We start from the raw sequence: 113,207 nt of genomic DNA, 5'->3' as shown, positions 1-113,207 counted from the left end.
AGTCTGCTAGGAAGTCTTCAGCTGCTATGAGTGGTGATAAATCTAACCTGAAATACATGAAAGAAAAAGTTACAAATCTACAATACTATGTACAATGTAAATGTACAATATGTAAGCATCTTGCTAGCCGTCAGGGTCACATGGGTATCAAAACTGGTTTATGTGGCAAAGCCTTTCAAAACATTCAAAGCATTATATACATTCACACCAGTTTAAATATGACTGATTTACTGCTGTACATTCAGATTTTAATAGAATCTTAGCGCCATCTAGCGTTAAAATCATTAAAGTGTTGCAAGATGAACGTTAAATTATGAATAGTAGTTACAAACCTCTGTCCTTCAGTGCATTCAAGTAAGACTGGTTTCCACCTGCAGTTTCTAAAAACAGAATGCATATATTTGAAGACATCTGTGCTACCATTTATAAACGTTTATACGTTTCCTTGATCATAAATACAGATATCTTCATGTCTGAATGGCTTACTCAACTTTAAACTTATAACAAAAGAAATGAAGAAAAGAAAAGAAATGGATCTAACGTACTTGAAAACTAAAAATAAAGCATTGCACAATTGGGTCATAACATGCAAATATGTAATTAAAAGACAAACAATTTAATGCATATTTAGAGCAGTTTTGTGGAGTTTATGTGTGATTAATTTGATAAGCATGATCAGCAAACTGCAGTCTAAACATGACATATTCTTAATAATGACATCAAAAAATTTAAAATAATTCAAATAAGTTAAGAAAGGAGATTTGATAGATACAGAACCATTTAAACGATACTAGAATAGTTTTTTGTCCTAGGCTGAGTTCTGCACTTTCTTCAGTTTTCTATTAGTCTTAAAACGCATCTCTTCACATTTCAATCTATGTTTTATTCAAAAAATATAAGCAAAAACATATTGTACTCTTACTTTAACAAGCCTTGTAAAAATGTACACTACAGTTAATGCCAAAAATCCATTTTTTGCTGTAAATGTGTACTGACATTTTTGTTTGGCCTAAAAGAAAATTAGTGTATCTGTTTTTTGTTTTTTTTCTAATTTATTTATTTATTTATTTTTAGACTTCACTAAAAAAATAAATAAATAAAATTAAATACAATAACAGTAAATATTTGAATATATGAACATAAGTAGAAAAAAACATCTTGTATTCCAGTGAAAAATTATTTTAGCTCTTGTACTGAAAGATTTAACTAAACACACAGCATTGACTGCAATCATGTAATATACTACAATATACAACAGCCCCCACAAATTAAAAATCACACTTCTTGGTCCAAAGCAAATTAAACCTTTGTTTTTAGAGCAAAACATCTGTACAACAGGTTTGAATAAAGGTGTGATCTGTCCCAACACCACCTTCACCCAACAGCACATAAATCAACAGGTGGCCTACAGACCGTCCCATTAGAGGTCTTTTTTCACTCTCTGTGCCTGACAACTCAAGTTTCAGGGTGTCTGGTCTGTACTTGAAAGGAAGTCAAAACAAAGGTTGTGAATCTTTAAAGTAGATATTTATTATTATTCCTGACTATTTGAGCATAAAGTCTGGCCCACTTTACATCTTATTCTAGGCAGACAAAACAGTCTAAATGCACTAAATGCATTCTTTTGTTTGTAAAATAGCTGATATTAAATAAGATGTTATAAAAAAAGAACTCTAATAATTCAGCTTCAAATAACTGCACAGTATTGGTTCAGTTAAAAAAAATAAATAAATAAAAAAAAATATATATATATAATATATGATTTATATGATTTATATGTTGCAGTTGCAAATGTTTTGGAACTCACATATATATATATATATATATATATATATATATATATATATGTTGGCTGTTGTACATATTGCAGTTCAGAAATGAAATTCAGAAATGAAATGCCCAGTGAATGTCACTAAAAGGCTAATGATCTACCTACACAAAACCCAACTCTAAATCTAACGGATAATAAAAATACACAAACATAAACATGCATTTGTGAAGCAATCATACCATTTTCACTTGCTACTAAAAGTTCTGATCTTTTTTTACGTACAGTAACACTGCAAATGTAATGCTGTACCAGGCGAGCTATCAAGCAACATTACTATATCAGAAAAGCCATATATGGAGCTGATGCAAACGTCAAAATTACTTTACAAAACATGACTTAATTTTTTAAAAATGTATGCTTAAAACAAGAAATAAAATTCAAGGAAAACAAAATATATAATATATTATCTATAAACATGAATTAATTAATTGGCTTCTTAAATAAATCTAGTTTCATGGATGTTTACATATATAGTAGTCAAAATTTGAAGTGGATCAAAACCTTTCATCAAAGTTGTCTTAAAACCAAAACAATACCCATTTTTGTCTTAGGACAACTTTGATGAACTTTTTTGATCCACTTCAAATGTTGACTACTGTATACTGGAAAAACTACTGACAAAAAACAATCCTTTGCCTCTTAATCTAACGGATAATAAAAACAAACAACCATAAAAATGCATTTGCTGAAGCAACCATATTGTTTTTGCTTGCTCCTACAAGTTTTGATCTTTTTTATACATACAGCAACACTGCAAATGTAATGCTGTACCAGCTGAGCTACTAAGCAAGTTTACTATATTAGAAAAGTCATATATGGAGCTGATAATGTCATGCAAACATCACAATGTATTACTTTACAAAGCATGATTTTAAGTTTATGCTTAATTTAGGTTTGTTTTAACAGCAGTTTCAAACATTTCAAGTTACAAATTAAGTCACACAATGCACAGCATAAATGATTACACCCCCTCTGAATAACTACAAAAGATATATTTTCTTAATGATCACTAATGCAATTCATGAAAAGATGGTAAAATTGAAATGTAATAAAACATACTTCTTAAAAACAGATATCGGCACCCTTGCAATTCGGTCAGAAAATGCAACCCTTCTCTCAGAAAATTGTTGCAGTTGCAAATGTTTTGGAACTCACATGTTAATTTTTTTGTTTGCATTGGAAAAACACACACACAAAAAAAAAAAAAAAAAAAAACAGAGAAGAAAAGTCAAATCTGATACAATTCCACACAGAACCCAAAAAATGCACTGGACAAAATTATTGGCACCCTTAACTTAATATTTGGTAGTACCCCCTTTGGAAAAAACAACTGAAATCAGTCGCTTCCTTTAACTATGATTGAGTTTCTTACACCTCTCTACTGGAATTTTGGACCACTCTTATTTTATAAACTGCTCCAGGTCATTCAGATTTGAAGGATGCCTTCTCCCAACTGCTGTTTTGTGATCTCTCCACACATGTTCTGTCGGATTCAGATCTGGACTCATTGCTGGCCATTTCAGAACTCTCCAGCACTTTGTTTGTAACCATTTCTGAGTGCTTTCTGAAGTGTGTTTTGGGTCATTGTCCCGCTGGAAGACCCATGACCTCTGATGGAGATGCAGCTTTCCGACACTGGCCACTACGTTGCGCCCCAAAATTCTTTGGTAATCATTAGATTTCATGATACACACAGTCAAGGCATCCAGTGCCAGAAGCAGCAAAGCAACCTCAAAACATCTTTGAACCTCCACCATGTTTGACTGTGGGGACTGTGTTCTTTTCTTTGAAGGCCTCATTTCTTTTTCTGTAAACAGTGCCATAATGTCCTTTACCAAAAAGCTTTTGTCTCATCTGTCACAGTACATTCTCCCAGAAGGATTTATAAGTTTTGGCAAACTCCAGTCTTGCTTTTTTATGCCTTGGTGTCCTCCTGGGTCTCCTGCCATAGCGCCCCTTTTCATTCAGATGACGACGGATAGTGCGAGCTGACACTGTTGTACACTGTGTCTGCAGATCAGCTTGGATTTGTGTGGAAGTTAATCAGGGTTCTTTATCCACCATTCAAAGACTCATTCGTTGTAATTTTGCTCTTCCGTCCACGTCCAGGGAGGTTAGCTACAGTGTCATGGGCTGTAAACCTTGATGATAATGCGCACAGTGGATAACATTAAGATCTCTGGAGATGGACTTGAGATTGTCCATGTTTTTCCACAATTTTTTCTCTCATATCCACTGACAACTCTTCACACTTCTTTCTTTTCTCCATGCTCAGTGTGACACAACACAAAGATTGAGTCAACTTTTCTCCATTTTAACTGGCTGCAAGAGTGATTACTATATTGCCCACACCTGTTACTTGCCACGGGTGTGTCTAAATACAAAGGAAATACAAGGGTGTTGATAGTTTTGGCCATGACTGTATGTCACCAATATCTATAAATTAGCCTTTTTTTAAATGAAGGACTGCAAAAAGAGTACACCCTAGATTTAATTCATTAAGTATACAGCTCTGACCCTTCTTGGCACTGAATGTACAAGTTCATGACAAACTGTCACATCTGTCCTGCTTAATTCCTGGAGGATGACCTCCTTAAATGCCCTGGTCTTTAATGGGGAGTGTTGCTCGACTCTTCTCTACAGAATCCCCAACAGGTGCTCAACATGTCCACAATAGGATTTTCACCTTGGAAGAATGCATGCAAGGATTGTGGAGAGGGTAGCATCTTCTGTTTCAAGTTTTTTGTATTACATCAGTGGTGTGTGAATTCAAAAACCATTGATAAAGCACAACTCCCTCACAATTTCAGCCCTCAAACATCCCTAGGAAGAGTTTTACTACCACTGAACTTCACTGTGGGAATCATGCACTTCTCACTGCACTCCTCCTCTAGTAACACCATAACATTTTGGATGCTTTTAGATCAAAAATGATTGACTTGGTCTCATGAGACAAGAGTATTGTTTTCCAGAAGCCTGTATTTTGTAAAAATGGGCTTTGGAAAAGGTTAAACGAGTTCATTGTGCTACAGTAGGTAGTTCCAGTATGGATAACAACCATGCATCTCACTGCAGGCTGCATCTTAATCTGTGAGATAAGCAATCACTCTTTTTATAGCTTTTGCTGGCTCTGAAGCACTTGCTTGGTGTTTCTCCTGCTTTTTTTCTAGCAAAAATCAATCATCATCTAAATGAGAGCTTAAAGTGCAGACATGATTATTTCCGGGGCCTTGTCACAAGTCTATTGTTTTGGAATTTCGGTGTTACTTTTGCTATATTTGTACACTTAAAACAAGGATTTGATATTCCTTTTGTGCAAATGTCCACTTTTGTGCTAGGAAATGTGACCCTGGACCACAAAACCAGTCGTAAGTAGCACAGGTATGTTTGTAGCAATAGCCAACAATACATTGTATGGGTCAAAATTAACGATTTTTTAATGCCAAAAATCATTAAGGTATTAAGTAAAGATCATGTTCCATGAATATATTTAGTAATGTCCTACCATAAATATATCAAAACCTAATTTTTGATTAGTAATATGCATTGCCAAGAACTTCATTTGGACAATTTTAAAGGCAGTTTTCTCAATATTTGGATTTGTTTTTTGTTTTTTTGTTTTGTTTTTTTGCACCCTCAGATTTCAGATTTTAAAATGTTGCATCTCAGCCAAATATGGTCCTATTGTCCTATCCTAGCAAACCATACAACAATAGAAAGCTTTTTATTCAGCTTTGGCTATGGGCTATATAAGATTTCCAATTGTCAAGATATTACTTCTCTTTAAAAGTTTTGGTTCAACATACCTGTTGGTAACTGATCAAGGTACAAGCAGACCTGAGTGACTTACGTTCTGTCAGAAAAAGGGACACTTTTGTAACTTCTTTACCCCAAAAGGGTTCATAATATATAATACCTAAGGGTTCATAATATATAATACTCTATAATACCTATAGAGTAAGAATATGTGGACATGGGGAAAACCACAACAACAGTTGTACACTTTGTGATATGATGCGCAAGTTTGCGCAACATTTCCTCCCTAAAAGTCATTGTATAATTCAAACGCTGTTGCCTACTTCACCTAAATCTCTATCATCATTTACCTGTGTCCGGTGTTCCTCTGTTCCTGTCCAACTATTTCCCCGACTACACAGACAATCAACACCGAGGCGCACTTCACACTCGTAACTCTAGGTGAGCGGATCACGACCAGCCCTTCTCAAACAATACAAGCAGCTGGCCGGTTTAAAACTGCTTGACAACCCCTAAAACCCTAACAAAATACCTATAGCGCTTTAAAACCACGCAAACAGTTAGAAATACATCTAATAATCGTTAAAGTTAAGAAGAACCACAGCGAGCAAATTCCATTTAGCCGCACAGCTGATACGCATGCGCACAGACCTAAGGAAATACGGCACCGTATTTAATAATAAAAACTGTAGAAACAATAAATAAAGTGGCCACAAATGCTGCTACCGAAAGATAAATACAAACACTATAAAATATAAACTATAATTACTTTTAAATATAAACACTATAATAAATTTAGTCTTCAATTAGTTATGTGTTCTCGCAAATATACCTAAACTACCACACAATTTTTTTTATTATTTTTTTTTCAATAATATTAAAGCCAAGTTCATAGCTCACTATTTATTTAAAGAAACATTATAGATCTTAAAATAGCAAGATAAAATACATGGTACTGTTGTGACACTACAATTTCCACTGATAATAAATGTAGGCATATGATGAAAGCAAGCACTAAGCTTAAAATCTTGTACCAAGATGAATGTAATATTTATTTAAACCCAGAAACAACAAAAGAGGAGGATGTAATAATTCTACTGGTATTAAAGGAATAGTTCACCCAAAAATGAAAATTTACTCACCCAAAGATGTAGATGAGTTTGTTCTTCTGTTCTCCATCTGAACATATCACTGTAAAAAATATTCTGTAAAATTTACGGTAAAAAAACAGCAGCTGTGGTTGCCGGAATTTTACCGTAAATAGTACTGTAGCGAAGTTTTGCGGTTTTCACTTAAATTTACAGGTAAATATCGTAATTTCATTAACTGATATAATGTTAATGTACCAACCTATTGAAGTACTGAAATCTGTTTTGTACCTTTGTAATACACTGATAATAAACAAATGCAGATGGTGATAAGAAAGTCAAATGATGAACCAAAACTCGTCACAAACAGCTTTTAAATATTAACATATAGAAGGTGCACAGTGTCATTCACACAAACACTAAACACCATCATGGTAACAGACATCAAACTGAAATAGTGCATAAACATTAATTTAACAACATTAGATATTACATAGAACCCCAATGTACAAAACAGCTAAGAAAGAGAAAGAGTTATTTCAACAAAAAAAACCCCATCAAATTAAAAAAATGTAACACAGGGAATTCTGGGAATGTCAGTTTACGGTAAATTTCACTGTTCACTGTAAATTTTACGGCCTTTTACCGTTAACCATTTAACAGGTTTTTACTGTAGCATTTTTACAGTATGTTTACCGTTAAATTCATAGTAGTTTTTTACATTACATCACTTGCTCACCAACAGATCCTCTGCAGTGAATGGGTGCCGTCAGAATGAGAGTCCAAACAGCTGATAAAAAAAACATCATCACAATAATCCACACAGCTCACGACCATGAATTATTGTGTTGTGATGGTAAAAACTGTGTGTTTGTAAGAAACAAACTTTTAACTTTAAACCGTAACTTCTGGCCAAAATACTAAAATGCCATTCCCCTGTTGCCCGATCACATCAAAATCCATTTAGAACTGTTTTGAGCTATTTTAATTTGTAAAGAGTGGTTGCTCTGTGCATGTTTATCTCCTGATTCAGACAAAATTACTTTTTTACTGGAGAAAGCAATATTAAGAATAGGGGACCTTAATGATGAGTTTGTTTACAACAAACATGCAGCTTTTCACTTTACAAGATGTTAATTGATAGATTGGAGTCGTGTGAATTACTTGTGCATTATTGTAATGTTTTTATCTGCTCATTCTGACAGCACCCATTCATGCAGAGGTTCCATTGATGAGCAAGTAATGTAACCCTTAAATTTCCCCAAATCTGTTCCAGTGAAGGAAGAAACAAACTACATCTTTACATCTTGGATAGCTAGATTTATATCTCAAATAGCTAGAGGGTAAAAATTAGGTAAAGAATGGTCATTTTAATTTTTGGGTTAACTATTCCTAACGTGTAATATTTTTACAGCTCAGAAGAGTCACAAGCAATTTAGGTCAATAAAAATGTAAATTCCCAAGATGAAATTGTTCCTGCGGTGAAACAATACATTTGACTTTCACTTGCTGTCTAGGTAGGAACTATAGCTTACTAGGTTTTGAGACACAGCTACTAAAAAAACAGAAACCCTGGCACAAATCCTCATATTTTGTAAGCCTGTTTCGTAATGCCTTTTCCTCTCCTTTAGTCACTGCTTCCATCATTTAACACAACATTTCCGTAAACTGATGCTGTGCATAGACGTCAGGACAGATAGAGGGAGTAAGAAAGAGGACATTTTGTAAAGAGAGAGAGAGTAAGAGAGAGAGAGAGAGAGAGAGAGATCAGAGGAGGTGGAGACACACACATACCTATACAAGTGATCAGTGTTGAAACGCAGGCCTTTTCGTTCATACCCAATATAACTTTCATTCCTGTCAGGATTATTATCTGTCGGACAGCTGGGATTCTGTTAGTCCTTTTTAAAAGCCTTATTTTGTTCGTTTCCGTTTCGTTGTCGTCGGGTTTCTGTTGGATCTTTAGTGTCTGGCTAGCGAGCACAGCTAACCGCAGCTAGCCGGATAAATCTCTTTCCTCGGCCTCAGGAGCCCATTACACACACAAAATGGCATTAAAACGAATTCACAAGGTAAATTATTATATTATATGTTAATTATGTTAAATTCACTAATCAAACCCTTTGGGTTTTCGTTTGAAATGTAAAATATACAGACGTTAGCAAATGCTATGAGGATAGCAGTCTTGGTTATTAAGCTTGGTTGTTTTTGTTTTATTATTGTTATTGTTATTTATTTTAATGTTGTTTGTTGTATTATTGTTTCCTTAAAATGCCAATGCTATTGTTATTCAATTATCCGTCTATCTATCTATGCATGTTTATCCATCCATCTTCTATCAATATATCTTTCTACATGTAATACCCATAATAACAAGTGCCACATTGTAATACATAAAAAAATAACCATTTACAACATTCCTTGTATCAAAAAGGAGGAAATACTGGAATCAGATTTTACAAGGTGGATAAGGAGGATTTTATGTGGATGTATTTCCTCTGTGAGTCACATCCAGTTAAACAGAACCTTATGCGATTTCTCATGCTTGAACTCATGTTGATTCAGATGAATAATATTTATGAATCATCTTGGGCACAGACGTTACTTATTGGGACAGGATTTGCCTCAGCTGGTTTAGAATTAATCTTATGGGCATGTTTCTTATTCATGCTTCTTATTAGTTCTTATAGGTTACTGTTATCCCTTGTAATAGTGACGTTCTTTCATTTTGGTAAACGGCACAACTTCACGTCATTGCTGGAAGTTCTTCCTGGAAAGCTTCTATGAGTACTCAACACTCCAGTTAGAAATATCCGGCCCATACCAGTGTGAAGTAGTTGCACAATAGTTGTTGAACTTGGCGACGTGATGATTTTTTTTTTTTCCCTGTTTCGCTGACTTTAAGAGCTTCTATGAGTTAGACTGACACAGCAGATTGTTTGTGGGCTGACTGCCAAATACTTAGTTGGTCCCACGTTTCTATGGCTTGTTACTCTCACATCAAGCAGTTTTCAGGGCTTTGGCTTGTTTAATATGGAAACGTGAAGTATGGCAGAAACTAAAAATTGAGCTGAGAATTTTAGGATGGCAAATGCCAAGTTGGGCACACAGACGTCTGGTTGAAAATGCCAGCCATGGATCTCTGAAGTGATGGCAGGGCTGGTTTATTCCCCACACCCTCATCTGAAGTATGCAGGCGTAAAAATAGCTGCCACTCTTAGTGCCTATGTTCACACTGTCCTATATTGGTTTGGTGAATTGGTGTCATACTTTTGATTCTCAGGAAGGCTCACCTCTATCTACGTCAGCCACTCTGGTTTGATTAAGGATGACAGAGAATTAAATTAACTGTACTTTGTGAAACACTTGTAATTTGGTTGCTTGTGTTTAATGAAGTTAACTTTCCAACCTTGTTGTTGTTCTCGTGTGGATTGTGACACTTTTTAGTTCCTAGTTTGGTTGGTTAGTTCCTCATTAGTAGCTCAGAGATCAGTCAAGTAAATCTCAGATTTTCATACAGATTTTACACTTTATACAACTAAATTATGGCATTTCTGTTTAGCTCGGCTAGAAGAATTCAGATTCAATTTTCTTAAAACTACAGTGAGACCAATAACCATTTATTATAATTTTTTTTTTTTTTTAACAGATATTCATAATTTATTTAATTGTTATATTAAAATAAATAATGATGTTTTTATTATTGCAGCCTAATGTAGAAATTGTTTAGTTGGTTGTTGGAGGACAATAATCAGGATTTGTATAAGATATATATATATATATATATATATATATATAGATCTGTGCTTTGATTTTTAATATTCTCTCAGGTTTGAGCAACTAATGTTCTTATAAGTCAAGTCACCTTTTATATATAATAAAATGTGTTAAATATGTAATATAATTTATATAATGCAGATTTACAGTAACCTTCAGTTCAATAACTGTGTGAAGTTCATTAATTATGAAACAAGGTTAATTTAGTTATAAGCAGCTCTAAAGAAGACAATGTTGTCATTCTTCAGCTCGAGTCAGATCAGTTTTGATTTAGTTCAGTAACAGTGTTGATGTTGCAAAATGTGTTAATCATGAAACAAGTTAGATTCCACTATAAATCACAGAAATTTGTTGTGTCAACTGGTTTTATATTCATAGATGTGCAACCTGTCAACGATATTATGAACTAAAAAGACAACCAATGTTTGTTTTGATGTTTCCACCTTAGACACCCTGATCATCAAAGAAACCTCTGACCTCTATTTCCTGTCTGCTCACATGCTTACATGCACAGGCAAGCACCCCCAGAGGGTTGTCTGCACTTCACATACATGAATTCTCAGAAATGTGCTATTTTCTCAGAAGTGGTTTATATAGGCACTGTATTTTCCCATAAAGAGATAGCGAAAGCTCTCGAACAGTAGTTATTTCCTTGTTGTCTTAATGCCTAGGTGTGGCTAGAGATCAGAGGACTGGTTTATTATGGCAACATTTGTCGTTATTACCTAAACCATTACTAAACCAACACTCACCTTATTGTGAACACCCATTTGACCCATTTTACCTAGAATAGTAGCCAAAGCACAAACACTGAAACCTGTACTACTGCCAGAATACCTTGGACAAGTGCTGACACGTAGGGTTTAAGTGGCCCTGGCCTTTTTTTATGATACTTCTGATAAAGATAATTAAGATTATTTTGGTATATTGTTTTTCGACACAATAGTTCAGTTTAACATGATCCTTCAGAAATAATTCAGTGATTTGCTGCTTAAAGGAGAAGTTCAATGTAGGACGATTTTGAAGTTGGAGGAGAAAATGAGATGGATTACATATAAATATATTTCCTTAATTTACCACTGGCTACTCTCTGCTGTCTCAGGAGATGACATCTTTGTCCTGTGTTGGCCACTGTACCTTCTCTATGTGCAATTCACAGCCTCACTACTAGATGCTGCTAAAATTTACACACTTCACCTTTAAAATGACCTGTGAAAGTCATTGAATGGGGAAAAAAAAAGGAATTATTACAGGGCCATAACGTCTGTAAAATAGGTACAAATAGATGCGTTTCAACAGACTTCTTTAAATATGACCCACATTCCAAACAGACATCAAAATCAAAAGAGTTTAAACTGATCCTTAGGTTTTTTGTTTTTTTTTGGCTGGTGTTGTGGCTTTTAGGTGACCATGAGGAAACCAAAAGAACATTGTGCTCAGTCAGCCTCTGTTGATGTTCTTCGTAAAGTTGCATTAAGATGACAAAACTGTCAGATTCCTGTCTATGGTTTTTCCATAGTGAAGAAATCTGTCCGTATTCAGATCAGTGAGGGTGAGAGTGAGTGAAATTAAAGCATAATCTGTCCACTGTTCCCATCTAATCCTGATGACACATGAGTCTCTCCGCTTTGATTGTTCTCCAGAATCAACAGTTCGGGCCTCTGGGACAGAAGAAGCCATCTAGTTGTGACAGTTCATAAATTGCATTATCTGTTTGGGAGAGGAATGCATCAGTGTAAAATCTGGATTGAAATGAAAGGCCTCATCAAGTCTGTTTCCTACAGAGACATCGTAGATTTCAGCTGCTTAAGTGTCTAAATGTGGATGTAAATAGAACCAGTTAAATGACACAATGACTGATAATGTACTTGGAGTCCAAATCAGATTGCTCATCCAGCAAATTAAAAGAGTCTATCAATCAGAATATGGTACAGTTGGGTTATTATAACTGGTGTCATGTCTCACTCATGCCCTGATCGTGCATACGACTCATTATAAAAACCTACATTTTTAAATTAGTCATTTTCTACATAACATTATAAAGCAGCTGTTCGACTATGTCGATTCCCACCGTGATGACTGAGTGTTTGTACTGAGTGCCTTGTATAGGAGCCTAAAAAAAGTAATTGTGACCTTACCTCACAATTTGGGCTTTTCCCCATAATTGTGAGATATAAATTCAGTATTCTAACTTTTTTGTCTTGCAATTTCAAGTTTACACCTCACAGTTCTGAGCTTGTATCTTGCAAGTCTGTCCTTTTTTCCCTCCCCCTGAATTCTGGGTTTACATTTCGCAATTTTGACAATTAATCTTAATTCTAAGTTTACATCTCGCAATTGTTTTTGTTCCGCTACAAAACAACAAATCTACCCGCCAAATAACATCTTGCAGTTCTGAGTTTACATCTCACAGTTATCAGTTTTTATTTTACAATTCTGATTGTATCCTGAAATTTTGGATTGTGAGATATAAACTCAAACTGTGAGAAAAAAAGTATCAGTTTAGTTAGTTATTTAAGAAGAATTGGTTTTACGAGACTTTAAATGGTCCAGTGGTGTGACTTGAAATGTTGACTTTTTTTTATTTTTGCAAGTTACAAGTACCCTTTCATATAATATAAGGTTATAAAACTGCATATAAGAATTGAAAAAGCATAACCAAATTATGTAAAAGGGATAGTTTACCCTAAAATGAGAATTTTTATTACAAAATTCCCTTTAAAATAGATTTAGATTAGGCATAGCATGTCACAATGCAATATCAGATTCCAAAAGTTATTTCATGTCAACTAACGTTATACATTTCTATTAATAATTTGTATACCATTTTTGACCCACTTTTTATACAGTAGTCAACATTTGAAGTGCAATAAGAAAAGAAAGAATATGGGGGCAATTCAAAGAGTTTATCATTTTGATATTTTGCCTCAGGAATGAAACTGTATGGATGGATGAAATATGACATAGTTGATTGGATTATTAGAATTTATTTTGAAAGCTTCTGTGCAGTACTGATGCATCCCCCCCTTCTCTCTCTTTCTTTCTCTCTCTCTCTCTCTCTCTCTCTCTTTCTCTTTAGGAACTGACTGATCTGGGCCGGGACCCTCCAGCACAGTGCTCAGCAGGACCGGTTGGAGATGACTGTGAGTTATTTCGCTCTTTGTTTTCATTACCTGCCTCAGAGAATGTCACTGAACTCACCTTAATTAGACATTTCTTATTCTTTATTTGCAGTGTTTCACTGGCAAGCAACAATTATGGGACCTGTAAGTAGATATATGTTCTTATTTGCATATACATATTAATGATGAATTGTGACATTTATTTGCATTGTTTTACCACTGCATTCACTATCAGGTAACTTTGCTCTGTGGTTTTGTTCCTTTTCAGAATGACAGTCCATATCAAGGGGGTGTGTTTTTCTTGACCATTCATTTTCCTACAGACTACCCTTTCAAACCACCTAAGGCAAGAATAATTAACTATTTAAACAAGGTTATTCTAGCTGTAAGATTGACATTGTTTCATGATATTTTGCATTCCCAGAAGTTTTTTGCACATACTGTAGTCAGACACCACTACAGAAACCTGCTGATATATGCTGAGGATGTACAGAAAAAAATTCAGTGGTAGGTTTGAAATGTATGTGGTCTGATTGTCCGTTTCATCCTCTGATTTATAGGTTGCATTCACGACAAGAATTTATCACCCAAATATTAACAGTAATGGCAGCATCTGTTTGGATATTCTAAGGTCACAGTGGTCTCCTGCGTTAACTATCTCTAAAGGTGAGCCAACCAAAAATAATGTACCTTTTTCGTAAAAGTCTTTTTTTATGGAATCACCAAGATGTGTACTAATAACGTTTATGCCATGTGCCAACCCTTTCTCTTCTTTCTGTTGCAGTTCTATTGTCCATCTGCTCACTGTTATGTGATCCAAACCCAGATGATCCATTAGTGCCAGAGATAGCACGTATCTATAAAACAGACAATGAAAAGTAAGTATGTTTGCGTGTCTATCTTAATCCTTATAAATGAAATGTTTAAAAAATGCATTTTAATGAAATCTAGGCTGATTGATATAAAGTAGAGATGCCTTTCAGGTAGTGTGAATTGCTAGTGTGATGTCTCCTCTCAGGTATAATAAACTAGCCAGGGAATGGACAGAGAAATATACCATGTTATAGGGTGAGCAAGGCATTATGGGAGAGTGTCTTTGTGTGAGCATGAAAGACTTGCTAATCTCTGGACATCACCAGGTTGCAGTACTGTTGGTCACTGGTTGGCATTCCTTCCACTGGGTGTGCTAACGTTATTGATAGTATTCATAACTGGATGAAGCTTTTGAAATTATTACACATGAGATCATTTAGAAATACAGTGGAGATCAAAATTAGAGAACAACCTTTAATTTCCTAAATTTTAAGGTCACTGCTTAGTCCTGTTTGAAGTTATCCTAAGAGAAGTAGTAGGGCTGTTTTTAAGTATATTTCTTAATTAATTGAATTCTGAAGCACAGTTGAAAAACACTTGCAGATACCTCCAAGTAATGGGTGTTAATCTGGCACCTGGTGCTAATTTCCTTATTAATATGACAAACCCTATTTAACTGCCAGCATTGCTCTAATTTTCACTGCGATTGCAAGATGAAATTCTGCGACAGGAGGTTGTCCAGATGAAAGCCACTGCAAGAGAAGCTGGTCATTCCAAATCTGTAATTTTTGAATATTGCAGGTTTACAAAGACACATTTATTTAAGTCCCCCAAAAAGGCTGGTCATCCACTAGGGCTGGGCGGTATGGCAAAAAATTAAAATCTTAAAAGTTAAAAGAAGTTCACTCCCATCTTCTTGCATATTTTTGCTATTCCACTGCTCACGTCGCGTCTTTGTCAACACAAAGGTGCATTCTGGGTGAATGGTGCTTAGCAATATGAGCACGTCACACATGAATGTTTGATAATATTTATATTAAAAATCATGATTCCTTGATTTCTAAAAAATAAAATTGTGGCAAAACATTAAATTCTAATTAATCAATAAAATCTGAAAAAATGCCCAGACCTATCATCCACGGAAATCAAATGCACAAAAAAGCAGGATAATGCAGAGACTCTCAGTGGGGAATGGGTTCAACACTGCAGCTGGAATTGCATGCCAGTTCAGCACTGAACAGGGTAAGGATCTGTCTCTGCATGTGAAGTCGGACTGAAGGTGCACTCTGCAGTGACCAAGTCTTTCATCAGCAGAAAGAATCAAAAGGCTAAGCTCACCTTTGCTGAGGAGCATATTGTGTGGAGAGAGAAGAACAGGTCCAAAGTTCACTTTAGTGATCAGAGCAAGTTTAATTTATTTGGGTCTGATGGTAAACATTTTGTTTGGCATCAAACTGAGGAAAGACTTAATTCCAGGTGCATAAAGTAGTCAGTGAAATGTGGAGGAGGAAGTGTCATGGTTTGGAGGATGTTTTCTGCAGAAGAAGTTGGCGTCCATGGCAGGGTGAATGCAAATTTTTTTCAGAACCTTCTTCAGCAACATGCAGTTCCTACCCTGCAAGCATCTCCCAATCAGCCTCTCACAATGCCTCTGTCATACAGCAAAACAGATAAAGCAGTTTGTTAAAGCTAAGAACACTGAAATAATGAAATGGCCAACCCAGAGTCCTGATCTAAGCTTGACTGAAAATCCTGGATGACAAAATTATGAAGTATTTATTAAGAAACCATCTACAATTACCAAACTATGGAAGAGACTGGAAGAAGACTGGACAAAGATCACACCAGCGCAGTCTGAGAAACTAGTGATGTCCTGCGGGTGCAGATGTGATGAAGTCATTCAAAGCAAGAGCCTCTACACTTCCTACTTATTTCTGAAAGCTGTAAAAAAAAATGTTTTTTTTTTGGCATTTTTGTGCCTTTAATGGACAGGACAGTAGAGAGATGACAGGAAAGTACTGGGCAGAGAGAGGGGAACTGGGTCAGCAAAGGACCTCGAGATGGGATTCGAACTCGGGTCGCCACGAGCACAGCTGTGCTATATATCACCCTCCAAACATTTTGTTGTAATCTTCTTTCGGCTACAGTGGTTACTGTTCTCTAATTTTGTAATTTTGATCACTGTGTTTTCCTCAGTTTTTTTTGTTTTTTTTTAAATGCCATGGATATTTTGCCAAACATATTAGTAGAACACTGGAATACCTACAGCGAATATTCCTTCAAGTTTTAAGCAATAAGTTAACAGTACTTCAGGAAAAAAGTATTTATAGATTGTTCTCTAATGTTGATCCTTAGCAAGCATAATAGACTTTTTTTCAAAACATTAAAAAAATCTTACTCACCCCAAATTATTTGAATGGCAGTGTATAGGTGCTAAAAATGTCACTTTTTTTCTGGCTACTAAAATTAATATTGTGCATGGGACAGGTTTGCAGATGAACTGGAAATTAGAAATGTTGTGTTTTTCCTGCAGAATGTTTATTTGGTTGTTCTCTAATTCATTTCTATAAAGAACTGGCTCTTACACATACCAGCCACTTATGGCGCATTTATGTTTTTTTAATTTAAATGGTTTTATTATAGGCTTAATGACAAAAGGTTTAGTTGAGGAAACCGTTCAGGCTTTCGCTAGCACTAAAGTAAACAACAGAAGTAATGTTTGGAGTTGCAGTGTAAAAGTAAAGAGGATGCCACTGTGTTTGACCTTGAGCCGTCTCTGTACTGTGTTTATGTTGGCGTGAGCCAAGTTGGCAGACGGTCCGCTTACCCAGCATGTGTGACACTGCCTCTGCAACAGCGTTTGCGCCAATGCCACATTTCATTTCTCTTTCTTTCTCTGTCTCTCACACAGGTACAACAGAATAGCTCGGGAATGGACTCAAAAGTACGCCATGTGATACCTGAAGAACATCAGACCAATCTGCAGTATAGCTGGAAAAAAAACTTTTTTTTCTTCCCCCCCTCAATGAATTGACAGTTCCCCGTGTATTCAGACCATATCAGTTTTGCTCGGTTATTTTGACCCCTTTAACCTTCATTCACATGCTGTAAAAAAAGACCACAACATTGCAAAGATCACAGACTTTATGTTCAGAAAAATGCTCGTGTCAAAGAAGCATGTTTTAACTACGAGCTCACCCATTTTTTATTGAGATAAGAAAAAGATAAAAAAAACATAACTAAGGTGAAACCATCGAAAGCTTCTGACTCACGCCACTGGCTAGAGGTGCTATTTAAGAAAAAGAAACAACGGTGCCAGCGTACCTCGAAAAGTCGATCTGTTGCTCGGTTGGCCTACATGTTTTTATATGCTTTTACAATAGCAATGAGAACTATGGTCTGTGAAATATATTCTTGCTTATAACTGACTGTTTCTTACCAAATCAGTCACGTCATTGTATCAGCAGTTACGAAAAAATATATATTTTGCATGTTAATGGAACAATTAAAGTAATTGGTCTGTGGTCTGCCAAAAATGAATATCTGCAGACGATGTTAAGCGAATACATGTCCACTTTTAGAGTCTGAGAACTTATTTTGTTACTCCTTTTCTCTCCTCTTTTTGATGTTTTTAGAATGGGGAGCTATTAGTTTGTCTATCCTCCTAAACACTGTTCTCTCATTGCACTGAATATATGTGATTGGAAGCTCTCAATGGATGACCGATCAACTAATAGCTCTGCTAGCTGTTCATTTTGTTTGCTCAATAAAGTTGCTAAACTATCATTTGCTGTTTTCTTCTGCAGTGCCTCTGAGAGGTTCATCAGAATTGTGCTTGATTCAATCCACTGTTTTCAATGTCATATGGCAAGCCGTTTTAGCCTAAAATGTATTTTCTTGCCATAATGTCTGGGACATTAATCTGGTAAAATGACGTTAGATGAATGGACTGAATTTGACACTAGTTGTTCGACCCATGTTTCTAGATCTCTCTGAGATCTCTCAGCAACTGCTGGACTATAATTAGTTCTCTGAAGGAGGAACCCCCATTTGTGAGGTGAATAGCAACTTAAACCCCACTAATACCAACAAAGTTGTCATTGATGTATGTGTGGATAGATGTAGAAGAGCAGCCATGTTCAATAAGCACAGTTTATTGAGGTTTTAAATGCCTTTACTTAAAAATTGAGTTAAAGCATTCATTTTTACGTATAAGTTATTTAAAAACGTATTAATATTTGTGACCCTGGACCTTAAAACCAGTCGTAAGTAGCACGGGTATATTAACAGCAATAGTCAAAAATACATTGTATGGGTCAAAATTATCGATTTCTTTTATCTTTTCATGTTCCATGAAGATACTTTGTAAATTTCCTACCATAAAAATATCAAAAGGTAATTTTTGATGAATAATATGCAACGCTAAGAACTTCATTTGGACAACTTTAAAGACGATTTCCTCAATATTTTTGCACCCTCAGATTCCATATTTTAAAATAGTTGTATCACACATCAATTGAAAGGCGATTTTACAGCTTTCAGATGATGTATAAATCTCAATTTCAAAGAAATGTACCCTTATGACTGGTTTTGTGGTTCTGGGTCACATTTATAGTTAAATCTCGCAGAAACAGTAGTTCCACAGTGGAAAAAATGAGTATTATATTACAGGTATACCTATACTAGAAGGCATGATGGTAGTATATGAATATGTCTTTGTGTATGTAAGTAATGATGTAAATGTAAAGTAGCCTAAAGTACTTTTTGGAATCTGATTACGCAATCCGATTAATTTGAACCTCAGCCATCAGATCAGCCTGAGAGACATGTAAACCATTTTAGATTCTTTTTGTTTTCGTGTTCAAATATAGTATTGGGTTCTTCCACAAGTGGGCGCAACAGCACGTTTTTGAAAGCAAGACATGTTGAACGTAAGTTACGTCACAGGGAATTTCCAGTAAGGAAGTCAAGCTGTCTATTCAAACGATCGCGTTGATCTCGACATGATTTACTGTGACCATTCGCGACAGGCGATTAAAATCGATTAATCGATCTATCGATCTGCCTTTAAACCTCACTGGATCTTCTGCATACCCATGTCTAGTAGACGCGACCACCATCCTGAATAAGGAACCTGCCTTGAACTGACTTTCTCTCAGCTTACATTAGTTGACTTCAGGGCAACATGGAGAAATAAGTTGTAACGAGTAAGAAAACCTGACTGTGAATCTCAGATCCCAGCTGTTTGATGTTGATTCTGAATTTTGGATATCTACCAGGAAAGGTAAGCAGTCTCGTAGATCCAGCCATGCTTGTTGTCTTTGAGCTGCCCATGTTGCCATCTAAAGGTTGTTGTGATACTTTGTATCAAGTGCTGCTGAACTTCCTACTTCTGCCTCAGAGGCCAAATGCACATTTCAGCTATCAAGCACTTTTGATAAGCTAGTTTGGGTGAGTACGAACACCTCGTGATGCATATTAATATGTTTTTGCTGAAAGTTAGTCACGACCTGACAGTAGAAAGCTTGAGTGAATGATATGTGTTGTGCTGACTGTGTGAAAATGTACAAATACAGTATGTTTGGGCATCAAGGCGCGTTCGGTCCGAACATCCGGAGTCGATTACAATAGAAGTTCTGTTCGAATAGAACTTTTCTGATGTTCCAAACGCGAAGTGATGCACGTCTGGGTTGTTTTATTTTAGCGGACATCTATTAAATAGATGTCTGGGTTTGTTGTCATTCAGTGTTTGAGACGGTTGGGATTTTGATTCATTCCAATAACGCGAATGTTTTAAACCATCAAATGATTTGCTCACTGAGTCTGACTCGTTCAGTGATCGTTTCTGTTGATCACAACACCAGTAGGTGGCGAGACAAATGCTATTTTATTGTTTTGCTGTGAGTGATTCACTTGATCTTTCACTCAACCTATTCCCTGCAAATCACAACAAAAAAGATGCGTAAAAACAGCCGTGCAAATTTTTTTACATAAAAAGAAAACAGTAGTAACGTTAATAGCTTCCCTACATCATTCTGGCTATGGCCATATAACGCTGACTGATTTCGATAAATGCGTGTTTATTCACAGACTACAATTTTCTTGTGCAATATTCAGCCTTTGAAGACAGGAAAGCAACTTTAAAGCGGAGCGGCTTCTTAATGTAACGAAAATCGGAGTCGACCGAGAACGATTTACTTAAAAGATTCGTTCAAAAACACAGATTCGCTAACAAACAAACCTCTAGTGATTGTGTAACCACTAGCTTACTTTTGGACACTGTGAATAATAGAGGGTTTGCACCACTTATCTATATAATACCTATATATTTATCAGAGGTTAGCACTTATTACATTGGTCAGTTACCCGGATGCGCGGTCGTATTGGAGATACTCAGATGTAAACAACAGCATTGATTGCATGATAAATGCACTACTGAATACGTCGTTCTGTGAATTTACGTTGTCTAAACCACGCAAAAGACGTGTGGAAGCCGATAAATCGTATAGAGAAGGACTAAGTAAGCTGGAAAGGACGCAGTTGTTTGACAAACTGAAGTTAATAGGTGGTAAATTTACGTACAAGCAGTATTATTTAAAATGTTAGCCTAATATTTCACCTACCTGACCGGAAATGATAAGAACAAACACGAATGTTGTCAAGATTCTTGCCCTGGAAATCCTGGTTCGGTTTGGCCAACCACAAACGCCTTTTGTTCCTCAGCCAGTTTTTTGCACTCTTCTACTTGATTTATTACAACTTTTGGCAGTACTCCAAAGCCCAAAACATAACAATGATTGACCATTTCAGCAGCAATAATCAGCAAAAATTGTGCGTTCTGTTCGGTTCAGTGGTTCGGTTACCTTATGTGCTGCCAATATGACCAACTGATGAGGCGTCATATAAACACTCCATACAAATATGAAATGTGAATTAATTAGTTTTACTTTTCTCTGCAGGAATCATGGCTGGTGAGGATCCATACCATTCAGGGGTGAGGGAATCTTTTCTGCAGTGTTTGTAAACACTTAAAGTCACAATTGTCATTTAAAAAGAATTAACTTAAGTATTTGTCTTTGGCGTAAAGTAAATGGGTTCAGTTTTCATTTCATGTTGACTTTAGGCTTTGGTTGCTGTTACTTAATTTATTTATGAAAATGTTTATTGTCATGATAGCTGATAGCAGACAGATAACATGAAGCTCATGTCTTGTAATTGTCTTCACAAGATAAACAGAGACCACAGAGCTTTTTGTGTTGCATGTTTGTAACCTTCAAAGGCATATAATCCTGATAGTAAATGATTAAATTTGAAACAAGACATATTAATTGGTCTAAATACCACAGCATCACACAGGAAATGTCTCTTAGAAAGCTGAGGAGGTTTTCCTTTTTCCTGCCTTCTGTGGTTGATATTTCACCCATAACACAGTACCAAATGAAGCTGTACGCTATAGTTGTTCAGTTTTGTATTCACATGTAAGTCATATTACTGCCTGTCTGTCCACACAGACTACAGTGATGCATCTTACACCTGACTCTGTCTTTATGCGACACTGAAAAACCCTCTGTGTTTATGACACAAAAGCTTTGAAAATAGTTACCATTTACCATTTTATGATGTTTATATTCTGGTTAAGCTGTTATTTTGAAGAACCTACATTCTCTGCATATATTGTGCATGTGTGTCTCATTGTTTTTTTTTTTTTCTCTCTCTTTGAAGTACATTGAACAAATTGACCCGTTCAGAGACGACACGATATGGATGACCATGGACTCGTCACCGTTTACGGGCATCCACAACAATAATGTTATGAGGACAGGTAAGAGTCTTTTTTGAGTTTTCAGATTTTTCCTTCAATCAAGGTCTTGATAAAATAAATTGCTGAACTTTGCAGAATGGATACGGCAAGACAAGCCTTTGTTCCCCTTTTTCTTCCTTTATTCCTTTCTCAAGAAAACAGTCACTTTGCAGTAAAAGGTCAAAACACAATAACCTGTTCTAGAGAAGTGCAGACAGAAAATCCCAGAAACCTCTCTCATTCCTTGGTTTAGTGACGTCATACACTGTCATATAGTCGTATATTGTGTAGGATGGCACTACGTGAGCTGATCTATTTTTTTCCCCACACTTTTCACTTCCTCATTGGATTACAGAGACATAACTGAAAACCATGAAAACATGTCTCTCAGTTCTTCACCACCATGTGGTTGCGTGAGAAACCTCTCTGAGATAAGTGCAGTTTTGGGGCTGGCACCTTTCAACACGTGCTGTTGATCTGAGCACAGTAAAACTGTAAATCTGTACAGTTTTGGTTAAAAAAAACCTCTACTTTGAACGAAAGACTATAATTTAAAGGGATAGTTCACCCAAATATAGAAATTCCAAACCTGTATGGCTTCTGTGAAACAAATGAAAGTCCATGGGTTGGAAAAATGAGAAATTTAGTGTTACATCACTTGCTCACAAATTGATCTTATGCAGTAAATGGATATTATTAGAATGAGAGGGTAAACATCAGCTAACATTTTGTGTGTTTATAACAAATGTATCCATTGTTAAGGGGTTTTAACTTTAAATTTTCCCTTCAGGCCAAAATGTAAGTCTGTCATCCATAATAACACTTTCTCCACCAGCTTATTTGTTTAGAGTGGCCATATTTTTCTCCTGATTCAGATAGTAGTATTATTTATAAAGGACTTGCATTTTATCCAGAAGCAGCGATTTGAAATTAAAAACTTCTTAATAATTGATTGTTTTTTTATTACAAACATGCATCTTTTCACTTCGCAAGATGTTAATTGATGCACTGGGGTTGTGAGGATTACTTTTGGATTATTGTGATGTTTTTATCAGCTTGATTTAAACTCTGACGGCACCTATTCGCTGCTGAAGATCCATTGGTGGGCATGATGTAATGCTACATTTCTCCAAATCTGTTCTAATGAAGAAACAAATTCATCTACATCTTGGATGGCCTGCCATTTTCAGGCGAACTGTTCATTTAGGTTTCTATCACATGTGGTTATAAGCAGCAAGAAATCGACTAGCATCATTTATTTTCAGTGAGAGGTGGTAACAGCAACGGAACTGTTAGTCAAACCGGTTAGACAAAATTTAAGAACAGAGTTCATCTTTATTCAAGCGTGCATTAGCACAATGTGGAAATACTAGAGATACAGTTAGCTAATGAGGTCAGGTAGAAACATCAATTATTTCTTTGTTTTGAAATAGTGTGTTCTATCTGACAATTAAATTATGGATTGCTATTTTGATTTCAATGCACCTGTGGTTTTGACTTCTGCTTTAGACTTGAGACAAGAAAAGAACAGATGAGTAATGTTGGAAATACGAACATGTCGTCATCAAACCAACTAAAGTACCTCTGCCTGTCATATCATAAATGCTCATAGATATGGGTTCCATTTCGTAATGTCAGTATATTGGGTAAAGTGGACACATTGAAGCTGTGCTGTAAAAAGTTAAATTGTGCAGGTTTAGCAGCTGATTGATTTAGCTGCGCTTCACCAAGGATGTGGTCTCAGTCCTTGTAGTGCACAGGAAGAGGAAGAGGCTTGCGCTTCTGTGGAAACACGTGGTGCAGCAAGAGCTCTGGCCCTGAAATATCTGCAGAACACCCGCCTCTCAGCGAATGCTCTGATGTGCTTGACGGCCAGAAAGTCTGCAGGATGAGATTGAATATTAATCCTTCTGATTTTCCAACACCTGGTTGAATTAAATTACTTTTGAGGCCATACAGCTTGTCATGGTTGCTTATATTTCGGTTTGCATACTCTTATTGAATGAGTTCCTTTTTGTTATAAAATACAAAGGGAGATATTAGACACAATGTTCATGCTGCCCTTTTACTTTTTGACTGCTTTGTGTGAAGAATAGATATTTAAGTTGTTATTCGCTGCAGTTCACAAAATATGATGCGTTCAAATATTCCAGATCAATTTTGGCTTAAATAATGCTAAACAACTTTGGTTGTCTTTGGTTTTCTGTTTTAAAGCGTATTATGATCTAGAAAGTACACTGCCCTCCAAAAGTTTTGAAACACCCCTGGGAAAGTGTGGTTTTGGATGATATCAGCATAAATCCTTATTATTTTTTGGTGCAAATACATTAAAGTAACTTGACATTATCATTGAAGACCAGCAATAATAATTTTCATTTTGATTACATAGTAATGGCAATATATACATGTCAAAGTCAGACATGCCCCTTTGCCGGCTGTGATGCCTGGTTGCTGGTTTAAACTTGACCCAGGTTTTTAAAAGATTTTTGGGTCAGCACACCTTAATAGCTTCAACAACTGATTGCCAGTTAAGTTTAGAATACAATGAATTTAGGCCCAGATACTGCAGAACTGTAATAGCTGATAATGCTGGATATTTTGATGAATCGAAAATTTAAGTTTTATCTATGTATAAACTGTTTATGTAGTAAAATATGTTTTCATAGTTTGTGTTGTCCCTTATCAGTGCAAAATGATCACAAATTAAAAAGGTTTCATGCCAATATTGTCCAAAACCCCACTTTTCTAGGACGTTTCTAAACTTTTGGAGGGCAGTGTATAAAGATGTGAAAGTATGAATGATACTTAAGAGCTACTGCATTGTAGAAAGTTATAGAGAATAACTGATGAGGGAATTTCATTGAATTGTTCAGTTAAATTTTTTTTTAACATTCCTTCTTTAGCAGTTGACGGACCTTATCTGCGAATCGTCGAACAGCCAAAACAGGTAATGCATATAATATTTTTGCAAATGCTCTTGTTAAATGATTTGAACAAGTTAAAGGGATAGTTCACCAAAAATGAAAATTCACCAGTTCACCAATAAATGAAAAATGAAAGATATTTTTGATGAAATCCAAGAGCTTTCTGACCCTGCATAGACCGCAAAGCAACTGACACATTTAAGACCCAGAGAGGTAGTAAGGTCATTGTTAAAATAGTCCATGTGACATCAGTGGTTCAGACTTAATTTTAGATCTCTTTTGTGCGCAAAGAAAACAAAAAGAAACTCGCGTTAAAGACTGACACAGAAAAGAATTTGTTAAATAAAGTCTTTCTTTTTGTTTTGTTTGTGCACAAAAAGTATTCTCGTAGTTTAAAGAAGTTCACTTCCAGAACAAAAATTTACAGATAAATTACTCACCCCCTTGTCATCCAAGATGTTCATGTCTTTCTTTCTTAAGTCATAAAGAAATTATGTTTTTTGAGGAAAACATTTCAGGATTTCTCTCCATATAGTTGCCCTTTATGGTGCCTGCGAGTTTGAACTTCCAAAATGTAGCAAAATTGCGTGCACCATTGAAGTCCAAAATATGGAGAGAAATCCTGAAATGTTTTCCTCAAAACACATAATTTCTTTGCTACTGAAGAAAGAAAGATATGAACATCTTGGGTAACAAGGTGGTGAGTAAACTATCAGTAAATTTTTGTTTTGAAAGTGAACTTCTCCTTTAATAAAATTGATGTCACATGGACTATTTTAATGATGTCCTTACTACCTTTCTGGTCCTTGAATGTGATAGTTGCGTTGCTGTCTATGTAGAGTCAGAAAGCTTTCAGATTTCATCAAAAATACAGTAATTTGTGTTTGAAGATGAACCATGTCTTATGGTTTTGGAACTACATTGGGGTAAGCAATTAATGACAGAACTTTCATTATTAGATGAGCTATTCCTTTAATTAATGACACTACTGAAATGTTTTGCTTTTGCAAATTTTCCTGTGCAAAGCTAAACACACTGTAATGACACAAAAGCTCAGAGGAGACTGGTAACTCTAGAAATGGGCACTGACAATAACAAACTCGTTATAGCAAAATATTGACTCTGACTTTGTCATCTCCAGAGGGGCTTCAGGTTCCGCTATGGATGTGAAGGCCCCTCCCACGGAGGACTCCCAGGGGCCTCCAGCGAGAAGAACAGGAAGTCTTACCCACAAGTGAAGGTAGGTTCAACCAGACAGAGCTCTGCTGATGCTTGGCGATAAACAAACCATTTTCTTTCAGTTCTGGTTGGGTAGTAGGGTTTAGATTGAGAGGATAAACCTATTTTCTGCTGTTTCCTTTTTAAGTGCTAATCAAACAGAACCGGCCTTTATTTATTTTTGGTGTTGGCAAACTTTATCCTCTTAAAGAAATAAAATAAAGCTTGAAAATCTCCCTTTGACTTAACGCAACTGTTCAGAAGTGCATATGTTTCATATTTTTTTATTTGTTTTTTTTAGCAATAATTTAATCAGCAATGATGCATCAAATTGATAACAATACAGATAGTTTCTTGAGTGCAAAATCAGCATATTAGTATGATTTCTGAAGGCTCATGTGACATTGAAGACTAGGGTAATGATGCTGAAAAAACAGCTTTGCCATCACAGGAATAAATTACATTTTAAAATATAGTCAAATAGAAACCAGTTCATTTGAATTCTAATAATATTTCAAAATACTTCAGTTTTTGCTGTATTTTTGAACAAATAAATGCAGGCTTGGTGAGCAGAAGATATTTGACATTGGTAACTGACAGCCATGATGTCAAGGCATTTTTATCCTGAACTCTGAATTCTTTCTTTAATAAGTTTCATAATTAATTGTGATCTGTCTTTGTTTACATATAGAACATATGCTAACCTATAACTTTAAAATAATAGTTTTTGCATAGTTTTGCAATTAAGGCAGAGAGAGCTGTCTGATAAGGCAGCTCTATCATCAGATGATAAATCCGAATGATGCAATATTTGCTGTAGCACTGAGCTAAAAATAGTAGCTGCTGTCTCTTACAACCGCCGGTCTGTGCCAGGTCACTTATTTCAGGACCACAGTGGCTGAAGGTTGAGAAAGTGAGTGAAACAAAACAACGAAAGATAGGAGAGAAATGAAAGAAGGACTCTTGTTTTCTGTTATCGTGTTCCCCTTCATGACGGCAGTCCGTTTGGGAATTTCCTCAGTGTGTCACTGAGGTAATTAGTGGCAAGACTCTTTTTATGTAGTGTGGCGTCAGAGATGGGAAACAAAGTGTGCAGCAGCTCGCCCCCTCTCGTACCGACACACTGACATGCAGTGCACACAAACACACATTAAAGAGGCTTGTGTACATTGCACATACACCTCCAAGTAAGCGTGGGTTTTACTGGGGTGCCAAGTCCTTGATCAGATTTTTTTTTCAGTTGTTGTAAATTAAAGTTGCATGAAATGTAATAATACAAAGGGCCAAAAATGAGCTTTGATTGAGGGCCATGGGCCTAAAGTAAATGTATTAAAACCCAAATATATTACATTAAAGGAAACCCCCAGGTATTAAGACTTGTATGGCTTAATATAACCTGAATTATGTCTCTTAGTGAAAAAATTAAGTTGCAAACCCATGAAATATTTTACGTTATTTAAAAAATCCACATCGTTTTATACGGATTTTGGACTATGGGGGGTGCTATTATTTCAATGATGTAAAATGGTTGCACTCGATGAGCTACTGAGGCTACCTGTTGCTATTTAAATACTGTTACAATGCCAGAGAAAAGAAACGCTATGGCAGAGATAAGAAACGCTAGATGCCATCCTGGCAGGATGTAAACATGCAGATGCTTGTCATGACACCACAGGCACTGAAGGAGTTTCTCACAGCATTTCATTCTCAGAGAGATTTCACTCGATATTCACGCTTGTATCCATTGCCACCTGTAAGCTCTTTCAGTAGCTGTGGCGTTGTATCAGTATTTTATTTTTTTAACTCTGTCATGGTAAAAATAGCAACATAGTCCAAAGAAATAGTCTAAAATATACATATAAAACATATATACATATATGTGGATTTTTAAAAATAACGTAACTCTTTCATGGGTTTTCTACTACATATTACAGCGAGAGACATCACTTCTGTTATGTAAGGAATAATTGACAACAAGCTGTTGAATTCTTAGAAAATAATGCACAACAGAGGTGGTGATGCACCTCAATTCAATAGACAGAAGTCAATTATTCTGCTTATACTATGTCTACCACACCTCAAGACATTGATCAGATGATATATTTCAAGGCTTTCTTCCATTTGTTTTGTCCTTAAAATGCTGTTGTGTGTAGGATTAATTTCTTACGCAGCTCATCCAACACCTCCGTTGCTAATTACAATGTAATTTTAGACCTAGTAAGGACGCTTGAGCCGTTGATAGCAGACTAATGCAGTTAATAGTTAAGTTAGTTGACAGACAGACAAGCAGACAGACTGAAAGAGAGAGAGAGAGAGAGAGAGATTAAGCTTGTGAATTTTACCTCTGAGTCTTTCAAAAGTAGCAGCAGCAGCGTATTTACTAATAGTGAAACTTTTAAGTTCATTTTTTTCAGGAACAGTGCTGTCGTTAAAGGAGAAGTCCACTTCCAAAACAAAAATTTACAGATAATGTACTCACCCCCCTTGTCATCCATCTTTCTTCAGTCATAAAGAAATTGTTTTTTGAGGAAAACATTTCAGCATTTTTTCTCCATATAATGGACTGATATGGTGCCCTGAGTTTGAACTTCCAGAATGCAAGATTAAAAAGTATTTAAATTGTATTTTTTTAATGAAAATAACTGATCGTTTCGCTACATAAGACCCTTCTTCCTCGGCTGGGATCATTAACAACTGCATTTGGGATCGTTTGAAGCCGCATTTTGGAAGTTCAAACTCAGGGCACCATATCAGTCTATTATATGGAGAAAAATCCTGAAATGTTTTCCTCAAAAAACATAATTTCTTTACGACTGAAGAAGGAAAGACATGAACATCTTGAATGACAAGTGGGTGATTACATTATTTGTAAATCTTTGTTCTTGAAATTGGACTTCTCCTTTAACTCGCTTGTGAGAAATGACATGTTGGTTTTAAGTTGTTAATCGTCAGAGAAGCTCTAACAACATTAGAGCTCTTATGCTAACGTGTTCAAACTGTGTGTGTGTCAGGGTTCCCAAGTTTTCGCAACAAAACCCACTCGGTAAAAATTGCGTTGTGAGGGGTAAAATACATGTAGATTCCACGGGCTAAATATCACGTTATTGGGGTCGCTTTAACCCACGACAACAGTGTTAAAGTAATTAATAAAATGTAATTTTGTGGCAAAAACGTGGAAATAATCCGTGTGTTTCCCTGAAAATAATTGCACACCTTAGAATGTTCGTCAGCTAATCAGATTCAAACATTTAACGGCCCTGTAGTATAAATATTAATTAACCTTTTTGTAAGGTGTTTCCCTAAATTCTTCTTTCACCAACTTGATTTAAATTTGAATGTGGAGAAAGAGGAAGCGTGCCAAATTTATTGAATTTTCCATTGCTAGAGGTGCTATTTTTGAGAATAGTTCTCAACCATGTATTTGAATTTACCACTGTAACTGCAATGTATACTGTGTCTGTCAATCATGTGGTCTATTGTTTTAATTTGGTCAGTTTTGGTTATTTCAACACAAGTGCTGGGACTTGTAGTCTACTATAATCTAGTGTGATCTACTTCATGTATCGCTCTACTGTATACATAATACAGGTTTATTGTAGGGATTTCCGGGTTGATGAATTTATATATTATTACTGACGGCAAGAGGAAATTAACTCAGCTGTTGCTCATATAGTGCGTCAACTGTTCAGCCCAGCTGTCTTCTGCGTTATTTGAGTCTCAGCCGGAATTGAGAGGGTGAGATGTAGGATCATTATTCACGTATGGGCGCACATGTATGTTTTCATGCATGGCATCACTGCTTTCATGATATCATCAAATGAATTTTCTAGAGGGGCTCAGGTTAATGTTCTTTGATATTCGCTGGGTATTTTTTTCTGGGGGTTGATATTGCTGTTGCATGAGTCATTCCGTCCTAGAGAAAGTGTCTCATGAGCCATATTTGAACTTGGCCTATAGAAGCAGTCAAACCACACATCTTGTCTGAGTCAAGAAGAGACAATGTTAAGTCTTTTCTTGTCAATGTTTGGGATTTGCTTGTAATTCAATTTAGTGTGGCAGTTTTTGTTTTCATTTGAACTTTTCTGTGTGTTGAGGATGTTGTTGATAAGAATGGCCAAATTATGTTGTGGAAAAGTCCATAAATGGTCCACCCACTTTCCCTATGAATGCTGGGATTTCCCCCACCAAAATGAGATTAGCATACCTGTGACATTCCTTTGCCATTAATATCTTCTGGTTTGCCTTTCAGACTTTATGAAAAGTTTTTGCAGAACTTCTACATGAATACTTTATATTGTACATAGCCTATCTACTTGATCTATGAACAATAATTGTATGTGTGTAATATGGTATTATTTATTGCTTGATAATATGAATGAATACTATTATTTCACAGTAATTTATGTACGTTAATGTATTATTTATCAAAAAAGGATATTGAAAATCTGTAAATAATTGTTTTTGATTAGATGTTTTTTCACATTAAATTATATAAACTGTATCACACACACAATAGTAGATTATCAGTAATAGTTTTTATTAATAAATGATGATTATTATTATTTTTAACATTATTATAACATTATTATAAATTATAACAGTAAATTATATGAATTGCTAATGATATTTCATTCAGAAATAATAGTCTATTAGTAATAATATTTTTCTATTTATACAGGATGATTATTATTATTAATAATAAATTATATAAAATTTTACTTGTATATTATTTCATATGTACATTAAGATATTAAAGGCATTTAAAATATATGATATATATGACTCCAGTCTCATGATCCTTCAAAAATCATTGTAATATTCTGATTTGCTGCTCAAAAAACATTTATTATTATTACCATGTTGAAAACAGCTGAGCAGAATTTTTTTCAGGTTTCTTTGATGAATAGAAAGTTCAGAAGAACAGCATTTATCTGAAATAGAAATCTTTTGTAACATTATAAATGTCTTTATCATCACTTTTAAAGCATTCTTGCTAAATGAAAGTATTTCCTATATATATATATATATATATATATATAATATATTTGATTTATTTTGGATTAATTATGATTAATGACAATTATTTATATTAGCTAACTGTAGCAGAATTAATTTTCCATCAGCTAATCTGTTCGTCCAGCGAACGTTCAGTTAAATTTTATATCAACTCTAAGAAATTATATTTTCTTGGCCACACAAAATAACTTTCTTAAAGTACTATTGCATCAGAGCATGTAGCTCGAATCGGAATCGTAAAGGGACATTAATTTACAAGGCAGAATTAGAATCAAAACTCATGTAATTTGTGCACAAGAGTTTTATTAACGAAGGACTAACACATAACATCTGAACAAACAAACATGAAATCATACATGGGGGGAAGGGTCAGTGAAAAGCTATTAGAGAGACAAGAAAATGAAGCTATGAAAAGAGTCAGTTAACCACCTGAGTGAAACCATCAGTGCTGTCTACAGCTTATACTAAACCTCTGTTTTGTTTAGTTAAATGTACGATACTTGCATTGCCTCGGTCACTGAACAAGTGTCCGAATGCAGTCTCAGGTAAAAGTCTTGATGGTTTGGAGCAGTGGTGGTTTTGGAATCGCGATCACGTTCTTCCGGGTCCGAAGAGTGATGAACTCAAAAGATGTTCTGACTCGATGGTGACTGGGAGTTTGAAGAAGAACCAAGAGCTGAGAGGGACCCAGCCGAAGTCCTTTGATCTTTGGGGAATGGAAAGACAAGGCCGCAAGGCCTTGCGCAAGCTTAGGGAAGTCCCAAAGAGTTCTAGCTCATCTTCTTAGATTCTGAGAGAACCACTGACTGACTGAGGCGAGTCACTCATATGAGACGAGTGAAGAAACTAAAAAGAAAACGCACAAAACTTTGTGGTCAAGAGCCACAGCTCTATATGTTGGGGACTGTCGGGGCCGCCGGGCATGCCCTGTGCCGGCTCAGGCTCCCCGTGAGTCCTTCCACATGGGCAGCAATTGGAAGATTTTGAGGAAGAGAGTTGGGGAAGAAGAGAGAGAGAAGAAGCTTGTGGGATGCATTTAAGGTCTCTGGAGGCTGCACCTCCAGGAGGTCCAAGAGCCAATAGTGACTTTCACAGTTGGAGGGAAAGTTTATGACTCTTTGTCTGTGAGCATGGTATTTTGCATATGTAATTCGATTGGGTGTTGATGCAAAAACTACTAAGGTTTCTTGAATCACTAATATTTTGCATAGGTATCAACAGATAATATACACCATCTTTTAAATCATCAAAATACGAATTTTATATATAATGTGTATATATATATATAATGTGTGTGTATATATATGTGTGTATATATGTATATATGTGTGTGTGTGTGTGTATATGACCTTTCTATTCATCAAATATGCTTGAAAAAATAATAATAGTAATAGTAATAGTAATAATAATAAAATGTTTCTTGAACAGCAAATCAGCATATTGGAATGATTTCTGAAGGATCATGTGACACTTAAGACTGGAGTAATGATGCTGAAAATTTAGCTTTGATTACAGGAATAAATTACATTTTAAAATCTATTCAAATAGAAAGCAATTATTTTTAAATAGTAAAAATATTTTACAATATTACTGCTTTTGCTGTATTTTGGAGCAAATAAATGCAGGCTTGGTGAGCAGAAGAGAATTCTTGAAAAAACATTAAAAATCTTACTGTTCTATATATATATCTGCTAAAATATAGTCACTTTTTTAAAATGTTTTTCTTCTGTCTGTTTGTGGGACAACAGATCTGTAACTATCAGGGTCCTGCACGAGTGGTAGTTCAGCTGGTGACCAACACTCAACAGCCTCATCTTCATGCTCACAGCTTGGTGGGGAAACAGTGCGAAAAAGGAATCTGCATTGCCGACTTGCAGCCCAAAGATGCAAGCATCAGGTCTGATTTTGTCCCTCCAGTTATTTAGAATGGATTCATCTGAGCAACAGCACTCTTCTTACATGCAATGATAATGTTGAGGGTCTTAATTAATGTTTACTTGTAAATGTTTTACAGTTTTCCTAATTTGGGCATTTTGCATGTGACAAAAAAGAACGTAAGCAAAGTTTTGGAAGAGAGGATGGTCGAGGCCTACAAGATGGGGTATAACTATGGCGTATCCATCCATCCTGATATAGATGCCCTACAAGGAGAGGTTCGCATGCCCAGAGAACTCACAGGTAGGAAAAGTGTATTTGTGTGTGAGAACCTTTCCTGACAGATTTTGTCTCCATTTAGGATATGGATCCATTTTTCTGCTGGTCTAGCCAGCATGGTAGTTCAGATATTTACTTATCCTGCCAACATTTTTTCCTGGCTTACCACTAGGAATTCAAAATGCTAAAAATAACATTTATATGCATTTTACATTGATTCTACCATTCAGAGCTTTGGAGTCAGTAAAGTGTTTTTTGTTGTTTTTAATTTTGAAAGAAATTATTACTTTTTGTATGCAAAATGTATCATGTTGTTCACAAAAAAACTAAGCAGTGCCACTGTGTTCAACATATAAGAATGACTTCTGAAGGATTATGTGACACTGAAGACTGGAGTAATGGCTGCTGAAAAAAATATCACAGGAATAAATTACATTTTTAAATATTTTATAAATAGAAATACAAAATGGAAAAAAATGGAAAACAGTTATATTATATTTTAGTAATAATAATGTCACAATTTTACAGTTAATTTTTACAGTTTTGAATGCAGCCTTGTTAAGCATAAAAGACTTGTAAGAAACATAAAAAATATTTCCAACCCCAATTTTTTGAATGGTAGTGTACATTCGAAAATACATTTTTGCTGGAATGCAGTGTGATGCATTACAATTTAGTTTGTACTTTTTAAGCCAAAAATACAAATGACCATCCCTATTTTTAAGCCCTGATATTGCTTATGGTCATTATAGCTTGAAGGATTAGTTCATCCAAAAATGAAATTCTTTCATTAATTACTCACCCTCATGTCGTTCCAAACCCGTAAGACCTTCGTTTATCTTTGTTCATCATCAAATTAAAATATTTTTGTTGAAATCTTTCTGACCCTGCATAGACAGCAATGCAACTGACATGTTCAAGACCCAGAAAGGTAGTAAAGACATTGTTAAAATAGTCCACAACATGCGAAGAAGACACAGAAGAGGAGAAATTGTCAAATAAAGATGTTATTTTTTTTGTTTCCTTCACGCACAAAAGTATTCTTGTAGCTTCATAAAATTTCGATTGAACCACTGATGTCACATTGGACTATTTTAATGATGTCCTTACTACCTTTCTGGTCCTTAAAAGTGTCAGTTGCGTTGCTGTCTATGCAGGGTCAAAAAGCTCTCAGATTTTATCAAAAATGAAGATGTGCGAAGGTCTTACAATATTGGAGTGACATAAGGGTGAGTAATTAATGACAGAATTTTCATTTTTGGGTGAACTATCCCTTTAAAGGTCAAGATATGGGATAGTAACTGAAAAGTTGTAGGTTCAAACTCTATAGGAGAAATTATGTTTCACTTTTTACCAAGACGGTTCATGGTCACTGGCCCTATAAAAATGTACAGTAAGTCAATATGGATGAAATTCTCCTGATGATCTAAGAATGTTCCGGTCAACAGAAAGGTTTAAGAGAATGCTTAAGGTGTTGAATAAAAATAACCTCAGCATATCATGACTGTCTTCATGTTTTTTAGATCTTGAGAGGAACGTGATTAGCAGTGCAGCTACTGTTCAGTCGAAGGAGATGGATCTGAGCGTGGTACGGCTCATGTTCACAGCCTTTCTTCCTGATAGTGATGGAGGATTCTCCCGCAGACTGGAACCGGTCATTTCAGACCCCATCTATGACAGCAGTTAGTGTCATGCTACTTAATACTGACCATGTTGATCAAAAGTATTCATAGCTGTGTTTTAGTTATTTTCGATAAGAGTTTTTTTTTTTTTTTTTTTCCAATTGCATTTAAATGTTAGTTAAAGTTTTAGTAATTTTGTCATGTTTTGTCATTTTTATCTTTTTTATTACGTTGGGTAATAAGTTTAGTTATAGTTAGATCATTCTAATTCATAGAATGTGTAATTTAGCAATAGAAACTGCCGTAACAGAAAAGGGGAAGAGAGAGATTTCACATGATTTTGAGTTTTGGGGCTAATTATTGATATTTTTGGTCTCGCTCTTAATCTCGTTCTCATTTTCTTTTTCCATTTCTGTTACTCGTACTCTCACTCTCTGACAGAGAACTATCTGGTATTGCTTCCTCTCTGAAACCAGGCCTACACTTTCGATTTCCCCTCCCTTTTCTAATAATCTGTCTCCATTTCTGCCTTTCTTCTCAGCACTGTCAGCGATCATGTTTGTAAAACGAGACTGCTACAGAAAGGAAAGGGAAAATGAGGAAACTTCACAGAAGTGAAAAACAGAAAGTCTTGTTTCATTTCTAACACCTTTGTCTGTCTTGTGGCATTTTTTCAGAGGCCCCAAATGCCTCCAATCTCAAAATTGTGCGGATGGATCGGACTGCCGGCTGTGTGACTGGAGGAGAGGAGGTCTATCTGCTGTGTGACAAAGTCCAGAAAGGTCAGAAAAAACAATGTCATAACAACCGCAGCATGCTGTGCCTGTCTGCTATTGCTGAACAGAAATAAATGCTGCTTTGAAATAAAGGGATTGATTAACTATATAGACATACTTTAATGTTCACAGCGGAGATATAAAAGGGTGACGTTACAACCATGATGACGTTAAAGGGGTAGTTCACACAAAAATGTAAATTCTGTAATTACTTACTCACCCTCATGACCTTTGTTCATCTTCGGAACACAAATTAAGATATTTTTGATGAAATCTGAGAGCTTTCTGACCCTGCATAGACAGCAACACGACTGACACATTCAAGGCCCAGAAAAGTTGTAAGGACATTTTTAAATGATTATTAAAAGTGTCCTAATATTGTGTTGGAGTCCCCTACAACAGGTTTAAATATATTAAACATTGTAATTTTCTCAGAATATACATTTATACATAGTCATTTTTCAATGACTTTGAAACAGTTCGTTCAAACTAGCTTTGAACATAATGACTGTAAACCCCTCCCTTCAATAAGCCTACTCTGCTCTGATTGGTCAGCTGGCCAAGCCTGTTGTGATTGGCACAGAGAGTACTTGAGCAAGTTAGCAAGTAACATGATTGGGCTAATTTTGAGTAGCAATTGGTGGGGTTTTTTTTTGTGTGAAAACCTGGCAACCCTGAGCATAAAACAATAATATAGTGCTCCAATCCAATCTTAAAGGGATCATCAGAAGCCCATTTTCCACAAGTTGATATGATTCTTTAGGGTCTTAATGAACAGTCTATAACATGCTTTGGTTAAAATTTCTCAATGGTAGTGTAAATTAACACCTTTTTTACCTTGCCAAAATCAGCTCTGCAAAAATCATCCTGTTCCGGTCGAAGTTGCTTTAAATGTTAATGAGCTCTGCCCGCCACGCCCCTCTCTTCTCTTTGTGGAGTGACGAGCCTGTTTACTTTAGCCGCATTTAGCTGTTAAACTTGCTAACTAGCATGTTATTAGGAAAGGTGATCGCAAAGATTTATTAAAAAAAAAACTTATACTCACTTCTGCTGTAAGTGAAGCTGGATCACGAGTGATTTGGGCGAACATAGACGGGTATACACTACCGTTCAAAAGTTTGGGGTCAGTAAGACTTGTAATAGTCTTTAAAGAAGTCTCTTATGCTCATCAAGGCTGCATTTATTTGATTAAAAATATAGAAAAAAAACAGTAATATTGCAATTTTTTTTACAATATAAAATAATGTTTTTTATTTTAACATACTTTAAAATAGAGGGCTAACGTGACTGACTGATGAAACAACACGGTTTGTAAAGCAAAATGTGTCTGAGTTACATTCTCTATTATTAAACGAAGTAATTTGAACAACTACAGTCTACATTAATCGAACCCACATAGTGGGTTCACAGCTAATTATAAGAACTATTTCAGTAAAACAGTAATATTGTGGTCTACCTGGAAACCTAAAACTTCACTGGGTAAACATCACACATTAGAAATTAGCACAATAGATATTTTAAGCACTCACTTGAAAGTGTACACGTGACGTATCAGTCGTACTTACAGGTTGAGGTTTCGGGTACACTTGATGGTCTAAATAAAGAAGATTAGAAGCCAAAGAAGATAAAAGCCAAGATAAAAATGATGAGCACACAACAAAAAGTTCGACTTGTATTGCTGTGGTATCATGGAAAAATGCATTTTAACCACTGATTCTTCACATCAACATCTTTTGGCAATGAAAACAAAACTTGCTTTTACAGTGCAGAACACAGCGTCTTCTCGACACGATGTAAACAAGCGGAAGTGTTTGTGGGCAGGTCAGACTTTTCATGTTTCGTGGAGCGGTGGGGATTATCCCAGTGAGGTAGATCAGTAACAGGCAGAAGATTTAAAAATATGACGACTCGTTAAGGTGATTCTGAATCGACTCTTTCTTTTGAGAGACAATATTTTAATGTATAATGCACTTTTTTTAATTAACAACTTTGCAGACTGTTTGCATTGAAGGACAGCTACGTTACAGACTGCAAAAACATATATTTTTCGAAAACCCAAATGACCTGCTCTTTAAAGGGGTCATCGGATGCCCATTTTCCACAAGTTGATATGATTCTTTAGGGTCTTAATGAAAAGTCTCTAATATACTTAGATTAAAAATTCTCAATGGTTTTGTAAAACAGCACCCTTGTTACCTTGTCAAAATGAGCTCTGCAAAAATCATCTCATTCTAAGGGGTTGTTCCTTTAAATGCAAATGAGCTCTGCTCACCCCGCCCCTCTCTTCTCTCTGTGGAATGACGATCTTGTTTACTTTAGCCGCGTTTAGCCACGTTTAGCCGCTAAACTTCCTAACTACCACGTTATAAGGAAAGACGATTGCAGTGATTCGCATGAACATAGATGGATATATGGAGATCGGGAGGCGCATTCTCTTCACAAACAAACGTAATCTACTGCATCTTCAGCGGCTCAGATGTCGGGAGTAAGTGATGACCACTATGTTCATTATTACATCCAGCAACACAACACCTCAATCGCTCAATCGGAGATATTCTTGTCTAACTTGCATCCCTGCTTCGGCACTGAAACAAGGAAAGTTACTGTACTGTGACAGCTGGTCTGGGGTACGAGCTCATGTTAGTCAACTATCGTGGGAGTGGCCTCTGTGGGTGTGACGCCACCCTGACAGGCATCTGAGAATGGCTCGATTTGAAAAAGGGGATATTATTTTTACAGATTAATTAAAAACCACTGCATGGATTTTTATCATTATAGGGTAGATTTGTACATACACTGCAACACACATTAATGTTCAAACATCAAAAAAGTGAACTTAGCATCCGATGACCCCTTTAAAATAGTCCATGTGACATCAATGGTTCAACTTTAATATTTTGATATGTGAACACTTTTTGTGCGCAAAAAAAACTATTTTATTCAGTTATTTCTTCTTTTTCGTGTCAGTCTTCGCTGTGCGTTCACGAGACACATGCATGTTGTACGAAGAATTGTACCAAGATGGTGCCCGAAAGAAACTGAATTGCTTTAGGGGTCAGAAAGAGCATTTGATTTCAGGAGAAAAGAGTATAATGGTGTAGATGTGGATTATTTCGGGATCAGGAAAATTTGCCAATATAAATGTTTCTGAATTAACCTTCTAGCAGTTTACCCTTTAACCTACAGCTGAGAAGCTACCTTGTTCTCTTGTGATATACGCTGGGCACGCTTTGCTGCTCTTGAAGGAAGTTTTCACTGCAGATTTCCAGCTGTAGGGAATTCCCCTTTCCATATGCAAATAACGCGGCAGAAGAAAGCTCGCTATACATCAGTTTTTCAACAACTTGCTCGCCATTTCGCTTCTCTCGTATTGTTTTTTCCTCCCTTCGCTCACGATGAATACTGGGCAAGTTATGGAGGATAAATAGATGATCTTGAAATACAAAATCATTGTTTATTTCTACGCACTAAATCGCTTGAAACATTTACAATAAGCTCTTGAGTGTTTTAAAATGAGGAATAAGATTCATATCACAGTTTCAGTTGTAATCCAGCTGTGATATTGTGATGAATTGCAACATATTAAATGACAGGTTTTGCTATGTGAATCATATTGTGGTGATACCCAGTCTTAGTAATTTGTAAATAAAGTGTTATCGAATCTTTTGGTATGTCATGCTATGATCCATCGATACCCAGATTGAATATGTTGTTAGATCATGTGTCTGTAATGTGCATATCAGTTGCGTCATTAAATGAAGTTTGTACTGTGGTAAATCATGACTTTTACAGAAGTAACATCATGCTGCTTGCTGATGACAGATATTCAAATTTTACTCTGTGTGTGGTGACAGTCATTTCCTCTTTCTTTCCCCGCTGGTTCACAATAATTTCATTTTCTTATTTTCCTTGTACTGTATGTGATGTCATTGTTTGTTTTTGTTGTTGTGACAGATGATATCCAGGTGCGGTTTTATGAAGATGATGAGTCAGGTCTAACCTGGGAGGCCTACGGGGATTTCTCCCCGACTGACGTCCACAGACAGGTCAGCACAGGAACTTGTCTGCCACCACATACGGTTGCACTGTGATTGTACAGCCACAGTCTGACCCCATTGGTCGAAACCTGATCCTTATGTTCAGTGACTTGCTTTCTGGTTTTATGATGCCATTGGTCTGTTTTCTTATGGATGAATCCTAACTTCTCTGGGTAAATAGTTGGTAGAGCACAGCTACTGGGGATTTAGTCAACATGGAAACAAATCTGACCCTATTTACTTCCTTCATGCACTACCTTGCTCTTATGTGTACCAAAGCTGCATTTATTTGATTATAATACAGTACAGACAGTAATACTGTGAAATATTTTTCACATTTTGAATTAATTTCAATTTAAATATATATTTTAAAATACAGTTTACTCCTGTGATGCCAAAGCTACAGTCTATATTTTCACATGATCCTTCAGAAATCATTCTAATATGCTGCTTTGATTTTCAAAAGACATTTTTTTTTATCATTACCAATGATGAAAACGGCTGTGCTTTTTAATATTATCATGAAAACTGTAATACTTCTTTCTCAGAGTTTTAAATGAAGTGACACTGTAACATTAACTTTTTAACTTTTGTAACATTATAAATGCCTTCACTTTTGATCGATTTAATACCTCCTTGCTGAATAAAAATATGAATTCATCAAGTCACTCTTAGATCTTGATTTTAGATGACTGTGATTTTACATCATTATTGTTATTATTAAAAGAAATGTTCTATTAAAATTAATAATCCACCTTTCAATTTCATTCCTTAGTTTGCCATCGTCTTCAAGACGCCTAAATATCGGGACCAGAACCTCCAGAAGCCCATCTCTGTGTTTGTGCAGCTAAAAAGGAAGTCAGACAATGAAACGAGCGAACCCAAACCTTTCACCTACCATCCACAGATTATAGGTATAATCTTTAACTGACTCCCTAAAGTTTTGATTGTAAATGTGCAATATAAACTTTCTTTTTTACAACTGTTAAAAAAATTGCAAGCTAAGACAAAAATTGCATTATATTGTCACTGGACAGAATCGTAAAAATAAAACATATTTGTGACCCTAAACCATGAAACCAGTCATGAGGGTACATTTTTTTGAAATTGAGATTTATACATGCTAAAAAAACAAGCTAGGAAATTTGGCTGAGATACAACTATTTGAAAATCTGGAATCTGAGGGTGCAAAAAAATCAAAATATTGAGAAAATCATCTTTAAAGTTGTCCAAATCAAGTTCTTAGCAATGCATATTACTAATCAAAAATTAAGTCTTGATATATTTACGATAGGAAATGTACAAAATATCTTCATGGAACATGATCTTTACTTAATATCCTAATGATTTTTAGCATAAAATAATATTTGATCATTTTGACCCATACAATGTATTGTTGGCTATTGCTACAAATATACCCATGCTGCTTATGACTGATTCTGTGGTCTAGGGTCACATTTTTTTTTGTTTATATTGCATAACAGTTGAGTGAATAGTCCAATTCTATCCATGTTTACTTTGTTATTGTATCTCTCTTGTAAACTGTTTTTAGACAAAGAAGAAGTCCAGAGAAAGAGACAGAAGACTCTGCCAAACTTCCAGGACTACAGTGGAGCAGGAGGTGGAGCTGGTGGCATGTTTAGAGGAGGAGGAGGAGGATCTACAGCAGGGGGTGGTCCCAGTGGAGGAGGAGGAGGTATCAGTACTTCACATATCAGTACTTTTTTGTTTAATTAGAAGCCTGAAAATACAACCATGCAAAAAAGGACAGTGATGTTATCTAAACACATTCTTTTGTCTTCTAGGACATTTCTTCCAGGGATATCAAACCTATAACAATTATGGGTCTGGATACAACTTCTCAGGCATGGGAGGAGGCGGGACCACCATCAAGCACGGTGGGTGTCCCAGCTGTCAGTCAAGATGTTATTATTACTGCAGTGTTGACTGTACAATCACATACACTTCCATTCAAAAGTTTGGGGTCAGTGAGATGCAACAATGCTGCATTCATTTGAGCAAAAATATGGTAAAAAGAGTCAAATTGTTAAATTTTATTACTATTTAAAGGATTAGTTATCTTCCAGAATAAAATTTTCCTCATAATTTACTCACCCCTAAGTCATCCAAGATGTCAGTGTCTTTCCTCTTCAGTTGAAAAGAAATTAAGGATTTTTCTCCATATAGTGGACTTCAATGGTGGCCAATGGTTTGAAGGTTCACAGTGCAGATCCATTGCAGCTTCAAAAGGCTCTACACAATCCCAGCCAAGGAATAAGGGTCTTATCTAGCAAAACAATTTGTCATTTTCCTAAAAAAAAATAAAAAATGTATATACTTTTTAACCACAAATGCTCGTCTTGCACTAGCTCAGCCTCGTCCGTTGCGTACGTGCAAATGCAAAGAAAGTCAAACGCCAGTTTACCAAAAAAAGTTAAACAGCAGTGTCGGAGGAGAAAATGAAATAGTTTTTTATTGCCCTACCTTTCCTTTCTGAACCGAAGGACACAGGTGAAGAACTAACCACGCTGTGTGACTTTATCAACCTGACTGTGCAATGCGTATCACAGAACTAGTGCGAGACGAGTATTTGTGGTTTAAAAGTAAATTTTTTTTGTTTTTGTTTTTTTTAAGAAAATTTCCAACGTTTTGCTAGATAAGACCCTCAGCTGGGATTGTGTAGAGCCCTTTGAAGCTGCATTGAAACTGCAATTTGGATCTTCAACCAACTGGCCACCATTGAAAAAAAAAACAGTCATAAGGGTCAATTTTTTTAAAATTAAGATGTATAAATCTAAATAAATAAGCATTCCATTGATGTATGATTTGGATAGAATAGGACAATATTTGGCCGAGATACAACTATTTGAAAATCTGGAATCTGAGGCTGTAAAAAAATCTAAATATTGATAAAATTGCCTTTAAAGATAAAGTTGTCCAGTTCTTTAAGTTTTGATATATTTACGGTAGGAAATTCACAAATTATCTTAATGGAACATGATCTTTACTTAATATCCTAATGATTTTTTGGCATAAAAGAAAAATCGATCATTTTGACCCATACAATGTACTTTTGGCTGTTGCTACAAATATACCTGTGCTACTTATGACTCTTTTTTTTGGTCCAGTGTCGCATATTAATGTAATTTATTCCTGATTTTTTTTTTTTTTTTTCCTCCATCATTACTACAGTCATCAATGTCACATGAGCCTTCAGAAATCATTCTAATATGCTGATTTGGTGCTGAGGAAGCATTTCTTCTTCTTAGAAATGTTAAACGTTTTTTTTTTGTGGAAACTGTGAACATAATATGATATTTTCTCAGTTTCTCAGTTTTCCTTCCTCTTATAGCATATCAAGAACCAGTGGAAGACAGCGATGAAGACAGTGACAGTGATAACGATGATGATCCGGCAGCAGGTGGGGTGGTGCGAATCTTTGCTCAGCCTGAACCTGTTAATTTGGGAGTGGCAAGTGAAAACACAGATCCTACAGAAGAGTTAAACACCACAGGTTAGAGTTTGTTTAAAGCTAAATCTTTAAGCTTTATATTTGTTGTAGATATCGCTGTGTAAATTTGTGTATTTGTGTGTCTGCTTTTCAGACTGTGTCTTAGAGCCGCATTTGGCTGAGCTAGCTGGAAGACAGGCTCAAGCTCTCTTTCATTATGCAGTAAGCGGTGACGCTAGAATGCTTCTGGGTCCACAGCGCCCCCTCATGACCACTCAAGATGAAAACGGAGACACGTAAGGCAGAAAAACCAACCTCATATTTCTGTAGAAGTTCTGTTTTCAAAAACTTCCCACTTCTCGCCAAAACACGTCAGTAGGAAAAATGACTTCAGATGTTGTTTTGTCTTTGCTTCCCAAAGATCGAAGCTTAACTTACAGTAATATTCTGTTTTTGATCTGACTTCTAGGGGTTTACATCTGGGAGTGATCCATAGTCAGACAGATGCCGTGAGAAATCTAGCACAAGTCATCTCGGCTCTTCCCGGAGAGGATATACTCAACATGAGGAATGATCTCTACCAGGTATACCACAAACACTTCTTGGAATGGAATCTCTTTTGCACTATAACCAAAGCTTGTGAAATTTTAAAAAACCCTCTGATACATCTGTTCCAGACTCCTTTGCACCTAGCAGTGTTGACGCAGCAAAAAGAGGCAGTCGAGGCCTTGTTGGAGGCCGAGGTTGATGTCACGCTCACAGATCGCCATGGAAACACGGCACTTCACCTGGCGGCTCAGCAGAAAGAGGACAGCGTGCTGCGATTGCTGCTGAAGCACGAATCAGTGGCGCAATTAACCAGCATCCCCAACACAGCAGGTATGTCTGACTGACTATGTGAAATCCATTAAAGCTGATTTTAAGCTGTTCTGTATGCTCAGATGTGTTTCTGTGTTTGTGTTCAGGTCTCTGTCCACTTCACCTGGCTGTACAGGCGAACAGTTTGAGTTGTGTGCGGGCCCTGCTGGATGGTGGGGCAGATGTGGAGGTTCAGGAGCTCACGTGTGGCCGCACAGCACTTCACCTGGCCACAGAGCTGGAAAACCTTTCTCTCACTGGCTGTTTGTTGCTGGAGGTACAGTGATGGGTTTGAAGATGTTGCTTTAGTGAATACTACATATTCATACTGTTGTAAAGTTTTGCTGTACATATACAAGTTTGGGATCAACAATGTTTTTAAAGAAGTCTTTTCTGCTCATCAGATTTGTTCAAAATACAGAAAAACTGTATTATTGTAGTTTAAAATAATGGTTTTCTATTGTAAAATACTTTAAAATACAATTTATTCCTGTGATGCAAAGCTGAATTTTCAGCATCATTACTCCAGTCTTCAGTGTCACATGATCCTTTAGAAATCATTCTAATATGCTGATTTATTATCAATGCTGGAAACAGTTGTGCAGCTTAATATTTTTTGGAACCTGCGTTACTTTTTTTAGGATTCTTTGATGAATAAAAAGTTAAAAACGAACAGCATTTTTTTTGCAACACTACCGTTCAAAAGTTTGGGGTCAGTAATCTTTCTTTTTTTTTTTTTGGAAGAAATTAGCTTTTTATTTAGCAAGGATGTGTTAAATTGATAAAAAGTGATAATAAAGACTTGTGTTGTTAGAAAAGATTTTTTTATTTTGAATAAATGCTGTTCTTTTGAACTTTTATTCATCAAAGAATCATCCTGAATAAAATATCAGTTTCCAAAATGTATTAAGCAGCACAACTGTTTCCAATATTATAATAAATCAGCATATTACAATGATTTCTAAAAGGGACATGTGACACTAAAGACTGAAGTAATGACTGGTGAAAATTCAGCTTTTTGTCACAGAAATAAATTCTATTTTAAATTAAATTAAAATGGAAAACTGTTATTTTAAATTGCAATAATTTTTCATAATATTACAGGGGTTTTTTTTTCAGTAGTTTTGATCAAACAAATACAACTTTGGAAGCATAAGAGACATTTAAATAACATTTAAAAATCTTACCAATCACAAGCATTTTGAACGGCAGTGCACTCTTTGTTCTCAAATCTTCACATTTTCTAGCATGAAGCCCACCTGTAATGATAATCGATACATAATTTTTATCATAAGTTGATCTTTCATTACTTTTTTACATTCTTAGTAACCGTTACAAATTAAAATATATAGTTTATTTGCAAAAACAGACTTTTTTTTAATTTTCAAAAATCATGTTTTTTGTGATGTTATCTTGTTTTTGTGTTTTATTGTGTTAGCTATATTTCTTTTAGTTATTTATACTGAATTAAAGTAACTGCAGCTTGATTGGGATTAATTGGAACGCACAATGAAAAAACATGATTTTTGCTTGTTAAACTTGTTAAAATGTTGTTTTTATAAATGAACTCTTCATATATTTTATTTTTATTTTGCAGCTAAAAAATGACATTATAGCTAATTATGTTTCATGTGAAATAAATAATACCAGTGTTCAAACTGATAAATTCCGAAGACATGTTTACACTATTTTTTTGTAATAAGTCATTTATGCTCACCAAGGCTGCATTCATTTGATTAAAGAAATTATTATAACTGCTTTGCTGCCTAGTATTTTTTTTGGAAAATATGCTACATTTCTACCGTCTACAATTTGAAATATTTTCTTTTAACATTTCTAAATGTCTTTACTGTCACTTTTGATCAGTTTAATGCATCCTTGCTGAATAAAAGTATTTCTTTAAATCCTGAAATCTTGTTCTTATGTTATTTATTGTAATCATTTCTTGATGAATGACACTTTGTGTGTCACATTTTGTTTGTGCAGGGTAACGCATATGTAGATAGCGTCACCTATAACGGCTCAACTCCTCTGCACATTGCTGCAGGACGGGACTCAACCAAACTGTGCGCGCTCTTGATGACTGCGGGTGAGGAAGTGTGTGTGTGTTTATTACAGGTGTCACTAGTGAGAGTTGTCATGCTGAAAAATGTGTAACTGTAACAACCTGTCCTTCTGTCATCAGTGTTCTGCATATATGTCTGATAGAATTTAGTCAAAAGCAACTTTTTTTGTCCTTTATTGAAGATGTATAATCACTCATCCTAAGTGATAATTACTACTTTTGTGACCATATTCCGTAGATTAATTTACTTCGATAATTAGGGTAACCAATTAGTGTTCATTGCTTTTAGGAGCAGATCCTCATAAAGAAAACTTTGAACCACTGTTCTTCAAAGATGATGAGTTGTGTGGTACATGTGAGGAGGACGACGAGGAAGATGAAGGCTATATTCCTGGGACAACCCCTCTGAATATGGCAACCTCCCCACAGGTAGGACAGAGGGTTATATCTTTGTATAAATGTACTGTAATTGCATTGCAGGTTGTCATTGGTTTTGTATGTAATGTATGACCTGTGTTGTCAGGTGTATGATATTCTTAACGGAGAGGAGTATCAGCCCATCACTGTTGTCGTTCCACCGCAAGGTATGAACTCTTGAGATGAATGTAAACTACCATATTTTGGAAGCACATAAAAAAAATACTTTTATTGACAACACATTGTGTTCAGTGACAGTAAAGACATGTATAATGTTACAAAAGATTTATTTTCCAAAAAAATAAAAGAAAACAAAGAAAATGTTGTAATTAATCTCTTACGCCCATGTCGTTCCAAACCCGTAAAAGCTTTGTTCGTCTTCGGAACACAGTTTAAGATGTTTGGGATGAAAACCGGGAGGCTCGTGACTGTCCCATTGACTGCCACTGTCAAGACCCAGAAAAGTATGAAAGACATCGTCAAAATAGTCCATCTGCCATCAATGGTTCAATCTGAATTTTGAATCGACGAGAATACTTTTTGTACGCCAAGAAAAAACAATAACGGTTTTATTCAACAATTCGTCTCCTCCGCGTCAACATAGTGCCATTTTGGAGCGTATCCGCTGTGCGCAAACTGTGTACGCCGGGCACGCTGTTTCCGTTCAGATCAAAGATCGAACCACTGATGGCAAATGGACTATTTTGACGATGTCTTTCATACTTTTCTGGGTCTTGACGGTGGTATTTACCTGGCAGTCAACGGGACAGTCAAAAGCCTCCCAGTTTTCATCCAAAATATCTTTAATTATGTTTCAAGACGAACAAAGCTTTCAAGGGTTTGGAACGACATGGGGGTAAGTGATCAATGACACAAATTTTCATTTTGGATGGAGTAACCCTTAAATCAACTAGGAATTATTCTGTGCTTAAGTGCTGTTTAACCAATAAGTATGTTTAGAACACATAGCGGTTTTGTGTTCATGTGCATTTAAATGTGTGTTTGGCATGTGTTGGCAGGTGACATGAAGAGCTTGAGCTCTGATACAAAGCAGGAGCTGTGCCAGGCACTGGAAGGACAGACAGGAGGCTGGGAGAGTCTGGCTCATGCTCTGGGTCTTGGCATCCTGACCAGCGCATTCAGACTCAGCTCCTGCCCTGCTGGAAAGCTGCTGGACAGCTATGAGGTCAGCTACTTGCTTTTTGACTACAAATTATTCATACATGGATCTTAAATGAACACCGGAGAATAAGAAGAAAAATAAGTTGTAAGAACCCTTACCTGTATCGATTGTAAAGTGTGGCCATAAACAGAAGTTAATTTTTATATCAAAGTTTCACTTCAATACAACTACTTTGTGACTGAAAGTGTTCTATATTATATTATATTATATTATATATTTTTTTAAATATCCAGAATTACTGGACCTAGTTTAGTTAAGTCCTGTCAACCACATTTTTCAGAACGACGTTAAAGATATTGTTTTTTTTTTTTTTTTTGATTAATTCATTTGCTATACTAGTAGGCTGAGTATTTGTTATGTTTTGTCTATCCTGTCGTTGCTAATGGTGTTTTCTCTGCAGGTGTCTGGAGGAACGGTGCGTGAGCTGGTGGAGGGACTGAAGCATGTTGGGAACAGCAGTGCTGTCAGTTTACTCCAGGCTGTGTGTAAGGAGCCTGAAGTTGTCCAAACCACGCCCCAGTTCACAGGTAATACTAATCGATATGCTTATGTGTGTGATGTGGCTTAGGCGGTTGAACATCAGCCAAAAGTTATTAGTTCTAGCCCCCCAAAATAAGTGATCCATGAAACATTACCGTTGTGCTCTGGTATGCATAACCACAGGTTGGTCACAGGGACTTTCCCTGTGGTAAATGCACTTTAAGATCTTAAGTATCAGTAACGGAGTAAGTAGTCAAATCGCATTTTTTTAAAAAAAAAACAATTTGAATGGTATTTCAGATTAGATAAGATGGAAAAAAAATCCGTTTACACAACCCCGTGACAACTTCAGTTGAATTTTGCTCACTCAGACTGCAACTGATCAAAAATTCAGAAAAAAAACGGTAATGTTGAGAAATTATAATACAATTTAAAATAAGGTTTTTTTTATCAGTTTTAATATATTCTCAAATGTATTTTATTCCTGTCATGGCAAAGCCAAAACTTCAGCAGCCATTATCTGGTCTGTTGTGTCAAATGACAGTTAGGCTAATAAACCTGCAGATCATAATCGTTTATTATGAGTTGATGAATATATGAGACTGCATTAATTTTAATCATATTTGAATCACATTTCTGTTGTCACAATTTTATAAACCATTTATGTATTATAAAAGTTTAAAGTCACAAGTCACTATGGTAAAAATCTATGAAATCCTGTTTCCGCCACAGAATAAAAAAAAAAAAGAAAGAAAAAAAAAAGGTAATTGTGACTTATCTCACAATCCTGATGTTTTTTGTTTTTTTTTTTCCAGAATTGTGTTATACAAACTCATAATTCTTTTTTTCTCAAATTTGCAGATACAAACTTACAATTTTGACATTTTTTTTTTTCTCAAAATTATGACAAACTCACAGTTCTGACATTTTTTTCTCAATTACGTGACAAACTCATAATTCAGACTTTTTTTCTCAGAATTGCGTGATCCATCTCAATATTCAGACTTTTTTTTTCCTCTGAATTGCGTGAAACAAACTCACAATTATAAAGTTTTTTTTTTCTCAAATTTATGTGATACAAACTCACAGTTCTTATGATTTTTTTCTCAAAATTGCATGATACAAACACTCAATTCTGACCTTTTTTCTCAAGATTGATACACTCACATTTCTGACTTTTTTGTCAAAATTGTGAGACAAACTTGCAACTGCAAGTTATACAGTCACAATTCTAAGTCAGAATTTTGAAGAGTATAGTCAGAATTGCAAGGTGCAAACTCACAATTCCCTTTCTTTTTTTAGAATTGAGACTTTATAACTTGCAATTGTGAGTTTATATCAGTTTTGAGAAAAAAAACAGTATTGCTTTTTTTTTTTATCTCGGAATTCTGACTTTATAATTCGCAGTTGTGAGTTTGTATCACTCAATTCTGACTTCATTTCTCAGAATTGCACTTTCATATCTCACAATCCTGACTTTTTAACTCGTAATTGTGACTTTATATCATGCAATTCTGACTGAGGAAAAAAAAGTCAGAATTGTCAGATGTCAAGTCGCATTTTTTTTCCACAGTTTTTATTCAGTGGTGGAAACGACGGGCTTCCATAAAAATCACAGTAACGCATAGTCTTGAGTGGCCTGTTGTTTTCAGTACTAAAGACAAATTCAGAATGCTAGATGACAGTTTTTAATATTTATTTTGTTCTGTGTACCAGAACATAACCTCAACAAAACATGTTTTTTTGCTCATTGGTGTAGCATTTTGGATCTTTTCCCAAGAGCACGTCGTCACTGTGGTATTTCGTAGTATGAGTGAGAATTATACTGTACTGTTCTGTTGGGGAGTTTTCTTTTTTTTTTTGTCCCACAATATGGTTTGTAAAACCCCCAGATTAAATCACTGCCATTCTCGGTCCCTTGCCCCCCCTCTCCTTAACAATAGAATCACGTTGTGGTTCTCCCTGACATTACCTCATGTGAACTCGAGCATGATGTCAACAAAACAGTACAGCCACTGCATTCTGAGGGAGTTCCCCTCGGTCTCAGGGTGACCCGTCACACTGCGGTAGTGCTCACATATAGTCTTCTGCAGCGATGGCCTTGTTTCAGGGGGAAGCGGACACTAGAGAGGGGGATTCCCAGGAACAGAAGTGAAAGCAAGATAGGCCACTTCTGGTTTTTGACTCTGGAGCAGTTTCTTTGAAACAAGTATTTCCACCTTGCTGTCTAATTTGAAGGGTTTACACAGTCATCGTCAGGGTCGAGTGAGCGTGTGTGAGCCAGCAGGGGAAAGTTCAGTTTTTCTTTCTCAGTTTCCTTCTCGTGGTTGTCCGTTTTGTTGTGCCACGTTTTAGAGATTAATAAACATCTGTAACAGCAGAATGATAAAAAAAAAAAAACATTGATTTTCAGTAAACACAGTGGGATCCAAACCTCATAAAATGTGGAATTTAAACCTGAAACAAAAGTTTTTAGGAAATATTATGATGTAAAATGGATCAGAAATATTCTAAGGAATTGCTGTTATTAAAGCGAAATTGGGACCAGTTACTATTAATTGGTAATAATTTATTATGCCACCCCGGACCACAAAACCAGTCAAAAGGGTCAATTTTTTGAAATTGATGTTTATGCGTTATATGAAAGCTGAATAAATAAGCAATAATGTTGACCCGTACAGTATATTGTTGGCTGTTGCTACAAATATACCTATGCAACTTACGACTGGTTTTGTGGTCCAGGGTCACATTTAATAATCATAATAATCATAATAATAAAAATACACTTAATATTTAATCATATTTTGTTTATTTTGTTTCGTGCATGCAACTTCTTAAATGGCTAAGCTGGTAATAAATTTACTTAAATTTAATTTCAATTTAATAATAATAATAATAATTATTATTATTATTATTATTATTATTATTATTATTGATTTTATGTAGCTTTTTTGGTGCATTATTATATAATTGATCAATTTATCCTCAAATTTTTGGTCAGTTATTGTTTTTTATTATTACTGTATTTTACTACTATTTTTTTACTAAAATAAATTGATCTTGCCATGAATATAGCAATAGATATAAAAAATAAATAAATTATATATTTATCTGGTAAGCATCACAGTTTATGCAGTGTATATTGGCAGTTTTAAAATTTTTATTTAATATAAAAGTATTTTTATTCTGGATAAAGTTATATTCATATATTATTCATGTTTATTCATTTTTTTAAATAATATTTCATTGATTTACTTAGCATTTTCTGTAGTGGTTTTAAATTATAAAGTGTTTTTTTTTTTTTTTTTATAAGAGCAATATATAATAATTGTCTTTAATAATTAGGGAAAAGATTTGAAATGCTGTTATGGTCATAATAATTTAATATATATATATGGAAAAATATATGTATGTGTGTGTGTGTGTATATATATATATATACATATATATACATACATACCGTTCAAAAGTTTGGGGTCAGTACATTTTTATTGTTTCTTTTTTTTTTTTTTTTTTTTTTTTTTTTTTTAAGAAATTAATACTTTTATTCACCAAGGATGTATTAAGTTAATAATTAAAAGTTTATTAAAAGTTAATAATAAATAATTTACATTGTTATAAAATATTTATATTTTGAATAAACACTGTACTTTTTAAACTTGTTATTAATGAAAGAATCCTGAAAAAAAAAAAATCACAGGTTCCAAAAAATATTTGGCAGCACAACTGTTGATATTATCCAACATTGATCCTTCTAATAATAAATCCGCATATTAGAATGATTTCTGAAGGATCATGTGACACTTAAGACTGGAGTAACAGCTGATAAAAATTCAGCTTTTCGTCACAGGAATAAATTCTATTTTAAAGTATGTTAAAATAAAAAACATTACTTTATATTGTAAAAACATTTTGCAATATTACTGTTTTTTTTTTCTATATTTTTAATCAAATAAATGCAGCCTTGATGAGCATAAGAGACTTCTTTAAAGACTATTACAAGTCTTACTGACCCCAAACTTTTGAACGGTAGTATATATATATATATATATATATATATATATATATATATATATATAGTACATAATTTTTTTTTATGTTTAGTTGTAATTAGGAAAAAAAATGTTTGTGTGTGTGTGTGTGTATATATATATATATATATATATATATATATATATATATATATATATATATATATATATATATATATATGTGTATATGTATAATTATACATGAATACATCATGTTAAGTAAGAAAGATGTGTAATAATTGTCTGTAATAATTAAGGACAAAATTTTAAATGCTTTTACTGTTAAATTAGTAATCAATTTCCTCAAAACCAACCTTTTTTTTCCAGGTCCAGGGCTCTATAAGTCTATTCAGGGTTTGACACTGGGCCCCCATCAGGAGGAGAGTGGGATATGCGACAGCGGGGTGGAGACGTCTTTCTAGACCCCCCGGCCTTAGTCTCGCCGACCCCAAACACAATCGCACAAACTGAGGCCTGACCCTAAAAACCAGCTTCTCCCTCCTCACTACAGCAGCAGCGCCACTCAACCTCAGGACACGCCTCCAAACTCTTTTATTGGCCACCGCCCACTGTGGATGCTCCACCCAAAATTGCAAATGAGGGAACTTTGAAGAGTCCTTAAGCTTTCCGGCCACAGCAATTTTTTTTTTGTTGTTTTTTGAGCTTTTATTAAGAATAATACCAAAAAGCACTTATTTGAAGATCTTATTTTGTCCTTTAAGAGCTATATTTTCTTGGTCAGTTTCAGTCTCCAAGTGGTTAGATTTAATTAAGCTTAAGCTGAGGCAGCAGATGACATCCAGAGCACATATGTACGAAACTCAATATTTAGGTTCATGATGCGTTGGACTCATGCATTTGTACATTCTCAGGCTTGATTTGCTAAAATCTGAAGCTGAATTTTTTATAAATGCAGAATTCGTCTGGTTTAATAAGTCTAGCCTTATTTGTTTCGTTAATATTTTAACGAACAATCCGGTTTAAAAACAGCAACTTAAGTTTATACAACTTATTATGCAGACTTTCTCCTGTAGTCATTTTCTCACAATACAACCATGTGTTGGATGAAGAGGAGCGGAAAAGGCGGTCTGCTGGATTATTATGACCCTTTGGAACAATCAGATATGTTTGATGATGAAAAAAAGCTCATTCTTTCATAAAAGACCTATTCTACTGTTGTCCCTCACCTCTTCAGCTGTAATGAACAACATTATTTGGGGTGGCGCTAGGATTGATTGTGCATTTAGTGGTGCTACCTGTAATTCCTGTTTTTTTTGCTCAATGGTTCTGTTGAAGGAGACATCGGATTTAATTTTCTACTTTTTAGCTTTTTTTGTCTGCCAGCTCAGAAAAGCTGTCATCCAGTCTAAAACTGTCATCCAGTGAGCTCGTTCAATTTGAACCCGGTTTCTTCGTAGATAGCTATTTGAATAAGACCACCTCCGAGCCATATATGGATATATTAGACACGCCCCACAGAAGAGAGGGGTGGAGTCAGCAGTAGCTCATTATCATTTAAAGAGACGTGCACTGAGACAGGTCACTGTGGATAGAGCTAGTTTTGACAGGGTAAAAAGGATGTTGTTTTATATGATCACTAAGGAATTTTAACCAACGTATGTTACATACATGTCAAAAAAGAATCATACCAACTTGTAGAAAATGGGCATCCGATGTCCCCTTTAAAAAAAAATTAATAAGCTTTGAGAGAATATTCTCTCTTCCACATTTTTGATTGATTTAAAAATAAAAACAGGAGGGTCAGTCCTGGGCAGCGATTGGAGTGTGTTTGATTAGATTTTGATGGACTGTGTGTGTGTGTATGTGCGTGTGTGTGTGACTTTGAGGAGCTTTACAGGATGCGTTTATGACGACTGTAATAACCTGATGCCTCAAATGCCCTTTATGAAATATTTGTAGTTACATTTTTATCTTCTTGTTAAAGAAATAATTTCATTCCCTTCTGCTGTGTGTTATCTCAGGCTGTATAAGACAAAATATCACTCTGATTTAGGATCAGTTGAGTTCAATTAGAACTGATCCCAGATCAGCTGTCTTTTTTGTTGATGTTTTGCTCTGTGAAATTTTCTAGACGTGGCCTCCGACCTTTAAACTGACTTGGGGACTCGTGTCACCAAAATGTGTCTAGCTGCCATAATATTTTCATATTATATGTTTAAAAAGCAACAAAACCATCTGAAACCCCAAACTAAAGGTTTGTCAGGCACTATTGTTTTTTTTGTTTGTTTGTTTTTTTTTTTTTGGCTGTAAATTGGTATTTATGTGAAAAATGTATGCTTTGTTACTGGTTTTATTGTGATACTTTTATAATAAAACAATTCATTGTGTATGGCTGCTTTGACTATCCATATTGCACACACACATTTGTTTTCACTCCATAATTGTGTTGTCTTCTATAAAACCACCAGCAGATGGTGTCCAATCTGACTTTTTTAAACGCATACAATAGTTTGTCTTTTCATATATCTGTCTTTTCATATTTACATTGTAGTCTTCAGTAGGCTAACAATTAAATACAATAGCATTTTAAAAAAATAATAATATACCTTTTTTCATTACCTATTGTTATTTTTCAACATTTCAACTCTTCTTCAACTTACTTCAATTATAAAGAGTTTAATAATATAAGTATAGCTACGCATAAATACAAATATTAATGTTTATATGTGTATATACACATTATGTTTTGTCCATATTAGTGTCTGACACTGAGTGTAAAACAACTCGTTTTCTATAAAAAGGAACTGAAAAAAGGGATTAATCACAATATTATTTAACATATTTTTTATTTGTCTGTTTTACAAACTTGTCTCCCTGGATGACAATCCATGACCTACCCACCTTTATCCTCAACGTGGACGTAAGCCTATGGGTGAGACTTCCGGTTCATTATCCAAAATAAGAGAAAAATAACAACTTGCAGTAAACGGTAAAACTGTTTGCACTACAAACCAGTGTGCTCATAATAAAGATAATACGTTAATATTGTATAGTAACACACGCCAATTTGCAATATCAAGCAGCAAAACAAGCTTTTCTTTACTTTCTTTTAGCTTTGGACGGGGATGAAACCGGAAGCCACGCCCATAAAATTTACAAATGGCTGGGCCCACTTACGGAATGAAAAAAGTGGCTAGGATAGCATATTGCATATATTTATCTCCTGATTCAGACAAGATGACTGTTTCACTAAAAAAAGCAATATTATGGATAAAAGATTTAGAAATGGTTTAAAGTTAAAACATCTTAATAATGCATTTATTTATTACAATCATACAGCTTTTCACTTCGCATAATGTTAATTGATAGACTGAAGCCCTGTTGGTTACTTGTAGACTCTTGTTCTGACGGCACCCATTCACTGCAGAGGAGCCATTGGTGAGCAAGTGATGTAATGCTAAATTTCTTCAAATCTGAATGAAGAAACAAACTCATCTATGTAATGTTGTTTAAGCAACATTCTTGGGCCTGTTGTTCCAGTTATGTTCAGGGCGTGTCTTCAATTTAGCAATCTGAGTGATATGTATGAGATATTTTTACCATCACAGGAAGCATACTTTGGGTCATAATGGCGTCATTGTACGCTGTGACCTTTTTTCAGTCTGTGGCTGTGACCACCCAATCTTTGTGTAGGTGATTGTATCTGTCTGATAGTGTTTTAGCTACACTCTGGGGACAAAATTGCCTCCAGAAGTGAGCTAAATTTAACAAAACCGTCTTTTGGGGATGTCCTCACAAAGTAATGATTCATACTTTTTTTTTCTTTGTACTCTATGAGATAAAGATACTTATGACTGTAAATGAGCAGCCAGGAGGGCTGGAACTGTCCCCCTGCAGAACATCATTATGTCCTGCGAGCGTCGACGTCACAACGGAATTCCGCATTCTAAAAACAGCCTGTGGATCCTGCTTGGAGCTATTGAGTGTGTGGCAAGCTGCTTAAGCATTAAACCATACAACTAATTTGGATTTACTACCAATAGTGATACTAGCGTGTATTTCTTTGCTTATTCATTAGCTAGTAGTTAATATTCCAATAGAGGGTTTGCATTTACATCACAGTTTGGTCAGTGACCCGGATGTGTGGCCATATTGAAGATACCCAAATGTAAACAACAGCATGGATTTCACAGTTAATGTACTACTGAATACATTGTTCTGCTAATTCATGCTGACTAAACCACGGGGAAAAAAAGTGTGGAAGCTGCTAAATCATAGAGAAGGACTTAGTAAACAGGACAGGGCACAATATTTTGACAAACGAAGGCTAATAGGTGGTAAAGATACATACGAGCAGTATTAAGAAAGACGTTAGCCGAATATTTCACCTGCCTGACCGAAGAACAAACATGAATGTTGTCAGGATTCTTGGCCTGGAAATCCTGGTTTAGTTTGGCCAACCACAAATGCCTTTTGTTCCTCAGACTTGATTTGTTAAAACGTTTGGCAGTCTGTAGTACTCTAAATGTTTTTCCCGGTCCAACCGATTAGTACAGCCCAAAATATAACAATAACTGACCTTTTTCAGCAGCAATAATCAGCAAAATATGCAAGTTTTGTTTGGTTCAGGAGCATTGTTTACATTCAGTGCCACCAATATGGCCGACCGATGACGCGTCATGAAAATCTTTAATAGTGTTCGAATGTCACTGGTAACCAATTGCAAAAGTTTCCTAAAGGATTTCATTGGTATTTGTGGTGTAGATATCAGAAATATAAATATTGCCTCCTGACATGTATATTTCATTTAGTCCAACAACTAGTATACACAATAAATCGCTAATAGCTCAGATAGAATTTCATGCCAAACATTTGAAAATTGTAGTAGAATAATCATGGCTGATAGTAACACATGCAAACATAAAAGAAAACCAAACTGGATGCAAGAACAGCTGTTACTTCTTGCCCAACTTGTTAATGAAAACAAGTATATAATCCAAGGAAAATTTAAAGTTGGGATAACCTCCAAAACCAAAAAAAAAAAATGTGTGGGAAACAGTGTGCAAATAAATGCAGCATTTTTCTAAAATGTTTACGTTCTGAGGCAGATTGCCGGTGTTCTGACACCATTTGTGATTTGGTCTTTGCGACTTAAGAGTCCTCTTTAAGATTTTCTCCTAAAGTGGCAAGTTATGAGCTACGTTTAGCCTTAAGATGTTTTGTGAATATGGGCCCAATTCATTAAAATGTAAAATAGTTATAAATTCCCATTAGAGTGGGTCAGGGATACCGACTATTCACTTTATTCTTCAACGCGGAAGTAAGTGATGAGACTTCCAGTTCTAAAGGGCCAGATCATTCTGGGAAAAATTTGTGTAGACTTTATGCTCTGTTATTTATTGTGGGTAATTATTTTAATTATTCTGTACTTTCGTTGTATGCAATTGATATGGAGTAGAAATTTTACTTCATGTTAATTAGTAATTAAAAGATTGCTCTGATCTGTAATATATAGCCTATTAGGTCTTAAAGGGGTCATCGGATGCCCATTTTCCACAAGTTGATATGATTCTTTAGAGTCTTAATGAAAAGTCTATAATATACTTTGGTTAGAAATTCTCAATGGTAGTGTAAAACAACACCCTTTTTACAAAAAAAAAAATCAGCCAAAATCAGCTCTGCAAAAATCATCTTATTCTGGTCGAGGCTGCTTTAAATGAATGCAAATGAGCTCTGCTTGCCCCGCCCCTCTCTTCTCTCTGTGGAAAGACGATCCTGTTTACTTTAGCAGCATTTAGCCGCAATTAGCCGCGTTTAGCCGCTAAACTTGCTAACTAGCACTTTATTTGGTAAGGCGATCGCAAATATTCATAAAAAAAAATACTTATACTCACTTCTGCTGTAAGTGAAGCTGGATCATGAATGATTTGCATGAAAATAGACGGATATATGTAGATCGGGAGGTGCATTCCCTTCACAAACAAATGTAATCTACTGCATCTTCAGCAGCTCAGATGTCGGGAGTAAATGACAACCACTATGTTCATTATTACATCCAGCAACACAACACCTCAATCGCTCAATCAGAGATATTCTTGTCTAACTTGCATCCCTGCTCCAGCATCCAAACAAAAGAGGGCAGACTGTTACAACTGATCTGAGGTAAAACGCTCATGTCAATCAACTATTGTGGGAGCGGCCTCTGCGGGTGTGACGCAACAACAACAGCCATCTGAGAATGGCTGGATTTGAAAAAGGGGATATTATTTTTACAGATTAATTAAAAACCACTGCATGGATTTTTATCATTATAGGATAAATTTATACATACACTGACAACACACATTAATGTTCAAACAACATGTAAAAGTGAACTTAGCATCCGATGACCCCTTTAAATGGATCGCAGTTGATCCGTGATACGTAGAGACCAGATCCAGATCCCACCGTTCAGCATGTGATTCGCAGATTAATATGCCAATTTACACGTTCAAGCCATTTAAAACCACAAGAAACGAAACAGAACTCAATTTGTTACTTACGCACTGTTCTTGCACACAGAATATTTTCAAACCGTAACCGGTCCGTGGAGTAAAAAAGATTGGAGACCCCTGCTATAGGGAAATAACAAGAAGGCAGTAAAGAATAAAACTGTATGCACTACAAACCAGTCCATAATTAAGATTAAAATACATTAAAATAATATGTTACAACAAACCAATTTGCAATATCAAGCAGCAAAACCAGCTGTTGGATGAGTCCAGAAGCCAGACCCATAAAATTTACAAATGGCTGCGCCCACTATTACAGGAATAAGACAGTGGATAGGGACTCCTGTGTAGAGGAAAATTGTTGATAATTAACTGAATAGATAGAAGTAACTATTGAAGTAAATATGAATATAGTGATGATTGTTTAAGTGAGTACCAAGTACTAGTAACAGAGAAACATTATTCCAATGGAATACATATTAAAACGGCTTGCCATAGCGGAGGCTCCTGCTGTGAAGCTCGTGTGTATGTGTGTTTCTCTCTCTGGCCGGAGCTCTACTACAGGCGGAAGTTACAGGCGCTTGTGTTGGTGAAAATCTCCAGTGGTGAGAAAGTGAAAAGCAGCGTAAATGATAAACAGCAGCCGTTTGTGACGATTCTAACAGCAGCGCATCATATATGTGGACGCGGCGGCTTTGTTATCCTTTCCTGCATTGGCAGACTGCTGGTTTTCGTCGGTAAAGGCATACTGGCATATTTATTGAGTTTAATGTCTGGTCACATTGTCAGATAGTTTAAGCTCTCACAGGAACTAACACAGGCGCTTTGATTGGAACGTTGAGACATTCTGTTACATTGATACATTGTAGCCAGACGGCGCGTTTCCGACTCCAGTTAAAACGTTGCTGTAGCGGGAAAGAAGAAACATTCACTTTATTCAGTGATGACTCGACTGGGTTTAACATAACTGCATAATCACATATGTGACTTCCACAACAACCAGTCTAGTGGAGCCTTTTATCTTGGCGTTCTGCACTGGATTTGCATTGGAAGTGACAGAGATGGCAGACAGCGGTCGGGTGAAGCACAACAGCCCGAACTCGAGTCCCGGACCCGGGAGGAAAAAGGCGCAGCAGTCGCCCGGTTCAAAGGCGCGGTACTCGGTTAACGCTCCAGGACACTGCTTTCGAAAAGTGACCCTGACCAAACCGACCTTCTGCCATCACTGCAGCGACTTCATATGGGGGATTGTCGGGTTTGTTTGTGAAGGTAAGATGGTTTATGGACACACTTGGCATGTTCCATTCAGCAAAGCAATGTCAACAAAGCGTCTTATGCCAAATTTACACTGCAAAGGTGAGACAGAACCGCCTCTGAAGTGGCATTTTAGGTGTCTACAGACTGTTTAATGCTGGTGACAAATGCGTTTACACAGATACACATATACTAGGAGCTGAGGTGGGTTTAAGCAGGCTTAATTTACTCTTTACACAATTTTAAGCAAGCACAGAGCAGCCTTAACTCGGCTGTGTAAAGATGCCTTTATACGCAAAATACTGTAGTATTATTGTATTAGAGGACAATACTATGATAATATCTGAGATGAATACTCTCATTAACATCTTAAATAAACATAACATTTGCAAGTTGATTGTTTAATGCATTTTAGGTTACTTAACCATTGAAAGTTTTTCCTGGTATGGAATTTTCCCTTACCAGTTTGATTGACAGTTTTGATAGACAGATTGTGATCTGTTCACGTGCTGTTACTGGAAGGGGAAGGAATGAAGAAGGTATTCTTAAAAAAAAGATGGAGGATATCCAGCATCTCTCTTTCTCTCCTCCACACCTCCCTCCAGACAGAATGATCGAATAGCTTGTCTACTAACTGGGGAAGACAGATTGATGCAGATCGATCCGACACACTCCTTCTGTTGGACAGGAATCTGTGATTGGCTGGTCATGTGCAGGAGGACACTTTGATGAGATCCATCTAATTGATGGAGGCCGGTGGCAGTGTGAGAAGATCTGTACTGTTCTCACTTCTGTCAGTTAGATGTTTACCGTACATGTTTTTCTATACAAAGCTGCTATTTGGGTAAACAGGATAGACTAGACTTTAATCCAAAATTCTTCTGAACAAACCACACTGATGCCTAGTGGTAATGGCTCATTGATTTCTTCTTGCGGGATTCGAGAATGCAACCGACAACCCAGATTATAATGAATTAAGATTTAAAAGAACCATAGTTGTGGTCCATATGACTCTTCGGCCTGGTTTCACAAACAGGGCTTCGACTAAACCAGGATTAGGCCATAGTTCAATTAGAAAAAAAATATTACTGGTGTGCATCTTGAGGCAAAACAGAGGCACTGAAATATTTTAGGATCAGTCAGTGCAAGTTTCTTTTAGTTGAAACAGCTCAGACTTACATTATAGTCTGGGACTAGGTTTAAGCCTTGTCTGTGAAATCGGGGGTTCAAGTATATTCCAATTTTTCAGAAGCCATACGCTTCCGCACCAGTGAGCTGTAAATGTCTGCAAACAAATCATTGAATTGGTGAATTGAACTTGAAACCTTGATTAGATAAATCAGTGAATTAATCATTTACTTCTTCTCTCATAAACTCTAATGAATGCAAGTTAGGGTGGATACCAGTGTTTTCAGTAAATAACAATTACGATTCGCAACACAGAGTATGACTTCAGAAGACTTTGAACATAAAACATGAGTCATATGCATAATTTTATGATGCTTTTGTGTTATTTCTGAAGGTAAAAGCACCAATTTATCTTCTTTTGTATTCAGTACTGGTTTAGCAACCCTTGGCCTTGCAGAATCTGTGATAGAGTATCTTCTCTAAAGACCAGCCAGTGTATAATCTATCCCTGAACCTATTTCTTTATAAGAATTCGTTGCAGTGCTGTTGAGCTGAGGTTTTAAACTTTTGTGTACTGCAAATGACTGTAAAGATAATCCCCTTCCATCTGATTTTTCTATGCAAAACATGTTTTTCCCTAATGCACATGAATGTAAACTAGATCTTGCTGGGTCTTGCCCTTTTAGGGCCTGTTGCTGTTTCTTAGGCAGATTTTAATCCACTGTGTTATGCTGTTTACCAGGGTTTTACTACAGGTCCTGTGTAAAAATGATTCTGGCAGCGAGCAGCATTACTTGTGAGACAAGTGGACTGGATTTATGTAGCCGTGAGATTGGCAGGGCTGGAACGCAGATGTTGATTGACAATGTGGATGTTACCAGGCAGAGTTAGGCAGAAATGAGATGTTTCTGTTACGTAATGTGCTGCAGTGAAGTCGTGATTGACTCTTCCAGGTTGGCATGGCAACGCGTAGTCCAATGGAGCAAGGCGGCAGGCTGGATGCTGTAGCCAGACGGACCGAGAGAGAGTAGAACATAAACACACGCATGCTCTACACTGACATTCTAATTGTGTGTTTATTGCATTCGTGAAGAGACTAGTAACATGGAACGCTAACACTAATGAATGTATGCATCAATTCATTTGTAGTCATTACTGTTGCTTTTAAATGCAGTAAATGACTATTGCACATTGTTACGGTCAACTGATATAATGTAGATACACAAGATGTACTTAAAAAAAAGTGCTAGCATTATATTAGTCACTGTTTGGAATAATTGACCATTCTAAAAAAATATTATGGAAAAATCATTTGAAAATGTAAAATGATTTAAGTCTTTGAACTTATTTTAATTGGAGTGACTTTTTTTTGTTTTGTTTTGTTTTGCATAGCAGTCTTGTTTAAATTTAATATTACTCCAAACTTCAAATATCAAGATGACCATAAAATAACTTGATTTTTTGTATATAATGCATGAGAAATTATTAATTAGCTTGCATGCAAGAAGTCTTGAAAAATCCAAATATGTTTTATATATATTTTTAATAAGTATTTCAGTTGTGCACACACAACAATTTACATTATTGTACTATTTAATTATGATTGCAACAGAACAGTTTCATGGGTAAAAAGGAATGTTTGCCTATTGTGAAAAACGGTATCATGTAAATTAACTGGTTTTATTCAGGTCAGAGATTTATGTAACATCACAGAATCAATATATTACTACAGGTAAAATCAGGTAGAAATGCTCTTTACAGTAACAGTTGCAGAATACAGTTGGCATTGAAATGTTGGTCACTAAAAATTTAATTGAGAGAATTTAGAAAAAAAGAATTTAAATTAGAAAGGCATTTATATATATATAATACTTTTTATATTCTTTTATATATATATATATATATATATATATAAAAGAGAAAATATATAAGATATATAAAGAGAAAATTTAGAAATTTAAATGAAGTTAAATTTAAATTTAACTTCAGAAAGGGAGAGAGAGGTTTTTGAAAATATATATATATATTAAAAAAGAAAATTAAAAAAGAGAGAAATTTGAAAAAAATTAATTTATATTAATGTATATAGAGAGAGAGATTTGTGAAAAAAGTGTGTGTATATATATATATATATATATATATATATATATATATATATAGGAGAAAATAAAAAATATATATAGAGAGAGTAAAAAATATAAAAATATAATTATATAGAAATAAAATAATATAAAAAATGTTGATATATATATATATATATATATATATATATAAAAGAATAAAATGTATTATATATAATATTATATTATATTATTATATAAATATTATATATATTAAACAAAGAGAAAATGTAAAATAAATTATATGAGAGAGAGAAAGAGAGAGAGTGAAAGAAGTAAAAAAAAAACATTTTTAATATATTTAATATATATTAAAAAAAGATTTTTTTACAGAATATATAGAGAGAGAAAGAGAGAAAAATAAAAAATAAGTTTTTATATATTTTATACATTTTGTATGTGTATTAGAGCTGTCAAACGATTAATCACAATTAATCGCATACAAAATAAAAGTTTGAGTTTGCCTAATATATGTGTGTACTGTGTGCAGTTATTATGTATATATAAATACACAAATTAACGTATGTATTTAATAGAAATGTTATTTGTGTACAAAATATTTTTATTTATATATAATATAGATTTTATAAAAATTATAGTAAATACATATACTTGGAAATGTTTCTGAAATATATACATGAATGTGTTTGTATTTATATATACATAATAATTACACTTGATGCTCATATACTTTGTGTGGAGAGCGTTCACTCAGTATCGTTATCTCATTTTTGACCAAGATGGCAGTTAGAGGCTTTTGCATTGGAATATGTATTTTCCCAATTTGACTTGTAATAATTTGAATTTGAATTTTCACTGGTCAAAATGTCTGTGCATCTCTACCATTGTCTGCTGACTTTCTATTGGTTTTGAAATTTACATGAAGTAAAACTCTGGCTATTAGTCTAGTAGCTTGTCTGGCTATCTGTCACTGGTGTTTTGCATGTTAGACTTCACAAAAATGTTACTAAAACAGTTTAATGGTTTCATGTGATAAAGGCTTGTGTTGACAATGAATGTGTAAACAAAACAGTCTTTGTGCTTTCCTTAGCAGCGTGTGCATGTAATTTCTAGCATTTTCCGATTTCACAAGAGCGGTGGGCTTTACAGTGTGCGTGACAATGCATCTGTGGTACGGTAAACTTTAGAATGTTTTCCTTGCTCTTGTGGTTGTGATAGTGAGAGGAGCTCAGCCTGACCAGCGAGATCACTTCCTGTCTCTGGTAAGCATGAAAAACAGCAAATGCATCAGTGAGGCTCTGTCTGTACTAAGGGCCAGAGTGGGCTCTGACAGCAGCGTAACAGGGCACACAGCGATCCAGCAGTCACGGCTATAGAGACAGCTGATCAGTGCTCTTGTATTTGGTGAAAATTGTTCCTTTGAGCAGTAAATGCTGTTGCTTGATGTTTGAAAATGTTCATATTGCTGGTTGGTGCTATAAAAGATATATTTATTTACAAAGTGACTTCAGTTCTGCATTGTGAAAATAGTACACTGGGCTGCAAATTCACTGCTAAGAAAGAATGGCTAGTTCTCTTTTTGCTAAAGCTGCTATACCTACGTGTCTTGGCAACATAATGCACCATAATTCTGTGGCTTACACTAAATCTGCCTCTTTTTTTTTTTTTTTCCCCGCAGTGTGTAACTTCATGTCACATGAGAAATGTTTGAAGCACGTCAGGACTGTGTGTTCCTGTATGGCTTCCACACAAGTTTGGGTGAGTGAAACGTGCCACATATGACAGGGCAGACAGACATCATTAGCTTCATGAGTTTAAAAAAAAAAAAAATTTTTATATTTTATGCCAAAAATCAAAAGTTTTTTACCTTTAAGATTTCTTTCTTTCTTTCTTTGTGACATTTGACAGAAAATGTATTTTGTAGCAAGAAAATGAAGCACATTTTCATAAAACCATTAGATTTTTAACTTTAAGAATAATTCTTTAGAATTTATTAAAAATAATTTAATTGTAATTAAAAAAAATTAATTAGATTCTCATTATTGTAATTGAGTGTTTTTACTGAAAAAGACAAAAAAAACTATAATATAATATAATCTAATATAATACAGTATATTTATTTTTTAATTTAAAAAATCTCATGATTGTAATTGTGTTTTTACTGAAAATGATGAATTAAAAGCTATAATAATGTTAGAATATAATTATAATATTTTTTTATTAAAAAATCTCATTAGATTCTTGTGACTCTAATTAAGTGTTTTACTGAAAAAGACAAAATAAAAAGCAGCTATATAATATAATATAATATAATATAATATAATATAATATAATATTTATTTTTTAATTAAAAAATTATCATTAGATTCTCATGATTGTAAGTATACAATAGATAAATAGATAAAAGATAAAAAGACAAACTAAAAAGCACCCAAAATAATAAGCACCCAATTTTGTCCCATTACAATAATGCAAAAATATATATTTTAAATTATATTATATTATATTATATTATATTATATTATATTATATTATATTATATTATATTATATTATATTATATTATTATATTGGTGCTTTTTATTTTGTCTTTTTTTTTAGTAAAAACACTCAATTTGTACAAAGTATAATCAACCGAAATTCATTCATTTATTCAATTGAATTTATATGCGTTAAATTAAGTAGAAATAACTCTTTATGGTAACACATGCAGAATACAGTTGGCATTGGTCACTGAAAATTAAATTGAAAGATTTTAGAAAAAAAAATATTAAAATTAGAAAGACATTTTCTACTGTAAATATTTATATTGTAATTCTGATTTTTATTTATTTATTGGTATTTTTATTTTGTCTTTTTCAGCAAAAACACTCAATTTGTACAAAATCTATTTTCTTTTTTGTGATTGTAACTTGATCTGATGAGATTCACCCATATTGGATATTACACTTATAAGACAAAATTGATTTCACTAACACAGTATTATTGAGGCATCACAACGCTGGATGGATGCTCTGATGATAGAGGACACAAAGTCTTGAACAATTATGCTGTTAATGAAGAACGATCAAGCTGTATTGCAAGGTGTGATCGTGCAAGAAAGATCCTAATTAGCAGTTGATGCTTTACCTGTCTTATCCGTGGCTTTGCATGACAAACAGGAAGTGCATTACGCCCTGAATCTACATTGAATAATTTAGTCCTCACATACTGACTGGAGCCGTTTTGCTCAGTGACACAGCAGTCAGTGTAGCCCTTTGTCCAGCCTTCATAATGAATTACTGATGACTTCCTGCAGTGTTATGGTCTTTCATGAAGGCCAAGTGTCAGCCAGTCTTTGTGCTGTTGATAGCAGCTCATCTAGCAATGTAGAGCTTTATTATACCAGCCTATCCCGGAAGTTTTTTTCTCCCTGTGTACTTACTACTGATTATAAACCCAGTCTATAGTTGATAAACTCATTGCACTGATATAATACAGGGCCTTCATTGTCCCGGCCCGGTTTGAGGAGGCCCACATATATAAATTTTAGCAGTGGCCTTGGTGATATGACATTTGAGAGTCAAATATTTTATAAGGACCACTAAACTGTTTATTTCACCACTGTCCATGGTAACTTGCTGGTGCTGCTTCAGTATATTTTGTATCAATTCGTGGTCTTGACATGCAAAATATTTTAGAGTAGCTAATTAGTCCATAGAAGAAGTAATAATAATAATAATAATAATAAAATACTATTAATAATTTATTTTTGTAATATTGTTGCATTGGTTGCCCAGTGTTATTTTAGTATTATCTGTATATTATTTATTAATATTTTGAATGACTTTTTGTTTTTATTTCTATATATTTATTCTGTATTTTATTTCTTTTGTTTTTTATTTCTACATAGCTAACATTTATTTTTTTTATTATTCTAGTTTCAGTCATTTTAGCACTTTATTTCAGTTAGCTGCCAAGGCAGCATTTCTAATTAGGGGTTCAAGTGCGTAGAACGGCCAAGGATCAGCAATCTCCATGTAAAACTGATCGGGGAGACGAAACCCTTAGTTATAGAGACTTGAAACTTGGAGGGATGGTAGTACTCAAACCATCTACAACGTCACCAAGGCTCGCCCCAGTCGGCCTGACGGGGGCACTACAGCGATCAAAAGTACAAAATCGCTCCTAAGAGAAATAACTCCTAAACCCTTAGTCACAGGCTCAAGTGGCTCAAGTAAAACGTCTATTTCCCACTCACATTTGAGCGCTGTTGAGCCGATTTTTAAACATCGCTGATTGGCCATAGTGTTCACGCGCTCAACAGACATGACTGTACAATGATAACAATGACTACAATGATAAGCCACGTGTGTCAGCAGATCCCTAATACATCTGCATATAGACAGATCTCCCGACAGACATGGCTTTCAAACGCTCCCGTTGTGCTTATGTGTGAACGCTCGGTAATCATTGTAGCCAATCACAGTCATGTCTGTTGAACACTATGGCCAATCAGCGATGTTTAAAAATCCGCTCGACAGCACTTAGATGTGATGGGAAATGGACGTTTTTAAAATTTCAGTACCAAAAGTACCGAACCCAATACCTTTTGACAACCCTAGCTCAGTCTAAGGTCACATGGAAAGAAATCGTGGAGCTGGCCACTTTGTGGTGCTATTAGAGAGAAAAACATAAAAATGGCTGTAACTACGCAACTATTTGTCTGATCAGCATGAAAATTGGTATGCAGTGTTTTTGTCCAAAGTGCCACAAGTTTCTGTAAGGACATTTGCATATCAGATAGCATAAGGCCGCCATTGACCAATGAATGTTGAGCACCTATTAGACAAGGTCAGCAGAGGTCAATCGGAATGAATTGGGCCTGTTTGACTCATGGCACTAAAGGTCTGTGAGAAATTTAAAATAAATCCCTCACTGAGGGGCAGAATCACATTTTCAAGGGCATAAACGATTGTATATTGCATAGTTTATCACACATACACACAATATTCGTCTCATACAATAGAACTCCTTATTCTGAACAACTTTGCCTCCAGAACCACTGCTGTCAATCACATCACAACCTGTTTTTGCAAACTAGTCATAGGTTTTTTTCATTCATTAATTCATTCATTCATTCAAAAAAATGCTGCAGTATAATTTTCTGGATTCTCTATCTGTCTCTATCTGTCTCTATCTGTCAAAAAATAGCAAAAAATGTTGAACTTTACCCTTTGGGTAGTTATAACGGGGTTGTTTAGGAAAGGGGCGTGGCCAAATATACCCAAAAGCCTATAAAGCCTAAACGAAAGCTCAAAACTTCATAAAACTAGATCAACATGTGCAACTGTTGATTCGAAACAAGCATGCAAAGTTTTATGGTGATTCATTCATTCAAAAAAATGCTGCAGTATAATTTTCTGGACTCTCTATCTGTCTTTATCTGTCAAAAATTATCAAAAAATTTTAAACTTTATCCTTTGGGTAGTTATAATGGGGTTGTTTAGGAAAGGGATGTGGCCAAATATACCCAAAAGCCTATAAAGCCTAAATGAAAGCTCAAAACTTCATGAAACGAGATGAACATATGCAACTGTTGATTTGAAACAAGCATGCAAAGTTTTATGGTGATCAGACCACAGGTGTTACTATAAAAGTTAAAAAGGCTAAAAATACTGTATTTCTGTGGTAAATTACCTCAAATTGCAGAAAATATTTATATACACATACACTAGATCTTCACATCAAAACAGTTTTGCCTGTAGCACCATTGCTGTCGATCAAATTGTTCTTTAAATATATGACATATTAATGCCTAAAAAGGTCTTACATTTAAGCAGAAAGTCCTAAAAGTCCTCCTTCACTCCTCCAATTGTCATATTTTTATGGTTACCTAGATAAATTACCTGGATTTGTGAAAAATGCTTTTTTTTATCATTGATTTAGGTGGTGGAATAATACGTAATGTCTCGTATGTGCTTATGCCTTAAAGCCCTTGAATCCTGATAATCGCTGCTTGCAGATATATTTTTCATTTTTTTAATATTATCTAATATTTATATTTTATTTAAGCTTTTTTGTTTGTTTGTTGGTCAGCTGTTTTTGACTTGGATAATTTTTAATTAATTAAATAATTCGATTAAAATTAAGAATTCATATTAATGTATTTATTTATTTATTTATTTGTCATTTAAATTGTAATTAATTGTGATTGGAATGTAATAAGGGTTTTTTTTCATAATAAATACTGCAAACTTTCCTTTACATATTGATTGTATCAGTCAGATATACAAAAAGGCTTTGAACAGCAGAAAAACTGCTATTTTTAAAACAGGATGTATATTTAGTGTGAAAAAATGAACAGTTCTTGCTGGTTAACAGCATGTGATAAAGTAACCGCAAGAGATGCTCGCTGCTTGGAAACTGCATCCTCTCAATGTGCTGATGCCACATGTGTCAGAGCTGAGTTTACAGTGAGAAAAACCTGCCTTGCTTTAGCCAAATGGTAAAGAGGTGACACGGACCGGCCAATCGCATCAGAGCAGCCGCAGGGCATGACAGGAGGCCGAGTCAAGCACCATGCCACAGCAAAACTTAATTTAGGCTGAGAGATAATGAGGTGGAACAGAAACCACTGGTCTGGATGAAAGACGGGCCCTCAGAGACTCTTCTGGAAGTTCGCCTTCATACATAATGCATGCAGAGACAACAGTGAAAGTGAATGCAGTGTTTTAATTCTCTTTTTCTAGTTTCTTCGGCTGTAAGACTGATGTGTTCAGTTTGAAAAGGAAATGGATGTGACTGTTTTTGTACTGGCTGAAGACTTTTCTCAGCTCTGTGTGTGTGTGTGTGTGAGTGTGTGTGTGTGTGTGTGTATGTGTGTATGTGGGTGGGTGGGTGGTGTAGGAGTGAGTCAGTCTCTGAGCCAACTGCTCCATTAACCTTTACTCAACAACCTCGCTGAACCGCATCTGAGGAAATACGAACACAACAGTTGCCGCCATTCGACACTGTTGTTACTGAAAATGGAGAATATGTCCTTTAACGCTTGAAAACATTTGGAATAGTCTGAGTTACTTAGTTTTCCCATTTATTGAGTGACAGCTCACCTGTCCCCATGTTGACAGAAATCGAGAGTAAGTGCAGAGGTACTGTGTGTGCTGTGTAAATATGATGTTACTGTAGTTCTAGACTAAATGTGAGCATGCATTAATTTATCTCACTTGCAAAAAACAGATTCAGTATTCGTCAAAATGAATTAAAACCGTGAAATGCAAACTCAAAATATGACGTAAACCTGCAATAATTAAACATGTTCATTAACACAAATATCCTTTATGGATTTAATCCTGTTTTATTAACCTATGTCTTTGCTGCTGACTTTTGATGATCCAGTTCAACCATACTAATAAGCAAAAATGACTGTAGATAAACTAACATTTGTGCTTCATTGTTTTTTTTTTTATTGCTGAAGAGTGTTGAACCTCTTTTTCCTGCATTCTACTGTACAGACATGAATTTACTTTTCCTTTAGCCTAAGGCTTATTTCTTCACTTTTCGGTGTGAAAGGGCTTTTACATTTGCTAAAAATACAACTTATAAACTTATCAAACAACTTATAAACTTATAAACTTATGAAACAAGCAAGCAAACCCTGCCCAGATTTTAAAAAGTAACACAAAAGTAACATAATGCATTACTTTCCATAAAAAGTAATGTAATTAGTTACTTTTTAGGGAGTAACGCAATGTTGTAATCCATTACTTTTAAATTTTTTTCCCAGCACTGCTCATGTATCACCTTGAATAAATGAAAATAAATTGTTTAATACATTTTAAATCAAGAATCCATGCACACACAACACATTTAACTTCTGAAATGTGACCGATTACTATCGAAAAAAATGACAGATCATTTTGCTAGATAAGACCCTTCTTCCTCAGCTGGGATCGTTTAGAGCCCTTTGAAGCTGCATTTAAACTACATTTTGGAAGTTCAAAATCGGAGCACCAATCAAGGCCATTATATGAAAAAAAAAAATCCTGAAATACTTTCCTCAAAAAACATAATTTCTTTACGACTGAAGACAGAAAAAAAGTAACTAAGTAACGTAATTAGTTACCTTTTATTGAGTAACGCAATGTTGTAATCCATTACTTTTAAAATTATCTTTTCCCAACACTGCTCATGTATCACCTTGAATAAATGGAAATAAATTGTTTAATACATTTTAAATCAAGAATCCATGCACACAAAACACATTTAACTTCCGAAATGTGACCGATTACCATATATAATTTGGCAAGATAAAATATTGGTTTATTTTAGTAAATTTAATGAAGTTGTGAAATAAAAATGTTCTGTAGAATAACTTGCACAATAAGGGACCAGTGTTATTTTAGTACAGGATTTCTGTGGGTCTTAAAGTCTTAATTCGCCTTCCACATATTAATGCCTAAAAAGGTCTTAAATTTAACAGAAAGTCCTAAATTCATAAAGCCATGGCATTAAATGTTGCATGTGTTGCAAAAAAAGAATATCCTCCTCAGTGTTTTTGTTATGTTTTCCAATGCGAATATCTAAACATCAAGATAAGTTTACTTGATGGAAGTATGAACATATGAAGACTTGAGAATCGTGAGAATGAGAATTTCTGAGAAATAAATAAATAAATACATAAATAAATAAATAAGAGTTTATTCATAAAACAAGAACAAATATGGTTATGGGGTATGAAAACCTTTAAATAAAGTTGATTGAGACTATTGGCAGATATTTGTTCTTGTTCTTGTCTTTCTGTCTTGAGTTGTAAAGAAATCATGGTTTTTGAGGAAAACATTTCAGGATTTTTCTTCATATAATGTGCCCCCGATTTTGAACTTTGTGCCCAAATGTAGTTTAAATGCAGCTTTAAAGGGCTCTAAATGATCCCAGCTGAGGAAAAAGGGTCTTATCTAGCAAAACAATCTGTCATTTGTTTTGGAAAAGCTTGTGTAGCACAGGCACTGGGATGCATGTTCACGGACTGTTGAATCATGTCGAAAGGTCACACCGAACGTAGGCGGAACTACAGACCCAGTGTTTACAAAGCAAATGCGAAAAGACTAAGGAAGTGCAAGTAAGTCAAACCCTGTTTACGAACAAAAAGGTACAACGATGTCGGACGATTCTGAAGTTGTAGGAGAAAATAAGATGGAGTTTTTCACCATACTCTACCTTTTTTAGCCGGAGTACACAGATGATGAACTTAGATGTGATTCGTAGTAGTGATGGGAAGTTCGGATCATTTTACTGACTCTGACCTTTGAGTCTGGTTCAGTAAAATGAACAAATCTTTTTTTCAGTCATTTCATTCATTTTGTTCATTTTAGCAAAATATAATTAAAATGTCATGTGTTACTTCCCTAACACATCTACTGCTTACGTTGATCACACTACAAACAAGACAAAACTATAATGCTATAAGAAACAGAGAAGATTAATTCATTGTTTCCTGGGTGTTTAGTCTATGATTAGCTCACCTCACCTCTTATCTGAAAAGTTTTCGGGTTTGAGTCGTTCGTTCATCACGTGACAGCCCCATAAGCTCAACCAATGCAGTGTGAGCCAGAAAAAAGAATTGATTAGTTCATCTCTCGAGTCTTCGGGTTCAAGTCATTCGTTCATCTTATGGGGCTGTCACGTGATGAACAAAGGATTCGAACCAGAAGACTCGAAACAGGTGAACTAATTCCAGTATACAACCTAATAGGATGTTGTGCATGCACGACTGAACGAATCACTCCCCGAGACAACTCGTTCTTTCCGAGTCACATTAAAGATTTGTTCAAGAACGACCCATAACTAATTCGTAGCATCGTGAACGCGCATCCGAGAGCCTGTGCTACACAAGCTTTTGTGCTTAAAAAGTATACAAATTTTTATTTTTTGAAAAATAAATTTGCTAGATAAGACCCTTCTTCCTCGGCTGGGATTATTTAGAGCCCTTTGAAGCTGCATTTAAACTACGTTTTTTGGAAGTTCAAAATTGGGGCACCAATCAAGTCCATTATATGAAGAAAAAATCCTGAAATGTTTTCCTCAAAAACCATAATTTCTTTACAACTGAAGACAGAAAGACATCAACATCTTGGATGACAATGGGGTGAGTAAATTATTTGTAAATTGTTGTTCTGGAAGTGGACTTCTCCTTTAAGCATTTTCATGGTTATCGGATTTGCAGATTAAAATAAAAGCATTTAATTAATCTATAATATGAGTAATAATCACAATAACAATAACAAAGGAGTGAAAGCTTTACATATAAAGGCTAGCAAAACTGAGCATCATTTTTCCATCCATTGCTGAGTACCTCAGCAGTAGCCATTTACAGGAGCCAATCACCTTTAGGATCAGAGAGATGGTGGTTAATGACAGGAAACAAGGTCACGTCCGGTAGGATGCTCTGCAGTCTACTATAGTGACTCCCCTGGGAGGTCAAGAGTCAGTGAGGATGTGTACACTGCAGGAGGGAGAGGTGGGCCGCAGCTCAAGGACACATGCTGTAGGGTGTGTGTGTGTTTGTTTGAGGCCTCATCATCAAAGATTTTGAGTACCTCGACAACCTTAAACACAAACCTCACCATATTTTCCTCCGTATTATGTGGAATTATATTTTTGTCCCTAGAGTTTAGGTATTTTCTGTGCAGTGGCTGTATTTTGACTCATGACATTTCTCAGCACTATGAAAATGTAGGCGGTCCAGGCTTCCAAGCAGCTGTTTTGTGTCTGTGAGCTCACAGACATCAGCAAGTTCGATTTCTGGCTGCCTCACTAGTGTCTAAATAGCCTGATTTGCTTGAGCAAATGTCAAGCTATTTTTCTTTGTGTTCCCAAGCCATATATCCAGATATTGAGTAAAGCACCTAATCTGTCCTAGCGTACACTGTGCTGTGTGCTGTTGTGTGAACGTCTGCACCTAAATGTCACTTGTGTTTTTTTTTTCACTGACGTTGACAGGTCTGCCTAGCAGCACAGAAACAGAGTTAATGTCCCCTGCCTTTTTGCAGTACTTGCATGTTCACTATCAGAGAAAATCTGCAAAAATGGTACCTTTTATGGGTGCAACAGCTTGTCAGTGGCACAGTACCCTCAAAGGGATGCCTTTGCTGTCTTACATATTAGTATGTTATGGGTAAATGTTAAAGGATTAGTTCACTTCCATAATAGAAATTTCCTGATAAACTACTCACCTCATGCCATCCAAGATGTTCATGTCATTCTTTCTTCAGTCATAAAGAAATGAAGTTTTTTGATTAAAACATTACAGGATTTTTCTCCATATCTCCATTTTTTTTCACTTCAAAATCGTCAGACGTTTTATATTTCTTTGTAAAGGGTGTTTGACTTTCTTCGCATGTTTGCTTTGTAAACACTGGATCAGTACGTCTACCTTCGTCACATGTGACCTTGTAATGCGTGAGGTCAAACTAGTGCAAGACAAGTATTTGTGGTTAAAAAGTATATACATTTTAATTTTTTTAGAAAATGACTGATCATTTCTCTAGATAAGACCCTTATTTTTCAGCTGGGGTTATGTAGAGCCCTTTGAAGCTGCATTGAAACTGCAATTTGGACCTTTAACCCATTGATCCCCATTGAAGTCCACTATATGGAGAAAAATCCTGGAATGTTTTCTTTAAAAACCGTAATTTCTTTTCAACTGAAGAAAGACATGAACGTCTTGGATGACATGGGGGTGAGTAAATTACCAGGAAATTTAAATTCAGGTGTCAACTAATCCTTTAAATTGTAATATTTTTCTTTCTTTCTTTCTTTTTTATTTTATTTATTTGTTTACAATATTTTTGTTTTACTGTATTTTCAATTAAATAAATGCAGCCTAGGTGAGCGTGAGAGACAACTTTCGAAAGCATGCTGTTTCACTGTTTCTTTATAGTGTTCCCAGAAACTGGGATGGGGAAAAAATTACGCACTTCACCTTTAAGAATGCTTAATGGAAATGTTCAACAGCATACACATCCTAAAGGGAGATTTCCACTAATTAAAGGGAGTTTTTCCTGTGTGGGAGAATTATAAGGATGTTTTTTTGCAGGATTGTGAATGAAGATCAGCTCGATCATGTCTCACTTACCCACACTGCCTTGAATGACTGGTTTGGTAACAGAACACCCCTCTAACCAATAATTCACCAGCCCACCAAAGTGTTCATGGAATTATTTACCAACCTGCACATCAAGCACCCAAAGACCTTGAGATGTATATCCTGAGGAATCACTGTACTGCCCGTCAAGAGTGAGGAAATGAGAAGGAGAGGCCAGAAAGGCTGACTTTTCCTCCTGTTTCTGTGCTGTCACAGTCTGCTGTGTGATTCAGAGCGTGTTCCCGTGAAATCAGTCGTTACAGATGGGCACACGCAACAAGACAGGCCGGCTGGGATTTGTCACTGAATATCTTCACTATATCAGAACATTTTGGTCTGAGTCTTTAAAAGCTCCAGGCAGGCTCACATTAAAGTTGTATCATGGATGTTATTAGCTGGATGCCATTTCCAGGTAGAAGTGGGTATCTTTACGTACTTTGTGATTCAATTTGATTCATTTCAGTCTGGCACAATCCAATTCAAAAATGATTCTCAGTGCATGTTTTTTAGGGGTTTAAGGGTGCAGCGCTGACACCCTATTGAAATTATTAAAATGGTCATGGATCAGCAATCTCCACGTAAAACTCATCATGCAGACCAAACCGTAAGTTGTAGAGACTTAACACTTGGAGGGATGGTAGTGCTCAGACCCCTGACAAGGAGACCCAGGCTCGCCCCAATCGACCTGACGGGGGCACTACAGTGATCAAAAGTATCAGATCTGTTTGTATCAGAACAAAAATCAGATTTGTTCATGAGCCCGGCAAATTTTCGGGTATTTCGCATCCGATCTGAACCAAACCAGTGCAGAAAAATTCTCTAGACAGTGAATGTCAGTAATTATCAAAAAAAAAAAAGTTGAACTTTCGACTCACTGTTGCCAAGGGACGCCAAACAGTTTGAAAGGGGTAGGTCCACTTTTAGTAAAATGCCTAGAACTCCTAAACGGAATAAGATATCTTCGCCAGAACACTTATGTAAGAGCTCAATCTGAGGCCACAAGAAAAAAATTGTGGAGCTTGGCCACTTGTTGGAACTATAAGAGAGAAAAAAAACTAAAAAATGGCTATAACTGGGCAACCATTCATCCTATGAACATGAAAATTGGTGTACACAGTCTTGGTCTGACATGCCAAAAGTGTCTACAAGGACATTTGCATATATCAAAAAACATAGCTGCCATTGGCTGACTAATTTTGAGGACCTGTTAGACTAGGTTAACGGAGGCCGATTGGAACGAAACTCTGTGGGCCTGTTGGATTCACAGCCCCAGAGGTCTGAGAGAAATTTGAAAGAAATCAGCCACTGGGGGCGATATCGCATTTTTCAATGGCGTAAACGGTTTTTCGCACATACGCATGATATTAGTACCATACCACAAAACTCCTCATTCTGGACAACTTTGCCTCTAGAACCACTGCTGTCAATCAAATAGTTTGTTGATGTAAAAACCCTACTTTTGCGAACTTGTCCTAGGTTTTTTTGCTCAATCTGGGAAAAAAAACACTACAGTACAATTCTATAGAATCTCTAGGCCAATAATGATTAAAAAAAAAAAAATTGTTGAAATTTACCCTTTAGGAACAGGGTCGTTTAGAAATGTGGCTTGACGGAATTTAACCAAAATCCTATAAAGACTAAAGGAAAACTCAAAACCTCACAAAACTTGCTGAGCACATGCAACAAGTGATTCTAAACAAGCATGTAAAGTTTTAAGGAGATCGAACCACAGCTGCTGCTCACAGTCATAACTGTTAAAAATCATATTTTTATGGTAAATTACCTATGGATTTACCAAAAATGCTTGTTAAATCATTGATTTAGGTGGTTACAAGCTTGCTAAATAATGTCTTTTTTTCATGTGCTTAAATGCCTTAAAGCATTTGAACCCCTAAAATCGCTGCTTCCAGCAATATTTTTTATTTGTTTTCAGTATAAATACATTGTTTTGCAGTAAACATGGTGCTGCAGGCACATACCGTTTTTGTGCTTTTTCTGTAAACAGTTTTATTACTTTGTGTAAAAATCAAATGATGAAATTGTGGATTGAGCCAGAATCATTTAAAATTTAATAATCTTGCATTGGTGCAAAATGGAAAATGACACTTACGTTACATATTTTTCATTGTTTGCAATAATGAGACAAATGTGGTTTCCTTTGTACAGTCAGTGCATTTAAACACCTGATTCAAACACCTGATTAGCTACCTGATTCTGATAAGATCAACCAAAATTGCATGTTAGACGTAAAGGGGGCCTCTATAGGAAGTAAATGTAGGTTATAGAAAGGAAAGAAAGAACCACTTACGGGCCATTTAGCTTTACTTTGAGTGCATTTAATTGCATATGTTTGTTTAAACAGGTTAAATGCTTTTAAATGCACTCTAACAGATGAAGGATTAGGTTTCGGTCTTGTATTATGTTCGCTTTAGTCAGAATGTTATTTACTGTACGCCGAAACTAGACTTAGATCTAGATCTAAGAATGGCCCATGTTTGTGGTATACGACACTTCTCCTTCTATATTCTGTTGTTTTGACACATGCTGTACATCGAAACTTGCCTCGTTTTAGAAGTCTGCCAGAGGTGTTTCTTTAAGGTTTGCATCACAGTCAGATTCGATTATGCATTCCATGGGGAATCTTCAGTTCTTTCCCGGTACGTGAGGTTAAATAAGACATCAGCTATTTAAATCCTAAATGCCCTCTGCATCTCTACTCCCCTCCCCCAGACAGGAAGGAAGTGCGGGCATCTGCGCGCTTTCCCACCATTCACACCACTCAGACAGGAAGTAATGTCACCGAGAGGTACATACAGATCGTGCAGTGCTTACTGACACAGGACTAACCCATTAGTCATGTCTTATTTGTGGCTAAATATTTCAAAACCAAGTAGTGTTAATGACTCAAAACTGATTTGCCAAATTGAGAACTTGAGATATTGAGACTTATGGAACAACTTTTTGAAGATGACTAGGCACAGATTAAATCTGCTGATACGTTTTCTGTGCAAGTTTTAAGATAAAATCTTAAAGGATGGTAAAATGTGTTAAGCTAAAGAACCTGAGAACGCTGCATTCTTTTGCATGTATAAACTTATCTACTTAGTAGGGTGTAGATTTCTTGCGGGAATGGAAATGACTCAGACAGATCACTGAATCATTTTTTAACCTATTCTTTGAAACATAATGGTTTGTTAAAGTGAATCAGACCTCCCAGATGATGTGAACATAATGAGTTTCATTTTGGACCAGCGCAATGTGCCCTTCAAGTGGTGTTGGAAGTATTGAAATGACGAGTTTCAAGCGCATGAATAACCAATCAAAGTCATATTTACAAATGGGAATTCTAGATGATGCACAACTTGCCAAGTTGTGATGGTGGAAGGGATGGGTCATTTTGAAACATGGTGGAAACACTGATGATATATAATATACAGTGCCTTGTAAAAGTATTCATACCCTGTAATTTTTTACGTTTTGTTGTTGCTGCCTTATGTTAAACTGCTTTAAATTTTTTTTTTTTCACATCAATCTACACTACATACACCATAATGACAAAGTAAAAATAGAATTGTCACAACTTTGTAAATGTATTAAAATTAAAAAACTGAAATAAGTACATTTCATAAGTATTCACTCAGTACTAAAGCAACTTTACAGCCTCAAGTCATTTTGGGTATGATGCAACTAGCTCTGCACATCAGCATTTGGCAATTATCTGCTATTCTTCTCCTCACTGTTTCACCCAGGGGCGGACTGGGAAAAAATTTCAGGCTGGGAAATGTCACACTCATCCAGGCCATGCACCCACAACACATTTTGAAACCACAGACAACAATGTTTTTTGTATGGCCATCATCATCACATAAAAAAAGTCTAAATCTCTAGGCTGAGGCTGCGGAAAAAAATTAAAGTTTTCTTGTGAACTGCCAATTGCCTTTTCAAACTCTTAAACTTTAAACTTCATTTTCCTTTTTCCTTTAGTCTCTTCATTTTCCCTGACATCTCTTGGATTTTCTTGGACCTGTCACTTTTTCATTAACACATCTCCACCTTGTTGCAAAACAATAATCTCATTGTAATTTGTTTACACATAGTATAGGCCTACATTAATTTTAGAAAAATGTATTACATTGGGACCATGTGTTATTGTTTTTATCTTGCGTAAATGTCAAACTTAGTACAATAATAGCTACATCTTGAATATGTCTCTATAGAAAAATCATAAAACTGAACCTGATTTTGCATTATCATGGGTCATGTTTTGTTCTAAGGAAAATGAACCATGGTATTATTAGGCCTGTGGTAAAAGTATAGTAACTTTTTTTTTTTTTTTTTTTTTTTTTCTTGGCAGATTGATTACCATTTCTATAACCATAGTTTAACTACAAATACCACGGTGAAACTATACAGTGTGTCAAAACCATTGTTCATTTGTCGTTACCATGTTTTTTGTTGTCAGCTTTAGCCCCCTCTAAACTTGTTTTAAAACCATTGTTAATTTTGGAGTAATTGATTGCTACTGCTAATATTTGCTAGCAATTTAATGCTTAACTAAGTAAACAAAGGCAAAACTACAGTAGTCTATTTACAGATGTAACTGACCTGCATCTGAAGTCCTGAACTGGACAGGTTTGCCTTTCTGCTGCACCTGGGCGGATGCGCGGAGCGAAACGCGTTACCAGTCAAGACTAACCGACTCATGATTTATTAGAGGGTCCCACTTTATATTAAGTGGCCTTAACTACTATGTACTTGCATCAAAAATAAGTACAATGTACTTAATGTGGTCATATTTTATTGCAAAACACTTTTGCTGCTATTGAGGTGGGATATGGGTAAGGTTAGGGAGAGGTTTGGTGGTATGGGTAGGTCAACAGTGTAATTACAAATGTGACCCTGGACCACAAAACCCGTCTTAAGTCGCTGGGGTTTATTTGTAACAATGGGCAAAAATACACTGTACGGGTCAAAATTATTGATTTTTCTTTTACGGCAAAAATCATTAAGAAATTAAGTAAAGATTATGTTCCATGAAGATATTTTGTAAAATTCTTACTGTAAATGTATGACAACTTAAACTTAATTTTTTATTAGTCATATACATTGTTAAGAACATTATTTGAAGAACTTTAAAGGTGATTTTCTCAATATTTTGATTTTTTTTTTGCACCCTCAGATTCCTGATTTTAAATAGTCGTATCTCGGCCAAATATTGTCCTATCCTAACAAACTGTACATCAATGAAAAGCTTATTTATCCAGCTTTCATATGATGTATAATGTAATCATATGATCTCAGGGTCACAAATGTATTTACAGAAATTAATTACAGATGTAATTACATGCAGGTATTTTTAAAATCTAAGTGCAATGTAAATACATGTATGTACACAGTAAGTACATTGTATTAAATGGTTAATTTCAATGTAAGTACATAGTAGTTAAGGCCACTTAATATAAAGTGGGACCAAATAAAAAAAAAAAAAATGTAGGGCAGTGGGCCAAACTGGCTGCAAGGCTCCCGGTGGTCCCTATGGCCAGTCCGCCTCTGGCTTCAACTCTCAAGCTCTGTCAGGTTGGATAGGGACAAACACACATTTTCAGGTTTCTCCAGAAGTATTTGAAGCCCAGGTTGTGGCTGGGCCACTCAAAGACATTCACAGAGTTGTCTATAAGCCACTCTTGCTGTGTGTTTAGGGTCATTGTCTTGTTGGAAGGTGAACCTTCTGCCCAGTCTGAGGTTCTGAATGCTCTGGACTGGGTTTTCATTATGGCTCAATATTTTCTCAATATTTTGGTGCATTGAGCTTCTCTTCTACTCTGACGTGTCCCTCAGTCCCTGCCACTGGAAAAACAGCCCCACAGCATGAGGCTGCTACCACCACACTTTACTGTTGGGATGGTACTATGCAGGTGATGAGCAGTGCCTGGTTTCCTCCATACATGATGCTTGGAATTGAGGTTCATTAGACCACAGAATCTTCTTTCTCACAGTCTGAGGGTCCTTTAGGTGCTTTCTTAAAAATTCCCATTGTGTTTTCATATGTCTGTACTGAGAAGAGTATTGAGTCTGGCCACACCGCCATAAAGCCCAGATTGGTGGAGTGTTACAGAGATGTTGGTCCTTCTGTAAGCTCTTTTATCTTCTATATATGATCATGTAGCTCAGTTAGAGTGAACCTCAGGTTCTTGGTTCTTGCTCAGCTTGGCCTGGAGACCAGCTCTAGGAAGAGTACTTTTTGTTTAAACCTCTTCATTAAGGGTAACGGAGACTTACGAGCTTCTGTGAACCCTCAGTGCAGCAGAATTTTTTCTGAACTCTTCCCCAGATGGGTGGGCTGACGCAATCCTGTTTCCGAACTCTACAGGCAGTTTTTTGACCTCAGGGCTTGTTTTTTTCTCCGATATGCATTTTCAGCTGTTAGACCTTTTATTAAGATGTGTGTGCCTTTCCAAATCACACTCATTCAATTGAATTTGCCACAGGTTAACTCCACTCGAAGTGTAGTAACATCTACAAGCAATATGAATGCTCCTGAGCTAAATGACAACTGTCCCAAAGAAGGGCAGGAATACTTATGCAATTGAATTAAGTTTTTATTTTTAATAAATTTGCAAAGGTGTTAAAAACCTGTTTTTTTGCTCTGTCAGTATGGTTTATGGAATGTAGGTTGATGTGGAAAAAGGTCATTTAAAGAAGTTTAACATAAGGTAGCAACATAACCTGTAACAGCATTAGAATTTTTTTTAAAGGGTATGAATACTTTCGCAAGGCACTGTAGATATATCAATTATGTATATAGAAAACAAATTGGTGAAGTCTTTCCTGAATGGTGTTAATCACTCAATATTCACGGTTTGCTTTACATACAGCTGTGATGCCATGTATACGTCAGTGAAGAAATTAATTTTTCTTTTAGGATTCAGATGTTTAGCAGCCGAAAACAAAACAAAATTATGATACTGTGAATAATATGCTACTTCCATGTTATGATTTTGACTTGAATGCATGACCTGTTTTAATAACGAACGCCTGACTTGGAGGTACGAGCTGCACTTGAAGGAAACACAAGTCCCAGATTTTAATCATTCCTCTCCTTGTTTGTGGCTCAGGTTCCTGTAGCGCACTGCTTTGGTCCCGCCGGTCAGAAGAAGAGGTTCTGCTGTGTTTGCCGGAAGCATCTGGAAGGCAGTTTGGCTCTGCGCTGTGAAGGTGTGTGTGAAGGAAGGTGTTGTACTGCTGAGTGTATTTTTATTTATTTTTTTAACAGTATGATGGTATCAGAATGTATTTGCCCTAGTAATCATTCCAGTCACCTAATTTAAAGGGATAGTTCACCCAAAATTAAAATTCTGTCATTAATTACTTACCCTCATGTCGTTCCAAACCTGTAAAACCTTCATTCATCTTTGGAACACAAATTAAGGTATTTTTGATGACATCTGAGATCTTTCTGACCCTGCATAGACAGCAATGCAACTACCACGTTCAAGGCCCTGAAAAGTAGTAATGACATGATTAAAATAGTCCATGTGACTTCAACCATAATTTTATGATGCTATGAGAATGCTTTTTGTTGTCTATGGAGGGTCTGAAAGCTCATGGATTTCATCAAAAATATCTTAATTTGTGTTCTGAAGATAAACGAAGGTTTTACAGGTTTGGAACGACATGAGGGTGGTGATTAATGGCAAAATTTTTATTTTTCGGTGAACTACCCCTTTAAGGCCAATGTCATACACACTGACATACTTTGCCACAAACTGAATACCAAACAACTTGTCCAAATAAACAATTCTGAACATTTTTTTCTGTCAGGATTAATGCATTTCAAATGCAAATTAGTCAATCATAACAGAAGTCATTTACATTTAGTCTTACAGGGATAGTTCACACAAATATTTTAATTCGGTCATGATTTACTCTCCCTCATGTTGTTCCAAACCTGTATGACAATCTTTTTTTCTATGAAACATAAAAGAAGATATTTTGAGAAATGTGTCAGTGTTGTTGGGTTTTTTTTTTCTGTACCATAGAAGTAAACTAAAACAAGCATTCTTCAGAATATATTAAAATAGAAGAGTTTGGAACAACATGAGTGAGTAAATGTTGTGGGTGGAAAAGTTATTAAGTTAAATTACAGTCTCAACTTAAAATTTGGTCTTTTGGCAAAATAACCAAAGTTGCTAGAAAGGTGTAGGTGTGGACTATTTACAGTAAGTCTGTAAGTTGCTGTTGGTTAGATTTTTCTTTTTCCTTGTACGCATTATTTCCTGATACACTTTAAGATGCTTTGCTGTTCAGGCTGGTTTGTTCTTCTGGTTTTTGAGGCGTTTTGCACACTTATCAGCTGGTCAGTCTGACTGACCAACTAAACCAGTTCAGCCAGGCCAGCAAAACAAGCTTAAACAAGCTTAATGGACGAAAGTAGGCGGATTAAAGCATTTAATTTCATTTTCCACAGGGTTGTGGTTGTCTTCTGTGCTCAACAACCTTCCCTCCTTATTTTAATAATCAGACTCTCTCAGTGTCTCCTCTAAAACCTTTTTTGTTTTTCCTGTTTCCCCAAACCCTCTTTCTTTTTTTAAAAAATTCTGTTATTGCTCATTTGTCTGTGCTGGTCGTCCCTTTTTGGAAAGCTGCTGTTGCCATGGAAATGGCAGAATGGCCTTTTGCAGTGGGCTGAATTCTAAGAAGCGAGCTGAAAAGAAAAACATTGCACTTCAACTCTCTCCTTTTCTATTTCTCTTCCTCTCTCTATGCCTACAAAAGGCACAAATGAAGCTCAGAAGAAAAGTCGGTCTTTAATTCCCACACCCACTCAAACATTTGTTACCGTAACATGAGTTGAGTGGCTTTTTTTTCCTCTGTCAGATCTGTAACAGCTCACAGGCAGTACTAGTTCATCGTATTTCCACAATAAAAATGAATTTGCAAGCAAATGATGTTTGCTTAGTGGATAAATCACATAAAGACAATTCATGTTCTTTCAGTAACCTCACCTCACATGTCTTTCAGTGTGTGAGCTACACGTGCACAGTGACTGTGCCCCGTTCAGTGTCAGCGACTGTCGTTTCTGCCACCAAGATGGAGGGCAAGACATTGTGAGTATGAGAAACAGGACTGCACCATCTACTGACGTATCTAACTCAACAGTAGATCAGAGATTAAAACCATGGTTGACCTCCACTTGTTTTTAATGTATAAATATGAAGGCATAGTTCATCCAAAAATGAAAATTCTGTCATTAATTACTCACCATCATGTCGTTCTGAACCTGTAAGACCTTCGTTCATCTTCAGAACACAAATTAAGATATTTTTTGCACAAAAAACAAAAAAACAAAAATAAAGACTTGAACATTGTAGTACCGTTGCTGTCAATGCAGGGACAGAAAGCTTTTAGATTTTATCAAAAATATCTTAATTTGTGTTCTAAAGATGAACAAATACCCAGATGTATACCCAGATGAACCCAAACTCAAAACAACATGCAAAGATGGAGTTTGAGATGCTCCACACATGTAAATGATAACAGTTTGTATAGCAGCATTTACTGTGAACAAAGGCGCTCTGAGATGCACATATGTAACCTACACCCATAATAAAATATGAATTAAAGCGCATATATTAAACATGCATCGCATATATTTATTTAATTGGATCGTTTGTGAATTCTTAATAGCATATATGCTTTATTATTATTATTATTATTTTTTTATTTTTTTTTATTGAAGAACATGTAAACAACATTATTACAGAAAAACAGGCATCAAAAAACTGAAGCTCCAAAGATGTTTAAAGAACAAAAACAAAAAAATAAAAAAACCAAAAACAAAAAGGAAGACATTCACAGGATGGCAAATACAGATTCGTAATAACTTACAATAGACATAGCTTTTACATTTTTCACAATTTTAAGAGACTTCATTAAAAAGGTGAGTTTGTTAGAGAAAACCTTGTATAAAGGAGGAGATTTTGACAATCTACATTTATGAATGAAAAATTTGCCATTCAGGATGATAAAATTGACAAAATTTTGAATATTTTTTTATCATCATTTTCATAATAACAAATAATTTATTTCACATTCAGTGTTATCATTAGATTAATTTTAACTGAAAAAGCAGAAAAACAGTCTTTCCAAAAGGATTGTACATTCTGACAATCAACAAACAAATGACATAAAGATTCCTCACAGCTGTTACAAAAAGAACATTGTTTCCCAATATCCATAAAGTTAGAGAGCAACATATTGGTTGGGTATATTTTGTGTAAAATCTTCAGGTGAATTTCTCTTACCTTATTTGAAATACAAAACTTACAAGGAAGCAGCCATGCTTTTCTCCAATTAACATCCTAAGGTTGGAATTCCAAAAAAAATTTCCTCTTGGCATAACTCTCTTTTTTTCATTAAAAACTAGTCTTATGTCTTTGTTTTATCAAATACATTTTTACCATTTATAAGGAAATTACAATCTTTATTGTCAACTTTATAATAAGTCAAGTGGCTGCACATTAAATTAATAAGCCCAGAGGGAATAGCTTTGATTACTACAGAAAACTCTTAAAATTTTATTGGAACATTAAACTTAGACAGAAAAGAATCATAAGAGTAAATTCTTAAAGATGAATCAAATAAATCACTCAAGTACATTAACCTGTGATCCAACCAATTCTCCACAAATAAACTCTTGCCTTTAACTATAATCAATTCGATATTCCAGCTTTATTATTATTTTTAAATGGCTATAATATACGGAATGCGTCACTTCCGGTATTTTGCCGATTACTGAACACGGAATGGAATACTTGAATAGAATCGAGGAATCGTTGCAGCCCTACTCATGTTCTAGTTTTTCATGTGAATTTGTCATGTTAACCAACAGAAAGCTGCTTAAAGTGACTTCTGTGTGAGCATTGCTTCATGAATTGCTACACTAGTGACAATAGAGGGTATGCATTGACGTCACTTTCCCGCCTGGACATGCCCCCTCAGCCAGACTGAGTGGCAGAGAGCCAGCGTAAATGGGTTTAATAGGGAAGATGCGAAAACGCGAGTAAAACAAACGATAAAGGTTGCTGAACTTGATATAATTTTCCTAACAACTTAACAAATATCCAGTGGTCAATGGATATTGATACAGCCAGGATTAACTACAGCCAACACTTATGTGTCTAATTTTGACGCCGGGGAAAATAAATAAAGCCTGTGAACCCATTTTTGTAAATACAAAATAGGTTGGTATAAAACCCGGTGATCACTTATATCAATGTTATTTATATCGTCATATCGTCCAGTTGAAAAACGTATGTAGTTTTTGTCAGTGTTTATTTAAAAACATCCAGTTATGCAGAATTTAAGATGGTAAATATTTAGTTGATGACTTGTCAATACGATATACTATAATACAATATATAGGATATGATTTTACTGCACAATTCGACATATTAACATGAAATTATAACTGCAAATTTGTGTTTCGCTGCCTGGAGACCATTTGTTTCTTTGAATTGCGGCGATTAATTTTCTTCTCTTTTCAGTAGCTTTCAGCAGTCTGTAAAATATACCTTAGGTTTCTTGTCAAATCTCTTTGTACAGTCAGTCACAAAGCTCGTTCTGGTTTTAGAGGTGTTTTGTGTGTTCTGTCGCAGCATTCACGTTGAAACCAATGCTGCCACTCAGTCTTTTTGCCACTCAGTCCAGCTGACGATGACGTCACGTGCATACCCTCTATAGACTGTGGACTTTTTTTATCCAAAATTTTGCTAATGCAGCTGCATTTTTGCACAGGCGGTGAAAAGTATAAATATCTACGTTTCCAAATGTCCTTAATTTCTAAATGTGAATATTTTTGTCTTTGGCCTGGGAGAAAAAAGATACGAGATTAGTCAAACAATACGTTTGAAGACTGAGATTGTTCCCTAGCACTCAAGATAATTGACCTTATTAGAACGTGATCTTGTCTTACTTATAATTAGATTTACTTACTTATAAATAGAATTATATAACTGGATCATTTCTAGTTATAGATCAATCTTTATCCTTCTCCTACAATTGAAGCGGAAATGATAGGTTGATAAGAATGTTGTTTAACCCCAGCCTAATGCGTAACACGGATGTTGATCCAAGAGCCTGTCGTGGGTAAATCACATTCCCTAGCTTTATTATTGCTCTAGATTGTTTTATTGGCCACATGGTTTCTCCTAACTCATCATATCCTCCTGTTTTGATAGGACACGTACCAGCACCACTGGCGAGAGGGGAACATGTCCTCAGGTGCCCGCTGTGAGGTCTGTCGTCGCACCTGCAGTTCTTCGGACGTCCTGGCTGGCGTGAGATGCGAGTGGTGTGGCATTACGGTAAGTGTGTGGTTACAGTGCACCCAACCTGTACTTGTCTTCAGTGTTTCCAGTGTGCCTGTTGTCAGCTGGATTAATCACACAAACGGCTTCATTATTTAGTTATAAGAATGAAGGTGAGTGGGCTTTCAGGCTGTTGTGTCTCATAATGAATCAATCTATTATTTAATAGGTGCAATGTAGGATGCAGCTCCTGTCAGCACTCACAAAACTGTACTTGGTGAGAGTTGAATACAGGGGGCCGAGTTTTTTGGTTTCAATGTAGGTAGTGGCCATATTAACTCTTATCAATTTCCAGAAACATTAATATGACCTGAAATGAAAAAAATAATAAAATTCCAAGTTGGTTGAACATGAATGTACATAATAATGGTTGAACATATGTACATGAATGTACATAAGAATCTTGGTAAGATTCTTTTGTTTTTTGAACGAAGTCTTATGTATGGAAGCCCATTTCCTCCACTAAATTTTATCTTGTAATTCTGAATTTTGTGAGATACAACCTTGAAGTTGCAAGTTATAAAGTCAGTATTGTGTGATACAGACTCGCAATTGCGAGGAAAAAAACTTTGAAGTGCGAGATTTAAATTTACATTTCTGACTTTTTTTCTCAGAATTGTGAGTTTATATCCTGCTATTCTATTTTAGCAAAAAAAACGTGGAAACCGTTTCTGCCACTGAATAAAGAGTAAAAAAGTTTTTTAAAAAAGGAATTGCAAGATATAAACTTCTGACTTTTTTTTTCAGAACTGCGTGAAACAAACTCATCAAAGTCAGTTTTTATCTCTCAATTATGACTTTTCTCACAAATGTGAGTTTGTATCTTGCAATTCTGACTTTTTTTTCTCACAATTGCAAGTTTATGTCTCAATTCTGACTGTTTTTCTTGCAGTTGTGTGTTTGTATCTTGCGATTCTGGCATTTTTTTCTTTGTATCTTGCAATTCTTGCTTTTTTTTTCTGGCATTTGTGAGTTTATATCTTACAATTCTGACTTTTTTTTTTCTTGCAATTCTTGCTATTTTTTTCTCAGAATTGTGGATATAACCTTGCAGTTGTGAGTTATTAAGTGAGGGGAAAAAAGACTGATATGTTTACGCAATTATTAAGTTATATCTCGCAATTCTGACATAAAAACTTGTAGCTGAAAGTTTAAGATCAGACATAAAAATCACAATTCACACTGTTTTTCTCAGAATTGCGAGATAAAAACTCATAAGAAAAAGTCTTGCAATTCTGACTTATTTCTCGCAAATGTGAGTTTGTATCTCGCAATTCTGACTTTTTTCTCGCTTTTCTTGCAATTATAAAAAAAATTGCGAGATATAATTTCACAGTTGCGAATAAAAGTCCAATTCTGAGGGGAAAAAAGATAATGTCCTCAGAATTGTTGTTTATATCGCACAATTCTGAATGAAAAACTCACAGTTGTGTGTTTAAGTCAGAATTGCAAGATATAAACAAGCAATTCTGAGAAAAAAAATCACAACTGCAAGATATAAACTAATAATTCTGAAGAAAAAAAAAATCAGAATTGCAAGTTTATTTGGTGCAATTCTTTTAAAAAAAAAAAGTCAGAACTGCGAGATGGAAATGAAAAATTTAAAAGGAGTTTTTTATTTTTTTATTTTAATATGTTTAAAAATGTACTTGAATCCTGCGATAGGGATCTGAATTGTTAGTAGTCAGTACTCCAGTCTTCAGTGTCACATGAGCCATTATTATTATTCTTATTGTCAATGTTGAAAACATTTGTTTTTGTGGAAATGTTCCTGAATGTCAGGACTCTCGTAAATAGGAAGTTCAAAATAACAGCTTTTATTTGAAATAGGAATCCTTTGTAACATTATACATGTATTTTACTGTAACTTTAGATCATGTTTTTGCTTCCTTGCTAAATGAAGTTATAATTTCTTAAAAAAAAATCATTTACTGGCCTCAAAATTTCAACGGGTGTATTTTGTTTGTACATGTGATGCCAATTCCCAAATCAGTTGTCAACACGTTCATTTTACATTCTACATTTTTGTCATTAATTGTATGACTGTGTTCCAAATCATTCGCTTTTCCATTTCACTAAGGATGGTAACTTAGAAGTCACCTGCATAAGTAGGCAGTGAGGCAGGTTTTGGATCCATTATGTCAGCATGGCGTTCCACTGATTCACTCTCCACTTTTTTTCCCGCATTATGTATTATTTAGCTCTGGGTGATAAAAAGCTCTACTCTACTGCACTCCAACTATCAGACACTACCATGCATTTTATCCCCTCCCCAGCACTCAAGTTTTTATGTAGGTTAGTAGATGATGTAAGCACTAGTGCCTGAGCAAAAGGTTTTTCGAGGATAGAGACTGCAGGGAACATATTTTTATGCGGCTATTTGCAACCCAAATACTTTGAAAGCACAAACCTTTAGGATTTAGAGGGATTTGAGAACGAAGACATAAGGACTTATAAACACACAAACAATGTAGCTGTACTTTTATTCGAGTTAGGGTCTAATGGCTGAAGATCAGTACTGGTAACCAAAAGGTTGTTGGTCAAAGCCCTGCAAATGTCAGTCCATGAATAGTAGACCATTGTGCTCTTTATCAAACCACCTAACGTCTGGTTAAAATAGCACATGTACTACAGGAACAATCACCCTTTATATTAAATAAATAAACGTAGCATCTGTTGACGTTGTTAGAAAAACTGCAGTTGTCTTAAAGCTGTACTGCAGCTTGTAATCTCTTGGCTCGAGCACTTATCTGTGTTTATATGTTTGCAGGCACATGCGTCATGTTACATAATCATCCCCCTAGAGTGCAGCATGGGACGGTTGCGGAATATGATTCTTCACCCTAGCTGCGTGAGGATCTGCTCGCGGAACTTCAGCAAAATGCACTGTTACAGAATCTCAGAAAATTCCCAGCACAGCGAGATGATGGGTAATGACTGGACAATCTACATTCAAACTGAAATCTGAGCAGCCACCTTAAGCTTAAAGGAATGTTCAGGTTTACAAGTTCTGTGGACAGCATGTTGGCATGCTGTTGATTAGCACAGACACAGCACAATTCTGAAATAAAATTGTGTTTATAGTAATGCACTTAAAAAAAAAAAAGTATAGGTTTGGAGTGTGTAAAAATCTCATGGAGTCTCATGTCATTCCAAACCCGTAAGACCTTCGTTCATCTTTGGAACACAAATGAGGATATTTTTGATGAAATCCAAGAGCTTTCTGACCTTGCATAGACAGCAACACAACTGACACGAAGGACGTCGATAAAATAGTCCATGTGACATCAGTGGCTCAACCATAATTTTATGAAGGTTCGAGAATGCTTTTTGTGCGCAAAGAAATCAAAAACAAAAATAAAGACTTTATTCAACAATTTCTTGGCACGTTCACAAGAGTACCACGATGCACACGTGTGGTGCTGCTGACGCAGGAGTCAGCATTCTGACGCAGAACCTGCCTTGTTTACAAGCAGAGGAAGACATTTGCTGTACATAAAACAGTCTGAAGATTCAACAGAGAGAATTATGGATGTTGGACGTTCAGAGAGATGTCAGAATGACATGCATTGTGGTACTTGTGTGAGTCGAAGACTGACAAGGAGGAGAAGAAATTGTTGAATGAAGTCATTATTTCTGTTTTCTTTGCACAAAAGTTTACTCATAGCTTCATAACATTACGGTTGAACCAATAATGTCACATAGACTACTTTAATGATATCCTTACTACCCTTTTGGGCCTTCAGCTTGGTAGTGGCATTGCTGTTTATGTAGGTTCAGATCAAATAAATGCAGCCTTGAGACGTTTTTCAAAAAGAGTCTTTCAAAAAATCTTACTGACTTTAAAAGGAACCCTGGGTACTAAAGGAGAAGTCCATTTCCAAAACAAAGATTCACAGATTCACATATAATGTATGTGAACGTGTCACCCACTTGTCAACCAAGATGTTCATGTCTTTCTTTCTTAGGTCATAGAAATTATGTTTTTTGAGGAAAACATTTCAGCATTTTTCTCCATATAATGCACTGATATGGTGCCCCAATTTTGAACTTCGAAAATGCAGTTTAAATGCGGCTTCAAATGATCCCAAATGCAGTTGTAAATGATCCCAGCTGAGGAAAAAGGGTTATTCTCATTTAAATAATACAATTTAAATATTTTTAATGTCGAACGCTCGTCTTGTCTTGCTCTCCCTGAACTCTGTGTATTTTGGCTCAAGACAGTTAGGGTATGTCGAAAAACTCTGTCAACTTCAAAAATCATTTTAAAATCATCCTACATCGCTGCAGAAGTACCGACCCAGTTTTTGCAAAGTGAACATGCAAAAGAAGATCAAACACCCTTAACAAAAAAGGTAGAACAGCGATATAGGATGATTTCAAAGTTGAGGGAGAACATGAGACGGGAGTTTTTCGACATACCCTAACTGTCATGAACTGGAACAAAACAGTCCAGGCAGAGTAAGACAAGACGAGCGTTTGACATTAAAAAGTATACTGAAAAAAAGACATGAACATCTTGGATGACAAGGGGGTGAGTACATTATATGTGAATCTTTGTTTTGGAAGTGGACTTCTCCTTTAAGACTTATATAGCTTAATGTAAATTATGTCTCTTACTAAAATATGTAGTAGAAAACCTGTGAAAGATTTACGTTATTTTAAAAATTACATTATTTTGATTACGTTGAATGTTTGCACTTGGTGAGCTATAGGCTGTTGCTATCTTTACCACAACACAACTCAGAATACACAACTTGGAAAATAAAATACTATGTGTTTTGCCACGTGTGGCTTTTGGTGTAGTCAAAGGGCAACTAGAGAAGTGATGTAAGTCTTGACTGCTTTTCCTAGTGATAAGAAAAGGAGAAAAGCATGGGAAGATGCCTGTGGATGAATAAAACTTCCTAATGACTCGTGTCTGTGTTCTCTCCACTTTAGCCCTGATGCCTTTGAGGATTTTAGTAGACCACAGCTATTGAAAGAGCTTAAAACAATGTAAACATGCCAATGCTGGTCATGACGCCGCAGCCACTGAAGGAGTTTCTCAGCACGGATTTCACTCGATATCCGGGTGCGTTTAGACTCTTTGTGGGGAAAATCGATGGTACAGCATTTGGTTTAAAGTAGGGCTGGTAATTTAATGCGTTAATTAGGTTAATTAATTACGGTGAAAATTAAAAAATTAAAGATATGGGCCAAAAACGCCCTGTTTCAGTTTTTGTCTCATATTTACGTCATATAATTAAGCAATATTACATAGAGTGTTTTTTTTTGGCCATAGGCACGTTCATTCCTGAATAATTCAGCTATTTGAACGAATCGAATGAATAAATGACTCAATGACTTGATCATTAAGACATTTACCACTCCAGTATCATTTTAATAAAGAAATAATTTCATATTTCGATAGTAGTAGTAATAATAAAAATTAATAAACGTATAGTTCACCCACACAAAAACAAAATTTTTTGTCATTGTTTACTCACCCCCATGGTCCAAAAGAGTGTATGTAATACACTTTGTTGAATCAAACTAAATATTTCTTGCTGAAGCTACTTTTTGTAATCTCTGTTTGATGCTTTACACAGCGACTAAATTATCTTTTTAGAGTAATTTCTCAGCCAAATTTGATGTGTGATTAATTAGTGATTAATTAGATTAATAATCACCATATCATAGAATTATTTAGATTACAAATTTTCATCTGTTACCAGCCCTAGTTTAAAGCTTACACTTATATCCATCGCCACCTGTAAGCTCTTTCAGTAGCTGTGGTCATCATATTAGTATTTTATTTTCCGTAGTAAAAAATAGCATTGCTCAGTGTCAGTATTTCACAAGTGCAACCGTTCTACGTAATCAAAATAATGGCTTCCCCAAAATTGGGTTTTCTACTACATAGTTCAGTTAGAGACATAATTTATGTTATGTTAAGCTATACAAGTCTTAATACCCAGGGTTCCTAACATTTGAATAGTAAGGTATGTAATATATATAATATTTTTATATACACTACAAAAGTTGGCTTCCTTTTAGTGATGGAACTGCTGTTCTTGCATGGATAATATATGAAAATTACAGTGGTTATGTTGGCAATAACTTTGCATAGTTTATCAGTCTAGTCATATGATACACCAGTAATTGGTAGTTGGTCTGTGTTGTGTTTATATATAGTTGTTTTATATCCCATAACAGTGTCCTATAGATTTCCATTCGAAGTGCATTACTGAATGCTTGAATTTTACTTGTTTTTACAAACTGTGAGGCGTTGTAATTGTTGTAATTCCTCTGGTACTTGACAGCTTGTCACAGATGCATTGAACGTGTTTTGAACCCGGAACATAAGCACTATAATTCAGTTTTAATTACTGCTTTCTGCTATTAAATGTGTAAGCCTTGAAAATAAGATGGTTGGGAAACTGCACCTTTAATGCCCCTTAATTCATTGTTAAGAGTGTCATATTCATCTCTGAATATCAAATAACAAGATCACATGTCATAGAGAAGTGTGTTTTTTCCCAGATAACCTGGGTGATGTCGATACTCAGAGTCCAGTAACTTCAAAGGAAACTCAGTCCACGGGATCACCTGACACAGGTACAAATCTAAGAAATGATGTCATGAATAATGTTAATCACCCTCGCACCCAAATTAATCTTTATTCTTTTGGCCAACAGGTAAACAGACGCTGAAGGTTTTCGATGGCGACGACGCAGCTAAGCGGAATCAGTTTCGTTTGGTCTCAATCCCTCGAATAATCAAGAATGAGGAAGTAGTGGTAAGGTGTTTTTTACTTAATCAGGTTTCATCCAAGTTAAACTTTAACAATGCATTCCTTAAAATTATTATGAAGTTCATGCTTGAATAACACTCAAACATATTTGCCAGTGTTATGCTGATTTCTACTTCCTGTCCTGACAGGAAGCATCACTCAGAGCATTCTACATCCCAGATGAACCGCAAGATTACGAGCTACAGAGTTACAGCCAACAGGGACTGTTTACAGATGACATCATCAACCGTAACGGCACGCCGGACAACAAGTCCATATTTAAAGATACCGTTTCTGATTCCTGGGTGCTGAGATCAAAACCCAGAGAAACAGAAGTGGTGAAGATTTATTCCGGCCCACTCAAGTGAGCTCTGCTTCTGCTTTCAGTACATAATTTATTGTTTTGTTTTGTTTTGTGTTGTCCATCTGTCTGAAATACATAGATTCATATGGAATATGAAGGTGAAAGGGATAGTTTGGCCGAAAATTAAAATTCTGTCGTTAATGACTCACTCACGTCATTCCAAACCTGTAAAACCTGCGTCCAACACAGATTAAGATATTTTTGATGAAATCTGAGAGCTTTCTGACCCTGCATAGACACATTCAAGGCCCAGGAAGGTAGTTAGATGAGAAAAGAAGAAATTATTGGTAAAAGTAGGGCTGTACTCAACTAAAGATTTTCTGGTCGACTAGTAGTCATTCATTTTAAGCATTAGTCGACTATTAGTCACGCGTTTAATAATAAATAATTATATAATAATAATGAGCCTTTAATTGTCATAGCCTAATAGTGTTTAAGCGCAGCAGAAAAGCTTGTCACGGCACACTGGCAGAAAAACAGCAAAGAGACTGCATTAACATTTTAAGAATTTATTGATGAACTAGTGCTTTCTTTGTTTTCGGCTTAAGAGATGAAGTTGGCGACACTGACTCGTCATCTCTGCAGTAGTGATATGCCTGTATGCTAGTCACAATCCCAAAATTTTGACTTCGATACGATACCTGACTAAAATATCACGATACTACTACTGAACCGATACTACGAAAAAAATAGAACAGGAAAAGTAACTGAATAATAGATCCAAATGAAGATCATAGTTATTTTATCTATTAAAACAAAGCATTTCATCCCCCTTATAAATAAATAAATAAATAAATAAATAAAATAATAATAATCACATGCAAGTGCCACTGCTCAGGATTATGGTGAACAACTACCTTAAAGGATAAAGCCAAATCTTATTTCATAACAAAAATTTATATCATGACATAGTCATTTTTTGTTATTTTATCTTTGTTATTAATAATAAGAACCTAGATGCAAGTAACAAACTAAAGGACAACTACAATAAAACAAGACACAAATTAAATAATTTATTTTTTTCTAAATTCCATTTTAATTTTTCTAGACTATTTTAATGGTTACATAAAAATATCAAAAAGCATGTCTAATTAATTGAAATAATGAATCTTACAGAATTTAACAGCAATTTATTAAAAGTTGAACAAAAAATACATGTTTTTAAGGCCCTATGAAATATGTTTTATTATTTTTCTGAAATTCAGTTTTGTTTGTGAATCTCTGTTTTCCATTCATTTTCTGGGTTCTGTTTTAATCGTTTCATTACATTTTAATAATCCTAAGCATGTCTAATGAATTTATAAAGGATAATTAGATAGTAAGGAATGCATGGTAGTAGTACTATCATTACATTAAGTAATATATTAATATATTTCTGACTGTCAAGTTAAACCGAACTTTTATTTTGATGGGTTGCTGTGAAGACCTTTAGGATCTTCATTATATGACAATAGTTTTCCGCAAAAGAAACTGTAAAATGCTCATGAAGTGACTCTTAGAGCAATTCTAGAGATTATGTTCATGTACTCATATATTGAGGCGGCAGAGGCTGAAAACACCGCAAGTGTCACGCATATGTGTGTAGTAAACAAAACTGTGCGTCTGCGCCATTCACTAACACAGACACGCTGAAATAAGGCTCTTATTAAAATGCATTCTTAAAGTACCGGTACTAGTAAAATATGAAATCGTACCGTTTTTAAAAGCAGGGTATCGGATACTTTTTAAGTACCGGTATATCGTGCAGCACTATTGTATGCATGTTTCATATGCATTACATCATCTGAGAATATTTATTTTGTATTTGAACTGGTTCATTTAAAAGTAGACATTTCACTATATAGATATATTTTTCATGTCTGTAAGGCAAGTAAGTTATACACAGAGTTTAGAATTTTTGTGCACAAATTCACAGAGACTGAGACGGCAGAAAGCACATCCTGTTTGCTTTATTTTACAAAAGTGCAACGTTTGCTTTTTGGCAACTATTTTCTTTAGGGACATAAAGCAAACAACACACAATATTGTGTCTAAAATGTAACTCACAATATTCTTGCTTATTGAACTGCTGTGTAGAATCAATATTACATTTGCAATTGTGCTGATATTCAGTGAAAAATCTTGAATTGTGGGGCCATTCTAATGGTACTGCAGCTCGTACTTCAGGAATTTTGCACACCACTATTTAATAGTTACTTTTTATAGATAAGTAGAAAACAATACAAAAAATGTATTTTACATACTAAACAGTGTGCTAACACATTGTAAAAATGTGCTGTTCTTACATAAATAGGGGAGTTCATGATTACAGTTTGCTTATCTAAGGGTTTTATAGCACATCAGTCCTCTCGCTTCTCCAAACAAACCATAAATCATCTCCAGACATCGCAAAGAAAATGGACAATAGCTGTGTCTTGTACCACTCAGCAAGGGCAAGTGTATATGAAACCCATCAAAACACACATGGCTCGAGTGATGACAAGCTTGCTGTTGTGTGTCTGGTTTCCATGGAGACAAAGTGACACAGCATCCACGGTTTACCTTAGATGTTGTTGCCATGCCAGCAGGAAATGGATCACAAATGCTGATGGAACCTCGTCGCCTACAGAAACTCATGAGGAAACCTTTAGAGTTCATGAAAAGAATAGCAGTGCCACTCAAGTGCTTGATGTTTCCATTAGATCAGGCGTTTTTTGTTTTGTTAACGTGGGTCTGGAACTAATGAAGCATTTTGTGTTTTATTAACAGTTTTGAGTCAGGGAGGGATTGAGTCAGACTTTACACATGCTGCCAGTTAGCGCCACAATCAAACGTTAATGTTCTTATGCAATATTTGACCACAGTAAATCAAAACATTGTCTGAAGTTTCAGTGGCAGAGCAGTGCATGATTTATACAGTGCCAGACCGCTGGTGAATCATGGGATGGAACGTTTTTCAATGCTTAACATTTTCAAATGTTGGTGTAACGAGGAAAGTTCTTTCACGTGTGTTTCAGGGCTGAAGTCATCTCAGTTACTGCTGGGAAAAGCAGCACAGTAGACTCGATTATAAAGGAAGTGCACTCACGCATAGGAAAACAGGTAACTTGGAATTTAATTCTCAAAAACACAACTTTGAAAATTTGTATTTTGTACCGTTGTAAACTGTAAAATTTGTACCATTTTAAGCCACTAAATGAATTTTGCCTGCCACATAGCAATTATCTGCAGTACCGTTGTATCCTAGTAACTTTTGCACAGGCAAACGTCACAATATATTTTTCAGAAAATGCAAAACTAGGTATTTGTACTTTATGCACAATTTGTATGTTAATCCACATGGTTTCTGCAAATGTCCATAGAATGAAAACCCTGCTGACTACAACCTTGTAGAAGTTTTCATGAGCAGCAAACAAGGTAAGATCTATTACTTGGGTTGTATGTGTTTTATTATTTTTATTTTATATAAACACTACCAGCCAAAAGTTTTTGAACAGTGAGATTTTTAACGTTTTTGAAGAAGTCTCTTCTGCTCAGCAGCCTGCATTTATTTGATCCAACGTACAACAAAAACAGTAAAATTCTGAAAAATTCTTACTGTTTAAAAAAGCTGTTTTCTATTTGATTATATTTTAAAATGTAACGTATTTCTGTGATTTCATAGCATCGTTAGTCCAGTCATATGATCCTTCAGAGATCATTCTAATATTCTGATCTGCTGTTCAAACTATTACTACTGTTATTATTATGTTGAAAACGGAGTAGTTTCTTTCAGGTTTCTTTGATAAATATGGAAAGTTCAGAAGAACAGCATTTATCTGAAATAGAAATCTTTTGTTAACTTTTTTTCAAATTAAAGGATCCTTGCTAAGTAAGTGTTAATTTCTATCATTTGTTTTATATAAAAATATCTAAGTATATGGTAAGTAATAACTAATTGTGTAATGGTGCTGAAAGTTTAGCTTTTATCACAGGAATAAATTACATTATCAAATATTTTAAAATAGAAAACATTTTTAATATTTAATATTTTAAATAGTAAATATATGTATAATTTTACTGTACTTTGGATCAGATAAATGCAGGCTTGGTGAGCAGAAGAGACTTCTAACATTAAAAATTTTACTGTTTAAAAACTTTTGACTGGTAGTGTATATATCTATCAATATTTCAGTATATATATTTATTTTTATTTAGATTTTATAATTCACAACTACATATAGTAACCATGAATATGATTTGCCAGTTGCCGATATGTCATTTTTCCTAGTATTATTAAAAGGGCTATTGGATGCAAAATTCACTTTTACGTGATGTTTGCATATAAATGTGTCTTAGCAGTGTGTGGACACAACCACCCTACAGTGATAAAAATATGTGAACTCCTTTTTTAATCTCCAAAAAACCATAAACACTCTCAATTGTCAAGCTGTTTTGATTTTCTGAACAGTATGATGTCATATTGCTCAGGCCCCGGCCACAACCACTGACGGACTGTCCCGTATTTGCATATTTACACCATTTTCTTGGTGCTCGAGAAGCTGTAGCGACAATGTCTCGTAAGCAATGCAGGTGTTTGGTAGTTTGATGTAAATGTGAACATAAGATTCTTAATTTTCTCCTGACATCGAAGCTATTGAGGGCACAGTGGATTAGTTTTGTTTTTGATGATAATGCATCACCAAATACACACACACAAAAAAAGAGGGCTGAGCAGTAGCTCATTATCATTTAAAGGGACATGCACTGAAACAGTTCACTGTGAACAGAGCTGTTTTTAACAAGGTTTTACCTGACCATTGAGGAATTTCAACCAAAAGTATTTTGCAGACATTTCATGAAGACCCTAAAGAATCATAATTGTGGAAAATGGGCATCCAATGTCCCCTTTAAGAATCTGATTAATAGTAAAAGAATTCTTTGTGCAAACGATGCATAGAAAAGCTCAGAAAAATGGGAAAGGGTTTTAACGATATCCTGACCTTCCTTTTTTTTATCCATCTTCAGTGCAACGGCAAGTCCTTAGTGGTCAGGAGATTTTACTGGACAAACTGCAGGAGATACGAAAGGTATGTGAGGAGGGTCATAATGATTTTGCTTGGCATTTGGAAAACACTCAAGGTGATGAGCCCTGATAAGCACAGCACACTTGTCTTACAGTGAGAGTGCTTGTTACAAATAGATGAGAGCTTCTTGGTTGTCTCAAACTCTGATTCTGAGCTTGTGACTTTCAGACATCACTGCGACAGATGAATCAGACACGGTTTTACATCGAGGAAAGCAGGAATCGAGTGGCACAAGTCAATCTGCTTTTGGGAGGCTTTCCGACACAGCTTGAAAAAGAGGAATACACACGTTTGCTATCCGAACACCTCGAAGTCAAAAGTGAGTCTGTGTGTGCTCATATGATGTGTGAGCTCAAGATTTAAACAGCTCAGATCCTTTGGATTTTAGCTGTTCATCTCATTAGTCTCTTGGGATTTTATTCATCTTTCCATGAAATTGTCCTTCAACAATGCTGACCTATAAGCCTGAGATAAGGTTTCTTGTGTACTCATAAATATGCCTGTCTCCACTCTGTTGGGAGGGCTTAGAACGGATGATAACGTGACTGCTGGGCATTTATTCTGATTGGAGGGTTAAAGGTTCATCTTCAGAACACAAATTAAGATACAGTCGAGGTCAAAAGTTTACATACACCTTGCAGAATCTGCAAAATGGTAATTATTTTACCAAAATAAGAGGAATCATGCAAAATGCAAATGATTTTTTATTTAGTACTGACCTGAATAAGATATTTCACATAAAATATATTCCCATATAGTCCACAAGAGAAAATAATAGTTAAATTTATAAAAATTACTCTGTTCAAAAGTTTACATACACTTGATTCTTAATACTGTGTTGTTACAAGATTGATCCACAGCTGTTTTTTTTTTTTGTTGTTTAGTGATAGTTGTTCATGAGTCCCTTGAGTAGTTGTCCTGAACAGTTAAACTGCCCGCTGTTCTTCAGAAAAATCTTTCAGGTCCCACAAATTCTTTGGTTTTTCAGTTTTTTATTTTATGTATTTGAACCCTTTCCAACAATGACTGTATGATTTTGAGATCCATCTTTTCATACTGAGGACAACTGCCGGGGGGTGAAAACTTTTGAACAGAATAAAAATGTGCAAGTTTTTTCTTATTTTGCCTAAATATAATATTTTTTTCATTTAGTACTGCCCAGTAGAAGCTACAAAAGATACTTGTATGCTTCCCAGAAGACAAAATAGGTTCAATTTACCCTGATCTTTAAATTCGAAAAGGCTTTTAATGCATTGATAATGCATCATTTTTCCTTCTGGAGCATCTGTGAGCGTTTGAACTTCTGTAAAAGTTGCATATGAGTTGCCCTCAGTTGTCCTCAGTGTGAAAAGATGGATCTCAGAATCATACAATCATTGCTGGAAAAGGTTCAAATACAGAAAAATGCTGAAAAAAACAAATAATTTGTGGGACCTGCAGGATTTTTCTGAAGAACAGCAGGCAGTTGAACTGTTCAGGACAAACAAGGGACTCATGAACAACTATCACTTGCAAAAAAAAAAAACCACTCATTCAGCTAACAACACAGTATTAAGAATCAAGTGTATGTAAACTTTTGAACAGGGTCATTTTTTTGACAATTAAACTACTATTTTTTTTCTTGCGGGCTATATGTGAACATTAATGTGAAATATCTTATTCAGGTCAGTACTAAAAAAATGACATGCATTTTGTATGATCTTTCTTTGGTAAAATAATTAACATTTTGCAGATTCTGCAAGGTGTATGTAAACGTTTGACCTCAACTATATTTTTGATGAAATGCAAGACCTTTCTAACCCTGCATAGACAGCAATGCAACTGACACGTTTAAGGCCCAAAAAGGTAGTAAGGACATCGTTAAAATAGTCCATGTGACATCAGCGGTTCAACCTTAATGTGTCAGTATTCAACGCATGTTCACGAGTACCACAGTGCAAATTTTCATTTTACTGTCTGTATTGTTCTCTCTCTCTATCTTCCCCACCCAGGTCATTTGGTCAGCATCACTCACGCGTACTCTGAACAAGGTAAGAAAAACAGCATTCATAAATCACAGGGTTCTGTGGGAGAACAGCCTGTTTTCTTGTCACAGGAAATGCATCCCTCCTTTAGAGATGGCTTATAATGTCCATCTTTGTTCTGAGCACAACTGAACTGCATGACTTTATTTGATAACACTGAAGGTCGCTGGTGCGTACTGCAGAACAAACTGCCTGCTGTGTGCATGGGCCGCAGTCTGGCCTACTCTCAGTGCTCTCTAAATGAGAGCCCTTGTTCTGCACACAAACGCTCTGAACTGCTGGTTGTTCTCAATCATCCACCACATGCCCACTGGCTCACTTGCCTTGATGCTCTGAATGTTTTTTGTATATTGTTGTTGCAGCAGGGTGTTGGTTTGTGTGAAGGTCTTAAAATATATTGTGGTTAACACGCACACTTTGACACCTAGAGCTATTATTTTGGCTTCTCTGTATGATTTCCTGTCATTCGCTATTGTGCTATAATATTAAACAATGGAACATAGCATGTTAAGTTGCAAAATACACCTTTCTACTTGACAGATACATAAAAGTGCTTTGTTTTTGTAAATTTTGAGTGAATAATATGCTAAATAAATGTTTCAACAAGAAATGTTTAAATGAAGATTTACAAATTTCAACTGATTACAGTATACATGTAAAATATTAACAACCATATACACTACCGTTCAAAAGTTTGGGATCAGTAAGATTTTTAATGTTTTTTTTTATGTAGCCTCTTATGCTCATCAAGGCTGTAGAAAGAAAAATAACAGTAATATTGTGAAATATTATTGCAGTTTGTAATATTGGTTTCCTATTGTAATATATTTCAAAATATAATTTATTTCTGTGACACAGCACTGAATTTTCATCAGCCTTTTTCTCAATTCTTCAGTGTCACATGATCCTTCAGTAATCATTCTAATATACTGATTTATCAGTGTTGAAACGGTTGTGCTGCTAATATTTTTTTGGAGCCTGTGATCTTTTTTTCTTTGATTTAATAAAAAGTAAAAAAAAAAAAAAAGTTAAAGTAAAAGTTAATAAAACAGCAGTTATTCAAAATATTGAAGTCTTTACTATCACTTTTTATCCATTTAGTACAGTTTTGCTTAATAAAAAGTATTAATTTCTTTAAAAAAAAAAAGAAAAAAATGACTGAACCCAAATATATTGTAACATAAAATTTCTATTTTAAATAAATTGTTCTTTTGAAATTTATTTATCAAAGATTTCTGAAAAAGTATCACAAGTCTCAAAAAATATTAAGCAGCACAACTGTTTCCAACATTGATTATAATTCAGCATCTTAGGATGATTTTTAAAATATGTGAATATCAAAAGTATATTAAAATAGAAAACTGTTATTGCAGGTTAAAGATTAATTTCTTTTGTTTTTGATTTTGTTTTTGTTTAGATTAATTTTTATTTAATTTCTGATATATGTGAGTGTGTGTGTGTATGTGTGTGTGTAATGTATACTTTAGAAATATAACATTTAAATCTTTATGATAAAATATAAATTATTAATATATATTATTTAGATTTGATCAGAAATATTTGAATATTAAAATATTATATATAAAATAGCTAATTTTACTAATATAAAATACAAATGATACTAATTGAATTGGTAACCTATTATAAATTGTTATATATATATATATATATTAGTAAAATAGATAGTTATACTAATATAAAAAAAATGTTATTATTAATGGGAAGCTCAAAAGCACTGCTTTTAAAATATTTTGTGTGACATTTTGTAACTTTATTGTTACTTTTGGTAAATTTAATGCATCTTTGCTGATACAAAATATTAATTACTTTCTTTCATAAAAAAAATTGCACTGATCCCCAACTTACAGTAGCAATATATAGAAGCTTGCATTGGGATTTTTGTTTCCTTGTTTTATTCCATCCTATCATGACAGGTGGTAAAAATAATAATGTGCTCAGAGCTAAAAATAATTGTATCCCAGGTGTAAGCAGGTGTTAGTGACAGTGTTTGTATAATTGAGCTGCTGTGCTGTTTTCAGGTGCTGTGGTTCTGCAGATCAGCTGTTTCTCAGAGGCAGAGAGGATTTACATGCTGGCCAAAGACATCAGCATCAGCGGCAAACAGCTCTACTCACTTGTCATACCTGAGATCATGGTACGCCATCTTTTTGCAAAGCCATACTGTACATGTGACACTCTATGGTTGCAAAATACTTATTTAATATGCTGAAAAAAGAACATCCTGTCATCATTTACTCACTCTTATGTCATTCCAAACCTGTACAAATTTCTTCTGCAAAAATATATTTTTTATGAACTTTAAGTGTCCATATATTGGATATAAAAGCAGTGGGACCAATAGCTCATTCAAAATAATCACCTGTATTGACTTGCCATTTATTGCAGCCATACAGCTCATAATGTTGGTCCAATCTTTAGATGGTCCTGCCCTCTAGTGGACAATAGACAGTCATTTCACCAACAAATGTAACCTATGCTATTTTCTTTCCCAGCAGCAAAGCAACCTGGCCAAAGGAAGCTGCCCCCTACTAGTCTTTGTCAACCCTAAAAGTGGTGGACTAAAGGGCAGGGAGATCTTATACAGCTTCCGTAAACTTCTAAACCCTCATCAAGTGTTTGAGCTGACCAGCGGAGGACCACTTGCTGGGTTAGACCAAATTTCCTATTAAATGATGGCAGATGTAATGAATAAATATTGCCATTCCCTTCTCACATAAAGAAGCTTGTGTATTGTACAGGCTGCACACGTTTAAAGACGTCCCTCACTTTCGTATCCTGGTGTGTGGAGGAGACGGCACTGTGGGATGGGTGCTGGGGGTTCTAGAGTCCATCCGGCACAAAATTGCATGTCCTGAGCCAGCAATCAGCATTATACCACTGGGCACAGGTAAGTCATGCTGGGAATGTTACTAATTTAATTCCAGTTTCCTGTCTGCGTTAGCATCCATTGTTATGCTGCACGTTTGTCAGGAAACGATCTGGCTCGGGTGTTGCGATGGGGGACGGGCTATAGCGGCGAGGACCCCTACAACATCCTGCTGTCTGTGGACGAGGCAGAGGAAGTGCAAATGGACCGCTGGACAATTCTTCTGGACGCACAGGAAATGACAGAGGATGGCAAAGAGAATGGCTTCCTAGAGCCACCCAAGGTACATAATCGGTCCCAAATTACAATAAATATGATTTCTACAATAGTATTGGTATTTCTTTTTATTAAAATAAAATATATTATTTAATCTAATTCTTGGACCTCAGAACTAGGCAGTCGCTAAGCCTAAACCTAAACCTGTTTTAGTAATTAGGTATGATTTATAGCATATTTTAGCACCTAGCTATTCATTATTAGCATGTAGCTAGCTTGAGTAGCATGTTGGTAGTTCTGTTTGCTAGCATGAGTCAAATGAGCCAATTCCTTTGTCTGTACGATGTTCTGATCCAGAGATATAGGTCTTGCTTAGGAATTTGCCACTGCACACATTTTGCAGGGCATTAACGTGAAAAATCGATCATAATAGGGTTGTATATGTCTGTGTTTTAGATTGTGCACATGAATAATTATTTTGGGCTGGGAATTGATGCTGAGCTGAGTCTGGACTTTCATCATGCACGTGAGGAGGACCCGGACAAGTTTAATAGCAGGTGAGAGTTATTTCACCTTTGAAGGGTGGCCGTGTGGCTCTGTTGGACTGTGCATTTTAATTTCATTGTTTTTGCAGGTTCCACAATAAAGGTGTGTACGTAAAGGTGGGCCTGCAGAAGTTGAGTCACACACGAAACCTTCATAAAGACATCAGACTGCAAGTGGACAGACAGGAGGTGGAACTTCCCAGTATAGAGGGACTGATATTCCTCAACATTCCCAGGTAAACACACATCAGGCTTACACAAATACACTTCCGTTGTGACACTTCCACACATCCTGAGTTTGTTGCTGACGATTAAAGCTGCTGTATGTGTGTCCAGCTGGGGTTCTGGTGCTGACCTGTGGGGCTCAGACAGCGACTCGCGGTTTGGGCGGCCAAGGATAGATGACGGGATGCTGGAGGTTGTGGGAGTTACCGGTGTGGTGCACATGGTGGGTTCTGATGCCTTTTTCCATCTTTCATTTGTATATCTTAATTCTGTTAAATCTTAATTTACTACTCACCCTCATGTCATTACAAACCTGTATGACCTTCGTTCATCTTCAAAAGACAAATTAAGATATTTTTGATGAAATCTGAGAGCTTTCTGACCCTGCATAGACAGCAGTAAGGACATTGTTGAAATAGTCCATGTGATATCCACAAACAAACAAAAAAAACAACTTCATTTAACAATTTCTTGTCTTCCGTGTCAGCCTGGTACTCTTGTGTTTCTCTCATGGATGCGCATCGAAGGCTGACTCAGAAGAGAAGAAATTGTTGAATGAAGTCATTATTTTTGTTTTATTTGCCCACAAAAAGTATTCTTGTAGCTTCATAACATTACAGTTGAACCACTGATGTCACATGGACTATTTTATCGATGTCCTTACTACTTTTCTGGGCCTTGATTGTGTCAGTTGTGTTGCTGTATATGCAGGGTCAGAAAGCTCTTGGATTTCATCAAAAATATCTCAATTTGTATTCTGAAGATGAACGAAAGTCTTAAAGGTTTGGAACGACATGAGAGTGAGTAATTTTCATTTTTGGGTGAGCCATCCCTTTAAAGGAGAAGTCCACTTCCAAAACAAAGATTTGTTTTGTCATCCAAGATGTTCATGTCTTTCTTTCTTCAGTTGTAAAGAAATTATGTTTTTTGAGGTAAACATTTCAGCATTTTTCTCCATATAATGGACTGCTATGGTGCCCCGAGTTTGAACTTCCAAAATGCAGTTTAAATACGGCTTCAAACGATCCCACATGCGGTTATAAACAATCCCAGCTGAGAAAGAAGGATCTTATCTAGCAAAACAATCGGTTATTTTAATAAAAATAATACAATTTATATACTTTTTAATGCCAAACGCTCGTCTTGTCTTACTCTGTCATGAACCGGAAAAAAACAGTCCAGGCAGTTAGGGTACGTCGAAAAACTCCCATCTCGTGTTCTCCCTCAACTTCGAAATCATCCTATATCGCTGTTTTACCTTTTTTGTTGAGGGTGTTTGACCAGCTTTGCATGTTCACTTTGCAAAGACTGTGTCGGTACTTCTGCAGCGATGTAGGATGATTTCGAAATGATTTTTGAAGTTAAGGGAGAAAATATGATTTGAGTTTTTCAGCATACCCCAACTGTCTTATACACAGAGTTCAGGGAGAGAAAGGCAAGATGAGTGTTTGAGATTAAAAAGTATTCAAATTGTATTTTTAAAATGAAAATAACCAATCGTTTCGCTAGATAAGACCCTTCTTCCTCAGATGGGATCGTTTACAACCGCATTTGGGATCGTTTGAAGCCGCATTTAAAAAGCTTTTTGGAAGTTCAAAATAGAGGCACCATATCAGTCCATTATATGGAGAAAAATCCTGAAATGTTTTCCTCAAAAAACATAATTTCTTTACGACTGAAGAAAAAAAGACATGAACATCTTGGTTGACAAGGGGGTGAGTACATTATATGTGTATCTTTGTTTTGGAAGTGGACTTCTCCTTTAAGAACCATTTTAGAAGTTGGGGTTGGCAAGGTTTTTTTTTTTCATGTTTATGGAAGAATTCTCTTATGCTCAACATAGTTTATAATAACTGCTTTTTATTGTAATATAATTTTAAAATCTAATTTATTCCAGTAATGGCAAAGCTGAATTTTAAACATCATTACTCTAGTCTTCAGTGTCATATGATCTTTCAAAAATCATTTAAATATGCTAATTTGGTGCATTATAAGTATCTTTACTGTTACATTTGATCAATTTAATGTGTAAATGCTGAATAAAAGTATTGCCCAAAACAGTTTGCCAAAAAGTTTGTTTTATACAAATTGTTTACTGTATATTGTTTATTAAACAGAATTTGAATTGCATATTCTTTAATTCATGGTGTATATTTGATTTGTGTTGCATATTCTGTTTTACTTAATGATTTATTTTGTTAATTGTTCATTTTTTTAGGGTCAGGTTCAGAGTGGGCTGCGTTCTGGGATTCGTATCGCTCAAGGCAGCTACATTCGCATCACTGTGAACAAACCCATTCCAGTGCAGGTGGATGGAGAACCCTGGATACAATCACCTGGACAGATCATCATCTCAGCTGCGGGACCAAAGGTGATTATAAATACTTTAAACTCGTTCATACCCCCTGTTTGCCTGGTTGGTTCAGTTTTTAGCTTAGGAAATCTCACTAATTAAGCCTTATTAATATTCATGAGACAGGTCTTCCCCACAGCTTGCTTTGTAATGCACATCGTGGCCTTTTGTCCTTTCACAATTAATTGCAAAAATGTTTGGCAGATGTTCCAGAATTGTTAATGGAACCAAAAGTCATTCCATTCCAGAATTTCACTTTCTCACATCAGTTCTAATATAAAGTTCTGTGTATTTTAAAAAGCCTTTGTTTTCTACTCTAGGTGTGCATGCTGAGAAAGTCCAAAGCCAAGCAGAAGAAACAGTCAGGCAGTTTGAAGGAAAGCCGTTCTGACAGTCCAGCTCCCAGCGATGGTGGGCAGTGACAAACCGCACAAACACTTCATTGACAGCCCTTTACTGTCGCCTTGACAACTTTTCTTTTAGTCTGTCCTCTGTTCTTTGGGTATCAACATTACTTTAATGACTTTAGCTGAAGTACAATGTGTTACACAGACATCTCTATCATCTCATAGTCTGTAGTGTTCAAACGCTCCGTCTGACGATAGCACTGCAGTGTGTTTCTCAGGACTTTAGCTGCCCTCGGCCGGGTTTCCGGCCTGTTTTTGCCTTAGATCCGTGCTGGTTTAGAGATTTTCGTTGGTTTTATTTCGATTCCCAAACCGGATCATCTTTTCAAAGGGAATATTGTCCTAAAGTAGTCCATCACTGAAATGCTAAGGCACATATTAATAATCAACCAGTATTTAATCACATTGCGCTCATCACAAATGCCAAAAAATGCTGTCGCCAAGTTAAGATGCTCTCGTGTTTCACAAATGATGGTGGCCTTTTTGGTTTAAGGTACATACTGTGACTCACCTGGTCACCTTTTTTGTCTTTCCAGTGATTATTGTTAATGTCTTACTTGAGGTTTATTTGCAATAGCAGCCCCCTAGTAGCTTTCTACAAGTATCTAAACCAAAATAATGCAGTATAGATGTACAAACAACTCTAGTTCTTCTCCATTAAGAGCACATTTGATTGTATAAGTGGATTGAGGAGAGATAATCATCTTTGTATATCAAAACAAAATTTTGTAGCTCTGTCAGCTGTGAGACCGGAGGCGCAATCATGCGCCTTGCCAAAACGTGAGGAACAATCTGGCGTCGTCACAGCCGTTTCGTAAAAGGAGGATGAATATCAATAGCTTTTTGAACAAGTGTGGTACCGAAAAATACTGTGAAATGCTTGAGTTGTGGATTTTGATGAATGTTTGTAAATTCCCTGCGACGTTTGTGGACATGCGCACCATTTTTGGTGTTAATAGTAATATAATGACGTATGATACTTGATAAAACATTCCATGCAAGATCACGTAGCATATGCGGTATTTAACATGGTGCCAGTTAGTGTGACTGGTCATATGAACCTTTAATTCAAACATAGCTTTATCATGTTCTAGTGAAAGCATTGATTTGTAAGTAAACAAATATGTTACTGTTATCTGACATAGTCGTGTAAAGCTACTCGTCTTGACGTAAAGCTAAAACTAGAGGCGAGCGCAGTGCTGTAATATATTGGCTAGTGTATATGTGGTTTGTGTACAGTGACTGGTCAGCCCTGGATTCATGATTCTGAGGCTGGTCTTAGATTTTGTATGTGTGATCTGTTGGACACTCCGCTCCCCATTAGGCTTGTATTATTGGAAGGCTGTTGCCCTGTAAACGTGCTGGATGCGGGGCTCAGCCTCGGCCACCTACGGGACGACTGTCTGACCTCATCTACCTCGCCAAGATCTTCCAAAGACTTGCGCCTTCTTTTCATCCTGCACTTCATGGATTGTGTCTGGGAATATTCGGAATAGACCTTAGTCGGGTTAGACGCCATATTATCCATCTTTTTTTGTCCTGTAAGAGCGGGCACAGCCATTTGTACATTTTATGGGTCTGGCTTCCGCTCTCCTTTGCGTCCAGCTATTTTTAGCTGTTCAAAACGGCTTGTTTTGCTGCTTGATATTGCAAATTGGTGTGTCTTAACATTATTTTAATGTATTATCTTAATTATGAGCACACTGGTTTGCAGTGCAAACAGTTTTAGAGCTGCTAGAGCTGCACGATTAATCGTTAAATAATCGCAATCTCGATTATTTTTAAATGACAATTTGTCTGTGCCTGTTAAACCTCTGATAAAGTCATTCCAGAACATTCAAATATGTGCTCATGCTGCCGCTGACACAGAAGGAGCAGTTACCTGTTTAGGTATGAAACCACTTTACAAACAGACTTTTCAACCATTTGTGGTTCGGATATTATGACAGCATTTTAGTGCCACGTTAAAAATGTAAAAAAAAAAATCTAAGATTGCGAGAATAAAGTCGAAATATTGTGAGAATACAGTTGAAACATTTTGACAATAAAGTTAAAATATTTGGACAAAGTCGAAATATTGCGAGAATAAAGTCGAAATATTGCGAGAATATAAAGTTGAAATATTTTGACACAGTTAAAATTTTTTGACAAAGTCGAAGTATTGCGACAATAAAGTCAAAATATTTCGACAATAAAGTCGAAATTACGAGAATAGTCCAAAAATTCAGAGAATAAACTCGAAATGTTTCAAGAATTAATTCATAGCAATTACAAGATTATAATAGTTATAATATTTTGATAGTATATTGTAGCCTATTGTGCATGCAAATGGCCCTTGAAGTCGAAATTACGAGAATAGTCAAAAAATTCTGAGAGAAAAAAATATTTTAAAGTCGAAATGTTTCGAGAATTCATTCATAGCAATTACGAGATTATAATAGTAATAATATTTTGAGAGTATATTCTAGCCTATTGTGCATAAAGTCGAAATTACGAGAATAGTCAAAAAAATTCTGAGGAAAAAAAAAATAAAGTCGAAATGTTTTGAGAATTCAATCGTAGCAATTACGAGATTACAATAGTTATAATATTTTGAGAATATATTCTATAGTCAAAAAACTGAGAATAAAGCTTATAAATAAACTTTATTCTCTTTTTTGACTGTTCTCGTAATTTCGAATTTATTGCCGAAATATTTTGATTTTATTCTAAAGTCGAAATAACGAGAATAGCCAAAAAATATAGAGAATAAAGTTTAAATATTTTGAGAAAAAAGTCGATGTGTTTATAATAAAGTCAAACCTCTAGTAAATTGCGTGTAATTTTGCTTCGTTCAGAATCGTGGAAGAATCATGATCTCTGTTAGAAACAGAAAAATTGAAATTTGTGATTTCAAACCTGTTCTATGAAGTTTTTGTCTACTGAAAGTTTTTCATCAGACATTTCAAGAAAGACATTTCATCAGCTGAATAATGGGTATGTTGTTACCAATAACGGTACAATCCACTGAACGTACAGCCTCATTTTCATCCCTGTCAGAACTTCATTATGGCGCTACCCTGACTAAGGTCTATGATGTTGAATATGAAAATCTTGAAAAACACAAATTCTGCTGATTTGACTTAATATTACCTAATTTGCTGCAGATGCAGAGGTCAGAAATATCAAAAACATTAATCATGAACAGTTTTTTCACTAAATAGGACTGAAGATTTTTCAAGTCGCGTATCAGCTTTGACATACAAAAGCTTGCTTTGAGTCAAATGTCAAAAGTTTCAATGACAAAAACGTATTAAGAAAGTATCATACATGTGAAAACCATCCGACAATTAGTTTGGACTAATAGTTTAACCTTTACTGATGTTTAAGGGATAATACAAGATTCTTCACCTTACTAATAATTGTTCAAAGCAAAAAAGCCACAAAAAAAGCACAAATTTGGTAAGAAAGTGTGACATGCTAGAGCAAAACAAACACTATGTTTTGGAATCAGTGTCCCAAAATGAGTAAGAAACAAGTATTGGTGCAACTTATGACTGATGGTTTAGGTCTCAGTGGCTTTTTTTAGTTCATTGACAGATCCGAGATAAAGCTATCGTCTTCTCTCGCCGATTCGCCCTCTCTCGTGTCATTCGTTTGCCAGCGATGTGTACAGTGGTGATTTCTGCATTAGTTGTGCCTGTTGCCATGACAACCCCTCGGGCTAACGTGCTGTTCTGTGGTGTGGTTTGGCCCGAGCTCCGCGTTTAGTGCCTCTCATAAGTGCTTCTAGAACTTCCGCGGTATTGCCGTACGTGTGCGTTTTAAATCCATGCCATTCTGTTCGTTCTGCTGGTTCAGTGACTATGAAGTAGAACCGTGCTGTTCTAGGTCTATTTAGAGCTGATGTGCCTCCTAATAGGGTGAATCGCATAAAAACGCGTCATATTTCACCTCAAAAATCAGAAGGAAAAATTCGAAATAATTATTTTAAAATATAATTTTTAAGACATTTAAGGTTTTTTTTTGTTTTTTTATGTTGCATTTTGACATTATTCTTATGACAATTAAGCACATTTTTCATCCAAATTCTCATAATTCATGTTTTTTATATTATTTTGCTAATTCCTACTGGTGATTGTCATTAGATCCTCCTTATCCATTATTATTTTTATTTTTTGTTTAAATTTATTTATTAAATTTGCATTAATGAGAGTACCACATTTACTACAATTCTGTATGAATACTTGACAATATCTTAAAAAAAAATCAAAATAATTATATTAAAATATAATTTTAAGACATTTAAGTTTTTTATTTTATTTTATGTTGCATTTTGACATTATTCTTATGACAATTAAGCACATTTTTCATCCAAATTCTCATAATTTAAGTTTTTTTTTTTCTTTTTTTTTTTTTTTTTGTAATTCCTACTGGTGATTGTCATTAGATCCTCCTTATCCATTATTTTTATTTTTTGTTTAAATTTATTAATCTGCATTAAAGAGAGCACCACATTTACTACAATTCTGAATACTTGACAATATCTTTAAAAAAAATA

The 113,207-nt window shown here is 35.4% G+C and overlaps 2 protein-coding genes across 4 annotated transcripts; both read left to right on the top strand.

Moving 5' to 3' along the window:
* The first annotated feature begins 8,423 nt into the window (after window positions 1-8,423).
* nfkb1 (nuclear factor of kappa light polypeptide gene enhancer in B-cells 1) lies at window positions 8,424-54,768 on the top strand. 2 transcript variants are annotated; one of them, XM_051127216.1, is made up of 31 exons: window positions 8,424-8,747; window positions 13,532-13,595; window positions 13,687-13,718; window positions 13,843-13,920; window positions 14,135-14,240; window positions 14,359-14,452; window positions 17,299-17,331; window positions 19,622-19,671; window positions 21,347-21,381; window positions 22,110-22,209; window positions 25,092-25,135; window positions 26,254-26,352; window positions 33,095-33,243; window positions 33,361-33,524; window positions 35,024-35,182; window positions 35,800-35,904; window positions 39,853-39,944; window positions 40,711-40,849; window positions 41,488-41,631; window positions 41,741-41,833; window positions 43,288-43,449; window positions 43,541-43,682; window positions 43,856-43,970; window positions 44,064-44,265; window positions 44,352-44,521; window positions 46,231-46,333; window positions 46,599-46,738; window positions 46,833-46,893; window positions 47,746-47,912; window positions 48,310-48,436; window positions 52,748-54,768. In XM_051127216.1, exons 1-31 carry the CDS (start codon window positions 8,724-8,726, stop codon window positions 52,840-52,842), a joined length of 3,288 nt encoding a protein of 1,095 aa, XP_050983173.1. In that variant the 5' UTR covers window positions 8,424-8,723; the 3' UTR covers window positions 52,843-54,768. The 2 variants fall into 2 exon arrangements, with proteins under 2 accessions (XP_050983173.1, XP_050983172.1); XM_051127215.1 differs by lacking the exons at window positions 8,424-8,747; window positions 13,532-13,595; window positions 13,687-13,718; ... (3 more) ...; window positions 17,299-17,331; window positions 19,622-19,671 and adding an exon at window positions 19,743-19,838.
* A 4,657-nt stretch (window positions 54,769-59,425) lies between these two features.
* On the top strand, window positions 59,426-111,008 carry LOC127176007 (diacylglycerol kinase theta). 2 transcript variants are annotated; one of them, XM_051127409.1, is made up of 23 exons: window positions 59,426-60,141; window positions 65,014-65,093; window positions 82,574-82,673; window positions 84,480-84,565; window positions 87,698-87,823; window positions 90,597-90,756; window positions 94,352-94,426; window positions 94,507-94,607; window positions 94,751-94,965; window positions 97,962-98,046; window positions 98,307-98,361; window positions 99,952-100,013; window positions 100,179-100,329; window positions 102,002-102,040; window positions 104,074-104,189; window positions 104,551-104,702; window positions 104,794-104,942; window positions 105,026-105,204; window positions 105,594-105,694; window positions 105,772-105,918; window positions 106,019-106,130; window positions 108,126-108,278; window positions 108,581-111,008. In XM_051127409.1, the coding sequence occupies exons 1-23, from the start codon at window positions 59,934-59,936 to the stop codon at window positions 108,680-108,682; spliced, it is 2,754 nt and encodes a 917-aa protein (XP_050983366.1). In that variant the 5' UTR covers window positions 59,426-59,933; the 3' UTR covers window positions 108,683-111,008. The 2 variants fall into 2 exon arrangements, with proteins under 2 accessions (XP_050983366.1, XP_050983365.1); XM_051127408.1 differs by having other exon boundaries at window positions 104,548-104,702.
* Window positions 111,009-113,207: the final 2,199 nt, after the last annotated feature.

Source organism: Labeo rohita, chromosome 14, assembly GCF_022985175.1.
Source record: "Labeo rohita strain BAU-BD-2019 chromosome 14, IGBB_LRoh.1.0, whole genome shotgun sequence".
NCBI lineage: Eukaryota > Metazoa > Chordata > Actinopteri > Cypriniformes > Cyprinidae > Labeo > Labeo rohita.
This window is presented reverse-complemented; position numbering and strand designations above follow the sequence as displayed.

Coding starts and splice junctions, on each gene's coding strand:
- nfkb1 (XM_051127216.1), top strand. CDS start 8,724: ATGGCATTAAAACGAATTCACAAG. Junction 33,244..33,360: donor CCCAAAGATGCAAGCATCAG/GTCTGATTTTGT, acceptor AATGTTTTACAG/TTTTCCTAATTTGGGCATTT. Junction 44,522..46,230: donor CTGGCTGTTTGTTGCTGGAG/GTACAGTGATGG, acceptor TTGTTTGTGCAG/GGTAACGCATATGTAGATAG.
- LOC127176007 (XM_051127408.1), top strand. CDS start 59,934: ATGGCAGACAGCGGTCGGGTGAAGCACAACAGCCCGAACTCGAGTCCC. Junction 104,703..104,793: donor AGCGGAGGACCACTTGCTGG/GTTAGACCAAAT, acceptor TGTATTGTACAG/GCTGCACACGTTTAAAGACG. Junction 104,943..105,025: donor CATTATACCACTGGGCACAG/GTAAGTCATGCT, acceptor CACGTTTGTCAG/GAAACGATCTGGCTCGGGTG.